The sequence below is a fragment of the Cloeon dipterum genome, chromosome 1, assembly GCF_949628265.1.
Source record: "Cloeon dipterum chromosome 1, ieCloDipt1.1, whole genome shotgun sequence".
NCBI lineage: Eukaryota > Metazoa > Arthropoda > Insecta > Ephemeroptera > Baetidae > Cloeon > Cloeon dipterum.
The window spans coordinates 41,694,448-41,833,566 of record NC_088786.1 but is presented as its reverse complement, the minus strand read 5'-3'; the positions used below and the strand labels follow the sequence as shown (position 1 = coordinate 41,833,566).

At 41.1% G+C, this 139,119-nt stretch overlaps 11 protein-coding genes and 4 long non-coding RNA genes across 21 annotated transcripts in view; 11 read left to right on the top strand and 4 right to left on the bottom strand.

The window, feature by feature from the left end:
* The window catches only part of Blm (Bloom syndrome helicase), a 7,583-nt gene extending 730 nt beyond the window's left edge, over positions 1-6,853 (bottom strand). Inside the window, exons 1-15 of one of the 2 annotated variants that reach the window (XM_065496833.1) lie at positions 6,485-6,853; positions 6,079-6,262; positions 5,642-6,023; positions 5,496-5,593; positions 4,809-5,441; positions 4,101-4,322; positions 3,966-4,047; positions 3,600-3,747; positions 3,416-3,547; positions 3,014-3,290; positions 2,427-2,622; positions 1,674-1,855; positions 1,276-1,617; positions 1,028-1,213; positions 829-967 (exon numbers count right to left, since the gene is read on the bottom strand). In XM_065496833.1, coding sequence (XP_065352905.1) covers positions 829-967; positions 1,028-1,213; positions 1,276-1,617; positions 1,674-1,855; positions 2,427-2,622; positions 3,014-3,290; positions 3,416-3,547; positions 3,600-3,747; positions 3,966-4,047; positions 4,101-4,322; positions 4,809-5,441; positions 5,496-5,593; positions 5,642-6,023; positions 6,079-6,262; positions 6,485-6,648 — 3,367 coding nt within the window. In that variant the 5' untranslated portion in view covers positions 6,649-6,853. The remainder of the gene's footprint in view (positions 1-828; positions 968-1,027; positions 1,214-1,275; positions 1,618-1,673; positions 1,856-2,426; positions 2,623-3,013; positions 3,291-3,415; positions 3,548-3,599; positions 3,748-3,965; positions 4,048-4,100; positions 4,323-4,808; positions 5,442-5,495; positions 5,594-5,641; positions 6,024-6,078; positions 6,263-6,484) is intronic. The other variant, XM_065496834.1, reaches the window with a different exon arrangement.
* Positions 6,854-8,181: 1,328 nt separating this feature from the next.
* LOC135934887 (uncharacterized) lies at positions 8,182-8,800 on the top strand. The gene is made up of 4 exons (XR_010574147.1): positions 8,182-8,324; positions 8,377-8,422; positions 8,475-8,552; positions 8,612-8,800. It is a non-coding gene; the product is annotated as an uncharacterized LOC135934887 (long non-coding RNA).
* Positions 8,801-8,913: 113 nt separating this feature from the next.
* LOC135945607 (uncharacterized) lies at positions 8,914-9,740 on the top strand. The gene is made up of 4 exons (XR_010575450.1): positions 8,914-8,939; positions 8,997-9,055; positions 9,110-9,218; positions 9,269-9,740. It is a non-coding gene; the product is annotated as an uncharacterized LOC135945607 (long non-coding RNA).
* A 469-nt stretch (positions 9,741-10,209) lies between these two features.
* LOC135946183 (uncharacterized) lies at positions 10,210-15,885 on the top strand. 3 transcript variants are annotated; one of them, XM_065494289.1, is made up of 27 exons: positions 10,210-10,412; positions 10,465-10,573; positions 10,624-10,828; positions 10,879-10,910; positions 10,965-11,123; positions 11,176-11,419; positions 11,469-11,525; positions 11,580-12,211; positions 12,265-12,364; positions 12,414-12,697; positions 12,750-12,783; positions 12,838-12,902; positions 12,961-13,063; positions 13,171-13,415; positions 13,469-13,534; positions 13,590-13,638; positions 13,700-13,767; positions 13,821-13,923; positions 13,973-14,257; positions 14,310-14,374; positions 14,430-14,465; positions 14,520-14,637; positions 14,689-14,798; positions 14,850-15,008; positions 15,066-15,139; positions 15,365-15,461; positions 15,515-15,885. In XM_065494289.1, exons 9-24 carry the CDS (start codon positions 12,307-12,309, stop codon positions 14,934-14,936), a joined length of 1,776 nt encoding a protein of 591 aa, XP_065350361.1. In that variant the 5' UTR covers positions 10,210-10,412; positions 10,465-10,573; positions 10,624-10,828; positions 10,879-10,910; positions 10,965-11,123; positions 11,176-11,419; positions 11,469-11,525; positions 11,580-12,211; positions 12,265-12,306; the 3' UTR covers positions 14,937-15,008; positions 15,066-15,139; positions 15,365-15,461; positions 15,515-15,885. The 3 variants fall into 3 exon arrangements, with proteins under 3 accessions (XP_065350361.1, XP_065350353.1, XP_065350344.1); XM_065494281.1 differs by having other exon boundaries at positions 14,850-15,139; XM_065494272.1 differs by having other exon boundaries at positions 14,850-15,461.
* Positions 15,886-18,757: 2,872 nt separating this feature from the next.
* Positions 18,758-21,786, top strand: LOC135943455 (uncharacterized). Its single transcript, XM_065489993.1, has 14 exons — positions 18,758-18,780; positions 18,932-19,062; positions 19,115-19,484; positions 19,535-19,566; positions 19,617-19,775; positions 19,828-20,071; positions 20,126-20,182; positions 20,240-20,486; positions 20,545-20,592; positions 20,746-20,770; positions 20,827-20,891; positions 20,945-21,044; positions 21,100-21,383; positions 21,652-21,786. The coding sequence occupies exons 3-14, from the start codon at positions 19,243-19,245 to the stop codon at positions 21,784-21,786; spliced, it is 1,638 nt and encodes a 545-aa protein (XP_065346065.1). The 5' UTR covers positions 18,758-18,780; positions 18,932-19,062; positions 19,115-19,242.
* LOC135948050 (uncharacterized) lies at positions 21,676-24,470 on the top strand. 2 transcript variants are annotated; one of them, XM_065497112.1, is made up of 15 exons: positions 21,676-22,083; positions 22,134-22,199; positions 22,252-22,285; positions 22,346-22,413; positions 22,466-22,568; positions 22,618-22,902; positions 22,959-23,023; positions 23,077-23,112; positions 23,165-23,282; positions 23,333-23,442; positions 23,496-23,570; positions 23,620-23,656; positions 23,718-23,791; positions 23,962-24,058; positions 24,113-24,470. In XM_065497112.1, exons 4-15 carry the CDS (start codon positions 22,387-22,389, stop codon positions 24,388-24,390), a joined length of 1,305 nt encoding a protein of 434 aa, XP_065353184.1. In that variant the 5' UTR covers positions 21,676-22,083; positions 22,134-22,199; positions 22,252-22,285; positions 22,346-22,386; the 3' UTR covers positions 24,391-24,470. The 2 variants fall into 2 exon arrangements, with proteins under 2 accessions (XP_065353184.1, XP_065353185.1); XM_065497113.1 differs by lacking the exons at positions 23,620-23,656; positions 23,718-23,791 and having other exon boundaries at positions 22,134-22,285.
* Positions 24,471-34,673: 10,203 nt separating this feature from the next.
* Positions 34,674-39,146, top strand: LOC135940970 (uncharacterized). Its single transcript, XM_065486130.1, has 26 exons — positions 34,674-34,939; positions 34,998-35,028; positions 35,080-35,124; positions 35,182-35,275; positions 35,331-35,353; positions 35,505-35,525; positions 35,572-35,630; positions 35,682-35,790; positions 35,847-36,045; positions 36,102-36,133; positions 36,184-36,342; positions 36,392-36,671; positions 36,727-36,816; positions 36,864-37,033; positions 37,096-37,185; positions 37,237-37,286; positions 37,346-37,457; positions 37,509-37,698; positions 37,753-37,772; positions 37,825-37,871; positions 37,935-38,052; positions 38,106-38,301; positions 38,358-38,377; positions 38,434-38,483; positions 38,541-38,667; positions 38,720-39,146. The coding sequence occupies exons 1-26, from the start codon at positions 34,892-34,894 to the stop codon at positions 38,923-38,925; spliced, it is 2,586 nt and encodes an 861-aa protein (XP_065342202.1). The 5' UTR covers positions 34,674-34,891; the 3' UTR covers positions 38,926-39,146.
* A 6,750-nt stretch (positions 39,147-45,896) lies between these two features.
* On the bottom strand, positions 45,897-59,325 carry LOC135948546 (prolactin-releasing peptide receptor). Its single transcript, XM_065497881.1, has 7 exons — positions 59,145-59,325; positions 55,943-56,227; positions 52,415-52,594; positions 51,010-51,107; positions 50,774-50,890; positions 49,802-49,966; positions 45,897-47,416 (listed from the first exon to the last, which is right to left on the bottom strand). Exons 1-7 carry the CDS (start codon positions 59,292-59,294, stop codon positions 47,263-47,265), a joined length of 1,149 nt encoding a protein of 382 aa, XP_065353953.1. The 5' UTR covers positions 59,295-59,325; the 3' UTR covers positions 45,897-47,262.
* A 4,144-nt stretch (positions 59,326-63,469) lies between these two features.
* On the bottom strand, positions 63,470-70,788 carry Su(var)2-10 (E3 SUMO-protein ligase Su(var)2-10). 3 transcript variants are annotated; one of them, XM_065486145.1, is made up of 10 exons: positions 70,667-70,788; positions 69,371-69,484; positions 69,000-69,169; positions 68,832-68,940; positions 67,839-68,118; positions 67,229-67,350; positions 66,729-67,089; positions 66,097-66,331; positions 65,204-65,505; positions 63,470-63,996 (listed from the first exon to the last, which is right to left on the bottom strand). In XM_065486145.1, exons 1-10 carry the CDS (start codon positions 70,667-70,669, stop codon positions 63,695-63,697), a joined length of 1,998 nt encoding a protein of 665 aa, XP_065342217.1. In that variant the 5' UTR covers positions 70,670-70,788; the 3' UTR covers positions 63,470-63,694. The 3 variants fall into 3 exon arrangements, with proteins under 3 accessions (XP_065342217.1, XP_065342228.1, XP_065342237.1); XM_065486156.1 differs by having other exon boundaries at positions 66,729-67,071; XM_065486165.1 differs by having other exon boundaries at positions 67,839-68,016.
* A 302-nt stretch (positions 70,789-71,090) lies between these two features.
* On the top strand, positions 71,091-74,258 carry LOC135940988 (uncharacterized). The gene is made up of 3 exons (XM_065486176.1): positions 71,091-71,140; positions 71,205-71,312; positions 73,783-74,258. The coding sequence occupies exons 1-3, from the start codon at positions 71,123-71,125 to the stop codon at positions 73,939-73,941; spliced, it is 285 nt and encodes a 94-aa protein (XP_065342248.1). The 5' UTR covers positions 71,091-71,122; the 3' UTR covers positions 73,942-74,258.
* Positions 74,259-74,565: 307 nt separating this feature from the next.
* Pal2 (Peptidyl-alpha-hydroxyglycine-alpha-amidating lyase 2) lies at positions 74,566-77,573 on the top strand. Its single transcript, XM_065479275.1, has 5 exons — positions 74,566-74,729; positions 75,308-75,655; positions 75,710-76,015; positions 76,809-77,006; positions 77,177-77,573. The coding sequence occupies exons 1-5, from the start codon at positions 74,586-74,588 to the stop codon at positions 77,276-77,278; spliced, it is 1,098 nt and encodes a 365-aa protein (XP_065335347.1). The 5' UTR covers positions 74,566-74,585; the 3' UTR covers positions 77,279-77,573.
* Positions 77,574-77,635: 62 nt separating this feature from the next.
* LOC135936467 (follistatin) lies at positions 77,636-104,683 on the bottom strand. Its single transcript, XM_065479286.1, has 7 exons — positions 104,490-104,683; positions 91,973-92,060; positions 91,412-91,521; positions 91,069-91,296; positions 90,091-90,309; positions 78,917-79,180; positions 77,636-78,584 (listed from the first exon to the last, which is right to left on the bottom strand). The coding sequence occupies exons 1-7, from the start codon at positions 104,581-104,583 to the stop codon at positions 78,529-78,531; spliced, it is 1,059 nt and encodes a 352-aa protein (XP_065335358.1). The 5' UTR covers positions 104,584-104,683; the 3' UTR covers positions 77,636-78,528.
* A 4,744-nt stretch (positions 104,684-109,427) lies between these two features.
* LOC135934367 (uncharacterized) lies at positions 109,428-109,755 on the top strand. The gene is made up of 3 exons (XR_010574111.1): positions 109,428-109,514; positions 109,575-109,612; positions 109,669-109,755. It is a non-coding gene; the product is annotated as an uncharacterized LOC135934367 (long non-coding RNA).
* A 64-nt stretch (positions 109,756-109,819) lies between these two features.
* On the top strand, positions 109,820-112,217 carry LOC135943446 (zinc finger protein ZFMSA12A-like). Its single transcript, XM_065489981.1, has 3 exons — positions 109,820-109,943; positions 110,039-110,122; positions 111,769-112,217. The coding sequence occupies exon 3, from the start codon at positions 111,861-111,863 to the stop codon at positions 112,215-112,217; it is 357 nt and encodes a 118-aa protein (XP_065346053.1). The 5' UTR covers positions 109,820-109,943; positions 110,039-110,122; positions 111,769-111,860.
* Positions 112,218-122,966: 10,749 nt separating this feature from the next.
* On the top strand, positions 122,967-123,454 carry LOC135939119 (uncharacterized). Its single transcript, XR_010574716.1, has 3 exons — positions 122,967-123,113; positions 123,194-123,274; positions 123,337-123,454. It is a non-coding gene; the product is annotated as an uncharacterized LOC135939119 (long non-coding RNA).
* The last annotated feature ends 15,665 nt before the right edge of the window (positions 123,455-139,119 follow it).

The window sequence follows — 139,119 nt, the reverse complement described above, 5'->3', positions numbered from 1 at the left end:
GCCGAATTTTAAGAAAAATAAAACCATTTATCGGCTGTTCGTCGCGCGAGGCCGACAAACAGTAAAAAATTAATTTTAATTTTTCTATGGGCGCGAAAAATCTGAAAATTGGTTTGCAGACCGGAAATAAGCCAGCGCGAGCGATAAAGTTAATAAACCCATCAAATTAGCTGGGTTTAGAAAAAATGACGAATTTTCGATATTCTTACGGAGAAAATGCGAAAATCACGTTTTTCAAACTTTAAAATTTAATTTTTCTTCTAGCAATTCGATCGAATCGTCCCGAAATTCTGGACGTAAAATAATCCCAGATAAATTTCGAATTGGTTTTGTCGAATTTTTACCCTGAATCGGAGATATGGCTGGCCGATGTAGGAAAATGAAGAAAAACCCCAAAAATTCCACTTTATAAAATCAACGGTTTGATCAAAGTTGATAAAAATAGCACAAAATGTTCTTTGTTCGATGCCTAGCGAAGATGTTTAGGCGGCATATCCGGAGAAAAATCTGTATTGAGTTGAAAAAATATTTTGGAAATTTTGACTTTTTCAATATTTCGGCGGAAAAAAATTCGTGAAAATTCGAAAAATGGTCCAATTTTGTAAAACTGCACACGAGAAGACGCGCCTCACCGAGGGGCATCGATTGGTACCAAATTCGGCGCCATCAGACCCATAGGGCCCCAAAAACAAAAATTTTAAGATGTCACAGAACATATTTCGGCATTTAAAAATTAATAACTCCACTGCTTTAAATCGTAGGGTAAAAAACCAAAGTTCATCAATCTCTCCGTTAAAATCCACGTCTTTGAGACCCACGAAGATCTACCTTGCTGGGTGGAGGCGAAGGTTTTTGTGATTTCCAGCAGCTGCTGTCCGAAGACGTTGAAGTTCGTTTCGGTCACGTGGGTGACGTTGAGCATCTGCTCTCGCGTCTCAGGCAGCCGCTTCGACATCTCCACCAGGGCCTGCTCGCAATCGAAAAATTAATTTATCTAGAGAACCCAGGAGGAGAGGGAAGGGCAGACCTGCGGATTGCACACGGTGTGGGGCGACTTGCCGAGCGCGGTGGCGATTTCGCGAAGCTTCTCCTGCAGGGCGAGCAGGCAGCCGCTCTGGATGTCGAGCAGCAGCTCCTCGTCGCGGCTCGGCTTGCAGACAGCAGGCGTCTGCGGCAGGGTGCCCTCCTTCGGCTTCTTCACCGCGAACGAGAACTGGAGGGACACGCCCACTTTAAGTAAGACAAAAAAATCGAAAGGTAGGAGAGAGAGGTAACCTTCTGGACGCTGAAAATGGCGTCGTGTTTGGGTCCGAGGCGCACGTAGGCGGCCGTGCGGTCCTCGACGGTGGACAGGAACTCCTCGGACAGGAAATTGTCCACGACCAGCTTCTGCAGGAGGCGCTCGACGTCCGCGCGGCTCAGGCTGGCCGCCTTTCCGTGGATCGGCAGCTGGTCCAGCCCTAGGCTGACGATCTTCTGCGCCTTCGAGCCCCTGAGCACGTTGGCCAGGTCAAGCTGCGTGACCCTGGTGCCGCTGCCAGGGTAGCCGCAGGTCGTCCGCGCGCACTGCACGATCTCCCGCGCCAGCGACAAAAAGTCAAACTCGACGTACTCGCCCTGAAGGAAAATTTATTATTAAGGCGAGGGGAAAACGGGTGTCGAGAGGGTCTGACCTGGTTGAGGCAGTTGTCGCAGGCGGCGCTCTTGTCCCTCAGGCACAGTTCGCGGCTGAAGTTTTCGCCAAAGTAGGAGAGCTGCAGCACCCGCCGGCAGTCGAGTTTGTTCGTGCAGAACGCCTGCATTCGGTACACGTTGTCCCGGTGCACCTGGACAGCCTCCCGACTCTTCCCGTCACCTGTGAAAGAGGGGAAATTTAAAGGGGCGATTTTTTTGGCGTGGAAATCTTGTACAGCGGCGAAAAGACACCAAGTTCTATGTAATTGGGAATTTTTTATCTTACGATCTCAGAGTCACGTCAAATACAGACCCTGAAGGGTGATTTCGACCTTCATTTATCTACCCTAGGCCCTGTTGGTTTTTTGAAGCATAAAAAATGAGCAAAAATATACTTAACAAACGAGAGGCCGAGCAGGTTTTTTAATCTTAAAATTCAAATTGCGGCAAAACTATCAGGATTGCATCTTTGAAACTTGGTGTGCTTGTTCAGAATTTTACGGGCTACATTTCAACCGCGAACCCCGAAAAATTGGGAGGGTAATATCTTCCCTTAATTTTGAATTTTCTAAAAAAGGTCGCTGAGGGTGACCTTGCCCTTCAACTTACGAATTTTTCTTAAATAGCATCGAAAACTAGGTTGGACAGTGAAAATTTCAGGGTGATATCTGAACCCAGTCAAGAGTTACAATTTAAAATCCGATTTTTTGGGTTTTTTGAGGTTACGAAAATGCATTTGGATTTTTCCGTACTCTCGATGAGGGTGAGGATCTTCTTGACGTCGGCGTAGCTGTAGAGGAGGATGCAGTGGGCGAGTTGGCCGTCGCGGCCCGCCCTGCCCGCCTCCTGGTAGTAGCCCTCGATCGACTTGGCCAGCGAGTTGTGCACCACGAAGCGCACGTCCGGCTTGTCGATTCCCATGCCGAACGCGATCGTCGCGCAGATCACCTGACAAAAATAAATTAAATAATTAATTTGAATAAAACTTAATTTTAAAAACCGTAAAAAACCTAATTAACCAGAATCGCATGTTTAAACAGACTTAAAAAATGTCACGGAGTTAAGTAGCTTTGAAATTAGATGTTCAAACAAGTGCGGCTGGCGTCGGAGCAAGAAAGCCATTTAGCGCCGTCTTTTTGTGAAGGTCTCGTGGTCTGGCTACAAGCAGCTGCACCCTCAGAGCCGGAGCTATGGTGCTCGCGAATACCAATGCACATAGTCGTCCGGTGACAATACGCATTGACTCATACCAAACCTGTTTTCCCTGGCTCCCTGTCTAGCTGCTCAGCATTACGACCACTTTTTGAATTTATTTTCTTTCTATTTAAGATTAAAATACCTTGAGGGTGCCGGTGGTCCACTGATGCTGGACGGCGTTGCGCTGCTTGTCGGTCATGCCGGCGTGGTAGGCGGCGGCGCGCACGCCGTGCTGCTTCAGTTTTTCGGCCGTGTTTTGGCAGTCGTTGCGCGAGAAGCAGTACACGATGCCGCTCTTGTTGCGGAACGTCGGCTGCTGCAGCAGCGTCAGCAGCTGGTCCTCGCCGCCGCTCTTCGCCTTCGACACCTTCTCCAAAACGCTGTACTTCAAGTTCGGCCGGTTGAAGCTCGACAAAAACCTGAGAAATTGAAATTTTCAATAATACCCACACTTGGACCCCCACCACGCACCGGAGGTTGCCGTTTTAAAAGCGGCAGTTTCACTTTATTTCGATTAAGTGTAAAAGGGACGTGTCCTGCTCACCATTTGGGGTCGTCCATGCGCAGCTGCCGAAGAATGTCGGTTCGGACGAGCTGCGTGGCCGTGGCGGTCAGCGCCATCGTCGGCACGCTCGGAAAATTCTCCTTCAGAGCGCTCAGCTTCTGGTAGTCGGGCCTGTGGCAGTTCATTTAGCTAAATTCGGTTTTAAAAGTGGGTTCAGACGGACCGGAAGTCGTGGCCCCAATTGGAGACGCAGTGCGCCTCGTCGATCACGAAGCGCGACAGCTGCCGCCGCTGGTGCAGACTCCGCAGCGCGTCCACCAGCCGCTTGCTCATGCCCAGCTTCTCCGGCGTCACGTACAACAGCGTCATTTCTAGACATGGTAAAAAAATCAAAATCCAATTAATTTTAAAAAATGTTCGGAGGTACCCCCTCCTCAGACCGGAGGTCTCGAAAATTTACAAAGCTTCCTGGCAGCCAATATCACTACTTTAGACTGAATTTTCAACGTTAATAGGGTTTGAGAGTATTTAGTTAGTTAACCGTTGGCGCCACCGTCGCTTTAACCGAAAATTCTCAACGTCTACTCACTCGGAGAGCCGCTTCGGAGCTCGTTGTAGACGTTGTTGATCTGTTCGGCGGTCATGTCTCCAGAAAGATGAGCGGCCGGGATCTGCAGGAGACAAGAATAAGTAAAAGTGGAGGAAATTAGGGGTTGAAACTGACGCCGAGGGTGTTGAGCTTGTTGACCTGGTCCTGGATCAGTGACTTGAGCGGCGACACGACGATCGTGACGCCGCCGGTGACCAACGCCGGAAGCTGGTAGCACAGCGACTTGCCGCCACCTGTCGGCATCAGCACGAAGCAGTTGTGGCCCAGCAGCGCCGCGTTCATCGCCTGCAGCTGGTTCGTCCGGAACGACGACAGTCCGAACTTCTCCTTCAACAGCTACAAAAACAACAATTAAAAGGTTAAAACCTTCCAAAAATGGGAAACATTTCCTTAAAAAGCATAAATTATAGCCATACAATCGTTCAAAGGGATAAAAACGGCAAATTTCGTTCAACCCCACACTTGACCCCCAACCAGCTACTGGAGTCGGTTAATCCTTTCTCTAGGGACTTGAGAATGAAAAGTAGTTGTTGAGAATTAGCATAGAGGGCGCTTATTCAGTTCTGGCCCGATAAGCAATAATTAAAATTTCCAAACTCCAGTATCACACGGGGGGTCAAAAGTGTGGTATCGTTTTTTTAAGGTATCGCATGGAAATTCAGCCATGTTGATCGCAGAAATCAGATTTTAAGGTTCAAGGATTGATCGAGGGACTGTAACAGACGTTAAAACTCACAACTCCGGAGTCACAAGGGGGGTCAAGTGTGAGTTTTTCGGAAAATCCATTTAAATTGACGAATTTTTAAGAATTTTCTCACTTACCCTTTTTAGTTGTTGGCTGTGTGGGTGGTTAAAGCCCTGGAATAGGGGGTTGTCGGCGTCGTTCTTGAGCTTTCCATGGAATTTTCCATTGTTCAGGCTCAGCTTCGACTTTGGCGACGGCTTGTTGAAGATGGCTCCCATCAGGTCCATTTCCTGCGCCGGACCAGCCGCCGACAGGGCATTTCCACCCTGAGGAGACGTGGTAGGAAAGGAAAAGTCGCGCTGCACCGCAGGGCTCGCGTCAGGGTAGCCGTTGGATTGGCGCTGGGGCGGCGCAGGGGGCTTTTGGGTAGCGGAGGGGATGGGCATGGTGCCCTGGAAAGAGTAGGGGAGGTTTGTGGTGCCCTGGGATGCGGAGGGGAGGTTTCTAGTGCCCTGGAAGGTTGAGGGGAGGTGTGTGGTGTCCTGGGAGGCGGAGGGGAGTGGCACATCGTCCTGCGAGGCGGAGGGGTGTCGCTTTTCGGCCAGCAGCAGCTTGGCCTTGACCTTCTGGGCGGCGATGCGCAGCTTGACGGCCGTCGAAGGCGCCACCTGCTTCAGGTCTAGCGACAGCATCGCGATGCACAGCTCGGAAAACTCGGCCATCAGACCTGAAAGACGCTTCTTCACCTCCTCCACCTCGGCTCGACTCACCTGAAAATTATTTCAGAAGTCGAGAAAGGTTTTTTTTAAAAAAAAAATACGCACGTCAGATCTCAAAGGTTGCAACGAGTCGACGACGCTGGCCCACTTCCTGACGTCACAATCGAATTTTTCCAGCTTGCTCGGCACTGGCACGGCTAAAACTTAAAATTTTATCCATTTGAAGCAAAAAAAGCTGAAGGGAAACGTACCTTTGGGCGGAGGCGCCTTCTCAGGGGTGACATCGAGGATGTCGTCGTCGTCCGACAGCAGAAAATTGGCGTCAAAGTTGACAATAGGCTTTGGCGGATCCGTGGACGGCTTTGGCACCGCTTTTGGGATGCTCGGCGCCGGTGTCGGGACGCTCGGCGCCACCTTTTTCTTCACTTGGAAGGTGCTGCTCTTTGGCTCGTCGTCCCACGAGTCGTCGGCGTCGCTCAGCTCGAAAGCCGCGGTGAAATTAAAAGAATTTTCCGGTGTTTTCACGGCTGGGAAGAGCGGCTTGCGCGCCTGGCTCAAACACAGCGACAATTTGCTCCGCCGCTCGATCACAGGAGATTTCTTCGGCGAATCTTCACTCGTCACTTCGTCAATCTGTGTTAAAAATATTTTTAAAAAATTAAATAACCAAGCCAAGGTTCGTTTTAACCCTATTATCGATGAAAGTGTCCAAATCGGTGTCGTCGTCACTCGAGGAAACAAAAGGGTTGTCATTTTTCCGCTTCTTCTTGCCTGAATTTCCATTCAGCGGCGCAGGATTTTGGTTTGCAGGCGGTTTCTTCTCACAAATCAGTTCAAAACCACTTTTAGGCAGTGCGTCAGCTTGAGGAAGTCTGCAAATTCAATAAAAAATTAATTAAGGGTAAAATTACAGATCATGCCCACTCAAAACAGTAGAGAACAATGCTAATTAATCAAAGGATAATGAGTATATGTTCAAGTTACAGATCTGGACCACCAATTACGAATGAGAGAAGTGCTCTAATCTGAAAAAAACCCTGAAATCAGGGCCTAAAACCCTAAATGACAGTTCTCGTCCAGTCAAATAAACTTACATTTTGGCGACTGGCTTCGCGGCGTCGATGCCGGTTTTCGGCGCCGCGCTCTTGGGCAGGAAACTGGTGATGGACGTCTGCACGTTGCGCTCGCCAGGGCCGGGGTGGCTCCTCAGGCTCAGGTTCTTGCCGCCTCCGCCGCCGCCCCTGCCGAAGAAATTCATCGCTGCGCGCCGCCGTTTGTTTACATGAACGCGAATGTAAACAAAATATCGGTGACGTCCCGCGCGAATTCTCGGGAGCGTGCAGTTAGTGTCACTGGGGTCAGCTGGGGTGCTCCATTCGGGCGGAAATCCGCTGGCAAGCGGAAAAGTCGGCAGAAAATGTGGATAGAGGGCAAGACCGAATTCGCGGTGTTGTTCACGATCACAGCTGACCGCGACAGCGCGACGGGCAGGAGGCGGGCAAAGGAGATGAATAAAAGTACCGGTACTTTACAAGATCCTACACGGTTTTACGCTAAAATTCCAATATTCGGACGGATTTTTCCTTTTTCTCAGCAATTTAGATCATAAATCAATATAATTAGTGTGTTAAATGTAATTATTTACGATTTGTATATGTTTTAAATAATGTGTTAGATTTCTTAACCGGAATTAAAGTACCGGTTTTTGATCAAGGCCGCCTTTAATATGGTAACGGTATAAAAACCGGTTGAAATTAATGCATAGAGTTGTAATTCGGTTTTTTTCAACCCTGGTAAAGAATAATGTTCTTTTATTTCCGCCTTTTTTTATAAAAAATCTTATTTGTGTTTTTAAATTTGGGAAATACTGAAGAGATCAATGCTGACTGTGAGAATGACACTGTCGCTCTCGCTTTTTATCGCATTTGTAAGAAGAGAAAGGTCAAGCAGTAGAGGTGACCTGCTACCTTTTGCCCCCATCTTGTTATCTTATCACCATCACTGGGGCACTATTCTCTTCTCCTTAATGTAAAATGTGTCATTTACATTATTTACTCTCGGAAATTGGTTTTAAAACTGCTCTCAACCATCAATAGACGAATTGCTATATTTGATCCGTTTCCCTGTCCGCGCACAAATATTATCTTGGTTTTGACTTCTTCGCGCTCTGCACTGCAGCGCCACCAAAACTCAAGCTCAACTAGCACCACGCCCCCATCTTGGAGTTCCGCAACCGTCTTTCTAGAATCGTGTTTCGTGTGTTGAGCAACCGGATAATATCTTCGATAATCGAGCTTAACCAGGGGTAAGCAACAACTTTAACAGTGCCAATTTGATTCGCAAAGTGATAGTGCATATTCAAATCCGCATAACTTATCGCGATACATCAATTCTTGGCCGATAATTTGATTCCAATGCTACCACGTGATATTCATAATTGTTATTATTTAATGGTTCACAGTTCAAATTCTTACTTCCAACCCCTTTCAACTTATATAAACAAGCATGAAAATCATAATATGCCTTCGTTTAGATCAATCTTCTTCATTAACAATCCGCTGGGAATCCAAATACTCTGGACGCCCACACCGGTTTGACCCAATAAAATATTTTTTAAATGTTATTCCGAAAGAGAGAAAAACACGTGATTGAGCTGCACATGATATGAAATTTTATTAATTTTATTTATCAACGTGCCTCGCTTCGCTGCAATATGGCCTTGCTATTTCTCGTGGAATTTTCTGTTCGCTCCAGCAAACACGAGTGCCTCGTCACTTCCGTCACACAAACTGGCACAGGAAAAAAGCACCACCGATGTGCTCTGCTTCTAGCATCAAAATCAGTATCATGCCTGCCGTCAGTTCGAAAACTTAATTTGATTTAACGATGAAATCAACAAAATTTGCTCTCTTCTGCATAATTCTGTGTTTTCTCGTATGATTTTCATAATTTGAGAGAGTTCCCAGAGTATAGACTTTATTTTCAGGCTCAATCAGACACAAAGAAAGGATCCACCAAGAAATTAGCTGTTGGTTCGTATATAATGGAAAATTAATCATTTTAAAACACAAATAAGTAAAATAGACCGGAACTCTTCCACAGGAATCAAAACTAAAGGAAAAATTATCAGTGTAACCGCCCCTTTGGACCGAAAAATCATCAGTATATAAATTTTATTTTTTATTTCCTCTCTTCGTCGTATCTATTGAATATATTTCAAGTTAAAACGACCTCAACACGGAGATCTTACATAATTAAATGCTGTGGCCACAAGAAATGCTTGAAATCAAATAAAAACAGGCAAGTATAATTTAAATTATTTAAAATATTAAATTGAAGTTATGACTTCTTCCAGAAATGGCACATCAAAACAGAAAAGTGAGAATTTAAATTGTTATAATTTTCCGAATAATTTAATATACGTTGAAAACTTGTGACGTGTGTTTTCTGCACTGCTTTTTCAATTTTTAAAAATTTACTCTTTCCGCTTGAATCTACGCCGCACATTTTATGAAATCAATTTTATAGGTTGGCGCACGATGTTCAACTGTAAATATTTTTGAAATAAATATAAAAATTTAATCTTACTAAGATAACTATTATCAGCACCTTCCCAAAAAAAGGTTAAAATCGGCAATAAGAAGTACAAGTTTCCATTTGCCAAGGTAAATAATATATCCCAGCAAGCGAGAAGCACACTCTTATTTATATTAAACTAGGCTACTTTTTCCGATGCCAAGAAAATTTGCGAAAAGGACCAGATGGAGATCGCATCTTTGGACAGTCCAATTGAAGTTGAAAAGATTTCAGAATATTTGCAGTACATAGGTTAATATTTCGGCTGTTAGGCTGTTCCAATTTATAGAATTTTTGTCCAGATTTGTTGGATAAACCAGTTTTCACGTCTTTGATCGAGGAAGGAGCGAAATTATTATCGAATTGGGGAACTGAAAATCCTCCCGGAGGACCAGGTGACTGCTCAGTGCAAAAGGGAGGAAAGTTTTTCAACGGTTCATGCCAAGCGAAAAACAATTTCATCTGCGAAGATCCCAAAGAGGATGAGTAAATTTTGTACTGATTAAAAACTTACAATTAGTTACGTCTAACTTGTATAGGGGCTTGGACTCTTTGTCTTCAATCGGAGATTGTATTTAGCTCTTATTTAATTTGTGTTTTCATTTAACATATCGTTATTAGCGGTTCTGAATTTTATTAACGGAAAAAATATGCTGATCCCCGAAGACCAAGCATCGATTCCCGAGGCGAAAGACATTTGCAAGGACGAAGGCTTAGAACTCATGTCCATGAGCTCACTCGTCGAACTCGGACCAGTGCAGGACTTTATCAACGATATTGGTATTTCCATAGATAAAGTTTCCAAATATATCACTAATTAATTTTTAGACATTCCGACGGACACAATTTTGACCGCAATGACGAAATTAACCGACGGGGGCACCGATTGGCTGGGAGATTTAGCCTCTGCGCTTCTCCCACCCAAAGACCCGACAAAAGACGGCGACTGTCTCGGTCTCAGCGCTCTAGGTCTCGGGGGAATATCGTGTGACACGGTTTCCAACTTCGTGTGCCAGGTGCCGGACCCACCGGGAATGACGACACGTCCGCCAAGAAAAACCACCACAAAACCGTGAATTTCGAAACTTTATTGCATCAAAATTTTTATCGTAATAATATCTTTTAGAAAAGCTACGACAAAATCAGACGGTATTTGTGTTTTCAATGTTTAAAATCATACCTAACTGTTGACGTTGCAATTCGTCAAATTTTATGAAACCATAATTACCATAATTCGTGGAATTCTTGTTTCCCTCACGAATACTTATTCAGTTGAAATACGTCATGTCCTAATCACGTGATATTTTACAGCATGGCGGACAGAATTCAATTGTAAACCATATAAAATTAAATAGGTTTAACTCTAATTATCACAACCACATTACAGCACCTTCTAACAAAAAGGTCAAGATCGGAGCGAAACAGTACAAGTTCCCAGAGGAGATGGTGACTTTTAATTTTTAAGAAAAGCTAAAATATTACCGAGTTAAATCGACAGGCTACTTTCCCAGATGCCAAGAAAATTTGCGAACAGGACCAGATGGAAATAGCTTCTTTAGATAGCCCCATTGAAGCTGAAAACATTTCAAATTATTTGCAGTATATTGGTTAGAGAAATTAAAATGTATTTTTCTCTTGTCACAATTTGTGTTTGTAGATTTGCTCGATAGCCCGGTTTTCTCGTCGTTCTCATCTCTAATTTCGGAAGGAGCAAAATTGTTATCGGATTGGGGATCAGGCACTCCTCCTGGAGGTCCGGGAAATTGCCTTGTGCAACAGAAGAAACAATTTTTCAACGCCTCGTGCGATTCTAAAAACCATTTTGTTTGCGAAAATCCGTTGGAGGATGATGCATCAACTATGTTATTTTTACGATATTTTAAAGAAAGTTTTCTTAAATATATTTTTCCAGGGGTTTGGACTCTTTGACTTCAATTGAAGATGGTTCGAAATATTTTATATATATATCATGTTTGTTTTATAATTATCTTTAATTAGCTGTTCTGAACTTCGTTGGGGGAAAAAACTTAATAATTCCTGAGAACCGTGCTACGATTCCCGAGGCTACAACTATTTGCAAAGACAAAGGTCTTGAGCTTATGTCTCTTGGCTCGATCGCTGAGCTTGACCCTGTAAAAGACTTACTCGGAGACATTGGTGATTTAGAACGGCTCAAAGGAATACTTGATTAAATGCTCGCTCTCATTAGGCCTTTCAGCAACCACGTTATTGACCTCGATGAAAAAGGTCACCGACGGGGGCACCGATTGGCTGGGAGATTTGGCCTCTGCGCTTCTCCCACCCAAAGACCCGTCAAAAGATGGCGACTGTCTCGGTCTCAGCGCTCTAGGTCTCGAGGGGATTTCATGCGACATGGTTTCCAACTTTGTTTGCGAGGTGCCTGATCCACCAGGAATGAAAACCACCGTCAAAGCCACAACCACGACGAAAAAGTGTAGTTTCAATTTAGATTACTACGTGATGTTATATGAATTAATTTAGAGCGACTACTCCTGTGACAACCATTAAGCGAACTTCTCCAACCACTACAATTCCTAAGTAAAAGTTTTTATATATTTTGCAATTTTTTTCGTTAAAGAGATTTGTTTTTAGATTGTCAATTGGAACAACTACTCGAAAGACATCATCTTCAAGCATTTTAACTACTACAAAAACCACTACTATAACTACTTTACCAACTACAACAAATTCTGCAAAATCCACTACGACATCAACAACTACAACCACTGCGCCATCAACAACGACCACTAGATCAACAACCACGACGACGACGACGACAACAACAACCATAACGACGACGACAACAACCACAACAACAACCACAACAACAACAACAACAACAACGACAACAACAACTACTGTAAAAGCATATGAATTTTTAAACTCTTTTCACTAAAAAGTCTGGAATTGTAGCCCGTTCCGTGTTATTTGGAATGTGCAGATTTCAGCAACTTCTTGGCGGTAATTCGAAATTTTAAAAACTGACATTTTCATTTGTGGTTACGAACATTGATGATTTCCAATCGGCCCATTTAACCATATTTATTTTTAATTAACTAAATCTATTCTTTTAAAGAGTCCAACAGCAATGCCGAACATAGGTTTGAACAAAATTAAATTTAAAAAATAAAATACAGTTTTGAATCCTCTGAATCTCAGCTGATGGCTCAACAAAAGTTTCACCAAAGTGCACAAATGGGAAATATTATGTTTCAAACGTTAATGTAACAATTATTTTAATCTCAATTCGAATCAATAAATTTGATTATAAAATAAGGTGCTGAGAAACGAGGCTGGATTGCGGTGCAAGGCGCTGAACATGACTCTCCTGGCCGTAACTTCCCTCGAGGAGTTTGACTGCTTGTCTGGCTTGAGTGGTAATTTAAATTGAGTTATAAAACATCCTAAGAAATATATGTTCATCAGCCGGAACTTATTGGACGAGTGGCTCGAACGTGGATCCGCTTTGTGCGCCGTTGAGTCAGTACTCGTGGTGTTCGACGGGCTACAACATGTCTCCCTCGTTGATTTCCTCGAATAAATTCTGGCTTTCAACAACGGTAGCACCAACCCCTGCAGAACACTGTTTGGCATTCGCCATTTCTGCCACTTCTGTCAATGGCTTGGTGCACAAATACTGCAATGAGAGCCTGCCGTTTATCTGCCAGTACACCGTTGAGTGTCCTAGCAGCGACGTTTGCATCAAAAATGTTAGGAAATTATATTTCAAAGATACATTTTTACTTAAAGATACAATCTTAGAATTCTTTATTTGATTCTTCTGGAAAATTGATTGGTAAATTTCGGATATATTGATAGATACAAATTAATAAACTTCGTTCTATTGTAGATTCGCCCTCTTATGGGTTTTGGACTGCCATCGGAAACTACACTTATCTCTTTGGAAATCAGCCGGTTTTGCTCGATTATTCAGAATCAAAATAGAAAAGGGGGACATTTTATTTTTTTTCAGATGACTTGGTTGGAGAACTACGCGCATTGTTGTGCTTTGGGAATGGAGGCGTTTAATATCGAAAATCTGGCCGAGCAGAATGCCCTTACTAGATTTACAAAAAGTAATATTTCTATTCATAGGACATATTTTAAAAGGGATAATTATACATAACAAGACTGCAATTCAACTTTTTCTTATGATATTGAACATATTATCTACATTTACAAGTCAAATGGGAGGCAACGACGAATTTCTGGACTTCAGGAACGTCGAAAGGTTCGTCGGCAGGCCTGTGGTCGTGGTGCGAGCCCAATGGTCCGACGATTTTCACCCAAAATCTCGTGTGGGAGACAGGACAGCCAGACAAAAAAGGCGGCAATGAGAACTGCATTCATTTCCGCTTTATTTTAAATGCAACAGGAGCAATCTTGTCAGACAGGAATTGTGGAAACCGCTACAGTTTCGCGTGCAAGGTATTTGAATGAGAGAATTGCGAATTTCGATTAAACAGCTGTTGATATTTTAGTCTCTGATCATCAAACCTCCTTTGATGTGTGTTGCTACTTGTCCAACTGGGAGCTGCCAACGATCAGTTAAATTAATATATAATCATTTTAATTAAAAGTCCAATTAAATTCTTTTTTAAGTACATGCTATTTAACTATAATCCACGTTCCAATCTGGATGAGCTAAAAGGTTTGTTAACCATCGTTGAAGAGAGTGTAATAAGGTCAATAACGTTTTTAAAATAAAAAAGACTATCAGAGCTATGGAGGCTGGTACCAAGGATGTGGACGAATGTTTTTAGACTACACTAAAAGCGCGGTAAATCGTTTTTAAATTAACTGTAATCTAAAATTTACCCTTCGAAATCTCAGGAAAACTGGACCGCAGCTCGGGATAAATGCTGCGAAATCGGCATGACGCTGGCCTCGATGGAATCGGTTGGAAAATTGAATTGCTTTTCCAAACTCGTCAACAGTGCGGGACAAATTCACTCTGACAATTTTATAATAATTAAATTATCCAGATGTAAATGGCGACTTCTGGCTCTCAGGAACGGACCAGGGTTGCCCTTCAAAATTCCGGTGGTGCTCGAGAAACCGAGACTTTGTTCCCGCCGAAATCAAGTGGAAGACTGGACATCCAAAGGCAGGTCTCACCTGCGTTTATCTCGAGGTTAGAAACGGAACGTCCCTGCTTGCAACAGCCGACTGTGCAGAACAGAAAAATCCGCTTTGCGAGATTCGAAAAAAAGCCACTCCCAACGTGGCTATGGAGATGGAATGCGCAGAAATCTGGGACGTGCCTTCAGGTGGAGAGGAAAATTCGGCAGTGATTCTGATTTTAAATTAATTTTGATTCAGAACAAATTGACCTGCTTTTTAACGTGACTGCCTTCCTTGCGGCAAGCGTCTCGCGGAACCTGATGGTTGGTTAAATTTCAACCTGAATTTAAAAAAAAAAACAATTTAAAATTTTTTCAGTGCTTCATAAAATGCGTTGGGTCTGAAATGGGATTGGTATGTTTTTTTTATTTATTTTTGGAACGCTTTAAATATTTTTTCAATTTTTAGTTTGAGTTTGGAAAGGCAATGAGCATGGAAGTGTTGCGGCAAATAGAACTCGTAGCCCAGGAAAATCCTGTTTTGCTTGGACAAGCAATGGCTGCCTTCCTCCAGTGCAGCGCAATTAGTTTGCATTTAATCAATTCCATTTTGAGAACGATTTAATCCATTTATTCAGAGTTCAATGACGACTGCACGACTGCCTACGAAATGTACAAGTGCTGCCAACAAAAGGCGCCTGGCGTGGTTTCGGCAATAATATATAATAATTACGATAATGGATCAATCGTAAGAAAAAGATATTAATTTCTGCCTAATTTATTCTAAAATGACTTTTAGTCTTCCCCTCCAATCGGTTGTATTCCCACGCGCCGTCGTTGTTGGCTCTCAGAAAACTACCCCTGCGAACTTAATGTATGTATTTAATATTTTGTTTCGAATTTGTTTGATTCTGTTTAAAGGACACTGCCAGAGAGGAGCTTTATTTGTATGGTCGTGGTATGCAGCACTTTTCTTGAGATTGCAATAAATTTAGTACTTTTCTTCGGAAAATAGATAGCAAAGGATACATGAAAATAATAGGAAACAAAACTTACTATTTTGGTGACGTTGATAATACTGGACTACATGTAATCAATCAAAATTAGTATATATGGCTGTGAACTTTAGACTTGTCTATTTAAATCGTTGAAAATGAGGTTAGACGGTCTTAGGTGATTTTAAGTAATGTTTCAAACTCATTGAAATGCTCATAACGATCTTAAAGGGTCACAAAACGAGTATCTAAATTTCACTGCATATAATTAACCATCTCACGGCCTCACAGTAAAAAATCTAAAAAAAAAACATAACAGAATCCAGTGGATATATACAAACACTGCTGTGCCCTGGGAATGAAGCTAATGGAGCCTGAGACCAAGGCAGAATATGCGATGCTCTATAATATCATTTGTAAGCGAAATTTTCTTATGCAAATCAGAAATAAAAAGGATGGCTCGTTGCAGCTGCTGTGGGTAATGCGTTCGTTGGCGAGACGGAGTTCATCAGCGCGACGCACGAGGTGTGGTGCAACAGCCGCAAAGTTTTGCAGGATGTAACATACGATGATGTGTACTCAGAAATTTATCCCTGTGAGGAGTCGATCATCGTTTTGGACCTTTACTCGAATCGTCTATATTCGTTCTCGTTTCCGAACCTCACTGACAATTACATGAATCCGCAGAAATACGCTAGTTTGCTTAACATATTCTATTCCTTTGTCTGTGTAAAGGCATAGGAAAAATTGTTTCCCATCCATATTCCATATTTTGATCTTTGCATCGTTTTCTTGCGTGAAAAATGAGTGGTTTGAATAAAAACAGTTTTAAATATTTCACCGATGCATTTTTATTGGATAACTATAGATTTGTTAATTTCTGTTTTGCGTGGTCTTTCATAGCAAAAAGCTAATTCGAGATCAATTCTTAACTGTGAGAATTACACAGCCGCTCGCTTTTTATCGCACTTGCAAGAAGAGAAAGGTAAAGCATCAGGTGGCCTGCTGGCTTTTGCCCGAATCTTGTTTCCCGCGTCGAGCAAACGCCACCGACATATAGCGAGCTAGACGTGAAAGTCCGCCGCGTGCACACAGACAAGTTTGATAAGTCTGTGGTTTTTGTGCATAATTAAGGTGCTTGGAGTCAGGGTCTGATCAAGCACGCCGACTTTGTCGAAAAGTTTAGAGAGAAAGATTTGAGTTGTCTAATTGATTTGTAAAGATAAACGATTGTAAATCCGTAAGCTGAGTTCAAGTACAACGTTGTGAGATTGCTAAGTTAACGTAAAAATTTTAAATTGTGGATTAAGCTGTGAAATAAAATAACTTAGTGTTCTAAAAGTCTTATATAAAGCCAAACCAAAGGTTTCTGAAGTAAAACATCTAATGAATCATCTGATTTGAGTTCAAATTTTGATAACCATAAATTTGTTGATGTTCTCTATAATTGTTTAGTGCCGCGATTAGTTTTTTTCCTCCCAAGATTTGTTCCCCCTAGATCACCCATTTCCCCAGTAAAGAAAAGCAACCCCTTGAGAGACCTGATCAAAAAATTCCAGAGGAACGCGAGCAACCAATAATTCCTCAGGGTGGCTGTCTGTCGTTAAATTTTAAAATTTTATTCCACAACGAATTTGAGCTGCGCATATGATGGAAAATTAAATTAATTTTCCAACGCGCCTCGATTCCTGACGCTGATATGGCCTCGCAATTTCTCGTGAAATACGCAGTCGACTCACTTCCGTCGAAAACTCTGGCACAGGAAAAGCAATTGCTCCACCGCTGCATGTGCTGTGCCAATTCCACCAGTATCATGCCTGCCGTTGCTTCGAAAACTTAATTTGCTTTAACGATGAGCTCTCCAAAATTTGCTGTTTTCTGCATTTTTCTCTGTTTTCTCGTATTATTTGAGAATTGGAGTGAGTACCCAAATTAATACACTTTTTTTCAGGCTCAGTCAGACACGAAGAAAGGATCTTCCAAGAAATTGGTTGCTGGTTCGTAAATTAAATGAAAAATTAATAATTTTCAAACATAATTAAGTAAAATAGACCGGAACACTTCCACAGGAATCAAAACTAAAGGCAAAATAATCAGCATAACAGCCCCTCTGGACCGGCGCCAAATCATCAAAAGTACACAAATTTTTTTTTTTAAATTCTTCTCTTCGCCATTTCTATTGAATATCTTTTAAGTTCAAACCACTTCAACACGGAGATCTTACATAATCAAATGCTGTGGCCACAAGAAATGCTTCAAATCAAATAAAAACAGGCAAATTTAATTTAAAATTACCTAAAATATTTAATTGTAATTCTATAATATCTTGCAGAAATGGCACGTCAAAACACAATGGTATAAACTCAGATTCTTATCATTTTCCCTATGATTTTATATAATGTTGAAACTGTTGACGAGAACGTTCTGCACTGCTTCAGCGATTTTAAAAAATTTAATATTCGCGGAATAAAATTTTCCATCGCGAACACCACATCCGCTTGAATCTCTACGTCATATTTTATGAAATTAATTTTATAGGTTGGCGCACGATGTACAACTGTAAATATTTTTTAAACATATATATAAGAGTTTAAATCATAATTAGATATCAACAGCACCCTCCCATAAAAAGGTTAAAATTGGCAATAAGAAGTACAAGTTTCCTTTTGCCAAGGTAAATAATAAATCCCAGCAAGAGAGAAGTACACTCTTATCTATATTTAACTAGGCTACTTTTTCCGATGCCAAGAAAATTTGCGAAAAGGACCAGATGGAGATCGCATCTTTCGACAGTCCATTTGAAGTTGAAAAGATTTCAGAATATTTGCAGTATATAGGTTAATAAAATTATATTGGCACTGAGGCTGTTCCAATTTAAATTTTTTTGTTCAGATTTGTCGAACGAACCAGTTTTTGCGTCTTTGATCGAGGAAGGAGCGAAATTATTATCGAATTGGGGAACTGAAAGTCCTCCCGGAGGGCCTGGAGATTGCTTGGTGCAAAAGGGAGGAAAGTTTTTCAACGGATCATGCCAAGCGAAAAACAATTTCATCTGCGAAGATTCCAAAGAGGATGAGTAAATTTTGTCCTGACCGAAAACAATTAGTTACGTCCCACTTGTATAGGGGCTTGGACTCTTTGTCTTCAATCGGAGATTGTATTTAGCTCTTATTTAATTTGTGTTTTCATTTAACATATCGTTATTAGCGGTTCTGAATTTTATTAACGGAAAAAATATGCTGATCCCCGAAGACCTAGCAACGATTCCCGAGGCGAAAGACATTTGCAAGGACGAAGGCTTAGAACTCATGTCCCTGAGCTCACTCGTCGAACTCGGACCAGTGCAGGACTTTATCAACGATATTGGTATTTCCATTTATAAGGTTTCCAAATATATCACTAATTAATTTTTAGACATTCCGACGGACACAATTTTGACCGCAATGACGAAATTAACCGACGGGGGCACAGATTGGCTGGGAGATTTGGCCTCTGCGCTTCTCCCACCCAAAGATCCCGCAAAAGATGGCGACTGTCTCGGTCTTAGCGCTTTAGGTCTCGGGGGAATATCGTGTGACACCGTCTCCAACTTCGTGTGCCAGGTGCCGGACCCACCGGGAATGACGACTCGTCCGCCAAGAAAAACCACCACGAAACCGTAAATTTTGGAATTAATTTCTAATATTAAAACTAGAGTGCATAAATCTTTCAGAAAAGCCACGAAAAAAACAGACGGTATTTCAGTTTCAAATTTTAAAATTCATACCTACTTTTTGACATTGTGTTTCTTCAAATTATTTAAAACTAATTTACCTTTATTCGTGGAATTCCCCAACGAACTCTTCCTGTGAAACACCTCATGTTTTAATCACGTGATACTTTTCAGCATGGCGGACAGAATTCAATTGTAAACCAAAAAATTAAATAAGTTTAACTAAACATCAAAACCACATTTTAGCACCTACTAACAAAAAGGTCAAGATCGGAGCGAAACAGTACAAGTTCCCAGAGGAGATGGTGACTTTTAACTTTTAAGAAAAGCTAAAATATTTACGAGTTAAATCGACAGGCTACTTTCTCTGATGCCAAGAAAATTTGCGAACAGGACCAGATGGAGATAGCTTCTTTAGACAGCCCGATCGAAGCTGAAAACATTTCAAATTATTTGCAGTATATTGGTAACATAAATTAAACTGCATGTATTGTTCTCTTTTTTCACAACTTGTGTCTGTAGATTTGCTCGATAGCCCGGTTTTCTCGTCTTTCTCATCTCTAATTTCGGAAGGAGCAAAATTGTTATCGGATTGGGGATCTGGCACTCCTCCTGGAGGTCCGGGAAATTGCCTTGTGCAACAGAAGAATAAATTTTTCAACGCCTCGTGCGATTCTAAAAACCATTTTGTTTGCGAAAATCCGAAGGAGGATGATGCATCAACTATGTTATTTTTACGATATTTTAAAGAAAGTTTTCTTAAATATATTTTTCCAGGGGTTTGGACTCTTTGACTTCAATTGAAGATGGTTCGAATTATTTTAAATATCATTCTTGTTTTATAATCATCTTGAATTAGCTGTTCTGAACTTCGTTGGGGGAAAAAACTTAATAGTTCCCGAGAACCGTGCTACGATTCCCGAGGCTACAACCATTTGCAAAGACAATGGTCTGGAGCTTATGTCTCTCGGCTCGATCGCTGAGCTCGACCCAGTTAAGGATTTTCTCGGAGACATTGGTGATTATGGACTGCCATACAGAATTCTTGATGGCATCCTTTCTCTTATTAGGCCTGTCAGCAACCACGTTCTTGACCTCGATGGAAAAGGTCACCGACGGGGGCACCGATTGGCTGGGAGATTTGGCCTCTGCGCTTCTCCCACCCAAAGACCCGTCAAAAGACGGCGACTGTCTTGGTCTTAGCGCTCTGGGTCTCGAAGGAATATCGTGCGATATGGTTTCCAACTTTGTTTGCGAGGTGCCTGATCCTCCAGGAACGAAAACCACCGTCAAAGCTACAACTACGAAGAAAAGGTATAGTTTCTATTTAAACTACTCCAAGAAATTATAAGAAGTAATTCAATTCAGAGCGATTACTCCTGTGACAACCATTAAGCGAACTTCTCCAACCACTCCAGTTCCTACGTAAAAATTTCTGTACATCTTGCAATTTTTTGTTTCAATACAGAGATGTGCTTTTAGACTGTCAATTGGAACAACCACTAGAACGACATCATCTACAAGCATTCTAACTACTACAACAGCAACAACTATTATAACTTCTTTACCAACAACCACTACAACCACAACACCCACTACGACTTCAAAATCTACAACCACTACTTCAAAAACCACTACTACAACTACTACCACGACAACAACAACCATGACGACGACGACAACAACAACAACTACTACTACTACTACTACTACTACTACTACCACCACTGTATAAGCCAATGAGAGATATTGAACAAAATTTTTAAGAAATTCCTACATGGATCTAGCCTCTTCCATGTCTTCTGGATTGTGCAGATTTCAACAACTACTTGGTGGTAATTCACGAATTTAACTAGAAAGATTCTATCACTATTTTTGGCAAGGAACTAAAATACGTTTCCAATCATTTGCCAATTTCACTATACATGTTTTAATAATACAATTAAGTTAAACACGATTACTTATTACCAATTCTATTCGATTTAAAGAATCCAACATCAATGCCAAACACAGGTTTGAACAAAAATAAATAAATTATAATCTGAAGAGTAATAAATCTTAAATCTCAGCCGATGGCTCAGTAAAAGTTCCACTAAAGTGCACAAATAGGAAATATTACGTTTCAAACGTTAATGTATCAATGAGTTTCTTATTAATTCAAATGAATAAATTTGATTAAAAAATAAGGTGCCGAGAAACGAGGCCGGATTGCGATGCAAGGCGATGAACATGACTCTCCTGGCCGTAACTTCTCTCGAGGAGTCTGACTGCTTGGCAAGCTTGAGCGGTAAATTAGAATTTAAAATGATTTTATCAAACAGCCTAAGAATTATGTTCGTCAGCCGGAACTTATTGGACGAGTGGCTCGAACGTGGATCCGCTTTGTGCGCCGTTGAGTCAGTACTCGTGGTGTTCGACGGGCTACAACATGTCTCCCACGTTGATTTCCTCGAATAAATTCTGGCTTTCGACAACGGTAGCACCAACCCCTGCAGAACACTGTTTGGCATTCGCCATTTCTGCCACTTCTGTCAATGGCTTGGTGCACAAATACTGCAATGAGAGCCTGCCGTTTATCTGCCAGTACACCGTTGAGTGTCCTAGCAGCGACGTTTGCATCAAAAAGGTTTGGACTTTTTTAAAAGGGAAATTTATTTACTTAAAAATCAAATTTTAGAATTCTTTATTTGATTCTTCTGGAAGCTTGAAGGGTAAATTTAGGATATATTGAGATACAAATGAATATACTTCGTTTTATTCTAGATTCGCCCTCTTACGGGTTTTGGACTGCCATCGGAAACTACACTTATCTCTTTGGAAATCAACCGGTTTTGATCAATTAATATAAAAAATCAAGAGAGAAGGCTATATTACAAATAATTTATTTGTTTTAGATGACTTGGTTGGAGAACTACGCGCATTGTTGCGCTTTGGGAATGGAGGCGATCAATTTGGATAATCTGGCTGAGCAGAACGCCCTGACTAGTTTTACAAAAAGTGATTTCTTGATTTTGGAGATTTCATTTTAAGACAGAAATTATTTTTTTCCTTATGATAATGAACTTTGAACATATTTACTAGCCAACTGGAAGGCAACCTCAAATTTCTGGACCTCAGGAACGATTAAGGGCTCGTCAGCCGGTCAATGGTCGTGGTGCGAGCCCTTTGGTCCGGCAATTTTTAACCTAGGCCTCACGTGGGAGAAAGGACAGCCAGACAATAAAGGCGGCAATGAGAGCTGCATCCACTTTCGCAAGATTTTGAATGCAACAGGAGCAATCTTATCCGACAGGAACTGTGCTAACCATTACAGTTTCGCGTGCAAAGTATTTAAATGAGACAAATGCGGATTTCAATTATTTTTTTAATGTTTTAGTCTCTGATCATCAAACCTCCTACGCTGTGTGTTGCATCTTGTCCAACTAAGAGCTGCCAACGATTAGTTAAATTTATATAATTAATTAAACTTAAAATAAAATTAAATTGTTTTAAAGTCTCCTCTGTTTGATGTTGAAGGTAATCTAATAGGTCGGTTAATTCTCGTTGAAGAGAGTGAAATAATGGCTAATAACGTTTTTAAATATATAGTATATCTCAGTTATGGAGAGTGGTACGAAGGATGTGGACGAATGTTTTTAAACTTCACCAAAAGCGCGGTAGAATATTTTTTAATAGGTTTGACCTATTTTATAATACCCGAAATCTCAGGAAAGCTGGACCGCAGCTCGGGATAAATGTTGCGAAATCGGTCTGACCCTGGCCTCGATGGAGTCTGCTGGAAAATTGAATTGCTTTTCTAAACTCATCAACAGTGAGGGAATATTTTACTCTGGCATCTTTTAAACAATTAAAAAATCCAGAGGGAAATGGTGACTTCTGGCTGTCTGGAACGGACCAGGGTTGCCCCTCAAAATTCCGGTGGTGCTCGAGGGATCGGGACTTTGTCTCCCCCGAAATCAAGTGGAAGGTTGGCCATCCAAAGGCAGGTCTTGCCTGCGTTTATCTCGAGGTTAGAAACGGAACGTCCCTGCTTGCAACAGCCGACTGTGCAGAACAGAAAAATCCGCTTTGTGAGATTCGAAAAAAAGCCACTCCCAACGTGGCTATGGAGATGGAATGCGCAGAAATCTGGAATGTGCCTTTAGGTTAATTGACATAAAAATTCGGCAGTGATTCTGATTTTAAATTAATTTTGTTTCAGAACAAATTGACCTGCTTTTTAACGTGACTGCCTTCCTTGCGGCAAGCGTCTCGCGGAACCTGATGGTTGGTTAAATTTCAACCTGGATTAAATAAAAAACAATTTAAAAATTTTTCAGTGCTTCATAAAATGCGTTGGGTCTGAAATGGGATTGGTTTGTTTTTTATTTATTTTTGGAACGCTTTAAAGATTTTTTTAATTTTTAGTTTGACTTTGGAAAGGCAATGAGCATGGAAGTTTTGCGGCAAATAGAACTGGTAGCCCAGGAAAGCCCTGTTTTGCTTGAACAGGCAATGGCTGCCTTCCTCCAGTGCAGCGCAATTAGTCTGAATTTTTTAATTGCACTTTGAGAACGATCTAATTCTTTGATTCAGAGTTGAATGATGATTGCACGACTGCCTACGAAATGTACAAGTGCTGCCAACAGAAGGTGCCTAGCGTGGTTTCGGCAATAATCATAAGAAATTATGATAATAGATCAATCGTATGATAAAAATTATATTTTATACTTCCTGAATCATGTCAAAATTATTGCAGTCGTCCCCTCCAATCGGTTGTGTTCCCGCGCGCCGACGTTGTTGGCTCTCAGAAAACTATCCCTGCGAAGTCGATGTAAGTATATTTATAATTTCGTTTCGTACTTGTTTAATTTTTTTTAAAGCAAACTGCCGTAGATGTGTTGAATACCAAGAATTTTGGTACGCTGGAAATTGTTTTTTAATGACATTTCAAGAAATTTAAGATATCTTCTTTAAATAGATAGCCAAGGAAAAAAGAGAATAGTGCAAAACATAACTTATTATGTTGGCAACTTTGATTCTGTTGGACTTCTTGTAATTATATAAATTAGTAAATGGTTTTGAACTTTAGACAATGTACGGTTTTTGCCGCATTTTATGTATGTTCGTAATGATTTTAATCGATTTTAGAAACGGAAGTCTAAATTTCACTACCTTTATAATATTTATCTCTTGAGTGGAAATTCTAATAAAAAACACGACAGAATCCAGTGGAAATATACAAAAAATGCTGTTCCTTGGGAATGAAGCTTATGGAACCTGAGACCAAGGAGGATTATATGTTGATTAGCACTTTCTTTTGTAAGCTGGACATTATTAATGCAAATCAGAAATAAAATGGAAGACTCGTTGCAGCGAATTACGTTTCGTCTCCGGTGTTCGTTGGCGAGACGGAGTTCATCAACGCGACGCACGAGGTGTGGTGCAACAGCCGCGCCATTTTGCAGGATACTTTCTACGGTGTGGCGTCAGTCAGATATTCCTGCGAAGAGTCGATCATTCTTTTGGAGTCTTCTCGGCATATTCTAGTTTCTTCCTCAAAACTGAACCTCGCTGACAATTATATGAATCCGCAGAAATACGGTTACATCCCAAAATATGTCTTTGGCTACGTCTGCGTGAAAAATCCATAGAAACAATTGTTTCTCGTCCATTTTTTAATCTTGGCATCGTTTTCTTGCGTGAAAAATGAGTTGTGTGAATTAAAGCGGTGTTAAATCTATCACTGCATTATTATTTGATAGGGGGGATATATCACAACGTATTTGATTTTTTAATGTTTTTTAATGTCACGCGACCGGTCATCGCTTTTAATCGCATCTGCAAGAATAGAAGGGTCAAGTAGTTTGTAATAAAATCCGAGATTTATATTTGAAAATTACGTCAAAATTATGTCATTGTATTGCCACAAGAGAGCCGCGCGCTCGGCCAATCAGAGCGCAGTGGAGTAGGACGCCATTTATTCTGAAAGTCGAGGCGGACGCGCGGTCTAGAGTGCACGACGCGAGTTTTTGGGCGATCAGGACGGCCCTGGCGACCTGTGAAGGTCCAGGGGCCCTGTGTGACCGAGGCAAAGGTAAGGGGAACGATATTTTTTGCGTTTGAGCGGACGAGCGAAAAGATTGACGCGGGACAAAGAGTCAAAGCGCGTCATATTGCTTTTTGTGCCGTTGTCATTTCGGAGAATTTTGCGCCTGCAAAAGCAATAGGTTTGCAACCCGTGGAGCAAATGTGTCGTGCGTGTTTAAAACATTTTGCAACTCACCGATATAGTTCGTGCCACGGCAAATTATCCAATCGCTCTGCACACTCTGCATCGCCAGCTGTTCGGAATAAAATTGGCTCCAGTTGGTACACCTGTCCAAGTGCTGCCGCCAAGAGCTAACTTCACTCCGATGCAGAGGGATATAAAAGTGGGCGAGCCGAGAGATATTCCAATGTGCTGCAGCACGAATGATGTATTGCTCACCCTTGCTCCCTGAGTCCTCGGCATTCGGCAGACCAACGGAAAACTTTTGTTAGGCACCGGCGAGATCTCCTATTTTCTTAAGTAGGGGAAGGTCCAGAAATCACGCAATCAGTATTGATCTTATATATAAGTAAAATATAAAATATATTAATTCATATAATGTAGAAAATATTATTGGAAAGTGATAATCAAATATGTTCTGTTAAATATAATAAATTTATCTGCCAAGATTTAATTATTTTGAAAAAAGGGTCTTTGATCGCTCTTTCGATTCGATGCAGCATGTTATAGTTTAATCTGTCCAACTTGAAACACAGGTATAGGTGTGGCAATCACAGAAAATAGTGCAACTCTTTGGCAGGTTTTCACTGCATGCGTCACATCCTGCATTCTTACTACTCTCGAGCTCATTATCACCAAAAACACAGCGAAAGAGTTGTCATGTATTGTTTTGCGGACACCTCACTTCCGTCACGGGAGCAGCAGTTGGTCGACACCGTTCCACTTTCGCAGTTTGTCGAGCAAAACGCAACTATAGTCGCTTGGGAACGTGATGAATTCGACTGTGTTCACTGTCGTTTTGATCTTTCTAGCCTACCTCGTAAGCATTTTGCTCCCTCTGCATTTGATTTTGTTTAAGTTCTATTTACAATTTTCAGCATCCCTTGGACTGCGGAAAAAAATCAGCGAGTAAGTGCGTTGAAATATTTAATTAGAATTATTGTTTATTGTTTCTGTTGATGTAAAAGGACAATTCGGCATAGGTGGATTGTTGAACAGGCAAATCATCAAAAGTATTATTCCAACTCGCTTTTAGAGCACACAGTTTAATTAAAATAAATCTTAAGTCAAAACCTCGCATCGGAGAGATCAGCGATCCTTCATAATAAAATGCTGTGGTCGGAGGAAGTGCTCGAATTCTTTCAACAAGAAAAAGTACAAAATATCAAGGTTCTTTATGTAGATTTTAAAGCAATATTGCTTTCACGCAGAAACGGGTCATCAAAAACTGACGGTGAGAGTGATAAAAATTTTGTTTCCATGAACCGGATGCCAGACCAAATATCAAACATGGCACTGCTAGCCTCTCTCTTTTTTAAAAAAAAAAAACATTTCTAGCTGCTATGGCACAGCATTTTTGTAGAATGATTCACTTTTTCATCGCCATATATGTTGAGTCGTGATAACTATCGAATTTTTCAGGTTTGCGTTCTGCCTTCAATGGTAAAGAAATAATTTCAAATTTCCGATTTCTGTTATTAAAACTATGAATGCAGGGCCATCTTTCAAGCCTGTTCGGATCGGGAAAAGAAAGTACATGTTTCCGTACGGAAAGGTATTTAATTAATTTCTTTGAGCGAAAAGCAAATCTGAAACGTATTTAATAAAAGGCTAATTACGAGGGTGCCAAGAAAGTTTGTGAAAAGGAAAACATGCGATTGGCATCTTTCGACACTCCCGATGCAGTTTCAAAAATCTCTGACTATCTCCAGTACATTGGTTTGAATAAATTAGTAAAAGTGGGTCAAGGATTTAAAATTTCTTGCAAATAGGATTGTCCGACGACCCCGTTCTGGCGTCAATCTCCACAATGATTGGAGGAGGAGATGGAGGATTTTTAAACTGGGGAAGTGGAAGTCCACCAGGTGGTCCTGGCGATTGCCTCGTGCAGCAGGAAGGGAAGTTTTACAACGCTTCGTGCAGTGCGAAAAGCAATTTCGCCTGCGAGGACCCGATAGAAGTGGACAAATCCTCTCTGTGAACCATGAAACTGATGGTTTTATTTAATTTCTTACTTAAATTGTATTATTTAGGGGCTTGGACTCTTTATCCTCGATTGAAGATGGTTATGCATTTATTTTTTAAACGAGATCTTCTAACTAAATTTTTGTAGCTGTTATGAACTTTGTTGGAGGAAAGAATTTGGTCATTCCCAGTGAAAGGGCATCGGTTCCCGAGGCTAAATCCATGTGCAAAGACCAAGGCTTGGAGCTAATGTCCCTCGACTCTCTCACGCAATTGGATTCTGTTCAAGACTTTCTCGGAGACATTGGTGCACATTTGGTAGTTTTGTTAAAAATTCTTCATTTATTATCTCCTCAGGGCTGTCGTCCTCCACACTATTGACCTCCATGTCGAAAGTAACCGACGGTGGCTCGGATTGGCTGGGAGATTTGGCCTCTGCGCTTCTTCCACCAAAAGACCCTTCAACCGACGGTGATTGCCTTGGTCTGAGCACCCTCGGTCTCACTGGCGTCTCGTGCGACATGGTTTCCAACTTTGTTTGTCAGGCGCCTGACCCACCAGGAATGGAAAAACTTTCTCCTAAAAAACCCACCACGAAACCGTATTATTGGAAACTTATTTATTTATTAATCTTGTAGTGCATCATTCTTTCAGGAGAGCCTCAACAAAACCTGACGGTATTTCTGTTTTCAATTTTAAAAATCATTCCAACTCTTCACGTTGCGATTGGTCAAATTTTTAAAATTTAATGACTATAATTCGTGGAATTCCTGTTTCCCCCACGAAATCTTCCTGTGAAATTCACGTCATGTTATAATCACGTGATGTTTTTCAGCATGGCGGACAGAATTCAATTGTAAACCACTTTAAAAACATGTTATAGTTTTATATTCAACTTCAAAACCACGTCGTTTAGCACCTTCTAACAAAAAGGTCAAAATTGGAGCTAAAGAGTACAAGTTTCCAAAAGAGATGGTGACTTTCTATATTTAAGAAGCAATAAAATGTTTACGGGTAAAATTTACAGGCTTCGTTCTCTGATGCCGAGAAAATTTGTGAAAAGGACCAAATGGAAATAGCCTCTTTAGACAGCCCGACCGAAGCCGCAGACATTTCAAATTATTTGCAGTATATAGGTTAGATAGATCAATTAAAATGTATTTTTCTCTCGTATCACAATTTGTGTTGGTAGATTTACTCGATAGCCCAGTATTCTCGTCGTTCTCATCTCTAATTTCGGAAGGAGCAAATTTGTTATCGGATTGGGGATCTGGAACTCCTCCTGGAGGTCCGGGAAATTGCCTTGTGCAACAAAAGAAGCAATTTTTCAACGCCTCGTGCGACTCTAAAAACCATTTTATTTGTGAAGGTCAAAAGGAGGATGACGCATCAACTTTGTAAATTTTGTACTAAATTAATGGATTTTAATATTGTTTTCCGTTTATTTATTCGCAGGGGTTTGGACTCTTTAACGTCAATTGAAGATGGTTGGAATTGTTTTCAATTGTATGATTCTATTCTAATTATCTTAAATTAGCGGTTATGAATTTTGTTGGGGGGAAAAACTTATTAATACCGAAAAACCCTGCTACGGTTCCCGAGGCTTCAACCATTTGCAAAGACAAAGGTCTGGAGCTCATGTCTCTTGGCTCGATCGCTGAGCTTGACCCTGTTAAGGATTTTCTTGGAGACATTGGTATAGTTTCGTCTCGATTTTATAGAATTCTTGATGGCATCCTCTCTCTCATTAGGCCTTTCATCAACCACGTTCTTGACCTCGATGAAAAAGGTCACCGACGGGGGCACTGATTGGCTGGGAGATTTGGCCTCTGTGCTTCTCCCACCCAAAGACCCGTCAAAAGATGGCGACTGTCTCGGTCTCAGCGCTCTGGGTCTCGAGGGAATCTCGTGCGACACGGTTTCCAACTTTGTTTGCGAGGTGCCAGATCCACCAGGAACGAAAACCAGCACCGTGAAAGCCACAACCACAAACAAAATGTCTAATTCTTTTTTTTTTAAATTATTCCAAGACATAATGTTGATATAATCAGAGCAACTACTCCATCAACGACCACCAGGCGAACTGAACCAACCTCTCCAGTTCCGACGTAAAATTATCTGAACAACTATAGCATTTTTTCTTTAACAGAGACGTATTTAAAGATTGTCAATTGGAACAACCACTCGGGCGACATCATCTACAAGCTTTCTAACTACCACAACAACAACCACGACGACCACAACTACTTCGACGACAACAACTACTTCGACGGCAACAACAACCACGACAACAACAACAACAACAACAACAACAACTACTACTGTATAAGTTAATGATATTTTAAAACTGCTTTTTTGCGAAACGCTATTCTTGCATTATAGCCTCTTCCATGTCTTCTAGATTGTGCAGATTTCAACAAATTCTTGGTGGTAATTTACAAATTTGAAGAGTAACTATCATAATATTTGTGGCTACAAGTTGCATTTCCGACCGGCTAAATTTTGCCAAACATATCTCAATCATTATATGTATTAATAAACCAAATCTATTCTTTTGAAAGAATCCAACAGAAATTCCAAACAAAGGTTTGAACAAAAAGAAAGTTAAAAACGAAAATAATAAAGAGTATTTAACCTTGAACCTCAGCCGATGGCTCAGCAAAAGTTCCACCAAAGTGCTTAAATAGGAAATATTACGTTTCAAACGTTAATGTAACAATGATTTTTATTTATCAATTGGAAAGAATTAATTTATATCAATTACAAGGTGCCGAGAAACGAGGCCGGATTGCGGTGCAAGGCGCTGAACATGACACTCTTGGCCGTAACTTCCTATGAGGAGGTTCAATGCTTGGCTAGCTTGGATGGTAAAATTTAGAATAATTTTATCAAACAGCCTAATGATTCCATTCGTCAGCCGGAACTTATTGGACGGGTGGCTCGAACGTGGATCCCCTTTGTGCGCCGTTGAGTCAGAACTCGTGGTGCTCAACGGGCTACAACATGTCTCCCACGTTGATTTCTTCGAATAATTTCTGGCTTTCAACAACGGTGTCACCCACTCCCGCCGAACGCTGTTTGGCTTTCGTCATTTCTGCCTCTTCCGCCAGTGGAGCGGTGCACAAAAACTGCAGTGAAAACCTGCCGTTTATCTGCCAGTACACCGTTAAATGTCCTAGCAGCGACGTTTGCATAAAAAACGTTTGGATTTCTTACAAAGCATAATTTTCACTTAAAGATTAAATTTTAGAATTCTTTATTTGATTCTTCTGGAAGCTTGAAGGGTAAAGTTGAGATATTATTGAGTTACAAATGGATATAATACGTTTTACTGTAGATGCGCCCTCTTACGGGTTTTGGACTGCCATCGGAAATTACACTTATCTCTTTGGAAATCAGCCGGTTTTTTGCTCAATTAATATAAAAAATCAAGAGAAAAGGATATATGACATTTAATTGATTTGTTTCAGATGACTTGGTTGGAGAACTACGCGCATTGTTGTGCTTTGGGAATGGAAGCGTTCAATGTCGATAATCTGGCAGAACAGGAAGCTCTTACTATTCTTACAAAAAGTGATTAATTTATTCCAATAAAATTTAGGGGATAAATAAAATATGACTGCGATTGAATTTTGCTTCTTAAATTATATTAATATTTGAACTAAATATTATGATTTGCAAGCCAATTGGAAGGCAACCTCCAATTTCTGGACCTCTGGAACGAATAAGGCCTCGTCAGCCGGTCAATGGTCGTGGTGCGAGCCCAATGGTCCAGTAATTTTCACCCAGAGCTTCACGTGGGAGAAGGTCAACAAAAGCGGCAATGAGGGCTGCACGCACCTCCGCTTTATTTTTAATTCAACAGGACTAATCTTGTCCGACAGGAACTGTGCAAACCGCTACAGTTTCGCGTGCAAGGTATTTAAATTAGAGATAAGCGAATTTCGATTAAACTGCGGAGAAATTTTAGTCTCTGATCATCAAACCTCCTACGCTGTGTGTTGCTACTTGTCCAAATGGGATCTGCCAACGATCAGTTAAAAAAATATTAATTATAATTTAAATTCCAAATTGAATTGTTTTAAAGCCAACTCTATTTAACGGGAAAGGTGTCCTGATAGGTTGGTTTTTTCTTGTTGAAAAGAGGGAATTAATGGCAAATAACGTTTTTAAATGAATAAAGAGTATTTCATTTATGGAGACTGGTACCAAGGATGTGGACGAATGTTTTTAAACTTTACAAAAAGCGCGGTAATTCCTTATTAAATTGGTTTCGATCTATTTTATCCTTCTGAAATCTCAGGCTAGCTGGACAACAGCTCGGGATAAATGCTGCGAAATCGGTCTGACCCTGGCCTCGATGGAGTCGGCTGGAAAATTGAATTGCCTTTCCAAACTCATCAAGAGTGCGCGAAAACGGTGCTCTGATAATGTTATAATAATTAAACTATCCAGATGGAAGCGGTGACTTCTGGTTGTCTGGAACAGATCAAGGGTGCCCCTCAAAATTCCGGTGGTGCTCGAGAAACCGAGACTTTATTCCCGCCGAAATCAAGTGGAAGGTTGGACATCCAATGGCTGGTCTTGCCTGCGTTTATCTCGAGGTTAGAAACGGAGTGGCACTGCTGGCAACAGCCGACTGTGCAGAACAGAAAAATCCGCTTTGCGAGGTTCGAAGAAAAGCCGTGGATTCCCAAGTGGGCATCGTGAAGACGGAATGTGCAGAAATCTGGGATGTGCCTTACGGTTCAAATGGAAATTTAACAGGGATTCTGATTTTAAATTGATGTTGTTTCAGAACAAATTAACCTGCTTTTTAACGCGACTGCCTTCCTTGCGGCAAGCGTTTCGCAGAACCTGATGGTTAATTAAATTTGAACCTGGATTCTTAAAACACAATTTACTTATTTTTCAGTGCTTCATAAAATGCGTTGGATCTGAAAAGGGAATGGTATTTTCATTTATTTCAAAAGCTGAAAAATATTAAAATTAAGTTTTTTTTAGTTTGAGTTTGGAAAGGCAATGAGCATGGAAGTTTTGCGGCAAATAGAACTCGTAGCCCAGGAAAATCCTGTTTTGCTTGAACAGGCAATGACTGCCTTCCTCCAGTGCAGCGCAATTAGTTTGCATTTTTAATTCCACTTTGAGAACGATTTAATTGTTTGATTCAGAGTTGAATGACGACTGCACGACTGCCTACGAAATGTACAAGTGCTGCCAACAGAAGGCGCCTGGCGTGGTTTCCGCAATAATCGCAAACAATGCTGCTGATGCGACCAACGTAAGCAAATATAAGTGATTTATTTCTGCATAATTCATTCCAAAATGACTTTTAGTCTTCCACTCCAATTGATTGTGTTCCCAAGCGTCGAAGTTGTTGGATCTCAGAATATTACCCCTGCGTAGTCAATGTATGTTTTTATTATTTTTTTCTGACTTTGTTTGATTCTTTTTAAAGCAAACTGCCGTAGATGTGCTGAATGGCAACGGTACTGGTATGTAGGAAGTTTTTTATGTGATGCTTCAATTAATTTAATTTTTGGTTATAGATAGCAAAGGAAAGATAATGAGAATGCAAAACAAAACTTACTATGTTGGCAACTATAACCCTTATTATTATGTAATCATTCTAAAAGTTAGTCTGGTTGTGAACTTTAGACATGCTTGTTTAAACTGATGAATAATGTTTAACGCTTTTCGGTGATTTTAAATATGTTTGAAGTCGTTTAAAATGCTCATAATGGTTTTCACAGATAAGAAAATAGTGTATAAATTTCACAACCTTTAAAATATCCATCTCAACATAAAATCTTATAAAATAACAGAATCCAGTGGATATGTACAAACATTGCTGTTCCGTGGGAATGAAGTTTATGGAGCCTGAGACCCCGATGGATTTTAATTTGCTTCCAAATTTAACTACTAGTGAGCTAATTGTTCTCAGGCAAATCAGAAATATAATGAAATGCTCGATAATTGCAGCTTTTTTTGATATAGCATTCGTGGGAGAGACGGAGTTCATCAACGCGACGCACGAGGTGTGGTGCAACAGCCGCACAGTTTTGCAGGATATTTACTACGATACTGCGTATCCAGATAGATATCCCTGCGAGGATTCGCTCATGTTTGCGAATACTCATTCGAAAAAACTAATTCCTCTCTCGTCTCAGAACTTGATTGACCAATTGAAGAATCCGCAGAAATACGATACCTACCCAGACATTTATGATTCTTTCTTTATTTGCGTAAAACCATAGGAAAAATTGTTTCTCACCTCAATTTTAATCTTAGCATCATTTTCTTGCGTGAAATATCAGTGGTTTGAATAAAAACGGTTTTAAATATTTCACTGCATTTTATTTGGTTCTACTAGATTTATTAATTTCTTCTTTGCGTGGTCTTTCAGCGAAAAGAGCAAAATTAAAATTAATTTGACAAAGCACAGACTGAGAGAATCAAACAATCGCTTTTTATCGCATTTGCAAGAAGAGAAAGGTCAAGAAAAGGTGACCTGCTGCCTTTTGTCCGACTCATGTCTCCCGTCTCGTTATCATCGGCAGATTTGACTCAGGTGACCCTTTTGACCTTTTGAGTGCACCCTCGAAGGTGACGGGTCACAAAGCCAAGCACGCGAGCGGCTTTCATGCGCACTGTGTCAGTGTGCACGTCCCACCTTAGATCGCTGTTGATTCTCATTGTTCTCATTGTGAGAGGTATAGCCGCCAGAGGTCACGCCCTGGTTTCCCGCGCCAAGCGAACACCACGAGATCTGGCGAGAGCTAGGCGTGAGAAGCCGGGGCGCGTGCCGCGTGCAGCCGTGCACAGAGTTTGTTTGTCGAGTGACTGCGTGCGTGGTGTGAGTGCCAGGAAAAGCAGCGAAAAAGTTGGGAAAATGAGTGCGCCGACGGACCAAAAGCAGGCCCAAGTGAAGATAAAAGCTAAAGTGATACTGTGAACCCCCTGCCATGCCCCCCTGAACCCCGTAAGAGTCCCCAAAGTGCGGCATGCGAGGCCGAATGTCGCGCGCGAATGTAGACGATGCCCGCGAGTTTCCTATTTTATTTTTGGTGTGTTGAGGCGCGATGGCGGCCGGACAACACGTTTGTTATGTAGTTTCAAGTTTCTTTAACATGTGTAAAACGTTTGGACCCCCAATAAGGCCCAAGCACCGAATAATTAATCCACAAATGTTAAATATGGACCAAGGCCAAGATGGCGGTGGACGCCGGCATGGTTCGCGAGTTTGCCGCATGGGCCACTGGCGCTGCTCGGCCGCACCTGGGCCAGAAGCCCGCTCGCCGGAAAGGCTCGCGTGTTGAGGCTGAGCCATTCTTTATATATTTTAATTTTGTTGCTCCTCTCGGCATTAAAAGTAATTTGGTTTTGTAATGGCATAATAATAATATCTTAATCCAGCTCGTAACTTCCCCACCTTTCCCGATGCCCTACACCCCTTCGTGGCTGGTCTGGAGAGGTGGGGGCGCTCCGAGGGCCAATGAGAGGGTGGCGGGCGGTTTGAAACGACCGTTAAAAAGTCTGCGTCGGTGACGCCGCCGCTGACTCGCGATTTCCCCAGTAAAGTAGAGTGTAACCCTTAAGTGACAGGTCGGCACATCATTTGGCCCATCCATCTCTTTTTGATTCGATGCATCAGCATCAAGTGAAATTGAACTGTCGAGCTTGAAACACAGGTGGGAAACAGCACAAATGATGCCACTCTCTCGTGTGTTTTCCCCGCATGCATCACTTCCTGGCTTGCTACCACTCTCGGGCTCATTTTCACTCAAAACACAGCGAAAGAGTTGTCACATTTTGTGTTGCGGACACCTCACTTCCGTCACGGCAGCTGCAGTTGGTCGACACCGTTCCACTTTCGCAGTTTGTCGAGCAAAACTCAGCTATAGTCGTTTGGAAATGTGATGAATTCGGCCGTGTTTGCTGTCGTTTTGCTCTTTCTTGCCTTCATTGTAAGAATTGCTTCTTCTGTATTTGATTTTTTGTAGCTTTTCCTATTTAAATTTTCAGCATCCCTTGGACTGTGGTAAAAAACGAGCGAGTAAGTGTTGAAATATTTAATTTGAAATGCCTCATTCTGTTGATGAAAAAGGACGTTTCGGCTTAGGTGGATTGGTGAATAGGCAAATCATCAAAAGTATTATTTAAACTTACTTGGAAGTTACATACGATTTAATTTAAAAAAATTCTTTAGTTAAAACTTACTCGCATCGCAGTGAACCGCGATCCTTCATAATAAAATGCTGTGGTCGAAGGAAATGCTCAAAATTAAATAAAAACAAGATTAAGTATGGAACCTAATGGGCTTTCTTGTTGATTTAAAATATATTAATATTGCTTTAGAAACGGGACATCAAAAACTGATGGTGAGAATGAAACGAATTGTTTCCAAACCGGATACCAGTCAATGCCTTTCTTTAAAAAAAAACATTTCTAGTCGCAAGAGCGCAGCATTTTTGAATAATGATTCATTTTTCCATCACCATGATGAGTCATGTTATATCTATATTTTTTCAGGTTGGCGTTCTGCCGTCAATGGTAAAGCAATAATTTTAAAATTCTGTTTTTAAAACTATGAATGCAGGGCCGTCTTTCAAACCTGTTCGGATCGGAACAAAAAAGTACATGTTCCCGTATGGAAAGGTATTTAAAATCTTTGAGCCAAAATCAAAACTGAAACGCATTTAATAAAAGGCTAATTACGAGGGTGCCAAGAAAATTTGTGAAAAGGAAAACATGGAAATAGCATCTTTCGACAGCCCCGATGAAGTCTCCAAAATCTCTGAATATCTTCAGTACATTGGTTTGATTATTCTTTAAGGGAAAGCGGGCGCAGGATTTAAATTTTCTCGCAAGTAGGATTGTCCGACGACCCCGTTCTTTCGTCAATATCAGCAGTGGTTGGAGGAGGAGCATTTTCCAACTGGGGATCCGGAAGTCCACCAGGTGGCCCTGGCGATTGCCTCGTGCAGCAGGATGGGAAGTTTTACAACGCTTCGTGCAGTGCGAAAAGCAATTTCGTCTGCGAGGACCCAAAAGAAGTGGACAAATCTTCTCTGTAATCATTTAAACCGAGAAAATTCAATTTAATTATTTAAAATTTATTTTAATTAGGGGCTTGGACTCTTTATCCTCGATTGAAGATGGTTATTTGCATTTATTTTTTAAACGATATCTCCTAATTAAATTACTGCAGCTGTTTTGAACTTTGTTGGAGGAAAGAATTTGGTCGTTCCCAGTGAAAGGGCATCGGTTCCCGAGGCTAAATCCATGTGCAAAGACCAAGGCTTGGAGCTAATGTCCCTCGACTCTCTCACGCAATTGGATTCTGTTCAAGACTTTCTCGGAGATATTGGTAGTTTTGGACTAACGGATTAAAAATCCTTGATTTAATATCTTCTCAGGCCTGTCATCCTCCACGCTTTTGACCTCCATGTCGAAAGTAACCGACGGTGGCTCGGATTGGTTGGGAGATTTGGCCTCTGCACTTCTTCCACCTAAAGACCCTTCAACCGACGGTGATTGTTTAGGTCTGAGCACCCTCGGTCTCACTGGCGTCTCGTGCGACATGGTTTCCAACTTTGTTTGTCAGGCACCTGACCCTCCTGGATTCAAACCGTCTCCTCAGCCTAAACCGACTATTGTTAAAACCACAAAGGCAGCTTTACTGACCAAAAACGATCTGTTTGCAACTGTTAACTAAGAAAAACCCTTCGATTATTATTATTTTGTTAATCAGAACTTCTTCTGGATCTGACACTGAAGCGACTGGACTCCCAACCAAAGAGGATGCAACCGTTCAAGCAGAGGAAGAGACTACTGAATCAAAGTATCCATATATTTTTTGATATCTTGATCTTGAAACCCCGTTTGTAGAGCATCATTGGAATCTTCTTCTGGGTTTGACAGTACGTACGGAATTCAACCTGAAACGACCCAAAGCGATGCACCAACGACCACAACCACCCAAACTACAACACAGGTCATCGTTACAACTTCAACTACGCCTACTACAACAACTAGAAGCACCACTTCAGTGGCAACAAGTTCCCTATTTATATATAGATTCACAAGAGTCAATTCTCATATTTTATTTTGTTTCAAGCAGCTGTCGCAGGAACCACAACTACTACTTCACCAACCACAACCCTAACAACAACAGCAACAACAACTACAACAACTCTTCCGCCTGTAACTGGTGAGACTTCATGATTTTTATCATAGCTTTTACTGAATTAGTGTTTTAAAGTGACGAATTATACCACTGGATCCAGAATCACTATTTTGATGAATGAAACCGTTGGGAGTGGAAAATCAGGCTAAATAATTTACCATTTACAAATTATACATAATTATAGGCAACATACGAGGAAGCTGTTAAAAAGTGCAAGGAATTGAATATGAAATTGTTGACACTGGATTGCTCAGGGGAGTTAAGAGATTTTATTTTGAAAACTTCAAATATAACGGGTATACTGCAATTTTCTTTCCATTCTTTTCAATCTTAAACTCTTCTTGAAGAATGGTACAACGCTTCCTACTTTCTCGACTTGAAATTCATCAACGGATCTTATGTTCCTTGGACGACTGTTGCGAATGCTAAAACTTACATCAGAAACACATCCGCTTTCGGAGAATGTGTCACTGTCAAACAAGGATCCTTGTGGTTCACGCCGTGCGACCAAAAAGCCTATTTCATTTGTGAAACTATGTACGTGTTCAGGAATTGAAATATATACATTTTAAACTTTTCTTTCACTGGTAGTCCGCTGGCGCATACGTCAGGTTTGATTAATTTTTCTGAGGTATGAAAACAATTTTAAATCGTGTCTTTCAGTTAACTACTCGGTCTCTGGGAGATATTTCGTGCCTCTTCCCACCCGTGTAACCAAAATATCACCCCTCACTGAAATTATATATGAATTATTATAATATGTCAAATTTAAGATGTGCATTGATGAAGCCAATTCGTACTGCAACTCAATCGACGAGTCGGCCACTCTGTTGTATTTAGACATTCCTTTTGAGCTGGATGGAGAGGCATTTGACCTTATTACATCTTTAAGTATACTCATCATGATTTTTAAATGATGCAGAAACTTTTAAGTCCCAGATTAGATTTGGCAAACGAAAGATCGTACGTGAAATCAACTCCCCATAGCAAGGACTGGATTCTGTTGAACAACAAAAGCCAGTTGGGCTGGGCAGACAATCACCCAAACGTTTCTGCTTATGGAAGTTGCATTGCTACTTTGAAAGGAAAATTACTCTCTGAATTCTGCAATTATCAACTTCCATTTGTTTGTGAAACAACGTAATCTATAATTTTAATTAATTATTCCACGTTATAATACAGTATCTTCCGTATAGCAAGAAGAACTTGACGGATCGTATGCATTTAATATATTTTAAAGATTATTAAAGTCCTGTTCTTTTGCAAAAATAGATTACATCTTGAGAGCCTCTGGACGTGACTACTTGATTTCAGGCTATCCGGTATAAATAAAACATTTTATTACCTCTATAACCTGTACTCCATGTTTGAAATTAAAGGTAAGCAATACAATCGCTGAAGCCTGGTGCCAAAGCTATGGACGCGCGTTCTTGATAATTCAAACATCAAACAAGTTTCAAGAGATTGCAGATTCTTTGTCACATATCTCGGGATCTCTTTCCAAAGGTACCATTTCCTGAAATATTGCCCCTTAGATTCATCTTAAAATTACAATTAGGAAGCGAATATTTGGGAATTGGCCTTCGATTTATCGATCGGGCTTGGAAATGGTCGAACGGAAGCTTGAAATTCGAAAATGCTCAAGTTGGATGGTATTATAACACCCCTTCTAGCAGTTCCACAGACTGTGCTGGATTTTTAAGTCAAGGCAACGCCGTCAAGGCCTTTGACTGCTCTACTAGGTCGAGGATCATCTGCGAATGACTTTTAGGCCATCACAAGAGCCTGAATCATGTGATTATTTAAGCCGTTTGAAAATTAAAACATATAAAAATCTTCTTAACTCTCAGAACTATCTTAATCCGTCTTTAACTCGCACGCAAATTAGTAAATTTATAGCTCTCATATATATTACAAACGTGTTTTGATTAGATGTGAAAATAATTATTTGTATTGCGACCATTTGAAATAAAAACGTTGCTGCGAACAAAATAAAGCTTTTTTTAATTGATAAATATTATATAAGAGGGTGTGAGTGGCAATTGATAATTTTCATGTTGGATGGAAAATCCCCGGCAGTACAAATGCAGAGCTTAATTATGCTTTTTAAAGATTGATTGGGTTTTTTACGACGACGTTTGATGTGAACTCAAGTGTGTCGTTTATACGCACCTGAATCTCGGCAATAAAATTAATCTCATCATATGTAAAATAAAAATAGGAGAAAATAACCGGTTTAATCGCGAAAAATTTGATATTATTTATGGAAATAATCAACGCACTTTACTAATTTACAATATAGTTATTGAATTTCATTTTTACATTTGAAAAAATTTATATTTCTGAAGAAGTTGCATTTGTTTACTCCAAACAAAACTTACACTGAGGTACAATTAAAAATTTTTAAATGGAATTAAAAGTAACTAGTTTGAAATAATTTTATGTACCAAACCAAGAGATTTTACGTAGAAAAATTGAGAAAAACATTTTCGAATACATTCCCCGGTGGTCTCTCTCCAAAGTCACACAAAAATTTGTTTTGTTTGGTATAATAAATCGCAGCGTAAGAGCGAATGATATTTCATCAATTCTTAGAATGCGCATTCCAAACAATCTGGGTTATTGTTAAAGGGTTGGAAATGCAGCTTGGAATTGTTAGGATTTTCGTGGCTGAGCCAATTACCTTTTGTCAGTCAATCATTCGCACTCTCTAAGACAACTCGAGTTTTTCGTTTGCTCTCGGCTGCTTTGAAATGACTGGATCTGAAGAAAAGCCAACAGTGCTTCCTATCTCAGACCCTAATTATAGGTAAGAAGTAATGTAGCCTAAATTTTATTTCTCTATTTAATTTATATAAAAAAAAATCAGCGCAGAGCGTCAGAAAACGAGGAAACTGGCCCAATTCCAAAAATACCAGAGTTGCAGAAAATGGAAAAACCACTAGATCTTTCAGGTATGTGCTTTTTAGTTTAACCTTTAATCTTTTTAAAATTATTAGGATGTACGTGCTTTTTATTTGAAAAAAATGACATTTTTATTTTTAAAATTTTATAGATACCAGCATAATTCAGTACAGAGATGTACTTTTTCACGTTTTTAAAAAATTGCAGTTCGAAAACACCAAAAAGGATCTGATATTTCCAACGAATGTAAAAGTCAACGAAAAACCTCGAACCGTTCCGGAGAGTTGCGTCCAACAAAAAGACAAAGAATGACGAAATCTGAGGTCGGAATTGCTCACGCCTCGGCCTGTTCAGCTCATTGTAAGAAGAATTTAGAACCATCAATCATGGAAATATTCACATTTCTAAAAAAAAAAAACAGGGGCCAATGACTTGCCTGGAACTGCGCGCAATGTGTATCGACCCGAACAACTGATCCCTCCAGCTCTTCCGAAATTTACTGCTTGGGGAGGACACGCGGAAATTCAGGCTGCATACTTTGCGAGCCAAGCATATTTACAAGAACAAATGAGTGCTATTCAACATGCTTGGGATCCGATGTTTTGGATTTGGCACCGAGTTGCAACAAATCAAAATCGTCACATGCTCCCTGCTCAAGTTGCGAGTGGTAATAAGAAAAGTAAATCGGATTTCTATATAAAATGTTCTAAAATATCGAATATTTCCACACATGTTTAGGATATCCTGCAGCTCAAACAAGAAAAGAAAGGTCTCTCGCGCAAGGTAAAAATCATACATTTGTCTAAAATTGATCGATATGATAACTGTTTTCGTGAAAGATTTTAGTCAATCTTCCCTTATTTCCAGATGCATCGAAGGTTGATAATAGGTTGCAGTGCCCTCACTGTGATTCCAAATTGTCCAGAGCTGATCACTTGCGCGGACATATTTCTAACAAGCACGATGATTTACACTTTTGCATGGTTTACTATTGCGGACGAGAATTCGGATCGCCGGTAGAGTTGGAGGATCACATAGAGAAGGATCACAAGACTGATAGAGAGAAAGAGTTAAAGAAGGGAACTAAAGGAGAACGTGTCGCTTCTACAGTCTGTCCGTTCTGCGAAAATTCAACACCAGTAGATACTACTGGTTGGAAACACATCCGATCTTGTGCTGGAGGTGTTCCACTGTCGGCCATCCCAAAGTGCGAATTGCATATCCCATGCGTTATGTTTTTCAGAAACGCGGAGGAGAAGGCGCAGCATGACGAGACAGTTCACAAGAACCATCGTGGATTTATTAAATCTGCTTGACGTTTTAGCGAAATGCTTAAAACTTCTGCTTGACTATAAAAATATCCAGGCGCAACGCACAAATTTAACAAATGGAATATTATGTAGAATTGCCTATAGCTTAACATAATTGATTTATTTTCTTGGAGTACACTTTTACAAAGATCATAATTTATTGATCTTGAACGAGTGTCTCATTACTAAATCATTAACATAAATCCTTAAATGCACGTAACAAATGAAACATGTATTCATCAAAAGCCATGTCAGAAATTGAATTTTGTGTGAGAGCATCGAAGGCGGAATAACGCATGCATGACACATTTTGTTAATCGAATCGACTGCTATATAGAACACAGCGGCTGAATTTTGATTGCGACAGGCTTGATTGTATATCCCCTCTTGGATTAAAAAACCTAATAAATATACACGATCACAAAAATTGTTTGATCATTTGATTTAAAAACAACCAATTTTTCGTGGGAATAACTTTAATCAGATTTTGAAGTGTACTTGAATTTAAGAGATACATTCACGACGCTAGAAACTAAAATAATACCAATATAATCTATATAAATGAAATTAAACAGCTAAAATTAAGTGCGGAGGTGCACGAATTTCGGGGTGAATCGAGGAATCGGTTTGAAAAAACCCAATAAATTCACGAGATACACAAATATATAATTAAAATACTTGAAGACAGTCTTTAACGAGGTTTCTGAGCACACCAATCGATTCCTGAGGGTCGAATTATGCAAATTGTATATTTTTCCGTTAAAAAAGTGCGGCGTGACGTGCAAACTTTTTCCCGCCAAAGCAATTTGAATGCGAGAAGTGCGCATGCGTCAGGACTGGTTTGAGCACTCGCAGAGAGACCACGACCTTTACGAATGACTTCTTTGTCAGATCTGACGCATGCGCGCTTCTCGCATTCAAATTGTTTTGGCGGGAAAAAAGTTCTTAACATCGTGCTTTGACTTTTTTAACGGAAAAAACCTCTACTTTACCTAATTCTACCCTTAGAAATCGATTGGTGGGCTCAGAAACTCCATCAAAGACGGTCTTTAACAGAGTTTTCAGGCACTATATTAATTTCAAATTCTTCAAGCCATGTCTATGCAAAGAGGAGACCGTTTGAAGACTCTTTTAAAGATGTGTCGCATAAACCCGAGCGTGAAGGCAAAAATAGCTGAAAAACATGTTTATTATTTTTACAGCTCCAATACGAAACAAATTAAATGAGACTTTTACCATAGAGTGCAACTAGTTTCCAGATGAAAGGATTGCGGATTACGAGGGATTTGCGGAAGAAAAGCGTGCTGATCAAGGGGAAAATGGACATGAAGAGAGCTCCGATAAGAGCAAAGTCGCTGAACACGAAGAGCGTCGCCTGCAACGCCACCATGCAAACCGCCATCTCCACAACGTAAGATTCGTAAAAATTGGTTCCTGCGACTTTCGAGGTTGTTGCTAAATGGTAAATTGATTTTAGCCAAAATAAACAAGGAATAATCATAGAAATGTGTGTTTCACCTGCAAAGGCAATCGGCCAGAAGACGATTGTGATGATCATGCCGGCCATTAAGGAAATGTAAATTATCGTGTGTTCCCTTTCATTTAAATCCTGCTGGCCTACTTCACTTTCGTCTGACTGCATTTTGTAAAAAATAAAAAAACTGAGTAAATATATAATTAATTATTTAGATTGATTAATCAAACCTCAGATTCTTCGTAGGAGGGCGGGAGGTCCAATCTCTGCAGCATGATGTCCTTTTTTCCCCTTTTTAGTGCCAATAACAGAGAAATATAAAATTTACGAACTCTACACAGCTAGGGCTAAACGGCAACTAATAATTACACAGTGTGTTTTCTGTTTTGTTGTTTTTTTAACAGCATTAAAAATTATATTTAGCTCGTTTATTTTCGGTTGATAAAATCTTGTGGACTAAAAAACAGGAGGACTTGTCACAAGTGTTGTTTTTTCCAAAGCGCGGCATGTGTATAGAGTAGTATTTTTTAAATACAGATTTAATATATTTTTAGACTAATATGAAATGAATGAAGTTTGTTTCATACATATAATTACACTCTATCGGTTCTAAATAAATTTTTTAAATTTAAAAAACCGGTTAAGAAAATAAAAATCCCTTTTTCCTTTTTAAACCAATTTTTTAATAAATTTATTTTTCAATTTGTCCATGACGCGCACCGAACGAACAAAAATAAATGTAACATCAAAATTTATTATGAAAATAAAATCGCTGTAGGAAATCCACTTAGTCTGCTGCATGAGTTCTAGTTAAAAACAAAAGGGTAGATGAGTTTTAATTACTTTTGTCTTGTAAAATAAAATAAAAATCGATTCCCTTGCGAGAGTGCGATGAGAAAGGAAGTGGCTTTAGTTTTTGAGTGCCCGGAAAGGCGAATTAATTAGCCATTAGCCACGCATCCGGTGCAGTAAACACGGTCGGCCGCTCGATAAGAAACTAATTAAAATTCTTAGAGAAGAGAGGCGGTCGGTCGGTGCGTTACATTTTGCCACTTCCTAGAACGGTGGAACTCTGACTCAACTCCTTAATTGTCACCTCAATTTCCGAATTGAATATATTATTCACTGCAGAGAGGACGTACAGAAGCTATCATGATTAAATTCCCTGGAATTTCATTTCAAATTAAACTTGCGGACTAAATGAGAAACATGTTTTGTGTTGAATTTCACAGTGGCTGCTTTGATTGCAAGCCTAGCTCTCAGCGGAATGTATTGATCAAACGCAGCGCCGGTCCACGTGTTTATTAGCTCTATTGCCTTTGACGAGTAATCACATTCTGCGGCTTTCACCGGACAGAACTTTGATTAGTTTCCATTCTGCGATGTGTATATATATATATATATATATATATATATATATATATTGTTGTCATCTGCAAAAGCAGGCTTCGTTCGACAGTTAAACTGCAGCATAAATTCTAACAAGCGAAGGGATATATACTGATTCTGGGACGCTGAGAAGCCCCTTGAAACACTTTGTGGATGTTCGAGCCTCGATCAACGCGCAATAATTACAAAAGGGTCTGGAACGGACGGGGCCTTATGTTGAAACCTGATTTATTTCAGTTAAAAGAGAAGTAAATTATACATTTGCAATCGGTGACATGCTGAAGTTGCCAATCCCGGTGGAATCCTGGTGGAATTCCGATGGATTCAATGTTATATCGATCTTTCCACGATTTATTAACAAAATTCATACATTTCATACTCTAGAACTTTTGGTAAACAATATCAAATCGTTTTTACAGGTTGACAAGAATTATTAAAAGACACTGCTCAATTTGAATCGATATTATTTCCCTGTTGCGGAGGGAGCGTGCGATGTGTTTTGATGTGATGTGGGAAGGATTTGCTCTATTTTCGGCTGATCGACAGCTCGCGGGTCACATTGCGGCACACGTGGGCGCGTAATTTGGAGCTGGAACGGACAGATTGTGCGTGTAGCCGAGGCAGCAGCATCAGCGGCCGCCGAAAAACGTGAGCAAACACCCACTGGATGCGGCCGGGGGAGCGAAGCAAAGCAGAGCAGAGCAGAGCAGAAAGGCCAGGAGCCAATAAGAGCAACCTCAAAATCAAAGGCCTGTTTGTTTACCCACTTCAAACGTGACCACACAGACTTTTGATCTCAGCCAAGCGCACTAAAAAGATCAAATCAAACTCTCGAGCCTCTCGAGAGCATTCTGCTGCACTTCTCTTTCCATTTGCGAATCGAAAAGAGCTGACATTTGTTTAAAAAGGAATTTTATAGTTTAATTCATCCCTTTCCTCAACTCTCAAGATCTTTCTGTGAGTTTTAGAGAGTTACAAAGTCAAATTACACATTGCGATAGAGTTGTCTGTGAAAACAAACAGCTTTTAGGATTAATTATAATTCAGACAGCTTGTATAATTTCGTTATCGTCAGCGAAAAAGCAAATTAGAGAGGCGTGTCTTGTTGAAAATGCTGCACGGCGGCTTATGATCGTCGCGCGCGCCGAGTGTGCGACTCGAAAGCAAGTCAAATGTTTGCACAGATGTCGAAGCGAGTCGCGAAATTGGCGCAAACTTTTGTGCTCGGCCTCTTGAGCCGATCCTGTCCTTTGTTTGCCTCGATCCCGTCGCCGTTGACTCGGAACAAACGGCAAAACACACACTGCTGCCTCGTCGATAATGCCTAAACAGCAGACAAGCCTCTGCAGGACGGGCAGAAACAAAATAGAAAAACCTACTTTTTATGTGGAAATTATAGCTAATTCTCACAAGGACCATTTTGGTGCCCTCAAATTTGATAAAAATTTAATTTCAACCATTATAAACTTAACCTCCACTAATCATTTACTGGACAGGACAAAGAGGACGAGTTTGGACCGGATTTGGACCGTCCAGAGACGGTCCAAACTCGTCCTCTGTTTGTCCTGTCCAATTTTTTGGTGGGAAATTCCTCTTATAGCTATTTTTTACAATATTCCTACTTAATATTCTTTGTAGAAATAAAACTTCATTGGAAATTCCATGCAACAACTCCATTTTTATTATGACAACATCGCATAAACTCGTCAAAAACTTTTCTCTTCTCCACGTCAAACTTTTATCACACACAACACAGTTAGTTTTGTCCGTGAGAATTTTGGTCCGCTGCAGAGATGTCCTGATACATATATTTATTATTTTAGGAGAAAAAAGTGAGAACAAACACAAAAGCAGAAATTTAAATTTTCTCCTTTGTCCGCGCGCGGGGATGACTCTCTCCTATTTTGACGGAAAAACAAAACAAACAATATATCGCTGCATGCATTCGCGCGAGTTGGCGCGTATAAAGCTGTCTCCAAAGCATCACGAAAAGCAGAAAAGGTCTGTTTCCATATTAATTCCGAAACACGACAACAAAATGGAAAATCGGAAAGCATTATCGGCGAAATGACTGCAATTTCCTTTCTTTTTCCGAATACATTTCTTCACATTGATGTCACATTCAACATCGAAATATTCATCCGTGTCTTTAATCCGCACACAAAGGGCATATTACTTCAAGAGTAAGTACATTGAATTCGATATTCAAACAAAACAGTCATAACGTGAATAACATTTCTTAAAATTCGGTAGATTTGTGCAGAAAAATAATTGAAGATCGTCTTTGACCAAGTTTCTGAGCCCACCAATCGATTCCTGAGGGTCGAATTAGGTCAAATTAACGTTTTTTCCGTTAAAAAAGTGCAGCGCGACGTTAAGAACTTTTTTCCCGCCAAAATAATTTGAACGCGAGCAGTGCGCACGCGTGAGAGCTGGCTGGATGTAACAAAGAAGTCATTCGTATGGGTGGTCTCTCTGCCAGCTCTCACGCATGCGCAGTTCTCAGAAATACGTTCATATTGTTTTGGCGGGAAAAAAGTTCGCACGTCGGCGTCGGCGCTGGACTTTTTGGTCGGGAAAAATATCAATTCTATATAATTTGACCCTCAGGAATCGATTGGTGAACTCAGAAACTTCGTCAAAGATTGTCTTTAAAGAGAATAGACAACACTGTTCAATTTAAATTCGTAAAAACCGTTAATTTGGCGGTTTTTCTTCTGAACTAATCAGGAGAATGGTCTCATCTTCTCTGATTGGCTCCTGGACGCAGCGACAGGCAGCACAATTAAGCGAGAATTCCGCTAGCTGTCGCTGACGTCGATTCTTGATTAATCGCAAGCACCCTCGTGGCACTCTTTGATTGGTTCTCACCAAAAAAACCGCCAAAATAACGGCTTTTTTAATTTTTCATCTCATTTTTTTTTAAATTTCCGGATTCCTTGAGTATTTTCCAGTTACAAAATAATGAATACATAATTTAGTAGACAGTGAAACATGGATCGTCTTGTCAAGAACAAAATTGAATTAAACTGGGAGGCGGGAGGCTGCGGAGGTCCACAGGGCGAAGATGAGTGGCGCCAGGCAGGTGGGCAGGAAGGCGAGCCACACGACCACCAGGAAGGTCAGGTCGAACATGGCCGCGTTGTCGTACGTCTCCATCAGCAGCAGCTGCACCATCCTGAAACATCAAATCATCGATTTTTCTGTGGCAGACGCTTCATTTTCTAAAATTAGAAACGTATATCCGCACGGACTTATATAGAGATAAAAAAAAAATATAAATACAAAACCGGAAAAGGCTCACGCAGTCGGCTCGGATCTGGTTCTGCGGTCTAAAAATAATATATTTCAACGAAAATATATATAAAAAAAAACTGGCCGTCAAAAGCGTTCAGTGGGCCGTGCGTTTATTAATTAGCCTCTGCATGGGTTGTGAATGCTGGCTGGCCATTCAGGTCCCGCATTTTATTTCGGCAACCCCTCTTTTCCCACGCGCCTTTTGCAACATACACCGCTGAGCGCACTCTTTTCTATAAATTTGATGAAAACCCTTTTGAAATCCGGTCTTTGGCTCAAATTAGTTTTGTGTTAAAACGCTTTCAGCGCGTGTGTGCAGCGCGTTTTTCATTTGTGATGCGAGTCAAGTTTGCGTGCGAACAAAAGATGTAATTGCAACCGGCGCGGTTCGAGAGCAGCGGAACCGCGAGAGCTCGAGTGAAAAGCAGAAGCCGAAGAAGAAGAAGAAGAAGAGGCACAAGTCGCGCGCGGCGCCAATCGATAAAAACGCGAACGCGACCCATTGTGTGCACATTCGCGGAAAAGCAGACATTTTCGCCAGAATCACGTACAATAACGAGAAAACCAACACATTTTCCGATTCCCGATAATAACGAGATCCCGGAACTGGTTTATTGCCAGCAAATTTTCTATTCAGAATAAAATATAAGTAATGCAATATTTATATTTGGCAAATTTTTGAAGAAATATTAATTTTTTCCCATTTTCAGGAGCCTATAAAAACGTTTCCTCGAATTTAAAATGTTCCAAACTTCCATGAACCTGATTTCAGGGTATAGGTACACAACCCTGAAAATTTAAAACCCTTAATGTTTGTTAGGGGTTGAATAAATTAGGTCCAAATATCCCTGATCAGTTGAATTTACAAATTAAATAACATTTTTTCCAATTTTTGGGTACTCGCCAGAAATTTTCAGTGTATCTTACAGGTTCCAAACTTCTTGATCCTAATCTCAGAATACAATTCTGCTACCCTGAAGGTTTCAGGGCTTTTAAGACAGTCAGGGATTAATTTATTCAGCGTCTAAAAATACAAAAAATGCAATTTTACCTTTTTTCGAAAAGTCAATTTCTAGTTTCTAGCCCACAAAAATTATTGAACCTGATCTCAGGGTACAGTTAAATGGCCCTCAGGATTTTTGAATTAAGGGTGGAGATGCCAAACCCGTAAATTTTAACATGGATAATGTGCGAATTTGTCAAATTTTAGGAGGCTATAATTCTTATTTTTCTGTACCTGACAGGTACCAAACCTTCTAGACCTGATCTCAGGATGCAAAGTTTCTACCCTGAAGGTTTTTAGGCTCTTGAGACAGTCGGGAATCGATTTATTAAATGTTATAGATTGATCAAAATTGTTAAAAAGTCATTTTTTCCAATTTTTATAAGGTTGTTTTGAGCTAACCTTCAGTTTGAGATCCACAAAAATCAATGAACTTAATCTCAGGGTACAGCTAAATCACCCTGTAAAACAAAAAACCCTTTACAATATTCAGGGGTTGAATAACAAAGGGTGGAAAATGCCAAAATGGTAAACTTGACAATATTTTTCAATTCTTTTACTTCTTTTACCTGATCTCAGGGTGCAAAATTTCAACCCTGAAAGTGTTTAAGCTTGTCTGACTGTCAAGGATAAAATTACTAAATGTCAAAAATGGAAAAAAATCATTTTTCTTAATTTTTGAAAGATCATTTTGAGATAATTTAAAGTTTTTGATGCACAGAAATTAATTAACCTGATCTCAGGGTGCATTTTAATCACCCTGTAAATTTTTAACCCTCTAAGCTAGTAAGGGGATGACTTATTAGGGGTTGAAAATGGCGATTTAGTCATTTCCTCTTGTTGGATAAAATTAAAATTGAAACAAAAGTGGCGGAAATGGAACAGTCTCGTAATCTGACACCCCGTTTAGTTTTTCCTCATCCTATATTATGCTCAGCTGGCTTATTTAATCGATTGCAGTTGCGGAATCAAGTGCTCTGCACTCGCTCTCTGCTCTCACGTGCTAATGAACATTGTGCAACACGCGCTTTTTATTTCCGCTCCCTCCTCCCTACCCGCTGTGTGCATTCACACGTTTCGAAATGTGTATACAGGAATTGTCTAGGGGAGGACATATATCTCGATCGATTCCACCCCCGGCAAAGAGCTATTTCCTCTTTTCACTCCACGCCATTATTCTTCTCAATTTTTTCAAACAAAAATATGGAAACATATATAATTTTCGGGGTTGATTTTGGTGGAGGTGGAGGGTTGTTTGCTTACCTGAGCACTGCGAGGGGACAGAGGCAGAGTGCGTTGGCGGCCGTCGTCATTAGCACGTACTTTTGCGTCTGCTGCTCGGTCGTCACATCGATCTCGAGGCCGGCGTTGGCCGCCGCCGAGCAGCACTCGCGGCACTGCACGCCGCCCCCCACGCACCCGCCGTGCCTGCAACACACACACCAAACACACCGCATAATTATCTGCCACGCATCCCCCTAAAGCTGCGAACGAAAATGCGAGAGCGAAAGCCACTCGTCGGCTCACCTGGCCCAGAAACGCGCTCGCTCGCTCGACGCACGAGTTGAAATTTTAATTAAGCCTTCGCGTTTTAAAATATTCGCTCCGGGCTGTTAAAGAATGAATAAACGATTTTTCCAAGAGCAAAGTGAGTATAAACGACAAACTTGATGGTTTTAAAAGCTTTCCCAAACTTTCTCAACAGTTTTTCCAGGAAAGTTTGAATTATTTTTCCTCTTAACAGCTGAACAATCTTGGCAACGCTCGGGTTGTTCGCCACTTTCCCTTTTCAGACATTTTTCGAATCGATTTCCTGACGGTCCGCTGAGCTCCGTGCAATCCGGATTTTGTAAGATTAAGGAAGCCCACACGACAAGTAGCAACAAATTTGTCTTGCTGCCTTTTCGGCTTGCGCCGAGAAAGAGAAAATTAGGCTGCCGCTTCATCCCTTTCCCTCCGTGATTTGAAGCCGCTTATTTTCAGACGAGGGTCGGGCGGAAAAGAAGGAAAAGATTGCGACTCGAAAGACAAACATCACGCAGACAGGTCTGAGTGTTTGCATTTCCATTCGTTTGCCACGCGACAGAAATACGAATTAGAACAGCCCGGAGAAATATTCAAAAGTCAGAAATAAAAAAAGAGATCGCGTTTCCCGCGCAGACAATAGAGTATTCGAGCTCAACAGGTTGCGTGTGTGTTGCATTTTATCGGGAAAAGTTTAGCTTCATTTCTCACCCGTTGATGGCCGGGGGCGGCGGTGGGGGTGGCAGAGGCCGGATTTCCGCCTGACTCTTGAGCTCACGCGACACGTTGATGTGCAGGAAGGTGATGATTGCCACCGGCACCACGTACCTACCACAAAATTCACAACAAAAAATGGATAATTTTATCTTAATAATATTGGTTTTTAGATTATTGTCGGCCATCTTTAGAAGATGGCGTCGGTTTTGTTGGCCAGCCTGGCGACTTACATGGCGAGGAAGAGTCCGCGCGTGTACTCCTGCATGTCGTGCGCCAAGTTGACTGCGCAGATGCCGACGCCGTCGAACCGATCGTTCTTCAGCAGACTCTGCCGACAGATCAAAATAAATAATTAAATATATTCAATTTGAAGAGACGCGCGCTTTTCCATATCAAAACTCAAGAGGCCCAATTAATATTCCTTCCACGCAGAAAACCTCGGGAGGGAAACTGATACCGTGTGTAGAGAAGATAATTCAATCTTCTCACTGATTTTCTTTCAATGTATATTAAATCCTCTTTCGCCTTTTCCCCGTCAAAACAAATTTTCTCTTTTCCTTTCAAAGGCGGAAAATTCTCTAAGTATATTGGATGAAAGAAAAACTCTCCTTTTTTACGAGACGGAGGGAAAGTTATCAGGTTTTTGTCTCTTTCATCGGGGAAGTTTATCCTAAATTTTCTCCGCCATTCACAGAATTTCTATTTCAGCCGAATATCAGCTCGGGAATCTGCGCATATCCGTCACTTACGTCAGAGATTCGCGTTTTATTCCCGAGTCCCAGCGGACTGCAAGTCAAAGTGGGAAAGCAAATAATTACTTAGTTCGAAACAAATCCCTCGATTGCAATGAGATATAACTGATCCTCTGCTGTTACCGAGCGAGAGCGAACCGCACTCTCTCGCACACGCAGCTCCCGTGGGTAAACAACAATATATAAGACACGATGATCGAAACACATGTGGATCAAAAGCGGGAGGAAATAGACTCACGCGTCTTCCAAACGAACAAACAAACATTCCAGCGTTTCCGAGAATGCTGCTTTACATTTCACTCGAGTGCTTTGAAATGGAGCAAACGCGCGGTGAGTCGAAAGCGCATTTCGAGACGTGTGAATGGAATCAACGGAGAGGAAAGGAATTCGATGAAGGACAATTAAACTCAGAAAATCTGGAAATAAATCATATTATTCAAACAATTCGACGAAAACTTGATAATAAAATCATTTTATATCAATTTTCTTCAATGTTGAACGTGTTTGACGAAGTGTCTGAGCCCACCAATCGATTCCTTAGGGTCGAATTAGGTAAAATGGATGTTTTTTCCGTTAAAAAAGAGCAGCGCAACGTTATGAACTTTTTCCCGCCAAAACAAAATGAACGTATTTGCGAGAAGTGCGCATGCGTCAGAGCTGGTTTGAGCACTTGCAGGGAGACCACCTGTACGAACGACTTCTTTGTCACACCCCTGAGGCACGAGCACTTCTCGCATTCATTTGTTTTGGCGGGAAAAAAGTTCGCACGTTGCGCTGCAGTTTTTTGATGGGAAAAACATCCATTTTACGTAATTCGACCCTGAGGAACCGATTGGTGGGCTCAGAAACGTCGTCCAAGACGATATAAAATGAGTAAACTCACTCCAAGGTCGAGGTAGGTGGTGTAGATGGGGTAGGGCATGACGACGAGCAGGGCTGCCAGCCAGACCAAGAACGAGCAGACGCCGCCAGAGAAGCGCTTGCGCATCGGATGCAGGATCTTTCGGTGCCGGTCCACCGCGATCATCACCAGCGTCAGGGTCGTCACGTGCAGCGGCATGTCCTGGTCAAGGGTGAAGAAATTAATTCTTTCTTTCATTTATTTGCTATTACTTTCAATTAAGCCAACTTTCCGGAGATTTAATTAAACCTGCATTATAACGAGAAGAAATATCTCACGACCCTTTTTGCAAACAATTATTTTTCAGGAAAGAGGAAATTTAATAAAGCTCTCGGCTGTTTCCTTCTTCCTCAGCGAAGTTTGAAATTCATTTATTGCGTGGAGGAGAGCGGAGAGAGAATGCATTAACAAAAATGTTTCCCGCTTCTCTCTTTGAAGGAGCGATATACATGCCATTATGCAATGTATTGGACTTCGCCGCGTTTGCTCTCTGACAACAACAAACGGAATGTTTTTAATTGCAGCAAAAAAATCCATCGATCCTAACTGTACACGAGCACGTTTCAAAATCAAAAAGCAATAAAAACAAGATTTGAATTTCCATTACAACTTCCTGGAAAAATAAACACGAAAAATATTTTGCTCACATTTCGCGAGTTGACATTGATTAAAGCCGGGAATTTCTTGTCGCTCGTCGCTGCTCATTAGACGCGACGAGTTTAGCGCGGCAAATAAAAATGAAATAAAAAAAACAGGCGCCGATCAAACGTTAGCCTGGGGCGCAGGCGGAATTTCAGCGAATAAATTCGTTGTTTGCGCCGCAAACAATAAATTTTTTGATTTCTCACAGCTGAAAAATTGTGTTTGATTGCGAGAATTTCGCGAGCGCGCGTCTTTTTCAGTCGAGAGTGGGACGAAAGAAAGACGCAGCGTGAATGGGTGCGAGGCTTAATGCCCATTGTTCGTCGCGCTCGCAAAGGTAGAAGAGAAGAATGGGACGAGCCAGCAGAGTCAAGAGCACCCACACCGCCTCTCAAACAAACTTTTAAATCGCCTCTCCGCTCCGTCAAAACTCTACTTTTGTCTCGCCTTATTTTATTGCAATAGAAATAATTGTCTCCAAAAGACAATTCAGGTGCGTTGCAGAGTAAAAAGGTAGACTGCCAGCAGGGAAGGCTTTAGAAATCGTCTTTTCAACAAATTAAAGGGTTTTTTTCTTGCGGAAACTCAATTTTGATACCGAATTACTTGGAGTTTTGTTTGAACCAATAAAAAAGTGCCTGGAAACCCAAAGCAAGAGAAGGGATAAGCTCTCAGATCCATAAAAACCAATCAACGTACGTCATAATACGTCAACAACGTATTAATTCAGAATCAACGTTGAATCAGGAGCAGTTCTGTTTATTTTTACTAAATTCTTATTTTTTATAGTCTTGACCGTTGGTATTGTTGACGATCAACAGTGAATCAAAGTTAATTCAATGTTGATCAGTTTTCGGGTTCTCTTTTCCGTAATTTATTATTATTATTCATAGATAACATTACCAAATGTTCTAGTATATTTATTTAATCATAAAATTTATTCGTAGGCTGCGCCAAATGTGTCACTGTGGCGCTGCTGTCTCTATCTTAGTCAAAGAGCCAATCAGAGAGCCGCTTTCCCTTCTCTGATTGGTCAGCGACGTGTTCTCGAAGCACGTTTTGATTGGTTCAAAATAAAATAACGGGTTTTGAGCTCGTAAAATCGTATCAATTTTCGCGAGCATTAAATTAATTCATGTAGGATTAAACTAAATGCTAATTTTCATTTAAATTGCATGACATAATCCTCCAGGATAAAGCAAACATATAAGCTATTCGCAGAGGAAAACTGGGAGAGTTATTATCTCGACGCGTTTATTCAGAGCAGGGGTTGCGAGGGGGTGCTGGAAGCAGCGCAAATTCCACGGGAAAAACGTGAGTGCTGGGTGCTGGGAGATCGATTTCATATTCGAAGCACGAATAAATTTGCCAGGAAAACGCGATAAGCCGAAAAGTAATCAGAAAGTAATTTTCCGGTTTTTAAAAGGGTTCGCGCGGTGATCGATCATAAATTAAACTGCCCGACAAACTTTTTCCCGCCCCATTTTTTGCAATTCAATTTTGATCCTGATTTGCTTTGGAAATATTCTCTCGAATTTCCAATCAACTCTTGAAAGGATTTCATTTTAAGAAGCCAAGTGAATTTTACAAGTCGAATCGGGATTTCTGGGAAAGGAAACTTTTCCCCGACTCCCCGACCGGTGTCTCATTTATTTTCGGCCGTTGGCATGGAGATCAATCTGGGCCGAAACTCTCGCCCGCGCGCAGATGGTCTCGTATATAAAAGTTAGATAATTAGAAGAAGGAAAGCAGCCACGAGGCCGGTTTCAAGTTCTGCGCTGCGGTCAACTCGCTAATTGAACGCGGGGCAGAAGGAAAATATGAGATATACAGCTGATAAAGGAATAACAGGAAGGAAATTCTTCTCGAGCGGCAGTTGTGCAGCTCATTTGCCAGGCCTGCGGACGCCACTCGACCTTTGAGAGCCGCCTCTTTTCCGCAGAAGAAACAAAACAATAAAAAAAACATCGGTGCGTATAAAAAATAATTGCATGCGTCGCTCGGAGAAGCGAAGAATGGAGGCTAGAGTGCCACTTTCTTCCATTAATTATAATCTCAAGAGAATATGCATAGAAAAGCACAGTTTTCTTCTCAATTTTATTTCTTAATTTTTTATTTTATTTAATTTTGATGAAAAATTATGTTGGAAAGTTGATTCCTTTTACTCCACCGGGGGCCAGAATGTGATCTGTGTTGGTTTTCCCGCCGGTCAGAAGTCAAAATGGCGTAGAAATTTATAGTCGTTTGAATATTTGCCAATTTTGAAGCTGCGCAGTAGACTTGTGCGCATCTTAAGCATGCGCAGTGGGTTTAGATCACTTCTAAATCTCACAGGGAGACTAAACCTCATCACTGCGCATGCGTGACCCAAACTAAAACCTTCTGCGCAGTCGTAATTCCTACCGGGGGCCGGGTTGCGATCTGTGTTGGTTTTCCCGCCGACCAGAATTCAAAATGGTGTCGAAATAATGGAGGCAAATCCAGTTTGCCAATCAGAAGCGTCGAAAAAGAGGCGTGCCGACCTAATAATTTAATTCCTGCGTATTTTATTACATTTCCATCAGTCTGATGAGCCATCTAACGGTCGATTCGCCAATTACCAGCCTAATCAGCTGTTACTTTAGAAATAAAAACAATAATATTCATTCTGCTGAAGCTATTTTCATGATTTTCCCACCGCACTCTACCAGACGCCATGTTTGCGCGTCACGTGAATCCGCCCCCGGTGTTTTACACTATTTTAACTGTCAAAATTAGGCACCATAATAAAAAACCATTTGATCTGCTCTAAACTTTCCAAATTTACATTTAAATTAGAAGCATATTTTGGAAACGATTCACTGCGAAATAATATTTAAAATACAATACCTGAAGCATTGGAAGGAGGTAGCAGAAGGTGGCGCCGAAGACCCAGTTGTGGATGAGCAGCACGGCCAGCGAGACGGGCAGCACGAACACGCACTTGACCAGGTCGCTGGCGGCCAGATTCGCCAGCAGCCCGTGCAGCGGGTCGGCCGCGTGGCGCCGCCGCCGGCGCCGCGCCAGCGCCAGCAGCACGGCCGCGTTCGACACCGCGCCCACCACGCTCAGCAGCAGGTACAGCGCCACGCACGCCGGGTACACGTGCTCCAGCGACAGACGCAAATGCGGCTTCTGAAAATCAAAATTTAAATAATGTTTATTTAAAAATAATTTACGGGAGAAAGTTCAGGTTTCAGGATTGTAATTCGGCATTTTTGGCATTTTATTTGAGCTTTACAACTGCGAAAACCTATGAAAAGACACCAAGTTCGATGAAATTGGAAATTTTCGAAATTTTATACCTCAGGGTCACGTCAGGGACAGACCCTGGAGGACGATTTCATCCCTCATAGGTCAACCCTAGGTCCTTTTGGTGTTTCTAAGCAAATGATATGCATAAAAATACACTTAACAAGCGAGAGATGAACTGCGCATGCGCGACTAAGCAGGTTTTTTTATTTTTGAAATTCGAATTGCAGCAATTCTATGGTGACTACACCTTTGAAACTTGGTGTGCTTGTGCAGAATTTCACGGGCTACATTTCAGCCCTGAATGCCGTAAAAATCGGAGGGGGCTATCATCCCTTAATTTTGATTTTTCGGAAAAGGTCGTGAAAAGTGACCTTGACCTTCGACCTGTAAATCTTTTGTAAATTTAAAACTTGTTCAGGATCAAAAACTGGGTTGAGCAGTGAAAATTTCAAGGTGTTACCCCAACGCAGTCCATTTTAAATTAACAGAATTCGATTTTCGGGGATTTTCGCCCCCATTTCCGATCTTGAAACTCGCGGAGATTCGCTCTGTAAGAGAATTTCCGACTTTTGCTCCCGATATGACAAATAATGAGCTGCCGGTCGATTTTATCAGCCCATTGTGCAAGCAGAAAAAGGCAGCCTCCCTGAACTGAATGGATGTCCGGCCAGTTTGACGAGTGGAAAACCGAGGAGGAAAAGAACCCGAGGCGAATAAATCCGCATTATTTTTTGCTCATTCATTGGCGGTTTGAGAACGCGTCCGAATTTTCGCTTGCTGTCGCTCGTGCGTCTGACTTTGATTGATAAACACACGCGTGCAAAATATCTGCCGGCGCTCGTTGGCTCGCATTTTTTATTGTAATGAGAAACACACGTGCATTCTCCTCCGGCCTCGGGCTTCACTTTTTCCCTTTTTTCCCAACATGCCGAATTACAACTGACTCTCGAGGACGAACCAAACATCGCGCAACTCGGCACAACAGGTGCACGTACGCAGTTTTTTTATTTTAAAATTTATTCTATCAGTCATCTAATATCTCATATTTTAAAATATAAAATGACTATCAATCCACTTTAAATGTATTTTAAAAGGAAAAAATAAAATATTTTTGGGAATTTCGGCTCAATCTCAGGACCAGTGCGTTTTTTATTTTCAGCCTCGAAGGAAAAATAGCAAAAGCAAAGCCACCGACACAAATTAAATGCTAGAAAGAAACAGACTGGAAGCAATACCGGTGAAGCGAAAATGCTACTTTTATTATTAGACGTTTGCGCCACGTCGTGCGTTTGTTCGGCAGAGCAGAACTAATAAATTAACCCTTTTGCTCGTCTCGTCGGTTGCGAAACGACTGAAGCGGCGCTTTGCTTTCTTTCTTTCTTTCTCCGCAGATTAAATATTAAACAAGGTCGCTGCTGGGACTTTGCGTAAGGGAGACGCACCGAAAATTGGGATTATTTCTCTTGCTTTGTGTTCGCAGAGACGCGAAATCCGATCCCGAGAGCGACAGTCGGGTAACTTATTTGCCTAATGAGGGAGATAGAGAGAGATAGAGAGAGATAGAGAGAGAGAGAGAGAGAGAGAGAGAGAGGGAGGGAGGGAAAGCGTCTCATTTTCATACACGGCGCCAATTTCCGGCCGTGTCAAGCGCACCGTTGTTTTCGCAGAATATTTTAATCATTGTTTACAGGAAAATAAATGGATTTGATCTTGATTAAAGGCGGGACTGGGGCAAAAGAAAAACATGAAAAACGCCACTACTGTCGACTGCACAAAACTGCTTATTTATTCAGCGTTCGAATCAGATTTGAAAAAAGCTCTTTCCTTTTCTGTTTTAAAAATAAATAAAATGGCAATTCAGCTCAAAAAGAGGAGAGGGCTACCGCTAAAAAAAGTGAATCATTTTTAACAAAATTGAAAAGGGAATTTTAAAAAAACTAAGGTTTTTGCATCCCTCTTGCATTTTTTTTTAAAAATCCCGATTTCAAATAATCAATTTATTCTTATTAAAAACAAAACAAGAAAACTCGAAGCAATTTCCCAATTTTTTAGCATGGGGTTGAAAGGGGATGAGGGTAGCAGTCCTAAGTAATTTAATAATAATTAATAAATAGGAAACCCAAAAATTCGTGCGATTTTCGTGTTTTGCAAATATTTGAAACTCCAAATCTCTGGTTCTAATTATCAGAATTGCAAAAAAAATCACCGTTGGACTCCTCTCAACCTTCCCTGACAATCTAAAGGGTGTAAGGGGTGTCTACCCTCCACCCCAACTCGCAAAAATATTTTAAAAACTGAACAAAATTATTTCGAATAAATTTTTTTACGAAACAACTTTAGCAGGGGGATGAAAGGGGTGGATGGTTAGCACCCCCTAAACCCTTTAGCTTGTCAGGGTAGGTTGAGACGTGTCTAACAGTGTTTAGTTTTTACAATTCTGATGGTTACAAGCCGAGATATGGAGTGTGCAAAATGCGAAAAAGTCGAAAAAATTCAGGATTTTCGTGTTTTTCAAATATTTGAAACTCCAAATCTTGGGTTCTAGCCATCGGAATTGCAAAAACTACCCACCATTCGACTGATATTCACTTCCCCTGACCAGCTAAAGGGTTTAAAAGTGTGCTAAAGTGTTCAAAGGCTCAAAAATTGTCCCGTAAAAACCGTAAAAATGAATATTTTGATAAAAAAAAATTTCACCGAATTTTCAGACAGTGTTTCAAGTAAAATTAAAACTTATTTTTCTGATCAAAATTTTGTTCAAAATATAAATTTTGAAGTAGAAAAATAGAAAAAAGACCTTAAAGTCGACGGTGTCGTTGCGAAGGCCCTTGAGGAACTCGTAGAGCAGCTGCGCGTTTTGCTGCTCGGTGCCGGCGGCGGCGGCGGCGGCCGCCGCCTGCTTGCCGTGGCCGCCGTGCCCGTGGCCGGCGTAGTGCACCGCGTTCATCGGCCGCCGACTCACTGCGTGGCACGCTCCCGACTCGGCGGCAGAGCGCGACGCAGCAGGCTGGGGCGCGCAGCTCCCGCGCGCGCCTCAGCCCCCTCCATCCACCCCCAGCCGCCCTCCACCCCCGGCCTGACCCGCCTAATAATCAAAGCACCCACCATCCACCCCATTCAGCCGCCTCGCCGAATGTAATAATGAATGGACAGCGCGCCAACCAACCATTTGCGCGTTGCTGCTCGACCGCGGATCATTTTGATAATTGGAACAAATTAAAAGCTTTTTTACAGATGAAAAAATAAGGCCTCCAGAGGGTCGGCACACGTTGAAATTAATTTAGAGGAATTGTGATTTTCATATTATATATCATTTTGATGAAAAATTGGTTCAGTCATTAATTTATGATTAATCAAAACTGCTTAGAGAATAATATTATTAACAAAAATATAATAAAATTGGACTCTTCTCGAAGAGCCCAATCGAACCAACACCAAAAAGTGGCGATCTTCTTTGCTCTCAAGAAATTTATATTCTGAACTGAAAAAATACGATTTTTGCGAATATTTGCAACTCCTAATCTCGATTTCTTACCATCAGAATTGCTTTAACTTCTAACCGTCAGATTCATCTCGACCTGCCCTGACCAGCTGAAGGGTTTAGGTGGTTCCCACCCTCCATTCCCGATCGCTAAAATGTTTGTAAAACGGAGAAAAATACATTTTTAATTAAATATTTTAGAAGGGGGTTGAAAGGGGTGCAAGTTAAACACCCCCTAAACTCTTCAGCTAGTTAGGGTAGCTTCAGATGTGTCTAATGATGCTTAGTTTTTGCAATTCTGATAATTAGAACTCCGAGATTTGGAGTTTGCAAAATATGAAAAAGTAAAAAAATTCATGATTTTCGTGTTTTGCAAACATTGCCAACTTCAAATCTCGGGATCTAAATGACAGAATTGTAAAAACTATCCACCGTTGGACTCATATTGATCTCTTCTGATTAGATAAAGGGTGTAACGGGTGCCTGCCCTCCACCCCCAATCGCGAAAGTATTTTTAAAACTGTGAAAAATGATTTTGGATACATTTTTTTCCTATACAATTTTAGCAGGGGGTGGAAAGTGGTGGAGGAAAAGCACCCACTAAACTTTTCAGCTAGTCAGGGTAGGTCCAGGTGTGTCTAACGGTGCTTAGTTGTTGCAATTCTGATGCTTAGAACCCGAGATATTGAGTTACAAAAAATAAAAAAACAAAAAGTCAAAAAATTCGTGATTTTTGTGTTTTGCAAATCTTTGAAACTCCAAATCTCGGCTTTTAACCATCTGAATTGCAAAAACTACCCACCGGTAGACTCTTCTCAACCTCCCCTGACCAGCCAAAGGGTTGAAAAGTGTGCTGAAGGGTTAAAATGTTGAAAAATTGGGCTATAAAAACCGTAAAAATAAATATTTTGATAAAAAAAAAAATATTTGATGGACCTTGATCTCAAGCCCTGAAATTTCGTTGAAGGATATTTTTGTGGTTTGAAAATTAATCCCGAGGAGGGGATGAAAATTAAACGTCTTGAAAAATATTTTGTATTTTTTTCATGTATTTTGAGACAATCATTCGTTTTTGGAAAGTGCGTCAACCAATAAAAATCAATCAGTCTCAAAGGAAAGACACTCTCGATGCCGCCTTTTTAAATTAACGACAGCAAATTTAGCCAAAGACGTGCAATTTAGTCAGCAAATTCGATTTGGCTCAAATTGAGCTTGATAAAAGCAGGAAATCGCAATTACCGACGACCACGAGTCGCCCAGCCCTTATTTGCTATTTGCCATCGGCGCGTTTAATCAATTTGATCGGTGGCTTCCACCCTGCCGTGCCCGGGACGGAACGCACGGGGGTTGCTTCGCGGCGAGTAACGAGTAACGAGCGCGGCATCGGATTATCGGCTCGCCCCTGCGCGTATTAACCTAGCAGCTATTTGCAATTGGCGGCGCGTCTCCCTGCCCGAGTGACACACACACGCACACGCACGCACACGTATATTTTATACTGAGTACTGAGTGAGCTCCTTTCACTCTTGCGAGAAGTCAGCGCTCGCCACCTGCCCTCGCAGCCCCCAACCAGCAATTTGCATTTTATTTTTAGCAGCCCGCACACGTACGCGCTCGATAATTACAAAATCTTGTGAGACTCGAATTCTGGCCCTTTTTTGTCACTCTTTTGGCCATGATCAAACAAACGGCGTTGATACTGCTAAAATCTGGAGAAAAAACTTGTTGGGATGCCCTTATAGGATTCATTGGAAGCCAAAATTTACCTAATAGCAGCGTACATTTTTCAAATTTGCCAACTAATGTGCTCAAGCGCTGTAAATTTTTGAAAAAATAAAAAAATATGAATTTTTACCGTAGTTAACTGTCCTTTATTTGCTATTAAAAATTGTAGAAATAATTCTAGCAAAAGAGAAAGTATTTTTTCCCGCCGGTCAGAAGTCGAAATTTATAGTGGTTGAATATTTGCACATTTTGAAGCTGCGCAGTAAACGTATGCGCATCTTAAGCATGCGCAGTTTGTTCAGATCGCTTCTAAATCTCACAGGGAGACTGAAACTCTTCACTGCGCATGCGTGACCCAAATCAAAACCTTCTGCGCAGTCGTAATTTCCATCGGGGGGCCGGATTGCGATCTGTGTTGGTTTTCCCGCCGGTCAGAAGTCAAAATGACGTCGAAATAATGGAGGCCAATCCAGTCGGCCAATCAGAAGCGTCGAAAAAGGGGCGTGCCGACCAAATAATTTCATTCCCGCGTATTTTGTCACATTTCCATTAACCTGATGCGCCATCTATCGGCCGATTCGCCAATTACCGGGTTAAAATCATCTGTTAATGAAGAAATAAAATGTGCTGATAAGTTTTGAAACTTTCCCGCCGGACTCTACCAGACGCCATATGCATGTCTGCACGTCACGTTAATATCCGGGCCCCCGCGGTGAGCTAAATAAACGAAATAAACTGCGTGCCCTGTAATTTTGGAAATGTTCCAATTTAAATGGTCAAAAGGGTATTCTCAGCTAGCATATTATTCTCCAGAACAAAAAAATCCCTCATTTGATTCCACTCGGGTTTCCTCATTGTGAGCAATTTATATATTCGTAGTTTTGAAAGCCCTTTCGCTCTTTGTTGTTTTGGTCGAACTCTAAACATTATTCGTGCTAATTAGCCAGCAGCATTTCGAATAATAAGCTCCTCTGCTGACTGACTGACTAACTAGTTCAATTTCGCAGAATGGTTTTTGAAGTGGACGCACCCTCTCGAGACCCGCGCGAGGCGAAACTCGCGCGACTTACGATCTGTGCTAATTGCACCGAGGCTGCTGATTGTGAGATCGACGCCTACACAACGAGATCCTCTTATACCTTTAATTAACCGCACGCGAGGAAATTTCATATTTGTTTTTTTTATTCAGTTTTACCGTGCCAGTTCGAAATAATGCGATTTGCGCGGGAATATAAATCAAAAGCCAATATATGAGCCACCTGTCGTCAAGAAAAGGTTTCTCGGATTGAAATAGAAAAGATATTGGATTTGCATCTCGCGTGTGCTGTTTTCCTCTCGAAGAGGCAGAGAGTGCCTGGATTTACTTCCAGGCAAGCAGGCAAATAAGCAGCCCAAGATATAGAGAGGTACGTACGATAAATAAATAATTTGAAGCATGCAAAGCTCACGCACGCAGACTAATTGATTCGCTTGACTTGAATTCCGTCGTTAATCAAGAACTTTCATTCGATAAACAAGAAATTCTAGTCCACCTTGCTTGATGGAAAATAATTTACACGCAATATAAACTATTAAAGACTCATAAATCTTGCACGCCTTTCAACTCTGGAAAAGTGCCTTTCCTGCATCTTTATTTTTTGCTTCGAATTTGAACTATGATCGTATTAATTTACAGAAAATAACTCTTTGAATTAAGACTATTAATATTGTATGAGTCCTGGAGGTCGCATTTGACCTTAATTAAATGATCCAATTTGGCTACTTGAAAGTAATGAACTTAAAAACTTGATAATCATCCGATTAGGCGCAATATTTAAAATTTTAAAATAAAAAATCTATAATCCCACTTAAAATATTTAGAAACGTCCGCATTTTATTTTTAAACATGAAAGAAACAAGTAAAATAAAAGTCAAACTTTATCGAAGTTATAATATGCATTTTTATTTGCGGATGATTCTCATTCTGAGCGGTGAATTAATACATGAAAGTCGGCTTGATTCTTCCAGCTCAAGCATGATATATTTAACATTACACGGAACAGAATCAGGGGGAACGGCGATGCAATTTGAAAGGGGGTCAGTCGGTGTGCTGCACGGCACTGGCATCGTAACTTTTCTTCCAGTCATTCTTTCACAGCAGTCTATTGGAAATGCGACGTGGTCCTCGAGTTGTGGCTGCCCGACGAGTCCGAGTCGAGTTCGAGGATCGGCATGGAAACGGTGGCCATTGCGGAAGGGTTGAAGTAGTTGGGCAGATAGGGCGGCGTCGCCATGAACTGGTCCACGCTGCGGCTCGACGGCGCCGCGAACGACGGCGGTGCCGGAGGGGGCGACGGGCTGTCCAGGGTTATTATGCTAGGAGTCAGACAGCCCAACGAGCTCCGCGACGTTGGCCGCGGGTTTGGCGAGTCCTCGCTGCTGGACGATGAACTCGAACTGCAATCTGCAATTTTCATTTTGATCACGATTAGCTTTTGAATTGACACAAATTTAAATTCATTTAAATTACAGCGAAAATTTAAAAATAAATCCACCTAACAATGATTTCTTTAGAAAAAACGAATGGGATTTACAGCAAACATAAACCATTAAAAGGTCGATTTCAACATTCGGAGTAATCTCTGGAGATTAAAACACGTATAAAATGTCCAAAATTGTCGGTTTCTGACCCTATAAGATTCAAATTTTAATATGATTCATTCTAGACAAGTACAATCCGTAAAACACCAGTAAAGGTCATTGAAAAAAATTGCGAAAAACAAATTTCGGTGTTGGGATGCCCAAATGGCATAACTAATTTAAAATTTGTGCTCCACAGGGTCGAAAACCTATGAAACGACACCCAACTCGATATTACGTGTTTTACCTTCAGGGTTAGTTCAGGGTTAGTACCTGAAGGTAAAAATTTGAAACATTGAGTTTGGTGTCGTTTAATAGGTTTTCGACCCTCCAGAGTTAAAATCTGATGGCAGAATTTTAAAATTGGATACCCTAAATGTGGAACTTGAGTTTAATCTTAAACATCAACCCGAAGAAACAATTTCAGGCTTTGAATATAAAATCCACAGGTTCAGAAGCTTACCATGTGATTCCAAACTCATTGATTTCGGACTGCTTTTCGTGTTTTGAGTCTTGAACCTGGTTTTAAGCCTCAAACAATTCGATTTAGTTGTCCTAATGTCTTTCGGTTAATAAGTTCCATTTAAGTTTAATGGTCACTCACAGCAGAACGGCTTCGAGCTTGATTTAGATTTAAAATTTGCGATTGCAGCAGGAACACTTGCGGTCCTTGTAAAGAATAATTGACCTGAACTTTTAAATATCGAAGGAGGCCACTACCACAATTGATATAACGAAATTTCCAACGAAAATTTGTAAAAAAAGTCAAGAAGCTGCCTGCCATTTTTTCTTACCAAAATTTACGGTTTGATGTTATAAATTCGGGTCATCTTCCCTTTCGTCTCTACTGGTTTTAATTAAATAAATCAAAATAAATAATCTAGAAAGTGATCATGCTTTTGAGATTTATTCGAGTTTGTTGAGTTTATCGTAAATCTAGTCGAGCAGTACCGGGATGCAATCGTCAAAGATGGTCATTTGATCAAAGTCGCATTGAGAAAAACTCAAGTCGATGATGCTTTCATTTGGACCTTGAATTCGGTGCGCAGTCTTTTTGGCGGGCGGCTCGTCGTCCGAGTCGCTGAGGGTGAGGTCGACAATCACGGCCGCGGGCGCCTTCCTCTTGGGCGGCTGCTCCTCGAGCACCTCGGCCTCGTCCGACAGCGTCTCCACCGCCGTCGCACTCGAACTGCTCGGCTCCACCTTGGGCGACAGCACCTGCGTGTTCTTCTCCTTCTTCGCGCTGATGATGGTCCACGAACCGTCGCTCGTCAGCTGGATTTCGTTGCAGTCGAGTGGCAGGCGCGGAGAGAGAAGCACTTCTTGGAAGTAGCTGAATGGGAAGAATAAATTTTTATGGTTAAAAATCACATTAGAAGCCTAAATACGAAAAGCCACGCAGAAATGAGCAAGAAACAAAAATGGCGGCAAATTAAAACCTCTAACGAATTATAAATTTCCCACTCTAGATAGCAAAGAATTGGTAATTTCTGGTTTTCAGAGAAAGCAACCGATAAATAAGACCGCAGTAGAGTAATTTTTGAGCTCAAATTCATTTTGTATACGTTTTAGTGAGCCAGAAAGAGCGAAAATAAATATGGCGGGAAAATTGTACGCACCGATTAAATCATATTAAGCTGCTAACGAACTTTAAAACGCTAAAGACTTCTAAACCGGAAGTAAAATTCACGTGACAAAGCCACAGTGACTTTAAATGATGAAAATCTGTCCAATAAACCGGAAAATGGCCGCCAAGAATTTTCGCACTGCTAACGGTCATTTGAATTACCAGCCATTTTGATTCCTGACAGTTTTGGCTTGGAAATAATGCCACATTAACGGTACTTTACTCCTCCCTTCTAGAGTTAGTTTGAAAATGAGGTCTTGCCATCACTTTCTATTTGGTAAAAGTGGTAGAACTCACCCATCGATGACGATTGTGTCAAAAAGGGCAGGTTTGTCGCACACAGGGCAGTTCCACGTGGGTTTGCGTTCGTTCATTTGGATGAAAAGGGAAGCGTCGAAGCACTGCAGGTGAGTGCACGTCGACGGCCGGCAGGGAACGCACATGCGCATCTTGCCCAACGGGCACATTAACGACACGCGCAACGAGGTCGTCGCGATCTCGCAGTCCGCGTCCTCCTGAAGCTTCTCTTTGACTGCAAAATTCATATAATTAGCGTCAGGAATGATACAAATAATGACAATTTATTAAGGAAGGGGGCGTGGCGGGTACGGAAACTGAAACCGCGGGAAATGTGAACTAAAATTGGAGATAAAAATCAGAATTCTTTGATCTCGACGCTGATTGGCTGGACGCTCCGCGCTAGTCAGCAGCTACCACGGTTGCCTGGCAACGATTGTTGTTTAGTAAATTGCGCGTTGCGTGCAGCCAATCAGTGTCGAGGATTCTTGGAGCTAAAGAATTCTGCTGCTTTTTCCTATTTGCGTGTTTCCTATCGTGTTAAAATCGACTTGTAACTGTAAAAAATTAAATTGGACATGTTTAGGACGTCTCGGTGGATGTTTAAAGGTAATTTGAATCGAAATACTCACTCAGCCCCCTGGAAAACTCTGCAGGCCTGACGCCCTTGGCTTTGAGCTTGTTGAGTAGGTCGGTGGAGGAGAGTTTCTGCACGAGACCGATCCAGGCGACGAAATTCCTGGTGTAGTCGTGGGCCCAGTTGATGGTGACCGTGTTGCCGACCGTCGGACTCAGTTTGAGCAGGTAGGTGATGTTGGTGGGGCGTGGCGGGCGCTTGGGCTCGACGCCGGGCTTGTTGCTCGGGATGGGGTTGGGCAGCGTCAGCGGCTTGTTGTTCACCTTGACCACCACGCCCGGCGGGAAGCAGTCCTCCTGCTCGGTCGACGTCTCCAGCAGGGCGAATCGCAGCTGAACCTGCGTTTTGTACGACAGCTGCAATGAATTCCACACTCGTCTTCCAACAAGCATCGGACGGACAGAAACACGCACCACGCCCACCAAAAACAGACGCCTACTGTATTTGGCGGGGGAGGTGTCGAGCAACCCTGGCGTCAGGGGACAGGCCACTTACCTGAATCGAGTACTCGCCCTTGGTGATCGCGTTGTACGACATGGCGATCTTGGTCGCCTGCTGAGGCGTCAGGTGGAACGTGAAACTCGTCTCGTGCATCCGAGTGCTTGTGTTTGAAGGCACTGAAAATGGGAAAATAATCGTTTATCAGGGTTCAGGGTGGTTTATCCTTACAGGCGGTCGCCATCTTGTATTTCTGAACGATAAATAATGGGAGAAAAACTTATTGGGATGCATTCGAAGCGAATCCAAGCAACTGCCAGATCCGCCATGTTGGATTTTGCATGTCTAAATGGCGGACGTGCACTATATTTAAGCTTCTAGCAGTCAGAATTTCACCATTTTAAGATTTATGTGGTTTGAATGATCTCATTACACTTGCGTAACGGTATCCAAGATGGCGGATTTCTTTAAGGGCCCCATTTAAAAATGTCGGAAAATTAACCGTATACCGAAGAGCCACCATCTTGGAATGAGGACCAAAACCTCGATACAAAACAAATCATCCGCCATTTTGAAATTGAAATTAAACCATGGCGGTCGAAATGACCAATTTAAAATTCTTCCGTCGGCCATTTTGTATTCAAGATGGCGTCTTGTGGGTACTCACGCAGGGTGGAAGGCTTGAGGAGTTCGCACATCTGCTCGTAGAAGGGGAGGCGTTTGAGGCGGACGTCAGGGTGGACGGGGTACCTGGGCGAAGGGGCGGTGGCTGGCATCATGGTGGCGCCGCCGCGGGTCTGGTAGGCGGCGGCGCCGTAGTGGCCCAGGTGGATGGGGCGCGACTGCTGCAACATGGCGTTGAGGGAGGAATAAGTTGGACCGCCGGCCGAGTTGCTGGTCGCCTGCTGGAACAGGCCCTCCGACGACAGCTGCCGCGACCCCGAAGGCTGGGAACACAAACACACACCAAACCACACTCGCACCATGCGACGAATTTCAAACTTTGCTTTTCCCTCACCGGGTCCTTTAAGGCCGAGGCAAAATGGCGGATGCTGGGACCATTAAAGGAACGGGGGTTTTAAGGAAAAGCTGCGTCGGGACATGCTTAAAATTTATTCCCAAACCTTTACCCTGCTCTATTTTACTTATTTTTAATCTTTAAAACAAAAGAGTGCGTTCTTGGATTTTTTATTTAAGTCCTAGAAGAACCAAATACCAATTTAAATCTTTAAAACTACAAAAAAAGCTACGAAAATCCGTTCTTAAGCTTTAACTTGCAAAATATTTAAATAAAACTAAAAATTAACAGTTCCTAGATTTAATAATTCAGGGCAAGAGTTTAAGATTATATTTTTTTTTTATAAATTATTGGCAGTTTCCGAAACCCCCAAAGCAAAAAGGCGCTTTACAAAACACCCGGCAAGATTCAAAGCGTTAAAAATTCGACGAATTGAAGGCCGGGTTAGTAAAATGAACGCCCAAAAGGCGAAATTACAGTAAGGAACCACAAAAACAGGTGGCCACTAACTGTAACAAGACTAGATTTTCATTAAATAAACTGAATTGAGCGGTCCACTAATGTAATTTCACCATTTATGGTGCATTTCAGCGTCGAAAAAGCATTAAAATGGTGTCACTCCAATTCGTGTCAAGGCCATACCATTTGCTGGGTGTTGTAGACTCCCGACTGCGGGTATTGCTGACCGTGGCCGACCTTGTGTCGCATCTGGTCAATAGGTTCAGGGTTGAGAGTCAAGCTGTTGCTGTTCCTGCAGACCGGCGCGAATTCGCATCAAATTAGCAAAGCAAATGGGAAAAAAACACGCACTGAATCGAGATGTAGAGCTCCTGGATTTTTTTCTGGTAGTGGCTAGCGTTGCGGCTCTTCAGAAGTTCGAGGGCCCGGTGCTGCAGGTCGCATTTACGACCGCTCCTGTTCTTGCCTGCGTGCTGCAACAACGTCTGCAGTTCGGAAACCCTGAAGGACAATATCATCGACTGCGAACAAAACAAAACACAAACACAACACACGCGTCAGTCGTCAGTCGAGAATTTTCTCGCCTTTTCGGCCGCCCCGCCGCCCATTCGGGGCCGCGGGACCCTCACGGGGCCCTCCGGCCCCCGGCGCGGCCCTCGAGGACGGCCGGGCGGCCGCCGAGGCGGCCGCGACCCGGCCGCTAGCGAGGGCAATCAACTCACCTTCAGGTCGGTTGTATCGGCCATTTCCTCCTCGCCGCCACCGCTTCGCGACGTCACCGCCTTCTCAGCGCCATCCGCCGGGAAATACTCGACGTATGAACGCGCGCGGAGTTGCTGCAACAGATTGAAAAATTCTCACGCGGCGAACTTTGCGAGTTAGTTTTTCGAATTAGGGGCGTTGCCGCGGTTTAAAGGGGGAATTTTGCCTTTGTTATCATCATTGTTGCATGCGGAATGATTTTTGATAGGAATTTCAGGCAAATTTGGCCGAGAATTCTGATTTTAGGGCGCAGGTAAGTTGTTCAAGGTGCGAATTTTCTGTTTTTCACGGTTTGATCATGTTTTCACGTCTGATTTCTCTTCACGAAGTGTAAATTTTAGGGAAAATTCTCTCTCTAGATAATAATTTCGCCCATTGAAAGGTGTGAAACCTTAAAGCACATTTTCTCGGAAATTTCCACGGTGACCTTGGAAAATTTTAGCTTTGGCCTAACCCCTAAAATGCATTTTAGTGAAAATTCCCTGAAATATTTAGCACACCGAATTAAACGGTTGAAAAAATTCTTCGCATTAAGCGATTTGAATTTAAATAAACTGCATAGGGCTAGGACGGACGCCATATTGGAATGAGCAAAAATGCACGATGCAGTACAAACAGGAGACACAAAACGAACATTAAAAAATTTTTCCCAACCTTTTGAAGGTAGGATTTTGTGTTTTTCTGATTTAAAACATTTGAATTTATGGAATTTCGCTGTATCAACAGCAAAACATATTATATACCTAACAAGAAATTTAAATTACAAATTTAAAATTATAATTTTAAATTTATATTAATATTCCTGAACATTTATAGCCATTGGGAAATTTGATGTTTTGACTTTCAAAATAATTTCCCACTGAATCTCTAAGTAATTTTTTAAATTTGTAAATCAGAAACGTAAACAAAAACATTTATTTAACCATAATATTGACTAAACGTTTTTAGAGCACTCTAGAAATTTCCAGTGCGCAAGCCAAAGCCGAAAGAACGCGTATACTTTCACCGCAAACCGTTCTCCTGATCAAACGCAAAATCATTTTTCGTCCGGAGCGCTCGTTTCGGCGGTTCGGCCTCGACTGGTGCAGGAAACGTGGAAAATCGCGGCGTTTTCGGCCTTGAACTGACGTCGCCGGATCAATATCGGCGGCGCAACATGCGTCCCGGCGGCCCCCGGACGGCCCCCGACCATCCGGGGGCAGGAATGCGAACGCGTCCGGCGTCGGACGGGCTTGGGTGGGCGATCGGACACTCACCATGTCTACGAGGGGTGGCGGCTGCGGCTGCGTCCGACGCTTCGAGCCGATTCTCAATTCGACACCGCTGAAACTGGCTCTGCAGCCGCCACCTCTTCCCAACAGGGCAAACTGCCGTCGTTGTCGCGGAATAAAAGGCTTTGCAACCAAAAAAAGGGCGCATGCGTGGCTCTGGCGGGTATGCGCAGAACGGGCTCGAAAATTCATCGATACTCCGACCCCATCGATGCAGAAATGAAAAATCCGAAATTTCGGAAAATTTGAAGGAAAAATCGGAATAAATTTAATTTAACTGGTTAATTAAGTTGTTTAGAGTGTAAACTTTAAGTTAAAACCAGCCAAGTGGTTTTAAATTAATTTTTAGAAATTTAAACGATTTTTGAGCCTTCGCGTTTGATCGATGTTCCGGGGTTTCGGATCCCGTCGTCGTGGAGTGTTGTTTGTTATTTACTCGTGATGATGGAGCTGAGTAAGGTAAGTTTGGCCGATTTTCCTCCTTTTCGGCCCTGCTGACTTGACTCTTCGGCATTTTCGGCAGACGCTGCGTTGGTGCTGGTTGATGCTGGTGTTGGTGCTGCTCCGGGTCGACGCCCTGCCCCGTCCGGCCGCCTACAAGGACACCTCAGTCAAGGGATACTTAGCAGAGGTACACACCACGAATAGCTGCTTTCGATGGAAAAAGTCCACGGAAAGAGGCCAGACACCGGTTAAACACTTCGGATCGGGACAAAATTGAGAACCGAGATCGAGCCGAGCCGCCTAAACTTCACTCAAAGCTTATTTAGAGGCAAACATTCAAAGCATTTTTTGCTTTGTTGAATGTTTGTAGAGAGCAGTTCATTGAAATTGTTGTTTGCTTGCATTGTTACGGCATTCTCAGGAGTCTCGGAGCATTTTGGGAGCTATTCAAAGACTTCCGCGATCTAATATCAAAAATTTCGGAGAATGCAACACTGTTTTAGTGACTTGAAATGCTCAACGGGCCGGTTTTTTTGCACCTCAACACCGACTTTATGGACAGATGCGATTCGATTAAAAACCCCGTTGGTGCGGAAACAAACATAGGACCCTAATAATGTCTTCTGCGGCGAATTGGTGTTCCTTTTAACCGCGGTGTTTCTGAGGTGTGCTCTCGCTCTGTCAGCAGTGACGCAAAGCACGGCAGGCCTTCACGAAAGTGTCAATTTTAGACGATTGACTATTTTTTTCTTAACTTCAGATCGTTGTGGGTCAATCAAATGAACACGAACCATGTAATTTTAGCTAGTTAAACAACAATTAAATTCGTCTAAATTTCAAGGACAGATTTTCTTATGACGTGAAAAATATTTATAACAAAATTTGAAGAGTGATGAGTCAAAACCCAGTAAAACGAAACCAAACATTATGGGCGTTTTTCGCTTTCCGACCCTCAGGGTCATGTCAGGGTAAGAACCTGAAGGGCGCAATCAACCTTACGTGGTTCAATTTCAATCCCCAAAGTCTGTTGAAGCAAATAGGACACGGAAAGTCGTTTTTTTTTAAATGACGGGCACATTTTCTAAATAAAGATCTCATGCTTGGGACAACACGGATTCGATCCTGTTTCAAAAGTTTCAACTTTGAGTTCCACGAAACCGCCATTCTGAAAATTTGTTTGCTTGCACATATTCACCGGCCACAATTTGACTGAAAAAATTTTAAATTTAAATTGGATTTCTCGGAAAAGGTCCCAAAATGTGATCTAAACTTTTGACCTACAACCTTTTCAGGGCAGGGAAAGTTTTTCAGGGAGAAAGAATAATAGTTCGTGAAAGTTTTAGGATGATATCTCAACGCATTCATAAGTTGCAGTCCGACTTTGATTCTAAGAATTTATTTTTTTATTTTTTTTAGCGAATTATTTCCGTGTATACTTGCAGGTTGTGTACTCGCGAAAGGAAGGCTCTTTGCGGTGCCTTTATTGATACCTAAATTCACGTCGTTACAATCTTATCGGTACACAACAATTATTAATGCCATCATAATTAGTAATCCCGTCAGGTAAAACCTTGTCGCGCCCAATAGCCTACGGGACGTGCTGAGAGCATGTACACTGCAAGCCAGGGGTGAGAAAATCTCACCCCGCCGCATGTCATTATATCTGGGATGTCAAAGGTGAGTTTTTCGCACCACACAGCAGTGACATGCGGCGGGTTGAGATTTCTCACTGCAGCGCAGTGACATTTTCTCACCCCTGACTTGCAGTGTAGAGTGTAAAAAAGCCAACAGCAGTTTCGGGGGCGGATAAACAATTAAATTTCAGATTTCGCCAAATTTCTCTTAAAATAAAATGATTTTTCGCTCGGTCTCGATCCGTCCTCGTCGTGATTTGTCCAATATATGGACATGGTTGCAGCAGCCACGTTCGCCTTATGTTCCCCTGTTGACCGCGCGTTACATGGTGCGAATTAAAATTTCCGACACGGATGCGCTGTGCTAACCAAATAATGCCAGCAAGCACCCTTGGATGGCGGTTTTCTTTCAAATTTACACGGTAACCTGGCAAATATTAAGCTATTCCCGAATATTAAAATACATGGAAATCAAGTAAAGGCGGTAAAAAGGATTTTTCGCAAATTTCCCGTGAAGTCGACTCTTTGTGTCCTGCGAAGAATAATAGGCCATATATGATCCTAAATATTAAAAAATATAATTTGAAAATTGTTTAAAAAAAAATCAAAATTAACCAACAAAACCGTTTTGAAAGGTCACATTGAAGAGATTTAAATTGGAGACCGAAATATTTAATTAGAAAATGTATGAGGCAAATAATTTCAAGTAAGGAGACAACCATTACCATTTGAAAGACACGGTAACTTTTCAGCCAATTTTCTCAAAAAAATTACAATTTAGGCTTTAACTAAATCCTAAGGGACGAGTTTATGCATTGGCAACAAGCATTTTCCAGGCTTTTGCAGTATCATTCTTCTTTAAATACACAAAAATAACAATTCCGCAGAGCGTCGATCAAATTGTCCTTTTTGTAAAAATTATACATTATAATGGCCCTTTAATTAAATTTGAAAAATCACGAGCCGCCGTGATTTTAATTGAAAACGTATTGTAATATTAATGAGTGTTTCTGTGCTGTTTAGCGTTCGTGCTGGGGCAACGAGATCTGCAAGGAGGAGTTCCAGACGCAGTTTCGGTGTCGGTGTCCGCAGTGGTCGTTCTGCCGCAGCCCGGGAAAATACTACAACGCCTACTGCTCCATGACCGGCACCGGCTACATTTGGGTGCAAGCCTACAACTGAAAAACATCGCACATTTTCGCCATGCAAAAATATCTCAGCAATAGACACGTCGTCGTCGTTCTCCAAAAAAAAGGCCATGATTTTTTAGAGACTTTCCCAATGGACAGAAATATTTATTTGTGTTTAATTGTTCGTAAATGTTGTGTAATATTTATCTTTGTACTGTCCGCAGAAAAATAAAAGCCAGGAGCTGGCTCCGATCTCATTTGTAATATTTATTTATTAATTGTTAAAGGTTGACGTGAAAACACGTGTATTGTATGAAGTCATATTGATTTTTGTGCCAAATGATTAAATAAAAAACCTATAAAATGTGACCCGAATTTTTAATTTATCGACATTTAAAAGAAAAAAAAATGAAATTTTCAATTAAAATAATATTTCTGATTTTTTCTAGTTCAAAGACAGTTAAAACAACCTATTAGTTAAATTCTTAATATTAAATTATACAAAAGAAATAAAAATTTCGCGAGAAAAATATCTTGAAAGGAATAACTTTGTCGTAAATTGCGCACCATTCATGCGGGTGGCGGTGAATGGAGGTTAACGGGGTTGGGAACGCGCGCGCGGGCATATCGATCGGCGCCGCATGACGTCAATGGGTTGCGAGAGCAGAGCAAAAGAAGAGCAGAGCGACAAATTTAATGGCGTCCGTGGTGCTGCTGGTGGCCCTTCTGGGGTGCGGCGCCTTCGGCAGGACCCTCTCCTATCCCGACCTGACGCCCAGGATCGCCCCTGAAGTGCAGCAACTGATCAACGATGTGCTCGACAACGCTGCCAGAACCAGGGTGAGCCGAAAAAACTACCCTCTGATTTTTTTTTGAGAGGAATTGCGTTTCAAATCACTTTCACTATTGCTGCACGGTGTTTTATCTGATATTTAGGGTTTTCAATTAATTTAAGTTAGGTAAATGGAACCCAAAATCATTTTTAGATTCCATTAAAACTCCAAAAAATCAATCATTTCTCTCTGTGAACTCGTTTTTCCGTGATTTTGGCTTAAAATTGTTAATGAGCTGCTCAATACGAGTAAAAAGATATGCGACATGACGTAGTTCGAACCAGACACTGTTAAGGGTAGTGCGGGGGTGGGTTTTAAAGGGATGGCCAACTGAGCCATCATGCGCACGAATCTTTGCAAACTTAAAATCATTACTTTCAAAAATTAAAAAATGCGATGTTTCACATCTAATATTTAGTTCTGACATTTTCACCCCCAAACAACCCCCAAAGCCAAGTTGATTTGAACCCTATCGAGTCATATATCAAAATGCTCAGAAAGACTTCCTCTTTCAGAAATGATTAACATTTTTTAATCAATTCACTTTGACAAAAAAAAATATTAAATATATCTTCGTGTTGGCAGAGTGAAGGCTCAAGCCAGGTGCAGGCAGTGGAGGTGGAGGGCTGGGGCCGCTCGCTTCCGCGTCTTGGCCAGATCTCAGGCGTGTCGGTGGACGAGCAAGGCCGGCCAGTAGTTTTCCACCGCGGGCCGACCAAGTGGCTGTCGCGCTCCTTCAACGACTCGTTCATCTTCCAAGAGCGCTCCGAGGGCGCCATCCCGGTGGACACGGTGCTCGTGCTCGACTCCGGCACCGGCCTCATCCAACGCAGCTGGGGACGCAACACCTTTTTCATGCCGCACGGAATCACCGTCTGCACGCACACCGGCGACACTTGGCTCACTGACGTTGCCCTTCACCAAGTCTTCAAGGTCAGAGTTTTTTTTTATAATTGACTTTTAAATTTAATTAATTTGTAATTATAGTACGAAAGTGGAGAATACGAGGAGCCAAGCGTAGTTCTGGGCGTGGCTTTCGAGCCCGGCTCGGACGACGGCCACTTCTGTCAGCCGACGGCCGTGGCGGTGGCGTCAACCGGCGACGTGTTCGTGGCTGACGGCTACTGCAACGGCCGCCTCATGCGCTTCACCTCGGACGGAGGCTTTGTCGGCGAGATGGGCGCCGACCTGGCAGAGCTCAGGCTCACCCTGCCGCACGGAGTCGCCCTGCTCGAAGACCGAGACGCCGTCTGCGTCGCCGACCGAGAGACTAGCCGACTCGTCTGCCTCAAGGTATTTAAAAGTCGAATTTTCAAAACTACGGATTTCCCTGGACATGCCGCTGAGCCACCTCAAATAAATAAAATTTTGGGAAATTTTTTATTAATTTTGACCGAGCCGATGATTTTATAAAGTGGAATTCATCGTTTTTTCGACATTTTCCAACTTCCACCAGCCAAAAATTTGACAAACTCCACGACAAACCAACGCAAAATTTATCTGGGATTATTTGAAGACCAAGTACAAGCCGATCCGATCAAAATCCTAAGAGGAGATAGATTTTAAAGTTGGAAAAACGTGGTTTTTCAGATTTTTCCATTTATATATAAAATTCGTGATTTTTCCTAAACCCAGCAAATTTAATGGATTTTACTGACTCCATCGCTCGCACCCGACTATATTCGGTTTGTAAACCGATTTTCAGATATTTCGTGCCCATAGAAAAATTAAAATTAATTTTTAACCGTTTTTTGGCTTCTTGGAACACAATGGTTTTATTTTTCTTAAAATTCAGCCGCTCGTCCGATCATCAACCACGACCCCTCATCGGAAAGGTCTCGAACGGGGCTTTGACCTGAGTTACCCTACTGACCTTTTTCAGGGTACCCCGACCTGAGATCCGCTCCCAGGTTGATTTTTTTATGCTTTTTGAGTAATTTCTATCCCTTCTGACGATACTCGGCGGTGAATTTTAATCCTTGCTTGCCACCGACCTTCCTCAGGTTGCACCACCTGAGGAATTTTTTGTTGTGCTCAAAATTTCCTAATTTCTTCTTGATTTAATCGCCGCAATTTCGAATTTCAGGCTGGCTTGAGTCGGCAGGAGGACGGTGGTCAGATTCTGGGCGAATTCCGGCACGCGGACATGGGCCGGACGTTCGGCGTGGCCAGCTACGGCGGCCTGCTGTTCGTCGTGGCCGGCCAGACGGACGCGACGGCCAACCTGGGCCTCACCATCGACCCAGTGGCCGGCCGCGTGCTCGACGAGTGGGCGCCGCAAAAGGCAAGTATCCGATCCAGAATCCAGAACGCCTGCCAATCGGAAAACAGGCAACCGGTGTCTCACGCCGGCCCTGCCGGTTGCATAACCTCCTACCTCCGCCATTAAAACGCCCCACGATTTGTAATTTTGTAATGGAAATAAATTTAATTCCGAATATTTTGTAATTTTAGGGCTTCAAGTCTCCGCACGCTGTGGCTGTGTCGCAGGAGGCGGGCGAAATCTACGTGACGGAAATCGGGCCGAACAGGATACACAAGTTCGTGTTGGTCTGAGGACGACGCACACGCGCACTCTCACTGCTTCCGCATCAATTCAGAACAGACTGCTGGCCCCTTTACATCCCAAACCACGACATATATATTAAAAAATTATATATCAAACGCAGACTTAGCCAATGTCAAGAGAAGTATATGAAAAAAAAAGAAAGAAACGAGGAGGCTATATTCTTCGCCGCCAGGCTTTTAAACCCGATTCGTTCCTAAGAAAAAGAAACTCTCGCGCGATCGTTTGTCTCGTCGGTAGGAAAAGGTGTAGAGCACAAATAAAGTGAATGTCTATTTGTTTGAAGCGCAAACTCGTTTTTGTCCGGCGTCGGCGGGAAAAGATCGAATAAATGAAAGGCTGCATCGTTTTGTATTCTGATTTTATTCTCATTCTCTCTGGCTCTCCGATTCGGTCTCGCGCGCGCTATTTACACATTTTAATATTCGTGGTGAGTATTTCAATAAATAATACATATACTGTAGGTACACGTTCGTAAAACTAGGATAATATATTATATCAACAGACTGTGTTTGTTTTTATTTATCGTGTGTGTGTTTGTTGCTTTCGCACCCAGCAGCAGCGGCGGCGGCAGCGGCAGCGGCTCGTTTGATTCAAAACAAGATTTGTAAATGCTCTCGAGAATGCTCCTCTCGCTATCATTTTCTCGGAAGCTATCACAATATGTATTTATTACGTACGCACTTTGTGTTTGCAACAATTTTCCGTCTGAAGCGCAGAAGAGTGTTTTTTCATTTTTATTTATTTTATGGCACAGAGCGGAGATGAGGTTATTTGAAACAATTAAAGGAGAAGAAGTGTGTGTGTGTGTGTGTGTGAGCCTAACTACGTAAAAACTTGCATCCTCCGAGCGGCAGGCACACATTGCATTGCAATCAGCATATTTTAAAATCAGTTTAAGTTTGTATAATATAATATAGTATTCACACTTTCTGGACCCGTAAACAAAAATCTATAAAATCAATCATCGCAGCTTAACTTGGTTAATTTGAACATTACTCGTCGATTACAATTAAGAGCAAACGCAGATCTCGTCAATTTCCGCCCGTTTGGTTTGAAGGAGACTAATGAGTAGCAGTTAAAAGTCCTAACTTTCTACGATTAAAACCGTGAACGCGTCAGCCTTACGTGTCAAAAATTAATTCGTCGAAACGATAAAAATATATATACTCTGCTTCCGGTAAGGTACTTCTTTCCTGTACGTGCGAGTAAAGGCGGGAAGAGTCAAACTTCCTCCCAGCTACGAAGGCGCAAATATCTCGCTGAACAGCGAGTTCGACATGGACGAGTTCCTGCCTGAAATCACACAGTGGATTCGGTTAGGGCTGCGTGTCACGAGTGTAACGATATGCGACATGATGGGGTTCAGATCATGTCTAAATAGGGGTTGCCTGGGGGTGAATGTTACAGGGGTGAATTATTCACGAGTTTGAATTAATATTTATGCCCTTGACTGGATATTTTTAACGTTTGGGAATTAAAAAACATTGACAACCCCTAAAAATCAACCCTTATAAAACTACCCTTAATCTTCACTCCAAGCAAACCCCATCGAGTCGGATATCAAAATGCTCGGGAAGACCTCTCCTTTTAAACTAGCCCTTTTTTAACCTATTTGACTAACTTACCGTGGAGTTGCGAGGCGTCGGTGCAGTTTCCGATGTGCTTGGTCTCGATGACGAAGCCGGTGGAGCACGCGTCCTGCAGCAGATGACACCAGGTGCGGTAGGAGATGTTGTTGGTGCCGCAGATGGGCCCGCCGAATCCGTAGGCGTCGTCCTTCTCGCCGCGGCACCGCAGGCTGCACGACACGCAGCGCGGGTGTCCCGTCTCTGGCTCCAGCAGGCAACGCTGACGCTCGCGGCACTTGACGTTTCTGCAGCTTGCCCCGGCTGGAAATAAATTTTAAATTTCATTTTACTGAGTTTTACAGTTACGACTCTTCATTTGCATCCATTTATTGGCTTTAAAAGGCCGTAAAAAAGCTTGCCAGACAGATAAAAACTACACGAATCGCTAATTAATTGAGGTTGTGCATCTTAAAACTAGATCAAAATATTTTTCTCAATTTCTTTCCCCGAAAATACAATTTTTTTAGCTTAATTCATTCTAGACGTATTATGGGGCCCCAGCAGACCCACGGAAACCCGCTGTGAGGCCCTGCGGAGGATATATTCCTAATGTCCAAAACGAGTTTTATTCAGAAAAAAAATCTACGGCCCTATAATTATCGCAGCGAGCCCATCCAAAAATGGAATTGATCGTCCTCGCAATATTCTACGTCGTTTCGGCTCATTTTCGCAGCCCACCGAAACGTGACTTTTTATTTAAAATAACTAAAATCGGCTTTTTTAATTTGTACAATATTTTTCTTGATTACGTCACAAAAATTTCGCACGTGTTTCCGTGAAAACCGACTCCTTTTGGACAACAAAGAGAAATCTCTACGAAATTGAATTAATCATAATTTAATTGTGACTTTCTACTCGTTCAGGAATTTTTCCCAGCGTTCTCAGATTTTGCTAACGAGACGAAAAAGGAATTATTGTTCGGCGTGCCGAGCCGGTTGGCTAATTCTTTGAACACGCGGAGTGTGTTCGCGTTTGAATTGCGCCGAGAGGCAAATTTGCGCAGTCACGAGCAGAATTCCTGCGAACGAAATTCGGCCGTGATGTATCGGAGCGGCTGCGGGCCAATCGATTCGCCACGCAGGCTAGAATTATGGAAAAATAAAATAAAAAAAAATAATGAGCGTGCACATAAAACGCGGCGCGCGGCGTTCGCGAATTCCTGGTTTTACGGCCGCGCGCTCATTTTTGTTCACGAAAAGCGGGTTTTGTTTGGAAAATTATGCCAACGCCGGGCCTTGATTGTCGGCTTCGGCCAAATTTTACGACAATGCCACACTCGTAAAATACGAAACAACGAGCCACGCGGCGAATTAAAATGTTGCCTCCACGCATCCGCCTAATGACTCACCGCCCCGCCAATGTCCATTTTTAACGAATTTGCACATAAATCTCCGATTCGCAGGCCTCGCAAAACGTTCAAAGAACCGCTCGCGGCTTTTTACTGCAAATCTGGACGGCTTCTCTAATTTAATTAAGCTGGAAAATGGTTACGTAACATCTAACAATGCTACAGATTGATTTGAGAGTGAAATTTGTGTTTTCACATACGAAAAATAAATATTTTACGATTTATCAGACAGTTTTACAATTAATTTAAATTTAATTTTCATTTTATACTTCACCGATTTCTCAGAAGTAAGAGTTCAAATTAATTTTGGTTTAAATTTTAGGTGATTTTAAGTCAGAATGATATCAAATTGCACTAATTCTGACTGAAGAGAGTGAATGTTTCATTATTAATGAAGCTAAATTCCATTTCCCGCGGATTTTTGCAAGTGACACGCCCCCTTTTCAGGTTCTTTGAGAACCACTGGAAGCCGGAATTGCGATCTGTGATGTTTCCCGCCGGTCAGAAGTCAATTTGGCGTCGAAATAATGCGCGCCAATCAGGAGACTTAACTTAATTCTTCATTAAATCAGTCAGCTTGAAAAATTCGCCCATTTTGAAGCTGCGCAGTAAGCTTGTGCGCATCTTAAGCATGCGCAGAATATTCAGATCGCTTGTCTATGTCACTGAGAGGCCGAAACTCATCACTGCGCATGCGTGACCCAAATTAAAACCTTCTGCGCAGTCGTAATTCCCACCGGGGACCAGGTTGCGATCTGTGTTGGTTTTCCCACTGGTCAAAAGTGAATATGGCGTCGAAATAATGGAGGCCAATCGCAGGAGACAGGTTCAGCGATCAATCGGAAGCGTCGAAAAAGGGGTGTGCCGGCCTTATAATTTCATTTCCGCGTATTATGTTTCATTTCCATTGGCCTGCTGTGCCATCTAACGGTCGATTCGCAAATTACCAGGCTAATCAGCTGTTAGTAATGAAATAATAACAAATATATTCATTATGGAACCACGCCCCTTCTTAAATTCCCGCGAGTTACGCCCCCTCAAAGGTGACGTGTATTTCGTTTTCTTCTTAAAAAATTCAAATATCCTAATTTAACGAGTATTTTTTTAAAATATAAAGGTTAATTGTGGGGCGTGTTTTTCAAACATTTAATAGAAGAAAATTTAAACAATTTACATTTTTTCAGTTAAAATTATAAAAAAATACATTCAAATGAGTGACAGTTACAAACTTATTTAAATTCTGGAAAGGCGTTAAGAAGTAAACAAAGATTAACTTCGTGCCCTTGACATTGAAATATTTAATCTGAAGATAATGAAACACTTTTCTTTTGTTTTTGTGCAGACGGACAAACAGTCTGGCTCGATAAACTCTGCGGGAATATTTAAAAAATCTCAAAACAAAATGCTGATAAATTCCAAAGAACCGAATTCGAATTTTTAAACCAGGGGACTATTTGGTTGAGCGCGTGTGCACGCGAATTTGTGCGCAAATAACTGCCTTGAACCTGTCGTTAATGGTGGTTGGTTGGTGGTTATCTCGCTCGATCTTCTCTGCGCGACTTACGAGAGGACGGATCGGACGCACGGGCCGACGCCATAAATTCAATTAGCGAGAGCGGGACACAAACAAAGCCTGCGATTTTCCTCTTGTTTTTGTTTATTGTTTGGCTTTGGGGACGCTGCACCCACTACTCTCCTCCTCCTCCTCGTCCTCGTCGACGGCGGCGGCGGCGGCAACAACGGCAACGGCGGCCAAGGATTTTGCGGGTTAGACGAGCGCGCGCGCGCGCGCCGACCGACCGACCGACAGAGCAAAGGAAAGGAGCAAAAGAAAACAGGTTCCCGCGCCTAGCAGGAATTTTCGCAGCGGCGGCGAGTTATTTGGCAAGAAAAAGTGGTTTCGGCCACTCGCTAATCGGCACTAAGCGCGCTGCTTGCTCGTTGCCGGTGACACACCGCCGCAGTCCAGTCCGCCACCGCGACTACATTGTCCGCACTTCAAAGCCGGCCAAAAGCCCGCCTTTTTTCTCTCCATCTCCATCTCCGGCGCGCAAATTAATTTAATCATTTTCCCAGAGCGGAGCAGAGCGACTGCTCCAATCACTCCAACTATTTTGACGTTAGAATTCCGGCGCCAAATTCATCTCGGCGACGAATGCGCACGCTGTTTTTTGTTTCGTCTCAATTTGCGTGGCCTTGTTTTTGTAACTGGTTTCGATTCTCCTAACTCGATCATCGCGATCTGTCCAAATTTGTGCTCGGAACGAAAATAAAGCTCAAGTTAGCAGCTTTCTCTGCGCACTTTTTACTAAGAATAATTAACACAAAAGCTCATATTTCATAAAGCACCAAGTGCGTCAACACATTGCTTTCAAAAGCTATTTTTAGAGAAAAAAATGGAAATAAGAAGAAATTCTTGTCCCATTGATCAGAAAAAATTATTATTGCCATCATACAGAGTTTAAAATTAGATTAAATAATAGCTAACGAAAATTTAGGTAAGGAAAAAATAAAAAAAATGAGTTGAGCTGCTAGATGAAAAATCTTTTTTAATTCGGAGAGATGATACAATTTGCAAATAAAATGGTTTTCTAAAAATTCCTCAAACTGGAAAGGATTTTTCCTGGATATGCTGCCTATTAATCGGAATTAAGCATTTAATGAAGAACATTTTGTGAAATTTTCATCATTTTTGATCGAGCCGTTCATTTTATAAAGTGGAATTTGTAAATATTTTCGACATTTTCCGATATCCACCATCTATATCTCCAATCCAGGGAAAAAATTCGACAAATTATACCATAAACCAACGCGAAATTTATCTGGCATCATTTTAAGACCAAGTACAGGCCGATCCGAACAAAATCCTAGGAGAAGTAGCATTTTAAAGTTACAAAAACGTCATTTTTGCAATTTTCTCCGTAAGAATATCGAAAATTTGTCATTTTTTCTAAACCCAGCAAATTTAATAGGTTTTACGAACTCCACCGCTTGCACCGGACTATTTCTAGTCTGCAAACCAATTTTCAGATTTTTCACGCCAATAGAAAAATTAAAATTAAATTTTTTCGGATTTTTCGGCTTTTCACGGGCAAAAATGGTTTTATTTTTGTTAAAATTCGGCCGTTTATCCGATCGTCAACCACGACCTCTCATCGGACAGGTCTTGGACGGGGCTTCAATCTGCAGTCCCCTAACGACCTTTTTCAGGGTACCCCGCGACCTGAGGTGCTCTCCCAGGCCTGATTTTAATGCTTTTTCAGTAAATTCGAGCACAATTGACGATACTCGACAATTTTTTACCCTTGACCGCCACTGACCTTCCTCAGGTCGTGCACCCTGAGGAATTCTCTTCGGTTGTGAGGAAAATTGAAAAAACGCGAGATCAGCCGCTGAGCTGCTCGATCAAAAATATGTTTTTTTTTTTAATTCGGAAAGCTGATAAAATGACCAGTTTTTGCAAATATTGCCAAAAAATACCATTTTTTTTTCGGAAAAGCTGTTTGAAACGTTGGTTTAAACTTGCCTAACTGTTAAAAAATTGAAATCATTCGATTCGTCTCACTGAGTAGATTCCAAAAATGTCAATTTTTTTCAATAAAATATGAGCAAAAACTGTATTTATTCATTAAAATTTAAAATTTTGGGCATTTTCGTTCAATCTCCATTGAATTGGGACTTGGTTCGCATCAGGAGAAGCTATACAAAAGTTTTATAATACCAGAAAAAACTAAAAGCTTGGAAGAGGCAGTCTGAGCGTCTCGAGAAATTGGCCGAAAAGGCCTGGACGATCTTTAAATTGTGCGTAGATTCGGGCATGGCAGCCCAGCAGAACGCTGAATGAATGTATTTAGCAATCAGATATGGCGCAATATATTCTAATAAATAAAGGCGGCTGCTGGATGGGATTGTGCGTCGCAGAGAGAGAAAGAAAACTAGGCTCCGCGCTGCAAGATTCGAGCGTCGCTTTTCGGAGATAAAAACGCGAGGTATGCGTGGACAAAAGGCAACTTTGTATTAAAGCGAAACTCGTTTTTTTCGGTTGGCGCGGCTCATTCCGACGGACGAGACCTAGAATAAATATAAATAACTTCTATAGAGCGAGAGAGAGAGAGAAGAGCGGAGATTTATCGCTTTTAAATTGCGTTCTAGAAACCGGCTCCGCTCGCGCCCTTTGCGGACAATTATTAGCCGAGCTGTTTTCGGGCCGAAATTGGTTGCAAGTAAGAAAGAGGCAATGAGAAAAAAGAAAAAGAGAATTGAAGAGAGAAAGGTGAGGAGGCAGGTGCGTGGCGCCAGCCAGCCAGCCACTCGAAACGGGGCAATAACCTCCGGGGCCAGTCGCACTCTAGCGCCGAATAATCCTTCCTTTAATTGCCCTCGTACTCGGATCGCACCCGCGGAACGCAACCACATCTTCATCCGCCTTCCAAATTCGCCAATTATTGACCCAGTTGGCAGAAAAATGTATAAATTTATTCACTAAATGCAGCTAAGGTGGGAGTAAAACCGTTAGTTTTAGTTGTTTTTCGTTCAGACTATTTAAATTCCGGTGAAATTGAGAATTATGAAACTCTAAAATGTTTTGTTCAACCTTTAGATCCTAATTTTACATTTTTGCTTGAAGAAAATGAGGCAAAAAATACATATCCTTGGTTAAAAAATAATTAATATCTCTTTGAACGATTTCTATATTAATTTTACTCTTTAAAAGCCATCAGGGTCTTCACGTTGCACCCTGAGGAGCCCGAACTGTCCTTCCTGAGCGCCCTGATGGCTTTCAAAACAAGATCTATTTCACGTGGCGGAGGATTCCGAACGGTTTGGTTGGTATACGTCTCACTGTAGACCAATCAGCACATCCGCAGTCCTCCGCCGCGAGAAATAGATCGCTTTTATCGTTGAACAAAATTCTGATATCTCTTTCTTACAATAAAAATATTTTGGTAATTTATCTGGCGGTCATTGCTCCAAAAGGGCGTGAGTTCAAATTTGGATTGCGCAACAAGGCGGTAAAAGAGCAGACGAAGTGACCCCGATTCGCGCTCGCGCGCACAGTGATTCGGCGATTTCTTGAATGCATTTTCTTTTGCTCGATCTCTCGCCGCGCGTCAGACAGGCAGACAGCGACAGACAGCCCGAAAAACCATCAGTCATCGCGCACATCGCGCTCTCTGCATCGCGCCCGGGCCCACATACATGCGGTACAGACATTCTTTTATATTTCTTGTACGCGCCGCGCAACCGACAACACGTTATGTACAAAGTTATACCACAGCGGACGAAAGGACAGTGAAAAATGTCAGTTTTCTGACAAACGAGATAAAATTGCATGGCGAATGAGTTTAAAACCGTCTTTGATTAAGTTTCTGAGCCCACCAATCGATTCCTGAGGGTCAAATTAGGTATATTTGATGTTTTTCCGTCAAAAAAGTGCAGAGCGACGTGTGAACGTTTTTCCCGCCAAAACGATATGAACCTATTTTTGAGGACTGCGCATGCGTGAGAGCTGGCTGGATCTGACAAAGAAGTCATTCGTACAGGTGGTCTCTCTGCAAGTGCTCAAACCAGCTCTGACGCATGCGCACTTATCGCAACTATACGTTCATTTTGTTTTGGCGGGAAAAAAGTTCGCGCGTCGCGCTTGGACTTTTTTAACGGAAAAAACATGCATTTTACCTAATTCGACCCTCGGGAATCGATTGGTGGGCTCAGAAGCTTCGTAGAAAACGGTTTTTAAGCTCTGTGCCGAATAATAGGGGTCCATTTTCACGTGGCGGAGGACTACAGATGCTCTGATTGGCCAACCATAATTGTATATCGCCGCCGACCAATCAGAACCTTCACATTCCTCCACCGCGTGAAAATAGATCGCCTTTTTTCGTTCAATTTGATACGAATTTAAGATGCAGTCAAACGATTTGGGTTTTTCTCGAGAGTTGTACAGCATTTATTTGGTGATTTCAATTCCTGCACTTGGTAGTTGGCGAATATTCGGATATTTAGAACTATTTTTAAGTAAATTTTTGCCCAAAAATTAGCTTTTACATCCATTTTCAGATTTGGAATCACATTAAACAGCACCTTAGTTCATAATTTTAACACGATTCCGAAATTTTGACGCTCAGGGTGTGGTCCTGAAGGTTGAACCTGGCTTTGAATTGGCTAATCTAGTGCACAGTTTCACGAGTTACATTTTTTCTAGCAACTTTAAAAAATTAGAAATGCCTATCACCATGAAAAATCGAAAAAATTTTAAAAAGACAAAATCAGAACCCTTTACCTTTGACCTACAACGATTTTGTGAATTTAAAAGTTGTTCCAAATTACACGTAGAATATTCGGAGGAATTTTCAGATTAATTTTTTAACCGGAACTAATTTACTTTTCGGGGAATTTGAAATTACTAAAAAAAACGACCTTTTTGGAACTCCTCCGATCTAATTATCGTTTGATTCTACTCAAATATTTCGTTCAGAATTTAAAAAGGCCACATTTCTACAAAGGTACGCATTCCAGGGTTTCGAACTGAGGAAAGGTGAGGTGTTTGAGTGTGGAAAGCGAGGGCGTCTGGGATTTGGAGCACTGCCCGCGAGCCTTTTTATTCTGATTGTGAGCGAGTGAATGCAATAAAATCGCGAGCGCGGCGCAATGGATGCATTAGCAGGGCGGGCAACAAAGGCGGGCGTTACCTTTTGTCAGGGCCAAGATCGATGTGCGCCGCGCGCGATTCGAGAACCGAATCAAACCGCCGCCGCGGCAACACACACACACACACACGCGAGACCAACGACCTTCGCGGCCGCCGCGCGCGTTTGCTCCGCGTCCGCGGCTAGAGGAATGACGCAATTTGGCGTTTGATGCCCTAGGTCTGGGCCATTATAGCCTCAGTCAGTCGACACGCCAAACGCCAACACGACCGCCAGCCAAACTAAAATGTAATACTCACAACTTTGCGTGTTCGTCGGTACGAATTTCTGAAATCGATTATTTGTTGCAAACCGGATGTAAAATCTATTAAATTCGGTAAAAATGGAAAGTTATCAAATTTCTCGTGGGTTTGGCACTTGCCACACCCCCTTTAAAACTCCTATGTGAATTAAAACCTCTCAAAAAAACATTTTGAAGAGCAAATTCATATTTTTTAGTATTTTCAGCAATTTCAAACCAAAAAAAATCGGTTCAGCCAAGATAAAATCTCTAAATTATCTTACCACAGCTTGAGGCTCTGTGTGGCTCTTCAGGGAACAGTAGAAAGTAGAAAGTTTGGAAAATTATTTATCAATCGTAAGTAAATCTTGACCGGATCATAATTTTGACATGAAATTTGAACTCTACAGGGTCGAAAACCTATAAAATGACACCAAACTCGATACTTATCGTTTGACCTTCAGGGACCAACCCTGAGATTACCCTGAAGGTAAAAACATGAAAAATCGAGTTTGGTGTCTTTTCATATGTTTTCGGCCCTGAGGAGCTCAAATCTGGCATCACAATTTATTAAATAGACAACCCTATCGAGATTTTTAAAATTATCGACATAAAATGTCTCTGAAAGCCCGCGCTTTTGAAATTTTTGTTGTTTAAGAAGCCATATTTTAAATCATGAACTGAAGGGTAGCTCTACAAGGTCAAAAACCTATGAAATGACAATGAACATGATTTTTTTTCATATTCTTTATATAATTTAGAAAGGGCCCGAATTGTTATTTCCAAATCCGTTAAAACGTTACCAATTATTTTGGCTAATTATTTTCGTAAAATAAAAAAATCCAGGAACTGACTACGCGCAATATAACGAAATTTTTAAGCCGTGAGACATTTAGTTTCCAAGAGGAAAGGTCGTATACACACACACTTATAGCAATTGCGGCAGTGCAGTTACGGCGGTGGGCAATTTGCAAAAATGACGAAGGCGGAGAGCAAAAACCTCTGCGCTGGCGCCTCGCGCGACGGGCGAAATTTTTATTGCTACCGTAAAAAGCGGCTGGCGAATGTCTTACACGTTGGCCGCGGCCAAAATTAAATTATATTCGCTCTCGGGCAGCGCAAAGCAAAGCAAACCTGCTGCTGGCCATTATTTTTAACTACGCACTCGTCCCCGCGCTGCAGGCAGAGGTCGAAACACTGCCGCTCGCTGCTCCGTACCTCAATTTGCACGAAACGGAGCAAATTGCATGCACGATCGCTCCCCTTTCCCAATAAAACCACGACCACACTCACGAAAAAAGATATGCAAAGTGAACGAATCGCTCAAAACACCTCGATAAAAACAAATGGCCCATAAAATTTTAGAGGTACCTTTCCCAAGCATTAGGGTGATTACTTTTATTCGACGGAGTTTAAAAAAAATGTTCGATAACATCAGGTTTGGTACATCATTTCATGAGCTGAAGTTCGAATTTAGTGTCAGAAATGCCAAATTAGAATCCTAGAAACGAATTGCTCTTTTGGGAACAGTAAAAAGTCGAAAATTAGGATGGTTTTTTATCGATTGTTTGTAAAGCTTGACGAGATCATAATTTCGACTTCAAATTTGAACTCTACATGGTCGGAAACCTATAAAATGACACCAAACACGACCATCCTTTTTTTGACCTTCAGGGACCAACCCTGAAAATAAAAACGTAAAAAAATCGAGTTTGGCGTCCTTTCATATGTTTTCAACCCCGCGGAGTTCAAATTTGGTGTCAAAATTTGTTAAATAGTTACCCCTATTGAAAATAATAAAATTTTCAACTGAAAATATCCCTGAAGGCCAGTGCTTTTAAAATTTTTAGTGTTTAGGATGCCCTGACTTCATATATGACTCTAAATTTGAACTCTACAGGGTCAAAACCCTATAAAATGACACCAAACTCGATATTTTTTGTTCTGACCTTCAGGATCCAGCCCTGAAGTAACCCTCAGGGTAAAAACCCACATAGTCAAGTTGCATGTCTTTTTGTATGTTTTCGACCCTGTAGACTTCGAATTTTAAGTCAAAATTGCAATATATGAACCTCCTTATAAAATATCTCCCAAATTTTCAACATTAAGGTCTTTATCGTAATAAAAATATGTTGTTAGCATTTCCTGGCTTTAAATTTAAACGCTAGTAGATGACTAACTTAATTAGTTTCGGACCCTGAAGGTTTTAACTGACCTCAAATGATTCAATTTTATTGCCCATACAGTATAATAAAGTAAACTGGACAAGATTTCTATCACTTTGATTGCTGAGCTTGGTTGTTAAGGCTACACACATTTAATAAATTAAAAAAAAACCATACGCGTTAGTAAGTATATATTTCTAACAGACGATGAAGCCAAAATTCCATTAAAACGTCGGCCACAAATTAATGGATAGCTAATAATCACTCGAGACGGACATTAAAAAAATAATGGAAAGTTTTCATCAGCCTCTCAGCTATAATTTAGCATGTTTCGCCGGCATTTCGGCCAGTTTTCTCTTGCTAAAAATAGCCAAAGTGATTATAAATGCGTGTGTGGCGATCCCTGGAATCGAATTGACGCCGCATTTGGTTTTCCCGGTTGTGAGTCTGGCGGCGGCGGCGGCGGCGGCGGCGGCGGCGGAGATTTGGCTAATGAGAATGAATCGCGGCGGCCGAGAGGTGCGTGGCGAGAATGTTTTCGACCTTGGACCTGCGGTAGACGGCTGCCAGACGCGAGTCACTCTGTCTGCGCAGACATGTGTCATAAGTGTTTGCACGCTGCAGCCGTTTTTTTTCTCCTTTTCTCGCAGCCGCCGCGCCCGTCCGTCCGCCCGCCCGCCTCGCACGCAATCAATCACTATATGCTTTTGCTTTCGCGGGGTACTCACGCTTGCAGCGGCCGCGGTAGGCGATCGGCACGGCCTTGCCCTTTCGGCAGGCGGCCACGCGGATGTGGCAGACGCTCGGGTAGGTGTGGCCGTCGGCGCCGCACACGTGCTTCCGCGCCTCCTTGCCGCATTTGCGGGAACAGCGAACGCAGTGCGGCATCTTGTTCTGGTCCACCACGCACTGCTTCCGCTCCAGACACCGCACCTTCGAGCACGAGTCTGAAAAATGCACCGCACCGAAAACGTGGCAATTACACACACAAATTTCAGTGTGTTGTTACTTGTTTTAGATTAATTTTGTGTTCTTCTAATTCGAAAATAATAATAAACACAAACTTAATCTAATTTCAACCTTAATTACAGTGGTTTTCACGTTAAAAGTCAACACTGTAAAAATATTGTGTCAAAAACACATGATTTTGTGGAGTTGAAAATCATATAAATTAGTTATTAAGTTTTTATTTCGTCATTAAATGAGGAAAACGTATCATTAAAATTAAATATTAATGCGTGCCTCTTCAGGAAACTGTAAAAAGTCAAAGGTTTGGAAGATTTTACTATCAAGCGTGTGTAAAACTTGATTAGATCATAAATTCGACTTCAAGTTTGAACTCTACAGGTTCGAAAACCTATAAAAAGACACCAAACTCGATAATTCTTATTTTAACCTTCAGGGACCAACCCTGAGGTTACCCTGAAGGTAAAAACATGAAAAATCGAGTTTGGTGTCCTTTCATATGTTTTCGGCCCTGAGGAGTTCAAATTTGGCGTCGGAATTGCTCCAATAGGCACCCCTATAAAGAAATTTTAAATTTCCAACTTCAAATGTCTCTGAGGTCCCGCGATTTTAAACATTTTCATGTTTTTGAGTTCCTGTTTTCATATGTGACTTGAAATTTGATCTCTTCAGGGTCAAAAACTTATGAAATGGCACTGAACACGACAGTTTAACCGACTATAAAAATTCTTTGTACCAACCTTGGCACTGTCCGTGGTAGGCGACGGAGAGCGTGTCGGCGGAGCGTTGGCGGCAGGCCCGTTTCCTCAGGCGGCACGCGTTTCGGTAGGAGCGTCCGTCCGAGCCGCAGACGGCGCCGCGCTGGTGGCGGCCCTGCTTCGGACATTTCGGCTCGCACACGCACTTGGGACGGCCATTGCGCATCACGCACTTCATCTCGGCGCCGCACTCCACCCTCTCGCAGCTATCTGCGCCACCAAATGTATCACCTCGTGTCTTTACATACTTTTACATGAATTATGACGTATGAAAATAGGATAGATATTTTCAGTTAAGTTTAGGACAGCAGAAAATGAGGTTTACCTTTACACGCGGCGCAGGGGACTCCACCGCCCAGCGCCCTGTAGAAGAAAATGGTGCCCGAGTCCATTTTTTCGTCGACGTACGCCGCCAGGTGACTCATCCCTGGCATACTGGAACAAAAAGCCGCCATATTTGGTTATTTGATGCGCAGGAAAATCCGTATGGATGTGAGTTGATTTTAATTCCCATCAAGATTTCCTTCAGGATATCCAAAGGATATCTCCGGATGTCCAAAGGTTGTTTTCGGATATCCGAAGGATGTCTCCGGATGTCCGAAGGATATCTCTGGATTTCCAAAGGGTATCCAGATGATATACATTTGAAAAGCCTCATGTCATAGGCGGATATCCTCGGATATCCAATTTCTTGCCGGGTTTAAACGTATTTTCGGAAAATATCTCGTGAAAGTATTTTTAATGATATTAAAAAGCGGTTCGCCCACTGAAATCGGAGTGTTGTTGCCAGAGCGGTCTATACATTGTGTTACAAACTTAGTGAATCAAGCAAGAAAGTATGTTATCTCGTGTTGGAGCCGTTAATTTACGAAACAAATCAACTGACTCCATTTTGCAGCAGTGGTCGCGGTCGACGTCGTCCGAGAGCCGCTGCATGCAGCGTCCGTTCTTGGCCATGATCCAACACGAGCCACCTGTGAACAGGGAAATTGAGGTTTAGCCGTTTTGCGTAGAATATATATTAGCCAGGCAAAAATTAGAAACAAATTTACGCGGCTGTCACGGTGTGCGCGTTAATAATACTCTTGCGATGCTAAAAGGCCGCGAGCGCGCAAATTGCGTGTAATCACTCTCGCGGCGCACAAACAATGTTTTATTCTTTCCAGTTTTTCCCGTTTCGCCATTTTTAGCGCCCGCGGCACCCAGATTCTTTCGTCGCGAGCGGGCGAGCGGGCGCGAGAAGCCGAAATCCGGCTAGGAATCCGCGAGAAAATGCTAATGCGAGCAGGATGTCCGGGCGTTTCGCAGCCACGAGAAATAAGACGGGTTTTGCGGCGCGCGCGCGTGCCGCTCCGGCCGCCGAGCGAGCGAAGAGGCGGCTTTATTGTTGTTGTTGACACCTAGACCTCGTGACGCAACCCGACGCGACACCGCAAACTTGGATTCCTTCCAACTCGCGACCGTTTTCGAGCTCGTAAATCGTGCAAAAATAACACTTTGTAATAATAATTCTCGAGAATTAGGTTTTACACTGCCCCCGGGAGAACGGCATCGGCGATTCACGTTATTTGGCGGAATGTCATCGCACGAGCAACGGATTTCGCAGTGCAAAAAGGTGGCGTGTCCGATGCATGACATCATCTCGTCACACGCACATCTTTTTCGCAGAGCTCAGGTGCAAATTCCGATTATTAAAAATGGCTAGACGTGCGCGGCGCCTCGGGAAACGCTTTCGAGAGAGAGCGTCTGCTGTTTTCGGTCGATCGTGATCTAAAATTGGGTCCGAGGAGAGAATTAACGCAGAGAGTCGAGTGTTAGAGAGAGCCTAGGTCAACCGAAGGCGGCTTGGAGCGCGGCGGCGGCGAAAGTGCAGACAGGTTGGCCTAGGCCGCCAAGGCCGGCCGACAGCCAACCCACTCAAATCTCCTATTCCGCACGTCATCGTCATCTAATACTCCATCTTTATTATCTAAAAGGCGGGAAAATTTATTCTTCAACTCCTTTCTAAAACCCCCTTTTTCATTAAAACTTAAAAAACACTTTCTTGTTTACTATTTTGAATCGGGAAAAAATTTAAATCAAAGGCAATGGGAGCGGAGAGAATGCGATGTAATAAATCGAGTGGCTGCCCGCTGCCCGCCGGGGACGAAATTGAAATTTACGGCCTTCTCTCTTCTCTCTCTCTCTCTCGGACAAAGTAACTTGATAAATTGCACGCCAATTATTATTATTTATCGCACGTTTCATTGTGCAACTATCACACGTTTCGATTTAATTGCAATTCTCGATCGTTGATCGCCGCTTTTATTGGTCAACGGGTGGAGGGGGCGTGGCCCTCAGTCTCCACCGGCCAATGGAAATAAGGCGTACTCGTTTTGAAACGTAAATTCTTGTCTTTGGTTGAGTGAAAAATGATGATTTATTACTTATCACAATGAAATTATAATTAAATGATCATGTGTGCAACAACCAAAACCATAAACTTATCCCTTAGGATTCATTTGAAGCCAAAATTTTCGAGAAAACGTTGAGGACTGTCTCCTTACTTGAAATCCTGTTTTATTTTACAACAAAGAGTTTCCCCAAAGGCTTTGTTGGAGAGATCTCGACGAGAGGAATCAAAATCTTCCAGGAAAATGAGATCAAACGTTGGAAATTTCGAAAAAATTGAATTTCCACTGTAGCAAGGTCCTTTTTGAGTAGAATGAATTGTTTATCGATCAATTTCTTATCGCATCCGCCCCCAGTCATCAATTCCGGTGGATCTAGGTGGAATCCTGGTGGATCTATTGAAATTCCGGTGGATCTGGATGGAATCGCGGTAGATTTAGGTGGAATTTCAGTGGATTTAATGTTGATTCTCCCTTGACCGCGGCAAATCGTCGCCTGGCAATTAATTCAAATGATTTTCCACTATTTCAGGCAGAAAAAAGATCCGTTTCGCTCGATCGTCGGGTGTCGGGTCAACGCTTTTCGTGCAAACGCAACCGAGTGAATGGAAGCCGGAGAGCCAGAGGGAGGAAAGTGCAATCCGGTTGCTGCTTTTACGACCGCGAGTAATAAGTCTTTCTTTACATTGTGTCTGAGGCGCGCGGAACATTGTAAGTACGAGAGCGGCTAATCTGATTCTCGGCGGCGTGTCTGCGACTCGAGCTGCGAGACAGACAGCCAGCGAGCGCATTCACATTTAAATTGAATATATGCAAATGAGCCGTCAAATTTGTCTGAGCCTGCGAGCTCTTTTATTTCGCACGTGTATGCCCGACGCTGCTGCTGCACCGAAATTTCAGCCGACGACCTACATGCATTGTCCAAAATATGATCGCATCCAGACAGCCGCAAAAAAAAATCCACCTGCCACCGAGAGACTGAGATTAAATTCTGCCGAAGAATAAAATCTCAGCGCAGACACGACACGGGGGCCTAAATTATTCAAGATCGTCTGGCCAGATTAAGAGCCGACGAGGAATTCTGTTTCGGCTGCTCACACGTCAATTTGATTTCTTGGGGCGCACTTTTTGAAACAAAAAGTGACACAAAATAGTCTTGCTCTCGTCGCGTTGGCAGCATTCCCGCGCAGACTAAATATACACGCACCTTGCGTCTCGCAGCCAAAAACGCCGCTTTTATTTGTCAACGCGCCGAATTCTTTCTTCCGCCCACTCTGACTCGCCGAAAGAACTCGACAGAAGAAAAAAAATAAAAATAAAAATCACAGACTGGATAACAATTGGTTAATAAAAGAGCTAAAAATAGAGAATCCTTTGTGCTTTGTTGGGCCGAGCGCAGAAAACGATTCTCCGCGCAATGACTGGCCGGTTTATCCTTGTCATTTCTCAAAATTTCAGGGCCAAGGTTGAGAGCACGTCTGCCTAATACGAATTGTATTGAGAGCGGCTGCGAGTTGCGCAAATCTGTCCGCCCGTGCGTCCGTCCGTTCGTTGCTCGTCTCTCGTTGTCGTCATGAGCGCTTCGAGAGCAGCGAATGAATTTTGCAAGCCGGTTTTTTGCCCGTCTGCTCTCTCGCTCGTTCGCTCGCTCGCTCGTGCGCGGCCCACCTTTGCAACTCACGCACGCCACAGACTTTTAATCAATCATCGCCGCCTGCCCCGCAGATTAATTGCACACGTGTCCCTTTTTCTCAGACAAATTTCAATGCAGAACATTTTACACTACATAGTTGGATGAATTGTTACTTTGTTTTAGTTTTTCGATCCATTTTTCTCTTAGCGTCTCAATAGGAATTGGTTGCAGATCATTTTCTAGCTATTTTTAACCGTTTAAAATCAATAATTTATTAAAAACCAATCCATCACGGCATATAGGAAGAATTTACATCGAATCCATCAGGTTTCCACCCAGATCTACCAGAATTTCACCAAGATCCACCGAGATTCTCCTAAATCTACTGGAATTCAACCTGGATCCACCGTGTTTCCAACCTAGATCCACCAGAATTAAAATAAATCAACCAGGATTCTACCTAGATCCAACGAAATTGAAGATTGAGGATTTTTTTTCAGATTACAAATGCGTGAAATCATTATTTCTCACGATTTACTACGAATTTAAACTATCTTTCACGCCCCAATTCATAAATCCCCGCGAAAACAACTATTCCAAGCATTTCACTTGATTCCAAACCAAATAAATCGATGAAACTCCCATTTCCCTCTTGATCTTTTCGGTCAATTCTAAATTTGAGTTGTTGCGGTGCGGAGAGTCTGGCTTTTCGGCCCAAAATAGGGCCGGCTGCATAAACAAACGATTGCTTCACTCCCCGGCCGCCAAGGTCTGAGCCATCAAGTTTACGACTCCAGTCTCGGGGCAGCGGCAGTCTCGCGCTCTCGTAATTAATTTTGCAAACGCAGACGAACGAGGAAATGCATTTGAAGAGGTTACAACATTGCCCCGGGTGAAACGCTTCATTAAAAAAACATTGTTGCAACAGTAGCAGTATAAAAAGAAGTGTCGTTTTAAAAGGAGAAAAAAGAATTAATTTCGACATTGCAGGTTGATGACACAGCTGCTTCTGCGAGACAGGGAGTCAAATATTGACACTTTAAATCAATTTTCAAAACGGCGAAAGGAATTCTTGGATAATTTTTATGATAAATTGGTTTTAAAGATTTTGGAAACATCACAAAACCAATTTAAAATTAGTGATAGCCTCAATTGGATGATATTTTCTATTAGAATTTCGTTCTTGAAAGGAAAATCAGTGGAGAAACCGTTATTTTTGTTTGATACTAAAGGTTTGGAACAATCAAAAGTGCTATGAAAACGCTGTAAGCGGCACTCTGATTAGCTTCTTTTACGAAGCGACGGCAGCTACTTTCACATCCTTACCACAGTGGCGCTGGTGTTTCGGCCTTACAGCCAATCAGAGCAATGCTTCCACTCTCCTGATTGGTTGCCACCAATTTTTAAACCAAAAACCGCCAAAGTAACGATTTGCTATAGGTTTTCACCTATTTTGGCGCTTAATGCCGACATTTTGACCAATTTCTCCGGCTCTTTGCCTTAATTCGACCCTCAGGAATACAAATTAAAAGAATATGACGCTCTTCATAATAAATCCTGTCCATTTTTATCTCATATCAGGGAAAAGTGTGCCGCTGCCGTGTGTCTTTAACTCATCTGTAGGGTCGGCCAGGCATAATTGCAGGTTAATTTTCCAATCACGGGATAAACGCGGTGACTGAGCGGCGGCTTGGGGTTTGTGTCGTGATGCAAGCGCGGCGCGATTACGACGGCGACTTTGTTGCTCGGCTCTCTCTCGAGTCTCTCTCGAGTCGCGCTTAATCAGGATGTGTTTCTTTCTTCGCCGCGCGCCGCACCGCACACAAGAGAGCTGCTGCTTGAGCAACAGTGTTGCATCCCTGAGCACATTGCCGACCCTTAAATGCACCACTCGAGCGCCGACCACGCCCACCGGATATGCATTCTCGTGATTCGATTGCCGCAATTCCGCCCGCCCGCCCGCCCAGCATAAACAGGTCGAACCGATCAAACGATCAAACGGCGCGCATTAAACTATTCAACGCGACAACAATGATGCTACTAGCTGCACCATTTGAATCTTCAAGAGGGAAATCGCGGCGCGGCCAAGTGCCATGCACGTGCAACAACAATTTAAAATTAAAAAATAAATAAATAAATAGAAAATATAGAATAATTGCAATTTTGTCTAATTTATCTTCAAAAAATTTTTTTCAATCTATTTAATAAATATTCCTCGTAGGCTAACCTCAAAAATTCAGGGAAAAAATAAAAACTACCCTTTTTAAAAGTTCTCTATTTTGATTTTTGCAACATTTTTATTCCAAAAACGTCCAAATTCTCTGAATTTGCGCAGTTTTGAACCGGATTTCTTGTCAAAGTGATCGCTCTGGACTATATTTCAGTTGTCAGGAGGGTTGAAAATATTTCTAGGGGGTGAGTTTTTGTTAGAAATTAAAATTTACCAAATTTATCCGTTCTTGGTGTCGATTCCCATGTTTTTGACCATCCGAAACTCATTTTTTTACCTTTTGGATCATTTCTAGCTTCAATTATGATCAACACTCACAATTTAAATAAATTTAGGAGAAGAGCCATTGAAGAAAAGCCCGATTTTCTCGTGTGGAGTGCTGGAGTGAGGCTGTTTGTCGGTTTCATTCATGGTGTGGTCGGGGACAACGTCCGTTTTTTCACCTTTTGTGTCTCCGAGATTTCTCCGAGTTGACTTTTGGGACAGGTCTGCATGGTGTGACTGAAATGTGTATACGCAGCTCGTGCAGCGCGATCGACCGCAAGGCCGCAGACGACCGACCGAGACGCGAAACTCGATATTTGTAACTCGGCCGCCGCCGCCGCTGCCGCCGCCGCCGCCGATGATGTTTTCGCCGATTCAATATGCTCTTGGTGCATGTCCGACCTGACGAACGTTACACCCCGCAACCGTCACGCGTCCAAAGCAGATTCACCACTTTTCTTGCTGGCCACAATCGGACAAAATGTCGATTTTATTCATACGCTGACGGTTTTTTGAAAAATTGAACTAAATTTTTTAATTTCTGATATTAAAGTCATCCCTGAAGGTTGGGAGCTATTTTCAACCCTCTCAAAAACTCATAATTAATCAAGAGTTAACATATTAGTTCGAAAAAAGCGAGAAATCGGGTATTTTGCAAATTTAATTTTTTTCTTCGATTTTTTTTTAAACTTTGATCCGCTAAGTTGGTCACCGTGTGCAAGTTATTGGGCATCTAGTTAAGATTATTTCAGATATCAAAATTATTAAAATCCCTCAATGCTATTAAATGTTGAAATTCTCCGAAAAAAATTAGTTTTTCTTGCAAAATCGCAAATTTTGAATCCGTGTAAAATGGGCAGTTTTCAGAATTTCAACCTGAAATTTTCAGGTAATGCGTAGGTCAAAAAGGGCTACACGTCCACTAAATTTCATAAAAATCTGATGTCGACAAAGCGCCTAAATCATGATCCTGTCTAAGGAAAAAATGTTTTTTTTTTAAACTGACTTGCTAATTTGGTCAGCTTGCTCAGGTTGTTGGGAGTCAAGTTTTGATTATTTAAGACAGCAAATTTTTAAAAATTCCACCAGTTAAAATTCTCCGAAAAAAATCCCCATTTTGCAAAATCGCTAATTTTGAGCCCCTGCAAAATGGGCAGTTTTCGGAATTTTATCGTGAAATTTTCAGGTAACCCGTAGGTTTACTAAGGCTACACTTCTACCAAATTTCATTAAAATGTGATGCCAACAAAGTGCCTAAATCTGGATTCTGTCTGTGGAAAAATTGATTTTTATTTATTTATTTTTTTTAGAAATTTAACTCAATTTTAGTGACCCGCTAAGTTAGTCAGCGTGTGCAAGTTGGTGGGCATCAAGTGTTCAAACAACAAATTTTGAAAAAAACCCTTAAATTAAAATTTTTAAAATTCCCTGATTTTGCAAATTCACAAATTTTGAGCCCCTGTAAAATGGGCAGTTTTCAGAATTTTGACCTGAAATTTTCAGGTAAGCTGTAAGATTAGTAGGACTACACCTTCACCAAATTTCATAAAAATCCAATGCCAACAAAGCGCTTAAATCTGGATCATGTCAAAGGAAAAAATCAATTTTCGTCTTTTTTAAAATTAAATAAAATTTTCGGCTTAGGGGAGCAACACGTGTGCGTCCGAGGGCGAGGCATATGCATCGGTGGGTCGTTGGTTCGTTCGGTGTGTGTGTGCGTGACACTCAATATTGGCGGATTAATCCGTTCGGCTGCACGAGCAACTTGTCAAGATAATCATCTGTGTCGCGGCGCGCGTCCTGCAACGCACCTTCACATTGTAACCGAACCGCGAGAGCAGCACCAGCAGTCTCCCGCCCGACACACACTGCTACGTGAACCGCGCGCAATAATAATAAAAAAAAATAAAATCCAGCCAAGCACGTGCAGATGCATAGCCAAGGCCGGGGAAAAAAATTCATTCATTTGGATTAATTCGAGAGATTTGTGCGTGCGTTATTTCACTCGAGTTTCTCACGGGAGTCTGGTGGGTGCAGCGTGCGCTGCGGTGGAGGGAAGGAAGTGCGAAAACACGTTGTCAGCGTGTCTGCGGCCGCCGCCGAGCCGAACCTGCAAAGAAAAAAGCCGCCGACCTCGCCCGGCCGCCCGCCCGTTGTCTGCGCCTCCGAATGCACTTGCAGAATCGAACGCTCCAATTCACTTTAAAATCGAAATTCTCGCAGTCAAACTCGATTAAATCGTGTCGTATTTTCCGCTTCCTTGCTAATTAGAGCGATTTAAATAAAAATTTCAGGCGCTTGACCTCCATTTCAGGATTTGGTGGCGCGGCGGCACGTGTCAGCCAGACAGACGAGCGAGCAGGAAAAGGAGAAACAAACGCACGCGCGGCGGCTGCGGCGTCTAATAAAAATTGGTTTTTTCCTGCTGGCTGGCAATGCGGATGACTCACTTTGTAACTAATTGGATGCGTGGGACGCCCGCCAGAAAATCGTCCGCCTTCCGAGAAAATTGGGCAACGAGGAAACAATTAAAAAACGAACGAGCAACCTGATATTTATACCTGTCGTCGAATTAAATCACAACAATTCGCCACATTCTCAAATTTATCTGCAGGAAAAAACCACTCGTTTAAATAACCGTTTCAGATTATCTCCGAGAGACGACGGAATGCCTTTGAAATGAGATTAAATAAATGATAATTGTGTCGCGTGCCAGCAATGCCAAGATAAAAAAATGTTGAATGAACAACGGTTGAAATTAGACAAATGGCGCAACTTTTTAAATTTCCCGCGCCTAATGGCATCCTGCCACGCCTATATTTTAAATATCCTCGTTCTGGGTCAGGTGAATGTAATTTAATTAATTTTTAACCATTTAAAACTCGATTTATCGTTAATTTCGTCACGGTGATGAAAAAATCCAGGGAAATTTTTAAATTCCCGCGGTTTTTTCTCATACAACGCCATTTTTTATGTTTTTAGCCCCGAGCTATTTTAAAGATTTCCGTCAGTGACGCCTTTTGGACAAAAATGTGAGGATTCCCGCCGGTCAGAAGTCAATATGGCGTTGAAATTTATAATTTTTTGAATATTCCCGCATTTTAAGGCTGCGCAGTAAATTTGTGCGCATCTTAATCATGCGCAGAATATTCAGATCGCTTCTTTATCTCACTGAGAGGCCGAAACTCACCACTGCGCATGCGTGACCCAAATCAAAACCTTCTGCGCAGTCGTAATTCCCACCGGGGAGCCGGATTGCGATATGTGTTGGTTTCCCGCCGGTCAGAAGTCAATATGGCGACGAAATAATGAAGGCCAATCAGGAGACAGTCCAGTGGCCAATCAGAAGCGCCAAAAAAGAGGCGTGCCGACCTAATAATTTAATTCCCGCGTATTTTTTTTAAATTTCAGTGCCATCTAATGGTCGATTCGCCAATTACCGGGCTAATCAGCTGTTCGTAAAGAAATAACAATAATATATTTATTGTGCTGAATGCTTATTCATGATTTTCCCGCCGTACTCTAACGGACGCCATGTCTGCGCGTCGCGTGAATCCGGACCCCGGTGGAAAAACCGATGAAATCGCTCTGACAATTGCAACTTGGTCAGGACTATTCCAGCTTAATATTCAGTAATTAACTAGATTTACGTTGGAACCTTCGCGTACCCTGGATTATTTTGAATTTTATCCTAAAAAAACTGACGGAAATATTGTTTAAAGAAATCGAATTTTTGTCTTTTTTCCTGTCTCTAATTCTTAGAGATCGTTTATCTAGAATGTGGCGGAAGGGATTATATTTTTCTAGCTTGATGCGCGGCGACGACGTCTCAAGGCGACTTGTCTTTCGTCAGGCAGCGGCAAAAAGTGACTAATGCGTTTTTAATTTGCGCTCGGCCGATCGGATGGAAAGGATGCCGGAGACGTGCGTACGTGTGTGTGTCCAGCTCTCGATTCGCTTCGCTTTTCATCCTAGGCCGACGACGAGACGAACGCCAAGAGACGTGAATCTCCACGCCGACCAAATGGCGTCTGCAGCAAAAAATGAGCCACGCAAAAAATACCTAGGTAGTCGAGTTGAAATCATTTTTCTGATTGTGAGATGATTCTCGAATGAATTAAATTGATTTTGGGTATTTGGGTTTTTTTATAGGAAAATTTCAGAAAAATCAATAAGAAAAAACTGGAAATTTAATCAGCTTTCTGAATTTAGGCAGTTTTTGACGCTACTATCAACTGCTGAATTTTAATCAGGCCAAACACACACCTCTTTCGAAAATCTGTTATTTTTGAAAAATTGAAAAATAGCTTTCCAGACTCAAAATTAATATTTTTTTTACCCCGGAAGAAATTAAAAGAGGGCGTAACCGGTAAAATTCGAAAAATTGGTCGGTTTTATTTGAAGAAACGATTTAATTTAATTTAAATGAACGAAATTACGAAAAAGAAAATGTGTTCGGAGAAAAGTGGAGTGCGGAGTGGCAGTGGCACAAAGCTAATTATCATTTTGCTCTTTTCTAACTAACGTAAGAGTCGTGAGTGCAGCTAAGCAGCAGCAGCCGCCGCTTTTTTCTTTTTTCTCTTTTCTTTTTTCTTTTCTCCGCGCGCAGCAAGAAAAGGAATAATAAGCACGAGAGCTGCTGCCGCTGCCGTTTGTGTGTGTGTCTCTCTCTCTCTTTTTGCCCGGCCCCGAGAGAATCAGAGAGAGAGGCGAGTGCATAATCGCGTCGTGAGTCACCGCCGCGCAGCGCATACCTTGGCTAGCTGGAATTCTCGCCGTTTTTTCCGACAGCTCGCCTCGCTTCCGCCTTGCACAACAATGTTTTTATCTCAAATTTTGAATTAAGGCAGCTTTGCGATTGCGATTGCGCCGTTAGCAGCGTCTCTCTTTGACTCTCTCGGTGCACCCGGCAGCGCCGAGAAACGAAAGAAATCGCGCGCGCGAGTTGAACGTCCGCACTCGCCACTCACGCCCATCGCAGATCGCACCACACTTTGCTACTCGCAATTTAATCCAAAATTTAAAATCCAAATTTGCCTCAATCGCCGGCGTTCGGGGTTTTTTCTTCAGCCTTGACCTTGGCTCCTTGGCGTTTGGTAATTAAAAGCGCTTGCCGATTCATCATATTAATTTTCCTGACACTTTTATTGCCGCGACCAAACAAAACATTGCCTAGCACGATTGAATTTCTCTTCTCGGCAGGCCTCTAATTGAGCGGTCGGAATAATTTTCGAATTAAGCCCACGCCCAGCAGCCCGCATTTCTTCAAATTCCGATCCGTAAACAAAGCTCGCCCGAAAAAAAACTACGCATTGCTCTCTAATTAAGTTAAAAACTAAGGAAATTTATTGGTTTTTTTATATAAATTAGTTGGAAAATTTAATTTATTTCTTTCTTCCTTCGGAACGGGCCTTGTGTTACTCCCGAGGTCAGAAAAAACATCGCCCTAGAAGATTGTGATCGATATAATTTAAATTCCGATATTTATCGGTTTGATTTTGACGATTTTAGCATTTTCGGCCCACAGACAAGATTCAGGGCGCTTCCTGAGGACCCTGGCAGCTTGCAAAGGGTGCATAAACTACAAAAAACAACTCGTGAAATGCGATAGTGACGAGAGGAATGAATCCTGTTTTGATGCGGTGACGCCAACCTGTTTTTCATTCACGAAAATTCGTTTTTTTCTTCGGATTTGCAACTAAGTATGTTATTAATTAGTAAAACGCTCGATTTGAAATAAATAAAAGGCTACTTCATCGGCGGCGGCGACCGCAAATCGAACGGATTTCTTTACAGGGGGCGAACCGCATTTACGCAGCAGCCGCGATCGAGAGATTTCGGGACTCGGCGTTTTTAAAAGCTGAGTGAGTGCGGTCGGCCGCAGAATTAGAGGAAAACGCCAGCAGGCCGTCAGCATCGCCAGCCGATTGGATTTCATCGGTGCGGTCCACGTCTAAATATAAATCCTAACATGGCTTCATTAATAACATTCTAGAATTATTATTTTTTTAATTTTTGACAGAAAAAATATGTCCAAACGCTTTTTTTCGCTCTAATAAATTCAAATTTGGAGAAAAATCCATTTCTGGACGCTGATTGGCTGGTGTACGCGCATGACCGAACATCCCGCGTAGTTTTTGCAAAAACTGTTGCTAGGCAACCGCGGGAAATGCTGACATGCGCGTTGCGTCAGCCAATCAGCGTCCAGGATTTTTAGAAATTATTGGTTTCATCGATTTTTATGACTTTTTAAGTGTTTTTAATTCGATTAGCTGGAATTAGACACCAAACAAACGGCTGCACGCGCATTTTCGGTGGAGAGATTGGAAAATTTATAGAAAAAATCAGGTTTTTTTAATAAAATAATTGCAAAACTTTAGTTTAACAGGTGAAATAAATTTTTTTAACTCGATTTACAAAATTTCTTCGAACTTGAATTTGTATTTCCCCTGGTTAATTAGTTCAATTAGGTAAATAAAATATTTTTTATTATTTTCTGACTTATTTTTTTATGTAAAAAAGGTTTTTGTCGCGCGCGTGTGTAATAATTACAATTGGCGGAAACCTGTTGAGCACCTAAGGTCACGCTCGTAAAATCATTTCTACGCGCGCGCGCTTCCCGCACTCGGCTACACGAATTTCTTTGATTTATTGCCTCGCTACTTCATTTCTCCGGAAAAAAATTAAAATAGTGGATTTTTATTGTTAAAACCGATACATAGTTCACTTTATTTAGGTAAAAAAAATCCTGAAAGAAAAACAGTTGCCAAAATCCATTTTCCAAGAAAAATTAGGTTTTTTACGATTTTAAAAATACAAAAAGTCAAGAAAACGAAAATAATTTTATTTAACAAAAAATCAGAAATTTTCTGGGGTTGTTACTGACCATGTACGGGGTGCAGGGGTGCGGCGAGCGCGAGGAGGGCGAGCAGGGCGAGCGAGGAGCGGCGCCGGAGCAGCGCCTCTGCAGCGCCGCGCATGCTGACTGGATGCGCGCGAACTCTCGTCTCGTGTTGCTCTTGTCTCGGCGCGGCCAGCGACGCAACTGAACCAACTCGACGGACGACTCGACGACTGCTCTGCTCGGCTCGCACCGAACGGAATGAGCTTCTCGCTCTCTCTGGCTTCTAGCTGCCCACCTCGCGACCGACCGACCGCGGCCCGCCGCCACCACGTGCTCGCCACCGCCCCCACCCCCGCACCCACGCACACCGTCCATTCAACTCCAATTTCCACTCCCGCGCCGCCCGCTATATCATTTCTTTCGATCGCACTTTTCTCTCGATTTGTTTACAATTTGGTTTTTATCTGAAAATGGAATTCTATAAAATAAAATACATTTTTAATCTGAAAATTAAATGAATTTAAAGTGGTAAATGACGAAAGATGTGTATTTTTTTGTTATTAGGGTGAAGAAACCTGAAAAATGAGCCCAGATTTGAATTTCTGTTGGTGAAAAACATATAAATAGACACCAAACAACGCTATGACCAGAATTAAAATCGAAAACCCACCCCTAAAGGCTACAGGGTGAGTTACAACCCTTTTTTAATTGGAAAAAGGCAACTAAATAAAAAAAAACAGTAATTTCTGAAAATAAAATGATTTAAATCTAATTTAAATTACTAATTAATGATAAATGTTAATCTGGAATTTTATAGGGTTTGAAGAAAATGACTAAACGAAGAATTTAACAAATGGGATGAAGATAAATTAAAAACGAGCCCAGATTTGAATTTCTGATGGCGAAAAACATATAAAAAGACACCAAACAACGCTATATTCGGAGTTAAAATCGAAAACCACCCCTAAAGGTAAGGGTGAGTTTCAACCCGTAATCTGAACCAACCCCTTAGAGTTTGTATCTTTCGAGATAAGATTAAATATGCTAGTCTTTAGAGCAAATTGTATATTTCACCCTGTGGAACCTACCAGGGTGCTCAGGAAACACCCTTAGTACCTGAAAAATGTTTTGATGGTATGATCAGGGTCGAGTTGCACCTTTTCTGAAAGCTCTCGACTTGCCCGTTCCAACCGTGTGCAGATCTTGAAGATCGAATGAATACAGAGCCCGTCAGGCATCGTTAAAAAGGCTAAAAATTTGAATTTAATTATATATCGGTCCCTCAAGAGCTACCTGACGCTATAGGGTTTGAATTTTACCTGTTCTGAAGGATTTACCAGTCCCAAAGCGCGCTCAGAGGGTGAAAATCAACCGATTTTTAATCATAATATAATTAATAGCGTGAATTTAAACATTTTAATTAGATTTTCTGAATAAATTCTCCGTGTACACAGTTGCGGCTGTGCTAACAGCGCAGGTCGTGGTGAGTCCGCGCAGTAAAAGCGTCTCGGCTCAGAGTATAAACAAATAAAGCAGCAGCGCGAGAGTGAATAGTAAATAAATCAACAAGGCGACCGTGAAGCGCTATATGCAATTTCGCGCATCTGCTGGATATTTTTGTTTCCGCTTCGCCTCTCTCTCTGTCTCGGAATGAACTGAGAGATTGAATTGTTTGCGCGAGCGTTTTTCGCACCTGTGCAAACGCGGCGTGCACGTCCGCAGGCCGCAGGCAGCGTCCAAATGTTGCGCAAGCCTCTTTTATTTTCGGCCGCTCGAATTCTGGCTCACATTTTGCTTACTTACTCCGTTCCCCCGCGCGCGCTCCTCGCTAAATGATTCCTTTTGCCAAACTGTATTACAAGTCGCGCGCGGCGTCTCCACTTGCACTTATTCTCGACAAAAGCGCCGAGGCCGCGCAACGAAATAACAAACACGCACTAAATAACGCGTTCAAAAATAAACCGTCAAACGCAGACACTGTAGCAATTTGTCATTTCACACTCTTTTTTTCTCTTTGTTGCGCAGCCAAAGTGACTCCTTTCGTAAACGATTTTTACAAAGACATGTTTTGGAGAAAGAACTCGACTGAAATTAAATTCAAACTTAAAATGAATTTAATTTTTTTACTTTCTTTCCCAGTCCTAGCACGAATGATAAAAAATCAGTTGATTTTCACCCTCAGAGCGTGCTTTGGGACTGGTAAATCCTTCAGAACAGGTAAAAATTCAAACCCTATAGCGTCAGGTAGCTCTTGAGGGACCGATATATAATTAAATTCAATTTTTAAGCCTTTTTAACGATGCCTGACGGGCTCTGTATTGGTTCAATCTTCAAGATCTGCACACCGTTGGAACGGGCAAGTCAAGAGCTTTCAGAAAAAGTGCAACTCGACCCTGATCAGACCATCAGAACACCTTTCAGGTACTCAGGGTGTTTCCTGAGCAGTGAGCACCCTGGTAGGTTCCACAGGGTGAAGTATACAAATCGCTCTATTGTCGTGCATATTTATCTTATCTCGAAAGACACAAACTCTTGGGAGAGGTTTCAGTTAGGGGTTGGAGCTCACCCTTGCATTTAGGGGTTGGTTTTCGATTTTAATTTGGATCATAGCGTTGTTTGGTGTCTATCTATATGTTTTTTGGCATCAGAAACTCAAATCTGGGCTCATTTTTTAGGTATCTTCACCCCATTTGTTTGATTCTTCGTTTAGTCATTTTATTGAAACCTAAAAAATTCCGGATTTATATTTTTCATTGGTTAAAAATTTAAATTAGGCTAAAGAACGACAAGTTCTGGCCAGTACATTAATTTAAATAAAAAATTCCACCTTCAGGGTGCAGGGGGTGAGTCTCATCCCCTAAAAAAGCCCGCTAAGAGTCATAAATTATTTATTTAATTTGAAAATTTGGTTCAAATACGCTTGAAATCCTAAACAAAAATTGTCCTTATCAATTTGTGTCCAAAAATGAAGACCTTTATGTGTAAAATGTATAAAAAAAATGAAAAAAATTAATTTTTAATAATTTTCCAACTGAAAGTCCCCGAAAAATCTCTATTATGCAAATATTTTGATTAAATTTGAGATTAAGACAGTTGCCGACATGTTTCCTGCATTTATTCGATCAAAATTTCATCATCAAGAATTTAACGGTTACGCGGGATCAATAATTCCCGATGTGTTGGTTGATGCTGGGTGTGAGCGCCGCGGCGATGCTGCTTCTTGGCTTCTTCTTTTTTCTTCTTACTCTCTCGCACATACGAAGGCTAAGAAAAGAATATGAATTGCAGGCGAGTGTGGATAACGAGAGCCAGTCAATCACGCGCGCGGTGGAATTTTCCATCTTGTGCCGTGTGCGAGAGCTGGGAAAGGGCGTAATTTCATGCAGGTGAGTGAGAGAGAGAGAGAGAGAGAGAGAGAGAGCAGTTCAACGAACACATTAAACGGACGCGCGAGAGATGCGCCGGCCACGCAGCCGCTATCACAACAAACACACACCGCGCGCACGCACCAGACAAAACAAACCGCCCCGCCGCGACCCCAGACGCCTCAGAAAAAAGAGCAGAGAGAAAAGACGATGCGCCCTTTTATCAATTTACGCGCAGAACAGATATTTTCCCGATGCGGAGAAGCAATCGGCGCGGCACGATTATTGCGGCAGGAAATGTGTGTCAAGGCGCTAATGCAAGTGCGCGGCTCACGGCCCCAGTGAATAAGATGTACACACGCTTATAAGCTGGTGCAGTCGTGACAGGCTTTGGCGGGGTTGGAAAAAGCTAAAACTCGATGGGAAATGATTTTAAATTAGAATCGGTCGGAGGAAAGACAAATTTTGGCGGGAAATTGGCTTATAAAAATCTCAGAGCTGACTGCCAGGTCATTTAGGCCCTTGGAGGCGCTGCATTCGCTGCTATGGGATGAGTTTTTTTCATTTTTATCCACGAGGAAATGTTTGTCAAGGCCAAAATATCAGTTTTTAGTTTAAAAATCGACAATAGGTGGTCAAAGAGTCTTGATTGTAGCTCATCTTTCCAATCCACCGTCTCTGACGAAGATTCTGAGCCCACCAATCGATTCCTGAGGGTCGAATTAGGTAAAATGGGTGTTTTTCCGTTTAAAAAGTGCAGCGCGAAGTGCGAACTTTTTTCCCGCCAAAATGATATCAGCCTATTTTCGAGGACTGTTCATGCGTGAGAGCACTTACAGAGTGACCTCCTGTACGAATGACTTCTTTGGCAGATCCAGCCAGCTCACACGCATGCGCAGACCTCGCAAATAGACTCATATCATTTTGGCGGGAAAAAAATTCGCACGTCGCGCTGCACTTTTTGGACAGAAAAAACGCCCATTTTACCTAATTCGACCCTCAGGAATCGATTAGTGCGTTTAGAAACTTCGTCAAATCATTGAATCCACCTGGATTACACCTAGATACACCGGTGCAAAAGCTGTATCATGTTCAAACCGTTATTTTCATGTTTAGTTATGATTCTACTTTCCTCGCAAATCTTTTTGAATCGTGCAAAATCGTGTATTTTCCTTTTTTAGCGGAAGCAATTTAAATCATTGCTTTGCTGTCTCCAAAATGGCGGAATAGCATTCATTGCAGCCGCCATCTTGCTAATCTATTTCGTGTTTTTCAAACGCAGTATTTTAAGCGTATGCGATAAAAGCCGCGCGTCCACGAGCCACACACACACACACCTGCGGTCATAAAATAGGCAGGAATGTGGCAGAAATGCTTCCATTTTTTGGAATCCCACGATAGCTGGCTGCGTTCATGGTCATGCCCGCCTTGTTAGAAGCGCGCAAGAATGTCCGAGATAAAATAAATCACAACGATCTGAAGAAAAATTCCAGCGATTCAAATAAAGCCGGGCTAAAGCGTTTCGAAAATTCGATCGTCACTCGGGCTGCTCAAAAGATCAGTTTCTGTCTCTGTTATCAATCACTCGCTCGCGCGCGGTGGCCTGATTTCTTATTACTGAGATGGACCCGCCGAGGCCAGTGTGCCAAGGGTGTTTCCTCCAAGCGGCCATGTGGGGAATCTACTGCAACGAGTGTCACTAGTATTAATTATTCATTTTAAATCGGAATAATTATAAATTTAAAATCTGTTTTAATTCCAGCGACATTGCAGGCCGCTCGGCGAGCGCCACCCCCTCAGGTTGGACTCACCCCTCTGTTTAAAAGTGCATTTCTGGATTTATTTCTATTTTTCAGCCCTGAGAAACAAGCCTCCGCCCCTGATCCAGCGGCAGCAGATGCGCATTCTCGAGATTACGCCCGATTTTTCTGACTTTTCTATTGGTGAGTCATTCTTTCACCATATTTAGAGTTCTTAATAATTGAAACTACATTTTCTTCAGCCCGTCGTCGTTCGGGTTTGAACACAAAAGGCGAGAACGCCGACGCCGGAGTCTCGTGGCGACGAGCCAATTTGCGGAACCAGCCGGCCATCAATTCCTTCTTCTATCGCAACATTTTCACGGGAAAACGTACGACTGCAATTTTTTAATATTTATTTATTTTTTTATAAACTGTTGAAAGATCGAATTGGAATTGGAATTAGGTGTAATTTTGAAATTTCTAGTCCTTCCAAAGGAAAACGGTGGTCCTGCCGAGAACCGCTCGCATCTCTACGCCCACGAGCGCTCTGGCGCCACTTCTGCACCCAGTAAGCTCGGATCAATTCTGAAATATTAGTTTACGCCTCGGTGAATTAGGGTTCTCACTTATTTGGTTCTGGTTTTTATTTTCTAGGCTTCACGGAAATGAATGAAATAAAAATATTCCATCACGAGCAACAAACCGAAAAACACGACGACAAAGTTTATTGTACTTACGGTCGATTTAACAATATTTTTTTGTTAAAGAGATTGAAATTATTAAAATAGATTCTCAAAGATTGCGGCAGAAACATTTCTGGGAAAAATATTATTTTTTACCGGATGACTAACACATAATTCGATGTCTTAAAGGTCAAGGTTGTTAAATTAGGTTTATAATTCAAATTTTAAAAATGATCTCCTGATTTTGGAATTTTGAAAATGTGCTTAAAAGAGTCTCCGTGATATTTGTGTACGTTTGTGTAAAAACCGGGGTGATTTTCATTTTTGTTTTCGAGAAATACCACACGTCATATCTAGAAAAACACGAATTTTTCTAAATTTGTCGCGTTTTTGCCAATATTGTAAACTCCAAATCTCGGGTTCTAACCTTTAAAATTGCAATAACCACCCACCGTTGAGCTAATCTCAATTTTTACTAACCAGCTGATGGGTTAAGGGGGTGCATACCCTTCAACTTTAATTGCTAAAACAATTTTAAATCCCGGGAAAAATGTTTCTGAGTACATTTTAGCAATTTAAATTAATATAAGGGATTGAAAGGGATGAGGGTAGGCACCCCCTAAACCCTTCAGATGGTCAGGGGATATTGATACGAGTCCATCGGTGGGTAGTTTTTGCAGTTCTGATAGTTAGAACCCGAGATTTGGCGTTTGAAATATTGGCAAAAACATGAAAATCACGAATTTTTGACTTTCTGATTTTACCAAAAAAAACTGCACCGTGTTAGGTACACCTTGACCTACCCTGACGAGCTGAAGAGTTTAGGGCCTGTTAACCACCTTCTTTTCAACCCCAAGCTAAAATTTGTAAATAAAAAATATATCTGAAATCATTTTTCTCAGTTTTAAGAGTATTTTTGCGGTTCCGGGTGGAGGGAAGAAACCCCCTAAACCCTTTGGCTGGTCAGGGGAGGTTGAGACGAGTCTTACGGTGTTTAGTTTTTGCAATTCTGATCGCTAAAACCCGAGATTTGGAGTTTCCAAAATTTGTAAAAATAAGAAAATCACTAATTTTATTACATTTTCGTATTTTGCAAACTCCAAATCTCGGGTTTTAGCGATCAGAATTGCAAAAACTACACACCGTAAGACTCGTCTCAACCTCCCCTGACCATCCAAAGGGTTTAGGGGTGCCAACCATTCACCCCCTTCAACCCCCAGCTAAAATTGTTTAGTAAAAAATGTATTCGAAATAATTTTTATTAGTTTAAAGAATATTTTCGCGTTTTGGGGTGGAGGGTAGGCACCCCCTACACCATTCAGCTAGTCAGGGGAGGTCCAGATGAGTCTGATGGTGGTTAGTTTGTGCAAATCTGATGGTTAGAACCTGAGATTTGGAGTTTGTATTATTTGGCAAAACACGAAAAAGTCGAAAAACATTATTTTAATTTTTAAGTGGAATTTTTCGAGAGCAAAAATAAACCCCTCCCTGAAATTGTCAAAATTAACCCAAAATTCCGTGTTACTTTCAGCCGCCAAGTGCTCGAACGTGGAGCTGTGGGCGTTGACGGACGGGCGCGCGGAGGTCCTGACCCTGAGCCACGGCAAGGTCTGCCCTTTCCGGATGTGCAGACAGAAGTTCGGAATCGGCACGTTTGACCTGAGCTGGCACATGAGGCGGCGGCACGGCTACGAGCCGTGCCGGGCGACGTCGTGCCGCCTCTTTTTCGCCGACGTCGCCGAGCGGGACGCGCACGAGCGGCGCCAACACGGCGCCCACAAGAATCTGGCGTGTCGCGTGTGCGGAAGGGGCTTCAGCAGCGCCGTCGCCCGCACCAGCCACGTGTGGATCGTCCACCGCTGCTTCTCGTGCGACAGGAATTTCGCCAAGAACGAGATGCAGGGCCACCAGTGCCGAAACTGCCGCCGAAACACCGCCACCGCCCGAAAAGCCACCAGGGCGGACAATTTTTTCGTTTAAATGACCAGGGAAAAACGGATAAATTCCGTTGTGTTCGAGGAAATCGATTTTTTTAGTAGATAAAGAAAATGGCGGGGTTTTATCCGGAGAAAAATTTTACATGAAACGAAAATACTGATTGAATGTCAACTTGTGAATAAACCAAATGACAGGAAAACAGGTACACTCTATTATTTTATCTTGTTTCAATTATTCCAGGCGTAAGGAGATTGAATCCACCGGGATTCCACCTTGATCCACCAGGATTGGCAACTGAACAAATAGATCGGTGTTTTTTGCTTTTATTTTATCTTTGACGAAGTTTCTGAGCACACCAATCGATTCCTGAGGGTCAAATTAGGTAATATGGGTGATTTTCCGTCCAAAAAGGCGAAAGCGAAGTGCGAATTTTTTTCCCGCCAAAACAATTTGAACGTAAATGCGAGCGCTGCGCATGCGTGAGAGCTGGTTTGAGTGCTTGCAGAGAGACCATCTGTACGATTGACTTATTTGTCACATCCAGCCAGCTCTCACGCATGCGCAGTCCTCGAAAAAGGTTCATATTGTTTTGGCGGGAAAAAAAGTTCGCACGTTTTTTTAACGGAAAACCTCATTTTAACCTAATTTGACCCTCAGGAATCGACTGGTGGGCTCAGAAACTTCGTCAAAGACGGCCCTTAAGAGTTTTGGAATCTCTTTCTCAATCAAATTTTCTAAATTTAAAAAAACGCGGCTCTTCCGAATTTACCAAAAGAGTTTTTCCGCTGAATTCAATTTGAAAACATTTTATTTATTCGTTCGAGTTCTAAATTTCTCTCTTATCATTTTTCACGATCCATTCGCAACAATTCATGTGCGCGTCATTCAAAACATTCAGAAAATCCGAATGATTCCAAGAACTCGTACGCGAGGACGTCTTGAATGCAAATTCTATCTGTCATTCCATCGCAATCGCCCGTCTGCGAAGCATCTATATAGGGCTGCTGACCGTGACGTTGTTTAACTGATTTTGAGAGACGCAGAACCAAAATGAAACGGAAATCGCCTCCTTCCAGTAAATTTACCGCAGGTTTTGACTGAGTTTTAAATAATTAATTTCCTCTTCTCAGACTCTCCCACGAAAAAGAGCCAGAGCAAGAAGTTGAAGGTTTCACCCAAGAAAACGAACTCCGACATTCCAGGAACCAGGAAAAAAGGGACATCCCAAGCGCCAGCCCCTATTCCGCCTCATCGTAAGCTCGCAGTCATTTCTAAAAGAAAAATAATTCGAATCTAGATTTTTCAGGCTCACCCAAGAAGAATAAAGCAGCCTCGGCGGCTCCTGAGGGTCGATCCAACACAAAAAGGGCCGTCGATGAGTTATTGAGACACGTGGAAGACAGTGACGAAGACGATCTGTCGTCAATCTTCACCAGGGTGATGGAAAGAACTAGTGAGCAAAATGCGGAGACTTTTATCTTTCGCGGGCGGTTTATGAATAAGTTTTTGTTTCAGTTGAAACAAGACGACAGAATGATCCCAAAGTTGAAAAATTAGACCATATTCTAAATATGCTAAACGACTTGAGCGTCTCAGTCGCTACTTGGCAGAACAAAATTGGTGATATGATCGCCATGCAGCGGAGAGATGAGTAAAGACGACCAAAAATCTGTTATTTTCACATGAAATAATATTTTATTTGCACGCAGGTCGGATTCAAATGCAGCTCCAAGCAGTGGCAAGGCGCGATCTTCTTCTGTAAGATTTTAATTGTTTCCAAAATCGAACCAGCTCTGATTTAATTTCCAGTCGACCCGAGAGTGGCGCTCAAAAAACCCAGACTGGTCTTCTTCTCGAAAAAAGAAACTATATTTAGTGCTCGGCAGTTCTTCATCTTCATCTCCATCTGAAAAGGAAGAGGTATAAACTGGACTTAAATTTGACCCTTGGTGTTCGAAGCCGCCAACAGGTGGCGCCACCGTAGTACACTTTCGAAATGAGTTAAATTTTAAGGCTTTTCCGCTGTGACTTCAGACTCGATTTTTTCAATGTGCATTCTTCACTTAATTTTCTTGCTTTTGACGTGCTAAAAACCAAAATCAGTCCAGCCGTAGAATCGTCGGCAAATATTTTTTTTATTTAAAAAAATAGTTTTTCGATTCTACGGCGATTGGCTAAACCGATTTTGGTTTTGCGCACGTCAAAAGAAAGAAAATTAAGTGAAGAATGCATAGTAGCTAGATTGAATATGAAATCGGAGCGGAAGTGCCTTAAAATTAAATTTTTAAGAACATCTGTTGGCGGCTCCGAACACTAAGGGTTGATCCAACTGCCAATATTCTTTTTACAACAAAATTATGTCGGTTTAGTCTCCTGAACCCGAAGCAGAATGTATAGCAGAACCATCGGGCATCCGCAAAAAAGTATGTACCTCTTGTCAATGTCAGGCAGCTATTCAATGGTGCCAAATGGATACATTTTTCGTCTCCGAAAAAACGACCACCCAGGCTTCGCAACGCCTCTGAAGGGGTTGTCGAGGTCTGGGTCTTTACTCAAGAACCCTATAAACGTGTATTTCCTCCTGTTGGTGCACGCCATAAAGTTTCCAGCAGGTTTTAAAATACCAATTTTTGATTTTAGAGTTCGCAGCGGAGAAGTGTCATGGTGGATGATATCTCGTCACAATGGGAAGCTTTAGATATTTCTGATCCCTAGGGTAATCAAACCGCGACCGTCGCATGATTGCTTCATAGGTGCTTCAACCCTCACAAATCATTGCAGACAAATGGCGCTTTTGTCTACTTCCGAGTTGCGATGATTTAGGAAACGCGGCTCGATTCAAACAGAATGTCCTTGGAGCTCTCTTTTATACAATTAAATACGAGACTCACGCACCTGATATGCTATTTTTCTTTTCCAACCCTCTTTTTTATAAATTAAAATCACGAATTTTGGTTTTGAACGTGAGATAAATTTATTCAAATAATGATCCATGACAACACTTTTCTGATGGCGTCCCAGCGCTACGCTCTGATTGGCCGAGCGCACGGCGGACCTGTGGCGCTCAATTCAAACTTAACTTTTCACTCTAGCGGGCGGGAACAACCAAGAGGAACAATTTTTGGAATTTTCTCTCCTAAGAAAACGAGCCAAAGCACGATGTTAAAGATTTCACCCAAGAATAAATAAAAAGCCCTCGCTCCAGCACCTTATTCTAATAATATAATCTTAGCTATATGTTTAATTCCTTACTTTATGCCGAATGAGAAATACGAAGCAGGAAGTTTTTTTATTGTTCCAGGAACAACGAAAAATTGGAAACCTCAATAAATGTGTGACCTTATATTTCTTGTACCCAGAATTTTGTTTTTATAAGAAAATATCGATTTATTGTGCGATTTAATAGAAATGAAAAACCAAATTAAAATATTCACACTATATATTTATAATAAGAAGAAAAGATCTTAAGTCCATTAACAGTGAATAGCTGTGCCATCTGTTATCTGTTTTCAAATTAAAAATTGATGTCCTCGTATAAATGGCTGACTCGACGCGGCTTGGAACCGATACAGGCAGTGCTGCTGCTCTACTTCCTCCTTGAAATATGTTTGACGCGAAAAATGACGCAGCGGAAATCATATTCCACCTCTTCGTCCGCTTTTTTACCGGTTTGATCTATGGCTTCGGAGATTTGTTGAAGTTCGACAAGGCAAAATGTGTTTGAATATCGATATTTTATCGTCTGGAAAAACATCGACGGTGAAATATCGTCCTATATAACCAATATAAAGATACAGAAAATATCGGGATAATGTCGTCAGAAAAAACATATATCATAGATATTAAAAATCTATTTTTATTTGGCCAAGTCTAGTTGAATTACATGCTGCGAAAAGCTTTGATAGAGCACCAGCAACCACTGATGGTTATCGTGATCGAGGTCACAAGAAGCAGCAACGCAGACACCAGGATAATTAAATCTTTGGTTTTCTCAATTCCAGGACAACTAATTGTTGTAATCGGGGTGGTGACCACGGGACTTGTGGTGGTGGTGGTGGTGGTGGACAACATATTATTCGCCTCTTTAGTGTAACTAATCGATATGTAGATCGGATCAAAGTTATGGCCAGGTTTGCCTGTGAAATAGCAAAGATATCAAGATTTAGATTAGGTATTTGCTATCACAGTAATAACTTACTTTTATTACAGCCCACTTTACGAACTATGTCATTGACTATGGTACAATTTGGTGATTGCTTTTCATTTTTGTGAAAATATTCCATTTTGGCTGTTGTAACATTCTTTGATGTCACTGAAATTGAAGCACGGAAATTAACAAAATACTGAATTTAACATCATAAACCCACCATCTCCAATTACGGTCAATGTCCACGTAGGAGTAGTATTATTGGCCGATGCGATGCACGTTGGACAGATGAAAAGGAATAATGTAAAAATTCCAAGCGTCGTCACCACCATCGTTGCAGAGCGAAGCCCAACTGTACATAAAGCTTGCTAATTTGAAAATTAATTGAATTGTGTTTTGATAAAATCTGTGGTTTCAAGTACGCACAAGAATATATAAATAAAAATAAACGGTGCTATATCCGACCGCGATATCAGCAAGATATCTCCTATTTGTGGACTATCAGAGGAACGCGTATTTCCTCCTGTTGACGCACGAGCCGTCGATATTATTGGCATGAAATTGGGATTCCTGGTTTGTCAGTGCTCTCTGATAAGATACGTGTTCCTTTACCTTTATGATTTTTATATGAAGATTTCGTATAATCGTAGTGCAATTTCATAGAAATGAAAAACCAAAATGAAATAATCACACACAGTATTTTTAATAAAAAACAAGATCTAAATTCCCAATTCCATTGACAGTGAACGGTGGAGCCACCTCTGTTATCTGTTTTTTAATTAAAAATTGATTTCCTCGTAAATGGCTGACTCGCCGCGGCTTGGAACCGATACTGGCGGCTGTGGCAGTGCTGCGGCTCTTCTTCCTCCTTGAAATGTCGCAGTTGAATTCCTGTTCCTCCTGTTCGACCCCTTTTTCACCGGCTTGGTCTCTGGCTTGGGGGATTTGTTGAAGTCCATGCGGCGAAATACTTTGATGTTGCACCAGCAACCGGTGACGTTGATCATGATCGAGGTGACAAAAAGCAGCACCGCAGTAACCAGGATAATTCCAGCTTCGTCGGTCTTATCAATTTCAGTAGTACTTGCTGTATTCCGGGTGGTAACCGCGGGACTTGAGATAGTGGTGTCTTCGCCCTTCACGCATGGATTATTCGTCTCTTTAGTGTAGCTAATCGATATGCTGAGCGGATCAAAGTTATGGCCAGATTTGCCTATGAAATAGCAAAGACATCAATTAATAGTTGTATTTACAATCACAATTTTAGAATAACTTACTTTCATAACAGCCCACTTTACGAACTATGTCATTGACTATGGTACAATTTGATGTTTGCTTTTCATTTTTGTGAAAATATTCCAGTTTGGCTGTTGTAACATTCTTTGATGTCACTGAAATTGAAACACGGAAATTAACAAAATACTTAATCTAATAACAACATAAACCCACCATCTCCAGTTACGGTCAATGTCCAGGTAGAAGTAGTATTATTGGCCGATGCCATGCACGTTGGACAGATAGAAAGGAATAGAGTAAAAATTCCAAGTGTCGTCACCACCATCGCTGCAGAGCGAAACCCAACTAACTGTACACCAAAAGCTTATGCTCCAATTTCAAAATAAGCCAATTGTGTTTTTGATAAAATCTACGGTTTCAAATACGCAGAGGAAACAAAAATAGTGCTTTATCCGGCCGCGATATCAGCACGATATTTAAGTAATCTTCTATTTGTAGACTATCAGCGAAACGGTATGTGTATTTCCTGCTATGTTGATGCACGCCGTCTATTTATGTATTATTGGCATACAATTTCCATCAGCAATTAAAAGAACAATTTTTTATTTTTGTGTTCGCAGTGGGCGAGTCCCTTTTGATGGAGGGAGGCCAGAATATCATGGCGTCATGCGAAACTTTAGTTTAGTCTGATCTCCAGGGTAATTAAACCGCGACCGTAGTTGCTATAAAAGTGCTTCAACCCACACAAATCAATCCAGTTTTTGTCTTTTTGTCTGCTCCCAATTTGCAATGATTAAGGAAGCGTGTCGATTCAATTAGAATGTCTTTTTTTTTTATGCAATTATAAATAAGATTTACACGCAAGAATCCCCAAGCACGTGACATTATTTCTTGTACCCAGAAAATCAGACTTGGCAACGCTTCTGATGGGATACGCGCGTTACTTTATTTTTGTAAGATTTCGTTTTATGGTGCAATTTCATGGAAATGAAAAACCAAAATGAAATAATCACACAATATTTATTTATGACAAGGAAATTCCATTAACAGTGTACGGTGGAGCCATCTGTTATCTGTGTTTTAATTAAAAATTGATTTCCTCGTAAATGGCTGACTCGATGCGGCTTGGAACCGAAATTGGCGGCTGTGGCAGTGCTCCTGCTCTTCTTCCTCTTTGAAATGATGAAGCGGAAATCCTGTTCCTCCTGTTCGACCCCTTTTTCACCGGTTTTGTGTCTAGCTTGGGGGATTTGTTGAAGTCCATGCGGCGAAATACTTTGATATTGCACCAGCAACCGGAGACGTTGATCATGATCGAGGTGGCAAGGAGAAGCACCGCGGTAACCAGGATAATTCCAGCTTCATCGTTTTTCTCAATTCCAGTACTACCTTTTGTAATTGGGGTGGTAACCGCGGGACTTGAGGTGGTGGTGTCTTCGCCCTTCACGCATGGGGTCCCCATATTATTCGTCTCTTCGTTGTAGCTAATCGATATGTAGATCGGATCAAAGGACTGTTTTGATTTTGCTATAAAATAGGAAAGATATAAAAATAGTTGTAGGTTCCTGACATAAAAAATTAGAAACTTACTTGCATTACAGGTAACTGTGCGAAATTTTTCATCGAATGTGGTACAAAATGCTGTTTGCAGTTCTCCGTTTTCATAAAATGTCGTGTTGGCCGCGCTAACACTCTTTGTTGTCGCTGAAATTGAAGGTTGCGAATATCCATCATGAAGATTATTACCATATACTGAGTCTAAATCATATATCCCACCATCTCCAATTACGGTCAATGTCCACGTAGAATTAATATTATTGGCCGATGCCATGCACGTTGGACAGATGAAAAGGAATAAAGTAAAAATTCCAAGCCTCGTCACCAGCATCGTTGCAGAGCGAAACCAGACTGTGCATAAGCTTGCTGATTTCAAAATGAGCCAACTGCGTTTTGATAAAATCTATATGGATTCAAATACGCACAGGAAGTTCGTATAAACATTGCTTTATCCGGCCACGATATCAGCGAGATATCTATTCTATTTGCGACTATCAGTTAAACGTGTATTTCCTCCCTGTTGACGCCATCTATTATAGTGGCATACAATTCCTCTAGTTTTAAAAGTTTTTTTTGTGTTCGCAATTTTGATTATTAAGTGACAACCATTCCTGGCCCCACTCACTACCGCATCTTTAAGGCTGTATGGCAACTTAGGGGTTGAGGGCAAACACCCCTTAACCCTTCAGCTGGTCAGGGAAGATTGAGATGAGTCCAACGGTGGGTAGTTTTTGCGATTGTGATGCTTAGTTCCCGAGATTTGGAGGTGCAAAAATCCAAAAACTCGAAAAGTAACACAATTTTGACATTTCGTAATTCTTGCAACTCAAAATCTCGGGTTCTTAATATCAGAATTACAAAAATTATCTACAGTTGGATACGTCTCAACCTACCCTGACGAGCTGAAGGGTTTAGGTGTGCTTACCCTTCACCCCTAAGTTTCTACGCTTCAACCCCGTCGAAAAAAGTAAAGCATTAACAGTTTTTTTTTGTATTAAATTTAAATATAATTTGATCGAGTTTTAGTTTCAAAATAAGGGAGTTAGGTAATTTTTAGAAGGATTTTTTATGAAAATTTTAATATATTTCAGAGCTAAGTGGAAGCTTGCCAAAAATTTTATTCTCAAAATTGTAGCAATGGGGTTGAAAGGGGATGGTGGCGAGCACCCCCTAAACACTTTAGCTGCTTAGTGGAGATTTAAACGAGTCCAACGGTGGGTAATTTTTGCTTCTCTGATTGTTAGAACCCGAGATATAGAGTTGCAAAGTTTCAAAAAACGCGAAATAAAATAAATTTATTTCATTTTTCGTGATTTTTGCAAATCATAATCTCGGGTTTTGATTAACAAAAATGCAAAAAAAACCTTGTTAGACTCGTCTCAACCTCTTCTGATGCACAGAAAGGATTTCACCGTGATAATTTATCGCATTTTAATAATTTGGAACGTTCAAAATCCAGAAAAGTGGCGTCCGTTATCTGCATAAAAGTGTGAACGAGCCGCAACACTCTTAAAAGATGCATTTTCAGCATTCAGCCTGCTAGAAAAATGCTTTTCATTCGAAACATATTCCCCGAACGCAGCGAAAATTCCACTCTTTTGACCGAGGGGCAGTTCTGCTCTGATCATCCGCCGGCAGATAAATGATAAGCAGCTTCCTGTTCTTGACGGGATAAAAGTTTTAATTTTTTAGAAAGAACAACAGTTATGCTCGAAGTTTTCAACCGGAAAAGTGAGTACAATTAAACAGAAAATTAAAAAAAAATTATTTATTTACTTTCAGTCAGACCTGTACATCCAGCAAGTCAGGACTTGTCGTTTTCTGCCCAAAAACAGGAAAAAAATGCTTTGCAGGATGTGCAACACGGAACCGAAAGAGCCGGACGAAAAGTTTTTGTGTCGCAATTGTAGCGAGTGAGTTCAAAAACCCTGACTTAATTTTAATTTATTTATTATTTCCGTTTACAGCAAGGTCAACAAGTTTTATCGGACACGATTCATGAACGTCGATGAATTAGTCAAGCTTTTTAACAAAGGTAAAAATTAAGTTTTTTCCGATTAAAGACCTAGAACCCTTTATTAATTATTTGCAGATTTGAAAATTCCGGCCGTTATTCCGCTAAAATCGTCGAGAGAGCAATGTCCGTTCATGAAATGCAATAAAATGAAAAAACGAAACATAACTGATCATTTGTTGAAGAGACACAGATACTTGAAATGCCGATGTGATGAAAAGTGTCTCAAGTACTTCAAGAAAAGAGAAGAAAGATTGACTCACGAAATTGAGCAACACGACAAGGTCAGCCAATTATTTGTTATAACAGATAGGCCAGATTCAATCGATTTCTTCGTGCATTCACAGTGCGACAAAATAACTTGGGAATCTTTAGAACCAAAAGCGTTTTTTAAAACCCTCTGCAACCGCCTCGATCTTCCGTTCGTTTTAGGTTTTAAAGAACCGAATGCAGAAACGCCACTAGAACAGACATATTAAATGTCCTTCCTTTTTTAAAGAAATTTGGATCTGCGTTGAATTCTGTGTATTATCAAAAATAAAAATTACGGCTATGCAATGGTGTAAATTTTTTTTTTAAATTCAAGTCACATAATTATAATCTAACTCTTTTACGGAGACTCCACTGACGGCCATCATGCGCAGCATTTTTACATCTTAATAATGATGAAATTATGACCAACTGTCTACAAACGAGAAATTCCCCTCATTCATTCAAGCATTCTTGGCATTTGTATCCGAAAGAAGGAAAATAGCTCGAATTTCTATTCTGCGCGAAAAAGGAATTCGAATCACTCGAGGGAATTGTGCATCGTCAGAATTCTTTCTCGTGGCAAACTCCAGATTGTTGCGTTCAGCCAGTGGGAGCAGACGTTCTTCAAACCCGAGAAAATGAATCCGCAGGCCATTTGTAAACAACATAGTAAAAAAACTCTGCCTGACTTGCTACTACGAGTGAGTCTGAATTTTTCCCGATCTTTTTTAGAACAATTTACAAATATTTAATTCTTATTCGGCTACAGATCTGTCGCCCGCGCTCGCTTGCCAACAGTTCAAGTTCCCGCCAAGCGTTTGGATTCGGACAAAGGTATGCTCGTGAATTTCTGGCTTTTTTTTATAAATCTAATTTTAAACAGGTCAACCTGGCGCAACGACTGATTTTGATCAGATAGATGCGGTTCCTCGTAAGTGTTTTTATTTTTTAAATTGTCGCAAAAGCCGGAACCTTTTTAAAGTTGCTTCGTTAACGCGTTAGCACAGTCCCTGAATTTAAATTCCAAAATTGTGCACAAGAATTCTACATTTTTATTTGAGCAATCCCAGCTAGAATTTGGATATCTGAGAAACTGTTTTGAATATTTTCTTTTAAAAGGTCCGGATGATGAAATTTCACCATCAGTGAGTTATAATTTTAGTGTGTGTTAATTTTAGGCCGCGGGTCCCAGAAGCCAATCCAATGCGACTCAGGGAATCCACCGAGATTGGACACTAGCGAAGATTCATCGAGCGCTCTGGACTCAGACGAGGAGAAAATAAGAGATGAGCGCCAGAAACGAGACTCTTTGGAACCAATTCGAAAAGGTGCGAATATCTTGGCTAGAAATTGGATATCCGAGGATATCCTCGGAAGATATACTTTGGATATCTAATTTCTTCTGTTCTCAGGATAAATTAAGCTTTGACTTTTTTTGAATTTCTATTTAAACTGTTGAATATTTTCTTTCACAAGATCCGAATGCTGAAATTTCACCATTGAAGCGCGGTACAGAAAGCAGTGACGAGTTTTAATTTAATCCTTATTTTGATAAATGTGTAAACTGCAGGCAGCGACACTGATTCAGAACCCGAGAAGCCAATCCACCACTGCACCAGTAATCCAGTAAAATTGGCAACTAGGGAAGGTTCATCGAGAGCTCCAAACACTCACACGGGGAAGAAAAAAACAAAGAAAAGCGGCAAACAAGTTTCGGCTTGGTACCAAAAAGGTGCGAATATCAATTTCCTTAATTTCCTTTTAAATCAATATCAGAAGTGAAGTTAAATATCGTCAATTGCTTATTTTCAGTCAAACCTGAAGATGAGCAAGCTTTGGCGGAAGCCCGGAAACGTTACGAAGCTCAAGGTGCGATTCCCAAGAATTTTTACAGTAAGGATTTTTTATTTTCATCAAAATATCTTAGTTTATTTATTTTAATCTTTAAATTACAGGCACTTTTGGGGCTTCTGGCCAAAAAAACGCGGCATCCGCAAAAGATGAAGAACAACCCGGGCCAAGCTCTTCAAGAACAAGCGAGGAAGAACTCGAAGATTTGCAAGCAAAAGAAGCATAATTAGAAAAATTCAGTAAATCATACTGAGATGAATGTCTGAAACTTGAGACAACGATGCATTTAACAAATTTTCTACAATTTTAAACTTTTACGGGCGTAGATTCTTCGTTTTAAATTTAGGAAAATCAATTTTAAAATTTTACAGCTTCATTAAATTTTTAAACAAATTCACTTCCCGTCAATTCGCCACCCGAAATTTTGTAAATATGAATGTACTTTTATGCATGAATCGATAACAGAGGCTGGATGTTGAATAAAATTCTTCGTTTTTAAGTCAGACAAACTAACACAGGTCTTTTCCTTTTAAATTTTTACAAATAATGGATTTATATAAGATTTCACAAAAGGCAACATATGAGCATGGAAATAATCTTTTAGAAATTCCAAGCACTCCGCAGACATATTGAATAAAACTGTTTTGTACTTTCAATTCGGCAAAATTGCATTAATTCGTCCAAAAGAAAAAAAATAGCTTAAATTGTTGACAATATCTACCGTAAAAGAGAGAAATAAATTCCAAACGCGGTGCATTGCTCGACAGCTGGAAGAAGTATAAATTCTTAGCATTCCGGTCTCTAGAAAAGACAATTATTCGTATCCGCAAAGAACGTGGAATAATTCTTTGAATTTCTCGAATGTCGAATCGTTGAATAAGTGCCAGCGAAACACCAGATTGTTGCGTTCAGCCGCAGGAGAAGCATCAGTTTAGGTCAAGTTGAACTTTGTTCGCGAGGAAAAGTGGCAGATAAGTCTCCAGCTCCACCCGACAATGGCGAAAGACCTGAATAAGAAACCGGCAGAGTCAGGGACTTGGTTCAGTTATTTGAACGGTGAGTCCAAACCAAGATTGAATTTAATTTGTGACCAAAAAATTTATTTTCGCTCTAGCAAAATCCGTGGTGAGCCATCATAGAAACATCTCAGCAACAAGGTAAGGATGCAGATCCGGCTTTCTCATTGGAGCCTGCAGTTTTATTAAATTAATTTTGTCCGAATCTCCGGTTCTTTGCCTCGTCCGAAATTTTTTCAAGGAAGAGAAATTCCTACTATTGTTCAGTTCTTTATATTGTAGAAGAACCGTTTTGAAAAACGATTCTTTCAATAAGAGCTTTTGGTTTGACATTATTTTATTCTTGGACACTTATAATTGTCATGAGATAGACCCTATAATATCGGCTTGAAAATTAATTGGGCATTGAATTAAAAATTATAATTGTGAACTTATCTCTTACAAGTATAACTTTTATATTGTAATTTTATAGCCGAGTCTGAAGGTCAAAACCAAAGCGATTCAACTCCCCAAGCTAAACGAAACATAACTGATCATTTGTTGACAAGTCACGAATACGTAAAATGCCGATATGAAAATTGTCTGAAGTTCTTCAAGAAAGGAGAAAAAAGATTGACTCACGAAATTGAGCAACACCAGGTCAGCCGAATATTTGGCATAAAAGATAGGCCAGATTCAAGTCTTCGTGCATTCACAGTGCGCCAAAATAACTTCGGAATCTTTAGAACCAAAAGCGTTTTTTAAAACCCTCTGCAACCGCCTCAATCTTCCGTTCTTTTTAGATGTTAAAGAACCGAATGCAGAAACACACCACTAGAAGAGACATATTAAATGTCCTTCCTTTTTGAAAGAAATTTGAATCTGCGTTGAATTCTGTGAATTATCAAAAATAAAAATTACGGCTATGCAATGGTGTAAATTTTTTTTAAATTCAAGTCACATATAATCTAACTCTTTTACGGAGACTCCACTGACGGCCATCATGCGCAGCATTTTTACATCTTAATAATGATGAAATTATTACCAACTGTCTACAAACGAGAAATTCCCCTCGTTCATTCAAGCATTTTTGGCATTTGAATCCGAAAGAAGGAAAATAGCTCGAATTTCTCTACTGCGCGAAAAAGGAATTGGAATCACTCGAGGAAATTGTGCATCGTCAGAATTCTGTCTCGTGGCAAACGACAAACTGTTGCGTTCAGCCAGTGGGAGCAGACGTTCTTCAAACCCGAGAAAATGAATCCGCAGGCCCCTTGTAAAACTCATAAATTCGAATACTGCGCGATTTGCTACTATGAGTGAGTCTGAATTTTTCCCGAGCTTTTTTAGAACAATTTACAAATATGAAATTCTTATTCGGCTACAGATCTTTCTCCCGCGCTCGCTTGCCAACAGTTGAAGACCCCGCCAAGCGTTTGGATTCGGACAAAGGTATGCTCGTGAATTTCTGGCTTATTTTTTTCGTACCAAAAAGGTGCGAATATCAATTTCCTTAATTTACATTAGTAAAATAAAAATCAGAAGTGAGTTAAATATCGTCAATTGCTAATTTTCAGTCGAACCGGTCAAACCTGATGATAAGCAAACTGCTATGGAGGAAGCCCGGAAACGTTACGAAGCTCAAGGTGCGATTCCCAAGAATTTTTACAGTAAGGATTTTTCATTTTCATCAAAAAAAGTTTATTTATTTTAATCTTTAAATTACAGGCACCTTTGGGGCTTCTGGCCAAAAAAATGCGGCATCCGCAAAAGATGAAGAACAACCCGGACAAAGCTCTTCAAAAACAGACGAGGAAAAACTCAAAGATTTGCAAGCAAAAGAAGCATAATAAGAAAAATTCAGTAAAATATACTGAGATGAATGTCCGAAACTTATGATAACGATGCAATTAACAAATTTTCTACAATTTTTAACTTTTACGGGTGTTGATTCTTCTTTTTGAATCTAGAAAAATCAATTTTTGAAATATTACAGCTTCATGAAATTTTTAAAGAAATTCACTCCCACGTCAATTCGCCACCCAAAATTTTGTAAATATGAATGTACTTTTGTGCATGAATCGATAACAGGCTGGATTTTGAATAAAATTCTTCGCTTTTAAGTCAGACAAACTAACACATGTCTTTTCCTTTTAAATTTACAAATATATTTAAGATTTCACAAAAGGCAACATATGAGCATGGAAATAATCTTTTAGAAATTTAAAAATTCCAAGCATTCCGCAGACATTTAGTAGAAGTGTTTGTACTTTCAATTCGGCAAAATTGCATTAATTCTTCAAAAAAATTGCTTCAATGTTTGGCATTATCTCTGCCGTAAAATAGAGAAGAAATAAATTCCAACGCGGTGCATTACTCGACAGTTGGAAGAAGTATAAATTCTTAGCATTCAGGCCATCAGAAAAGACAATTATTCGTATCCGCCGCAAAGAACGTGGAATAATTCTTTGAATTTCTCGAATGTGCGGCATCGTTGAGATCGAATAAGTGCCAGCGAAACGCCAGATTGTTGCGTTCAGCCGCAGGAGAAGCATCAGTTTAGATACAATTGAGCTTTGTTCGCGAGGAAAAATGGCACAAATTGGCGAAAGACCCGAAAAACCCACCTTACAGAGCGTGATTGATTTCTGCGAAGGGCGAGTCCGAACCAAGATTTATTTAAATTTGTGACCAAAAAACTAATTTTCGTTCTAGCATAATCTGTGGTGCGCCATCACAACGACATCAGCCACAAGGTAAGGATGCAGATCCTGCTTTCTCATTGGAGCCAGTTTTATTAAATTAATTTTGGCCGAATCTCTGGTTCTTTGCCTCGTCCGAAATTTTTTCATGGAAGAAAAATTCCTCCTCTATTGTTCAATTCTTTAAATTGTAAAAGAACCGATTTGAAAAACGATTCTTTCAATTGACATTTTTTTATTCTTGGACACTTATAATTGTGCATCATCAGAATTCTTTCTCGTGGCAAACGACAGCTTTAGCGCTCAGCCGTGGGAGCAGACGTTCTTCAAACCCGAGAACAAGGATCAGGCCCCTTGTAAAACTCATAAAATCGAATGCTGCGTGATTTGCTACGCTAAAAAGTGAGTCTGAATTTTCCCCGAGCTTTTTTAGAACAATTTAAAAATATAAAATTCTTATTCGGCGACAGAGCTTTCGCCTGCGATCGTTTGCCAGTAGTTGAAGTCCCCGCCAAGCATTTGCATTTGGACAAAGGTATGCTCGTGAATTTCTGGCTTATTTTTTTATAAATCTAATTTTAAACAGGTCAACCTGGCGCAACGACTGATTTTAATAAGATAGATGCGGTTCCTCGTAAGTGTTCTTATTTTTTAAATTGTCGCAAAAGCCGGAACCTTTTTAAAGTTGCTTCGTTAACGCGTTAGCACAGTCCCTGAATTTAAATTCCAAAATTGTGCACAAGAGTTCTACACTTTTATTTAAGCAATCCCAGCTAGAATTTGGATATCTGAGAAACTGTTTTCAATATTTTCTTTTAAAAAGGTCCGGATGATGAAATTTCACTATCAGTGAGTTTTAATTTTAGGCCGCGGGTCCCAGAAGCCAATCCAATGCGACTCAGGGAATCCACCGAGATTGGACACTAGCGAAGATTCATCGAGTGCTCTGGACTCAGACGAGGAGAAAATAAGAGATGAGCGCCAGAAACGAGACTCTTTGGAACCAATTCGAAAAGGTGCGAATATCTTGGCTAGAAAATGGATATCCGAGGAAGATATACTTGGATATCTAATTTCTTCTGTTCTCAGGATAAATTAAGCTTTGACTTTTTTTAATTTCTATTTAAACTGTTGAATATTTTCTTTCACAAAAGATCCGAATGCTGAAATTTCACCATTGAAGCGCGGTACAGAAAGCAGTGACGAGTTTTAATTAAATCCTTATTTTGATAAATGTGTAAACTGCAGGCAGCGACACTGATTCAGAACCCGAGAAGCCAATCCACCACTGCACCAGGAATCCAGTGAAATTGGCAACTAGGAAAGGTTCGTCGAGAGCTCCGAACACTCACACGGAGAAGAAAAAAACAAAGAAAAGCGGGAAACAAGTTTCGGCTTGGTACCAAAAAGGTGCGAATATCAATTTCCTTAATTTACGTTATTGAAATCAAAATCAGAAGTGAAGTTAATTATCGTCAATTGCTTATTTTCAGTCAAACCTGAAGATGAGCAAGCTTTGGCGGAAGCCCGGAAACGTTACGAAGCTCAAGGTGCGATTCCCAAGAATTTTTACAGTAAGGATTTTTTATTTTCATCAAAATATCTTAGTTTATTTATTTTAATCTTTAATTTACAGGCACTTTTCGGGCTTCTAGCTTCTAGCAAAGAAAATGCGGCATCCGCAAAAGATGAAGAACAACTCGGGCAAAGCCATCAAGAACAGGCGAGGAAAAACTCGAAGATTTGCAAGCAAAAGAAGCATAATAAGAAAAATTCAGTAAAATATACTGAGATGAATGTCTGAAACTTGAGACAACGATGCATTTAACAAATTTTCTACAATTTTAAACTTTTACGAGCGAGATTCTTCTTTTTAAATCTAGAAAAATCAATTTTAAAATATTACAGCTTCATGAAATTTTTAAAGAAATTCACTTCCCCTCAATTCGCCACCCAAAATTTTGTAAATATGAATGTACTTTTATGCATGAATCGATAACAGGCTGGATGTTGAATAAAATTCTTCGCTTTTAAGTCAGACAAACTAACACAGGTCTTTTCCTTTTAAATATACAAATAGATTAAGGATTTCACAAAAGGCAACACATGAGCATGAAATAATCTTTTAAAAATTCCAAGCATTCCGCAGACATATTGAATAAAAGTGTTTTGTACTTTCAATTCGGCAAAATTGCATTAATTCTTCAAAAAATTGCTTAAATGATTGACATATCTATCGAAACAAGTAGAAAACAAATCCAAACGTAGTGCATTTTGTTCAAGAACTGGAAGAAGTATAAATTCTTAGCATTCCGGCCTCTAGAAAAGACAATTATTCGTATCCGCCGCAAAGAACGTGGAATAATTCTTTGAATTTCTCGAATGTGCAGCATCGTTGAGAGCGAATAAGTGCCAGCGAAACGCCAGATTGTTGCGTTCAGCCGCAGGAGAAGCATCAGTTTAGGTAAAGTAGAGCTTTGTTCGCGAGAAAAAATGGCAGATAAGGGTCCACCTCCACCCAAAAATGGCAAAATACCAATAACAAGAGGCGAAAACATAAGGCGCTTGGTTAATCGTTTTCAAGGGTGAGTCCAAACCAAGATTGAATTAAATTTGTGACCAAAAAATTTATTTTCGCTGTTGCAAAATCAGTGGTGACGATGAGACAACACAACCACCTCAGCCACAAGGTAAGGATGGAGATCCGGCTTTCTCATTAGATTTTATTAAATTTAAGCCATTTTCCCTTTAATTTTGGCTGAATCTCTGGTTCTTTTTGCCTCGTCCAAAATGTTTTCAAGGAAGAAAAATTCCTCCTCTATTGTTAAATTCTTTTAATTGTAGAAGTACCGTTTTGAAAATCGATTCTTTCAATAAGACGAGATTTAGGTTTCACATTTTTTATTCTTGGACACTTATAATTGCCATGAGAGACCCTATAATATCGGCTTGAAATTGAATTGGGTATTTAATTAAAAATCATAATTTATGTGAATGTCTCTTATGAGTATATAACTTTTAAACTATATAATTTTATAGCCGTGCCTGAACAACATCAAAACCCGACTCCCCAAGGTAGTCCATCACCGTCAACCTCATCTTCTCCAACACCAGAACAAGAACAACATATGGATCATTTGGAACAGGAACATTTATTCGACTTCCAAGGTAATTTTATTTATCAATCGCATAAAATATGTACATTGTACATTATTGCGATTTAAAACATTATAATCGATTCTTTCAAGGGCATTTTATTCTTAAGATATGACTTATTTGCCATGAGAGGCCTCCAAAAGTAATTTTATTTATTCAATTACGAATGGAAGAAACGGAATTTGTCCAAAAACTTTTATTATTATATTTTTAGGATCTGAATTGAGCTCAGATGACGACGCGGCTGCCGCTCCGAGAAACGAAGAACCAAAACCTGGTCATTCAAAAGAAGAGGAGCAACCAAAAATGGCCGATAAAGGGACATCTGCAATTCAAAGCCAAAGGGTTCCGACTCCCCAAGCCGTTGCATCCTCAACTTCATCTTCTGCAAGTACAGAAGAGGAACAAAACTTGGATCTTTCGGCAGAGGAAAATCCATCGGACACCGAAAGTAACTATTCTTTTTTGTTAAATTAATCCTAAGATATTGATTTTTTCCAAAACAATTATTTTTTTATTATTTAGGACCGGCATCGAGCTCAGATGACGACGTGGCTGAGATTAACAAGATAGAAGGGAACAGCGAATTCAGTGTTTCCTATAGAAAAAAATCCAGAAAGTAGGAATCTTCAGATTTTAGGGCTCTCATCGGCGCAGCCAATTAGTGGCAACCATATTCACGAAACAACACAATATCCAACTCGGACGACTTTTAAATTGAGGTGAGATTTCAGCGATGGGAGAAATTTTTTAAAATTCTAAACCAAAATTTCATTCCAGGAATTGATTATTTCGACCCTTAGAAGTGAATTGTTGCCACGAAGCGGAAAATCTAAATTATATTCTATTTATTTTAAATTGTAACGTGTATATATGTCTTAAAATCTTCATTTGTAGAAAATTTCCTAGCCAAATGAAGTTTGCTTGTCACTTTACAACAGCAAACTTCTACAAAAAATATATTTTTTATACAGCGTCAGCAAATAAATTTTCTTCAAAGGTAAAATTAAAACTAAAGCATGATTTTTTTTTAATGAACTCCTCAATAAATAGGGCATAAAGTGTGTTATTACTTCATGTAGATAAGTAGAATAAAGTAAAAAAATTTAATTTGCTCAGTACGATTTAATGATTCGATAAACGTGCTTTTGGGATGTATAAATAAAATATACTTCATATATTTAAGTCAAACAAAAACAGGTCTTTATCTTTTTAAACAGAAACAGGATTTATACAAAGATATGCAGATTTAAAATATTCTAGAATTCACGAAGGCAACAATTAATAGCAGCGTGAAAAAGATCCCGACGAAATTGGATTATCCGCCTTCGAAGTAAATCTTCCAGATATCCTGAAAAATATCTACTTTCTTCCTGGGATATCTTTGGGAAATTCCAAAGCATTCATCTGCAGATATTTAGTAAAATTTTTGTATTTCCAAATCGGGAAATTGCATAATTCTTGCAAGAATTGCTAAAATACTTGACAAATATTCCTCGTAAAAGAGAGAAGAAATAAATTCCAAACGCGCGGTGCATTGCTCGACAGCTGGAAGAAGTATAAATTCTTAGCATTCCGGCCTCTAGAAAAGACAATTATTCGTATCCGCCGCAAAGAATGTGGAATAATTCTTTGAATTTCTCGAATGTGCGGCATCGTTGAGAGCGAAGAACTGCCAGCGAAACGCCAGATTGTTGCGTTCAGCCGCAGGAGAAGCATCAGTTTAGGTAAAGTTGAGCTTTGTTCGCGCGGAAAAATGGCAGATAAGAATCCACCTCCACCCAAAAATGGCAAAATATTTAAACCTATACACACACAAAAAAAAATCTCTATCTGAGACACTTTTGGTGTCTCTAATTGAGACACTTTGAAAAATGTTTCAAACTGAGATACTTTTCGGAGGAAACGTCTCAGTTTGAAACACTTTCCGAAGAAGTGTCTCAGATTGAAACGCTTTCCGAAGAAGTGTCTCAGATTGAAACGCTTTCCGAAGAAGTGTCTCAGATTGAAACGCCTTCCGAAAATGTGTCTCAGATTGAAACACTGATATGATAAATTGCTGTTTAAAACGTTTAATACATACTTATATACAAATCACTCACCTGAATTTTTCTCAAATAGGACACTCTAGTCAGCTCAAGCTGATAAGGTAAAAAGCGTCTCCTCTCGCTGCGAGAGATGCTTTTTACAGCCGCGCTGGCTCTCGGCCGTAGTTTCGTCGCCGGTATTGCAGACTTTTCTGCAATTTCGCCGATTTCTGTGCTTTGCGGACATCGTGTGTAGTGCTTAGCACGTCGTGTGTTATTGTTTTTACAAGCTGTTAATCACGATAGGCAACCAAACACGACAATTGCAGCTGGACTGAGCATAGTTCTGCGCGTGGGAGTTTAACAAAAACGGGGTGGTAAGGTAATGCCGTTTCAACTCAAGACAATATATTTTTTATTACTCGCCGTGCAAGTTTGAAGGATTTGGGTCAAAATTTTCATTTTCCTTGCTGGAGTCACCAATAAAATTTCATCTCCCCTCTTCCAACTATCTAGGTTGGCCAAACTTCTTTTGTCTTAAAAACAAATCAGCTGGCACCAATTGTTGACATGATGAGAGACATGATTTTTATTTCACCTTCTAATCTTTTATTGTGTTGCGATATTTCAGTTTTCAGAAGTTGTATTCAAAAAGAGGACAGTAAGTAGTATAATTTTCTTTTCATTTATTTATTAAATGATGATGTAATGTATTAAATAATTAAATTTAGACAGGTGCAATCGAGTACATAAGTGTGGATGGAGCCTGAACCTTTAGGAAACTGCCAGGGATTTTGTCATCATGCCCAAGAGCCTTGAGCCGGTGGTGTTGATACGTATCATACGTGGCTGTCTATGCTGAACCGGCTGCCCACCAAGCCGAAGAACTAGAAGCTTTTGGCGGCTCAAAAGCCATGTTTTAGGTACGTTAAGATATTCCTGCCATTCCCGTTATGGTAAAGTTACAGTTTCTGCCGGGTTACACATCTCGCCAGTTCTTACGAAAATCACATGTAAAAGTAGGGGTGGCGAAAACTGTAACTCGGCGGCGAAAACTGTAGCTTTTCCATAACAACTATAGACTGTTGGATGATCGGATGACCCCGGCTAGCAGGCCGTCTCGCCTGTCTAACGTTTTCCCTTCACCAAATTTTATACTCTTATAAATTACAAAACCCAAATGTTTTTTCCTTTTTTCTTTTTAAAATTTCGCGTACCATTGGTTCAATGAAAGTGTAGTCCTATATTTGAGCAAATTATATAGAAGGAAGCTTGGTTCTCAATTTGAATATTAATTGATTTCAAATGATTCTAAACTCGTCATTAACAAGTAACCCTTTGCAGGAGTAACTTGAAGCAGGCGTTTTAATTGTGCCAGTGGAGAGACGGCAGACAACGCGAGCTTAGCACATGTCATGCTGACCGAGCTGCTGATCATGACAATGCCTCCCAGGAAGGTGCGTTCGTTGACTTATACTACTCGTAATGCCAATTTCCATTATGTTTTTTTGCAGAGAGCTGTATATACCTGGTCCAGAACCTGAACTGCGACGAGCCCTGCTCCACACATGCATCTTTCGTATACGAAGAAATGCTTGAGCCAGCCCATTACACGTCGGCCAAGCCAAGCCAAGGACAAGCTGATGCTCACTCTGGTGTGGCGGTGAGCGGTATCTTTGGCGGCAGCGTGCCAACTTTGGAGCTTGAAATGTTGGAGGACCACGCTGCTGGGGCGCAACACAGCGTGGCGCCGCCCGTAAACGCCTTGCTGCAGGCGGCGACGACACGGTGTGGGGAGCATGGCGCCTCGGTCGGCGCCGCAACTCGTACCGCTGGCCGTATATTTATCAGACTGCCCAAGTTCTTCCTCGACCATGCAGAGATAGCCCTCTGCTCCCCCCAACTCGGACAGCAGCATAATTAGACAGTGCTAAACTTTTAAAACTCGCTCGACTACTCGTATATGTGCTCGAGTATAGATCATCACTTAACTAAATTTAAAAATGCATGTAAATTCGACAGAAAAATATTAAAATGAAAAATTGAAGTGAAATAATCATTTGGTTTTTTAGGTAAACTTGGCACAAGTTTTAATCTTCTATAAAATTATTGCAGACTGCCGTAAATGATTCCTTGTCGTATCAATCCATTTTATTTATCAACTCTCAGTCGCAAATACAAAACTGTATTAAAAAATACTAATATTATGGAGTGTATATGATAATTGAGATGTTGCACTTTACGAAGAATAACTTTTTTTATTGTTAGGAACTTTGGTAATCAGCTTATCAAATCAAATAACATTGCATAGTTAGACATATCAAAGTTTTATTTTAACACACTTTTTATATACATATAATACATTCGTCTGTTTTAAATGTTCTATTGAATTGCCACTGCACTCTCTTAGGTTTTACTATGACATCAGAATCAAACTAACCAATGAATTCATTTCGGCTATGATATTGAAGAATTACAAGTAATTTCCCTTTGTAGCTGATGATGGGTAGTGGATGAAGGAACGCAATTTTGTCTGACATAGTTGATCCAAAGAGATTGGTTTTTTCAACTTCGTAACAGTTATTTATTTGATTGAAGCAAACAGTGCTTAATTTATTGAGCACAAAATTGCAGCTTGTTCCCTTGACAAAAATGGCTTTGACCATTCCAAAAGTGGGCAGTTCATCAACTGGATTGGAGAGCAACAGAATTGAGCAAGGCTTGATTTCAAAGTTTTGCAAGAACACTTTGTCTACCGAGCTGACGGTGCTATCATTTATGCTGATTTTGAATTCTTGAGCTACCTGGGAACCAAGATAGTATCCATTCAGATCAATAATCTGGGCACCCACTGGCAGGAACGTTTTCTCTCCTAAAACTGCAGCACCCTCATCACAAAATTGAAAGTCGATGACTTTTTTAACCTGGAACCTGGTTGCCAAAGTTTTGGGGATGTTTACAAAGTTCCTTGTTTGTTCTCCCACCCTTGATGCCCAAGCGTTCAATGCTTCATACCGCATTGTCCAAGAGACTCTAATTGGGCCCAATTGCTCAATGACTGATGGTGTGTGCACTAAGAAGTGGAATTTGGGCGTGATATTGAAATTGGGAAACAATTTAACGTATCTCATGTGGTGGGTTTTAATCATTAATCGTGCCATCTCGAGGTCACACTTGTCTACTTCATAGGCCATAAGGATGTTCCCAATTTTTCCCAACAAAGAGAAATTCAGAAGGTGATCAACAGCTGATGAGTCTTTGGCAAACGACTCGAGAACAATTGGGATGATGTAAAGTAAACATAGCATTTGGCTGGCATTCTGCCTTAATTTTCCCTGCAAAATATGCCCTCTGTCAATCGTTGAAGGCTTGCAATGAGCAAATTGTTCAGGGTATGGGAAACAGGCCAGCAAATTATTTAATTGGTCAAAGGTAAGAAGCTTTTGCTCCTCAACAAGTTCATAAATCAGTGCCCTCAGTTCCACTTCTTCCGCTCCTTCCATCAAATTGTGCATAAGGTCCTGTGGGAGGTTTTTTGTGACATCAAAGTTGGGTAATATGGAAAGAACAGAGTCCCCGTTAATGCCCAAATTTTTGCTAATTTCCCTAATTTCCGCAGCCGATTTGTTCTCGCTCTGTAACAGCTTCAAACTCTCCCTGTGAGATTCGAGGTCTCTAAGATTGTGTTCATCAAAGTCAAATTTTATTTGATCTCTAGACAAGTGGCAGTTCCGACAAGGCTTTAAGGAAAAGCCAATCCCCTTAAAGCCCCCCATGCTGTTCAGAGCGAGCCCGTCGCCATTTACTGAAAGCAATGTTCCGTGGATAGCCAGGGTTTCCCCACTATTCAATTGCAGTTCCAGACCTTCGGGTGACTCTAACTTGGCCAAGCAATCAAAAAAGTCTGAGAGAACCGCCTGAAAACCGTACTCTTTAACATTCTCTGCTAAAACAACGCCACATAGGTTGAGCGCTTTCAAATTTGAGCGCATGTGTTCAGGGAAATTTAAAATCGACCAATATATTAATGTGACTTTGTTTACTTTTGTGTGAGAGCCAAGAGGGTTGCACAACTCTACGTCATCTTGATACAACTGAAGTATCAAGGCGTTCTCATAGGTTTGACAAATGGGATTTTCTTTGACAAAGCTACCATCATATACGCTTCGGATAACACCGTCAGTACTAGGTTTGACTTTTGAATTCAAAATTAAATCTCTGGTTTCCTTGAAATCAAAGATTTTGATGAGCTGCTTCACAAGTGGAACATACACAGCCATAATTGATTTTCTGACGAGTGCGTCACCTTTTTTGACATGATGATGTCCAATTTCTATGGCCTGTGGTGCCACGTACCCGTAGTGCAGTTTCAAATTCTTCATGATGCGGTACTCGGTTGAGACATCGATCAACGGATCATTCAATAGAACTCGCTTTGATTCCTTCGCAAATCTCTCTGCAGTTTCAGGGTCTGTTTTCCTCAAATTGTCCTGAAAGAGGGCAACAGATAAGACAATGTGAAGTATATTCTAATATTAAAATACGGGGGGCGTGCAAGGATTTCCTGAATCAATTATTGGTTTTTACGTTACACACCTTTCTGAATATTTTAATATCTTAAAAACGATAGTAATATTTAAAAAAATTAATCTCTAAAGTAGCAGCTGAATTGGAATTATATTTTTTATTTGGAGTTACTCATTGAAGTTAATTTTAATACATTTTTGTTGTTATTACCTCTACGATTTTGACGAAAGAGTCCAACATTTTATTGTAAGAGGAATTGAGGACGCCGATGCCACCAAGGCTCATTCCGTGCTCTTCTCTTAATCGTACGATGGTCTCAAGGGCATCACGGCCCAGCGGACTGAGCTCATTATTGTCCATCTTGAAAGGTTGTTACGCTTTACGCTCACAAAAACATTATTATATGCAGGCTCAGCCCAGTTATCGCAATAGGAAGTGCCAACGTGTGAAACCGGAGTGTGTTAAATTCACTTTTGTTTCTTTTGGGGTACTAATAGGCTAATAAATCAAATAACAATTTGAAGCGGTTGGTATCATTGTTTCAATGGTTTTTTCTTCGCGCTCGCTTCACACAAGCATGCTTTTTTTAGTCTTGGGAGTTGTTTTTGTTACCGCCTATATAAACAAAATAGCAAAATGGATTATTCAATCGGAGAAAGATTTTTTGCATTAGATCTTGACCTTGCAGATCGACCTGCGAAGATCCCAGTTTCGATCAACTCAACTTGTAACCCAGGAAAATCAGAATTCTTGTTGCTGCAGAGTGCATTTGATGAAATCTGCAAGGGAGACCCAAGACTTAGCAAAAAGTTGAATACCCATTTTCCTATCTTTTTATTTGATCACCCTAAGCTAGGGGAAATGCAATTAACCTCATCCATGAGAATGCTGCCCAACGTCGATATCTTCAGGGTACGATTCGCATTCAGGGAATCTCCTATCAGAGCGGCAGCCGACGTACCTAGTACTTCAGTCAGTATATTATAAATAAACACAATTTAGAGAGTTATGCATGTTTTAATTCTGGGATTGATTTCAGTCTTCTTTTGAAGCACAAAAATCATCTAGCAGCAGATGCATTAGCTCTGGTTTTGATGAAATGGACAATAGTTCTACGCAACCCATTCTCATTGAATTTAGTTCAGCTGCTTACGAAGAGGATGGAATTGGGTATTTGGTATGAAAAATGTTTTTTGTTAATTATAAATTATGCAATAATGCGCTAAACAATTGAACTCCATGCGTCATCATTATATTTTATATGTAAGATACATACAATAAGAACGTGATACAAATTTTGAAACTTATTTCATTCATAAAGAAGGTTAATCATAATTAAAAATTTTACAGAGTCCAAACGTTCCCCAAGTAGAATTTGTCGATGTTCCTGAAGTTGATCAACCAAACTTGGTTGTGGCACCTGCTGCGTCAGCTTCGTCTCTTGGAAAGGACCGGAGAGTATTAGCAATAGAGGATATCACTATGCCCACATTGACAGCTGAAGTGCAAGAAATGATTGAGACTGGAAAGATGCTGCACAACTCATCTAAATTTATTAAAATCGTTAGCCTCCATCTCCTGTCACTAAAACAGCAACCAACCCCCAAAGACTACCAAACCTATGTATCCTTTCTACTCAAAACCTATCCAAATATCATGAATAGTGATATCCATGCTAAAAATGATGAAGATTTCGCTTCTCTGAAGGTTATCAAACTTATTTTACAATAAGAAAAATACTATAATATTTACTTTTTATATAACAGAGAGTCTTGGCTAAGACAATCAGCACCTTTGTTCGAAACTACAGGCATCGAGTAATCAAAGGCAACAGCCTGGTGACAGATGATGACCGTCAAAGAGGCTCAATTGTTGCAGTCCTCCAAAGAGATACAAATGGTGGCAAAAAGAGGTGAGTTTATTCAAATAATTATTAATGCTTTCTAATAGTTAAGTATTTAATCATTTGGCAGAAAATCCAATGAAAAGGATGACGTTGGTTCCCCGATTGAGAAGAAACAATTAGGTGAGGATGGAGCAACCACAAATATTCATGGGCAAGGTATATATTGATAAGTCCATATTCAAAATGTGTTCTAGAAAAGTGATAAAAAATTTATGTTGCTAGAAGAAAGAGATGACATTTTGCATTTCCTGAAAGTGAAGGATGCTGATGCACACAAAATTGTTGAGTTGCTACCTTCCTGTTTTGATTTTCGAAGAGAAAAGATTAAAGAATGTAGTACTGTGTTGGAAGTCGCCAACCAATATCCAATGTTGGTCAACTATGAAGTGGTATGCTATACTAGCACTTCATTTAATAAATGAAATTTTATTGAAATAAATTGTTCCAGATCAAAGCTGAATTCTTTTTCCTATGTGGATTACCGCATTTCAAGGTTATGGACAACTTCAACAATATGATTCTGCAACTGGGCGAAATGTTCGAGCAACCATCACAGCTGGACGGGGAGAAACTG

What these genes read in the sequence shown, in the direction of transcription:
- LOC135946183 (XM_065494289.1), top strand. Translation starts at nt 12,307, where the DNA reads ATGACTCTCCTGGCCGTAACTTCCCTCGAGGAGTTTGACTGCTTGTCT. An exon ending in TTCTTCTGGAAAATTGATTG is followed by an intron (nt 12,784 to 12,837) that starts GTAAATTTCGGA and finishes GTTCTATTGTAG; the next exon opens with ATTCGCCCTCTTATGGGTTT. An exon ending in CTGGGAGCTGCCAACGATCA is followed by an intron (nt 13,535 to 13,589) that starts GTTAAATTAATA and finishes TTCTTTTTTAAG; the next exon opens with TACATGCTATTTAACTATAA.
- LOC135943455 (XM_065489993.1), top strand. Translation starts at nt 19,243, where the DNA reads ATGTATTGTTCTCTTTTTTCACAACTTGTGTCTGTAGATTTGCTCGAT. An exon ending in TTTGACTTCAATTGAAGATG is followed by an intron (nt 19,567 to 19,616) that starts GTTCGAATTATT and finishes ATCTTGAATTAG; the next exon opens with CTGTTCTGAACTTCGTTGGG. An exon ending in CCAACCACTCCAGTTCCTAC is followed by an intron (nt 20,183 to 20,239) that starts GTAAAAATTTCT and finishes ATGTGCTTTTAG; the next exon opens with ACTGTCAATTGGAACAACCA.
- LOC135948050 (XM_065497112.1), top strand. Translation starts at nt 22,387, where the DNA reads ATGTTTTTAAACTTCACCAAAAGCGCG. An exon ending in TTGGGTCTGAAATGGGATTG is followed by an intron (nt 23,113 to 23,164) that starts GTTTGTTTTTTA and finishes TTTAATTTTTAG; the next exon opens with TTTGACTTTGGAAAGGCAAT. An exon ending in ACTATCCCTGCGAAGTCGAT is followed by an intron (nt 23,571 to 23,619) that starts GTAAGTATATTT and finishes TTTTTTTTAAAG; the next exon opens with CAAACTGCCGTAGATGTGTT.
- LOC135940970 (XM_065486130.1), top strand. Translation starts at nt 34,892, where the DNA reads ATGAATTCGGCCGTGTTTGCTGTCGTTTTGCTCTTTCTTGCCTTCATT. An exon ending in CTGTGGTAAAAAACGAGCGA is followed by an intron (nt 35,029 to 35,079) that starts GTAAGTGTTGAA and finishes TTGATGAAAAAG; the next exon opens with GACGTTTCGGCTTAGGTGGA. An exon ending in AACTCTTCCGCCTGTAACTG is followed by an intron (nt 37,186 to 37,236) that starts GTGAGACTTCAT and finishes AGTGTTTTAAAG; the next exon opens with TGACGAATTATACCACTGGA.
- LOC135948546 (XM_065497881.1), bottom strand. Translation starts at nt 59,294, where the DNA reads ATGAACGCGGTGCACTACGCCGGCCACGGGCACGGCGGCCACGGCAAG. An exon ending in CCACCTACCTCGACCTTGGA is followed by an intron (nt 51,108 to 52,414) that starts GTGAGTTTACTC and finishes ATCTGTCGGCAG; the next exon opens with AGTCTGCTGAAGAACGATCG. An exon ending in CGCGGACTCTTCCTCGCCAT is followed by an intron (nt 50,891 to 51,009) that starts GTAAGTCGCCAG and finishes ATTTTGTGGTAG; the next exon opens with GTACGTGGTGCCGGTGGCAA.
- LOC135940988 (XM_065486176.1), top strand. An exon ending in TCAAGGGATACTTAGCAGAG is followed by an intron (nt 71,313 to 73,782) that starts GTACACACCACG and finishes TGTGCTGTTTAG; the next exon opens with CGTTCGTGCTGGGGCAACGA.
- Pal2 (XM_065479275.1), top strand. Translation starts at nt 74,586, where the DNA reads ATGGCGTCCGTGGTGCTGCTGGTGGCCCTTCTGGGGTGCGGCGCCTTC. An exon ending in CCCTTCACCAAGTCTTCAAG is followed by an intron (nt 75,656 to 75,709) that starts GTCAGAGTTTTT and finishes TTGTAATTATAG; the next exon opens with TACGAAAGTGGAGAATACGA. An exon ending in ACGAGTGGGCGCCGCAAAAG is followed by an intron (nt 77,007 to 77,176) that starts GCAAGTATCCGA and finishes TTGTAATTTTAG; the next exon opens with GGCTTCAAGTCTCCGCACGC.
- LOC135936467 (XM_065479286.1), bottom strand. Translation starts at nt 104,583, where the DNA reads ATGCGCGGCGCTGCAGAGGCGCTGCTCCGGCGCCGCTCCTCGCTCGCC. An exon ending in ACCCCTGCACCCCGTACATG is followed by an intron (nt 92,061 to 104,489) that starts GTCAGTAACAAC and finishes CCCTGTTCACAG; the next exon opens with GTGGCTCGTGTTGGATCATG. An exon ending in CTACCACGGACAGTGCCAAG is followed by an intron (nt 90,310 to 91,068) that starts GTTGGTACAAAG and finishes TGCATTTTTCAG; the next exon opens with ACTCGTGCTCGAAGGTGCGG.
- LOC135943446 (XM_065489981.1), top strand. Translation starts at nt 111,861, where the DNA reads ATGTGCAGACAGAAGTTCGGAATCGGCACGTTTGACCTGAGCTGGCAC.